We start from the raw sequence: 143,229 nt of genomic DNA, 5'->3' as shown, positions 1-143,229 counted from the left end.
TCCTTGCGGGGAAGACTGTGATGCAGGTAAGGCTTCCCACAGGTGATGCATTTGGGAATGTACCCAAAGAGATTCCCCTGGAGTGTTTCCATTGGATTCCTGAAGCTGGATTTTTTTTAACTTAAAAAACCTGTTTCAGCATCGAGTTTGGGGTTCACGGTGGCTGATGGGAGCTATGCACTTCCAGTTCTTCCCTATCTCAATCCCACTGAAACGGAAGAAGAAATATAAGACTCACAGAAACCGGTGGCAATGTTAAAAGCTGAGGCGTCTTCCCCCAAAACCATTTTATTAGGAGCTAACTCAGACTCCTATCATTCTATAGTTCAATCCCATCAAGCAGTGTTGTACAAAATTCATTTCACACCATTTTCTTTTCTTTTTTTAAATCATTTTATTGGGGGCTCTTACAGATCTTACATATGTGTATATGCTGCCATCATCATTTTCAAAGCACATTCTTTCTCCTTGAGCCCTTGGTATCAGCTCCTCTTTTATCCCTCCCTCCACCCCCCGCCCACCCTCTCGTGGACCGTTGGTAAATTATACATTGTTATTTTCATAACTTACGCCATCTGTTGTCTCCCTTCACCCATGTTTCTGTTGTTTGCCTTCCTGGGGTGTGGTAGGGACATGAGTTATTTGTTGATCATTGTGATCAGTTTCCCCTTTCTCCCTTTTCTCCCCTACCTTCCCCCTACCCTCATGGTATCACTACTCTCATTACTGTGCCTGAGGGCTTTATCTGTCCTGGATCCCGTGTGTTGAGGGCTCTTATCTGTACCAGTGTACATGCTCTGGTCTAGCTGGATTTGTAAGGTAGAACTGGGGTCATGATAGTGGTGGGGCGGGGGGCGCATTAAAGAACTAGAGGAATGTTGTGTGTTCCATCAGTACTATACTGCACTCTGGCCGGCTCGTTCCTTCCTTGTGACCCTTCTATGGGGGATGCACAATTCAAACCTTTTCTTCCTTCTTAAACTGTTTGATATCAGCCGGCCTTCATCCCCACCCCAGGAGCTGAGGAATTTTGAGGTGAGAGGGAGAGCAGAATGCCCTAACACCAGAGGCCCTCCTGACAGGACAGGAAAAGGACTTAGCCCCATGTAGGCAGAGTCTCTTGCCCAAAGTGAAACTTCCCAGCAGATCTGAGGGAAACATTCAAGCAAGAGGGGCTGAGGAAAGGCAGGAGCGATGGGTGGAGCGATAGCTGAGTCACTCAGTAAAGGGCAGCAAAACTTGGTTATGGTAGGGTCCAACTCAAATTTGCCCCTGAGGAAAAGTTGTGAGAACCTGGTTATAAAAAGGAAGCTGCATGTCAGGAGACCCCTGAGTGGATATTGGGCTCACTACTCCCTGAGCAGGGCCACAGGGAGTGTTTGCCACCCAGAGGAACAGGCAGCCCCGTTTCGAGAAAGCACCCAGGCACCACCTGGCTGGATTTACCCCCTCTCTTCCCTGTCACACTCCTAGAGCCTGGTCGTGCCTTGGCTAAGAGGATAAAGAGGAGACCCTCCTGGATCTTCCTCCCTAGCCATACGCGGATCATCAAACCTTATTGTATAATTGAAGCCACCAACAGAGGAGAGCCATCTGAATGAATCAGGAAACAGAAGCTCGAAGCTACATAGTAAAGTGACCCCAGATAAAGTTCGCAGGCCAATCACAGACCAGGGGGAAGTATTGACAGACTATATAACAAAATATTATTATCCATAAGGTATTAAGAGATTCCACAAATCAGTAAATGGAAGACAGTGGGAAAAGAGACAGGGGATCTGAATAGGTGATTCATTGAATATATATATATATATATATATATATATATATATATATATATATATATATATATATATATATATATATATCAATCAGTCTCCTCAAGAGTCGTTTCTTCTTTTTCATGTACCCTCTGCTGGCCCAAGGAAGGTACTGGTCTCTCGTGATAAGAAGTTCAACGGTGTGGCATGTAGTCTTGCCATTCTCCTTAGTTCTAAAGAGCATCCTGGCTGTATTTCTCCCAGCTGGACGGGTCTATTCTTCGGGCAGGCCACGGTGCCTTTAATCTTCTTCACCAGCACCTTAATTCAAATGCATCTTGTTACGTCTGTTCTCTGTCCTCCTTATTCACGGGCCAGCTTTCACAGGCATCTCAGGCGATTTAAAACACCATGGCTTGGGTCAAGCTGACCCCGAAGATCTCATCGTAATGAATGACATCTCTATTGGACCTATTTCCAAATAAAGTTGCCTTCATAGGGACCAATACCCAGAACAGAGGGCGGCTGGGAGAAACACTTTAGAGTGAGCTGAACAGGCTTCTCTGAAGGGGTGATAGTTTACAGCGCCCTTGGAGAGGGAGACTGCACCAGCTAAGAGAGCAGCGGGATGAGACCTTCCTGGGCAGATGTAGAAAGAAGAGTGCAGGCCTGGGGGAGGGAAGGGCGTGTCATGTTCAAAGACGAGAATGGAAGAAGCCAGTCAAGGGACCGAGTGTGAGACGACTCTGGGAGGACAGGAGCTGTTGGTCTGAGAACAGAATGTTGGAGATGGGCATCTTGGACGTGCTGTAAATACTGGTCCTGCCAATTAAAGACCAGAGAGGGCAGTGGGTAATGAGAGGGGAGGGGGACAAGTTACTGACAGGCTAACATCCTGAGAGATCCTTGATAGGGGTGTCTATGTGACCCAGACCTAGAACAGGAGCCAAATGGACAGGAGAAAAACTAGCTACAGAGAGATTACAACCTGGGAGATGAAACAGTCAACGAGTAAATCCAAGGGAGAAGAAGGTTCACACCTGCAAGAAATCATGCCAGGGCGTCGAGTGAGCTGTCATGACCTTACACCGTCCTTTAGATTCCCGAAAGAGGAAGACGAAGGAATAGTTTGGCAGTAGCTCTGAGGAGCAAAGGGAACACTGCGCTCTCTTCCTGGTCCTAAGGAGCATAGATTGGTGTCTTATGTCCCCGCTCCCTGTCATCAAGGGAATCCGACTCATAGCAGCCCTAAAGGTCAGAGGAGAGCCGCCCCTGTGGTTTCCCAGGCGGCAAATCTTTATGGGAACAGAATGCCTCGTCTTTCTCCATTAAAGCGTCTAGGGCAGTGGTTCTCAACCTTCCTCACGCCGCGACCCTTTCATACATCTCCTCATACTCTGGTGACCCCCCAAGCATAACATTTTTTCATTGCTACTTCATAACTGACATTTTGCTACTGTTATGAATTGAACAACCCCTGTGAAAGGGTTGTTCAACCCCCACAGGGGTCGCGACCCACAGGTTGAGAACCGCTGACCTAGTGGTTCACAGGCCAGCTGGTAACCGTTTGCACCACCACAGTTCCTGTAAGTGTGTTATATGTGAACGGAACTTTCCTTACTTTGTGGTTGCTGAGAACACACACAGCTAACATGACCCACTCAGCAGTCTCTACCTGCACCACCTACTGAGATTTATGGTCTTCCAGCTCAACCACTCCCACTCCCCTTCAGCTTCCCCATTAGCATAAATGCACTGCCCCCTGGGGTGACTCTCTACTCTTTCAGGTTACTACTGTCAAACCGAGCCCATAGAGAGAGCTCTTGTGCAAGCCTATGTTCAAGGCAGATATATATTTTTTGCTAATTAAGTTAAACTATTGCTGGATTTTCAGACAACCTCAGGAGATATCTTTGGTTTAAGGTTTAAAAATTCCCAGGACACATTTCAAGGGTGTCAGCAGGGCCGGGCTCTCCTTGGTGGAAGAACCCGACTGTCTCTTCCAGGTTCTTGTCGCCCAACTCTTCCTGGGCTGTGGGCAGGGTCACTCTAAAGTCTGTCTCGTCTTCACAAGGCCATCGTCCCCCTGGGTCCGATCGCTCCTCCTGTAGTAAGGAGAAGAGTCCTGTTGAACACGGTCCATCATACTCCAGGATGACCTCGGAGGAACGAATGACATCTGTAACGACCTGGTTTCCAAATAAGTCGCAGTCGCAGCTCGGGAGCTTCCGACTTCAGCCTAATTTTGGGGGTGGACATGGTTCAGACTCTAAGAAGAAGCTTGTTTAATGCAGGGTACTTCTGAGGCTCCGTGAGCGTGCAGTATGCTTGGGTGTATGCATCTCTCCAGTCTACTCTCTGCTCTTTTCAAAATTATTATTAAAAGATCATTTTATTGGGGGCTCTTACAACTCTTATTACAATCCATACATAAATGGTATCAGGCATATTTGTACATAGGTTGCCAACCTTCTTTTCCAGGTATTTACTTTCTATTGTGCTCCTTGGTATCAGCTCCTCTTTTTTCCCTTCCTGACCCCTTGATAGATTGTAAATTATTATTATTTTTATATCTCACATCAACTATTGTCTCCCTTCCCCCATGTTTCCTGTTGTACTTCCCCCTGGAGGGGATCTGCACTTTTTTTGAGGGGTGGAGAAAAGGGTTCTTTGGTTGGGTTCCAGAAGAACATTCCAGAAGAAAGAACCATCTCAACAAAATAAACCCTGAAGGAACCACCTGTGTGTGCAGAACCACCTCTCTGACGGTGTCTAAGGCGTAGGTTGGGGGTGGCTCTTGGCTGCAAGTGGCTTATAATCTGTGTTCTCAGGAGGAGTCCGTTTTACAGACTCCAAGATGGGTACCTTTAAAAGACTGGGATAGTTATATAATCGTTAGTCAATTTGAGAAGATGAAGAGTGAAGGGGTGGAGTCTAGCCTGTCAATCAGGTCATAGCCAATGAGGCCTCAGTGTGGGTGTGGCCTTGTCAGAAGGATTCTGAGAACTCCTGTATTCCTCCTTGGAGGCAGGAGACTCTCTCTCTCTCTGCTCACTCCCTGGGAGACACTGCAACTGACAAGACACGTGGAACTACGCTAGTGTCCTGAGCTGGAGGAGCCCCGTGGAGACCCACACCAGTGCTAAGATGCTTACAACGCCTGTGGATCCACAAGACTTCCCACCCAGTGGCCTGTGATCTTCCTGCATTTGACGTCATTGCATGTGTTTTGTGAGTCTGAAGAGGAATTTATAGATTGGTATTGGACATATGGGGTCATACCAGACTTAGGGACTTGATCTGGACTGGGCTGGGATGTTTTCTCAATATTCAATTTATCTTGTATATACAGCTCTTTCTTATACCTATATGAGTGTTTTTCTGATATTCTTTCTCTAGTCTACCAGAACTAACACAAAGATCATTCTCCAACCCTTCCCCAAATTCCTGGAGTCAGGATCTCTGAAAGCGGGGCCCTGAAATCCACACCTGTAACAAGACTCCCCATGTGTTTCTTCTTCACTGTAAAGCTTTAGAAATATTGACAGAGGATGTGAAGGACCACTTTCGACACACGACCACCAGGATAGCATGCCTGCCACTCATAAGATGTACTGTTGCTTCCCTGGGCATGAGATTTGACAAATGTTACTCATTAAACCACACACTGTAAGGTATGAAAGAGAACTGTCAGGCCAAAGTTGTATTCTCTTGGAAGCTAGACAAATTTAAAGAGAACTGTAAGCTAAACTGAACCACGAGCTATTGGTTTTGTTGAATTCTATGTGGATGTATGAATATTCAAACATTCGGGGGGAAAAGTGAAATAAAAAAGATGTTATCCTCCAAATCCATGAATGCCCTGTACCGTGACATTTTATCTTTAAATCCTTGTGCCCTGTGCCCAGGATCAGTGGCTAGCCCTACACTGGAAATGCCATGTCTTCCCCACCCCCGGACACATGTGTAGATTTTGGCCTCTTAAAAATAAACCAGGAGTCTTGGGTGCATGAGACAGAATCGGGTCCTAGCTATTGCACAGCCTTGTTTGTGACATAAATGAAAAAAATCATCACGTTTTATTTACACTTCAGAATCTATTTGCGACTGCATGAACATGTAATCAGGAGGAACCAGTCCCTAGGAAGGACCTCATGCTTGGTAAAGTCGATCATACTCGATAGAGTAAAGCGTCACAAAAAGGAGGAAGCCTCGCACCCCACCCCACCCGCACTGAGTTCAAACGTGGTACAAATGTCTATGATGGTACATATAGGCCTGGGCAGGGCTGGGCTTCAGTCTGTTGTGCATCGGGGTTGCTGTGAGTTAGGACCAACTCCCTGGTCCTACCCTAACCTAACCATCCCATCTCAGCCATTCTAACGTTTCCATTTTCCTTTCAATTTAAAAGCCCTGCGATGAAAAATAACACTAGAAAGGGTTCCTATAACGAAAGACTGGTCCTGGACCTGTGAAAAAATTAAAACGCGGTATTGTTGCTGTCCTTTAAAAGGTACTCGGCGTTTACAACTCCACACGTGTTTGGGGAACTTTCTGCTCAGCAGCGGCGGTGAACCACACTCCGCACGAGGCACTGTTCTCAGGGAGTTTTTGATCTAGCCAGAAAGGAGATGGATACAAATATGGAAGGCCATGTGGTAAGAGCGGGTTGTTACATAAATAAAACAGCCGCAGGTGGTGGCGAGACGAAGCTTTCTAACCCCCGGAAAGCGTTATCGTCTTGGGAACACACAGGGGCAGTTCTACCCTGGACTGTGGGGCCAACGTGAGTCGGAATCGACAGACAGGATGGCAGTGAGTGGTTTTTGGAGGGGAGTGGAGACTAGCCGCACTTGGGGGCTGGTGTGTTCTTTCAGATGGGCCTCCTGCTAAGGTGACAGAGACGCAGAAAGGTAAAGAAAGTGCAGCAAGGTGACCAGGGTGGACTTTTTCCAGAGGAGCAATCCACAAGGACCAAGACCCTGAGGCAGGGGGGTATGTGGTACATTTCAGGAAGAGCCAAGAGGCCAGTTATAGCTTGGGGTGGGATGACTAGTTGGTGCTCAACTCCCAACCTCAGGTGCCAGCCCACACACTGGTGCCACAGCCAAAAAGCCCTGGTGATTTGCTTCAGTAAAGATTACAGCCACCAAAAAAAAATTTTTAAAAAAAAGATTACAGCCAAGAAAACCCCGTGGATCCATTCCACTCCGTACGTAACACAGGGGGTTGCCATGAGCCAGAATCAACTCTACAGCAGTGAGTTTCTTTGAGGGCAATGAGACTGAAGCGCAGGGGACAAAGGTCAGCATAGCAGGAGTGGAAATGGGGCAGGTGGGGAGGAAACAGCAGTTTATATAAGAAGTGTAGACTCAGATTTTACTCAGCATGAGGGAGAAAGCCACTGAAGGATTCTGAGCAGAGAGTAAAGCGATCTGATGTGTTGTATTAGTCGTAGTTGACTAGAAAAAACAAATTCATATACTCACTCATAGGTATATAAGAAAGAACTTTATATAGAGTAATTGAATATTGAGACAATATCCCAGCCCAGTCCAGATCAAGTCCATAAGTCTGATATTAGCCCATATGTCAGATACCAATCTATAAATTCCCCTTCAGACTCATGAAACATATGAAATGACACTGAATGCAGGAAGATCACAGACCAGTGGGTAGAAAGTCTTGTGGATCCAGTGGAGGTAAAAGTATCTCAGCACTGATGTGGGTCTCCACGGGACTCCTCCAGCTCCAGGACTCTGGCTGCCATGAGCACAGCTCCAGGTGTCTTGTCAGCAGGAATGTCTGGCTGGGAGGGAGGGAGTGTTCTGCCTCCAGTGAGCTATTTATCTCTGGAGAGGTTCCTAAATGAGGCCAACAGGCTTCGACCTGATTGACAGGCTAAACTCCACCCCTTCCCTCTTAAATCTCGAGCTGACAACAGATTATGTAACTACCAAGTGTATGATTTGTGGACAAAAGGCTATTGAAGCACAAGGTGGAAGTGGAAACCAATTAGAAGACCGTGGCAGGGATCCAGGAGCAAGGTGATGACAGTTCGAACTAGGAAGGTAGCTATCTATATAGGTGGTGAGAAGAGGCAGGACCCTCCTTTATTTCTCCCTGATTGTGCGCCTGCTTCAGATATACTTGCTCTACAGAGACCTGCCTGGAGCAAGTCCAAACGTACAGACCCACCTTTCCCTTCAGGTTTGCTCTCTGATTTGCCCAACTCTGTTCTTTACCAGCCCTTCTTGGGGGAAATGCTTCCAAACTGTGGGGTCATCCTCTGTCTCACCGCAGATGAGAGTTCTTGCCAGGAGGACCAAGGGCACCTTCACGGAACTTTCTCTGGGACGATTCCATTGACTTCTCTGCTGTCTGCTCTTTGAGTTTAAAGAGCAAAACCCTTTACTCCTGAGAAAAACATTGCTGATAGGCATACAATTTATGACTTTGTGAAAGGCCAGGTAGGGACCTTAGTTTACCTAAAACATTCTTAGACTGTGCCAAACTATAGGAATATCCTTTCCTAAAAATTCAGCATCAAGGTATTTCCAAAGATGAGTGGAAATGTTAGGGAGCTAGAGGCAGAAGCCAGGGGTTGTCCCTCTACAAGGCAAGGCCTCCCTGCCCCCCCACCCCCAGGAAGTTGGAAGCCTCTAGCGCAGTGGTTCTCAACCTTCCTCAGGCCGTGACCCTTTCATGTTGTGGTGACCTCCCAATCATAACATTTTTTTCATTGCTACTTCATCACTGCAATTTTGCTACTGTTATGAATCAGGCAGCCCCTGTGAAAGCGGTAGGGCCCACAGGTTGAGAACTGCTGCTAAAAAGGCTAGAAGGCATATGCAAATTAGGGCCCTTGAGCCAGGAAGCCAGTACACCTGGGTGGGCCCCAATCTAGGCCAGGTGGGCTTAATTCAATCAATGGGTCAACCAGTACGATTGACCGCGTCTCTCTGCGAAGGGCCCTAAAAAGCCAGAATCAGGAGCCCGCCTGCCCTCTTTCCCAGCTGCTGCTGGGCTGTGCTGTGGCGTCTCTGCCGTCACGTCGCCGCATGTGGGTGTGCAGTGCCCTGGGGGTGCCTGAAAAACCCGAAACTTCTCTCCAGGTACCTCTCCCATGCGATGCTTGCTTTTGAAATAAGGCGTCCTGGAAACCCGTACCAAGAAATGATCCTAGAGTGCCACTTGAGGGATAGAGAGGAGATATTTGGGGCTCAAGTGGGAGCTGGGGAGCGATGTCCAAACTACGAGAAGGACTGCAAAAAACTTGTGGGAAAATAGATTGACACGATAATGGAATTTCTATACCAACTTTAAAATTCCCACCTGCCTACACAGCTGCCCACCTTCCCTCTTTCTACTTAGGCATTCATTCAGGAACTCATCAATTCATCTGGGATATTTTTATAGGTGGTGTAGTGAGTTACACATCGGGCTGCTCACTGCAAGTTCAACAGTTCAAAACCACTAGCCGCCCCGCAGGAGACTAAAGAGACTTTCCACCCCCATGAAGAGTGACAGTCGCTGAAATACACAGGGGCAGTTCTGCCCTGTCCTATAGTGTCGCTCTGAGTCAGAGTCAGCTCCATGGCAGTGAGGTGTTTTCGTTTTTTAACCCATGATGTGCCCACGGAGCCCTTGGGATACAATGGTTATGAAGAAAGAAAGTCGACTATGAAGAAAGGAGTTGGGGGTTGAAAGGTCCCTGGTCACTCTGAGGAAGAGGCCTGGTGGGGGGTGGTCTGCCTCTGGAAAGAGTGTAGCCTAGAAGACTCTGTAGGGCAACTGACACAGGAATCAGAGCTGAGCTGGGCACCTCAAAGCAACCACAAATCTGAGCCTAGCAACACAGAGATTGAATAACAAAAACACCAGACAATTCCTTCTTTGAAGGTATTTACATAGTTGAAATGAAGCCTTTCACTCAGTGTCCTGGAGGTCAAAGTCACTAGGAAAAGGGGCTGCAGTGCCCCAAATGTGATGCCTCTGCAGGGCCTTTGACCCTCTGGACCCGGTGGTTCCCGGGTCTGCCTGTAGGCCCTTCAATCACATGGGGTCTGCCTCTGAAAGGCACACGCACAGGGCAGTCCCAACCTTCACTTATAAATGGCACCTGAAGGAGTTAAAGTAGATGAAAACGGGGGGATAAACCTCAAGCTCAGAGAATGAATGCTGAGAAGCAGCTTATATATTCACTAGTTTAAAATACATTTATAAATATATAACACAATGATCATATATACACCAAACCGTGAGGATACCTGAAGGGGAATATATATATATATATACTTGAAGGGGGATATATATATATATATACTTGAAGGGGAATATATATATATATATACTTGAAGGGGAATATATATATATATATACTTGAAGGGGAATATATATATATATACTTGAAGGGGAATATATATATATATATATACTTGAAGGGGAATATATATATATATATACTTGAAGGGGAATATATATATATATACTTGAAGGGGAATATATATATATATATATCCGTGCATACGTGTGTGTATTTTTAGAGAGAGAAGGAGAATATAGAAAGGAAGTATAAGTTTCCAAGGTTATGATTGGTTTAGGAACATTTCTATGTTTTACTTGCTCTTCATTTTTCAAATATCTTACAGAATTTAATATTACTTTTATTATCATTAAGAAAACTATTGCAATTGTACAACACTGCTTGATGTGATTGAACTCTGCAGTGTTATATCGGTAAGAACTTGCAATCGAATGATACAATTAAAAAGAAGGTTACTGCTATCAGAAGAACTAGATGGTGCCCAGCTACTCCTGTAAGGGAGATCCTACTAGGGAATTTTCACCGTCAGGAAGGAAACCAACCGCACTGCCTCAGCCTGTAGTACGTCCTCACTCCCAGAGTGCACCCATCCCCTGACCCCACTAATGACCCAGTCTGCCCTAGAAATCCCTACCTATTCCTCTTCTGTAAAGCTTCTCACAGACAAAGTATAAAAGCTACGTTCCATTCAGAACCCAGATCTTCCAGAACATTCGTTCCTCTGGGTCATCTGCTGAGACATATTTCCTCTTTCAAGTTCTGTAAGAGTGCCGTGTCAGGGAAGCCAGCCCCTAACACAGCATTATGGGTCCAGTAGGTGCAATTGTGCAGCGATAATAAGTAAAGATTATAGTAAAGTTATAGAGAGCACGAGAGATAGAAGAGAAATATTGAGATAAATGGAGTCAGACACAATTCATAGTAGCATGCTCACCTCAGCCCCGCTTGGTGGTCCATGTGAAGGGAGAGAGATTTAATGCTAGCCCAGGCTTTTATATTCTCTGAGGACATGCAAGCCTCCTAATTACAGGTGAGGACATACGTCACAGGAAGGGGCTGTGCTATATATAGGTAATACAGTAATGAGAGGGGGTGGTCTAGGAAAATACATGCAATAGGATGAGGAGGGATTGGGGGTATACATGTGACAAGATGGGCAGATCCTAGATTTAGGATGGCAGCCTAACCTTGGTCATCCTTGGAGGGGTTTGACCTCTCTGGTGTCTCCTACAAGGAAACAGACAGCTACTATCCTTATCAGAAGGGAGTGGATCCTACTTGTTGTGGGATAAACAGTGGTGTCTGCTTGCTCTAGATGGCTGATAGCCATTAGGGAGAATGACCCCTGATCTACTCATGACCTCCAAGTGTATAGTCATTCGCAAGCAGCTAAGTTTGGTATATATTTGGGGGAGACAGCTTGGGAGAAATCCTTTTGTTTCCCACAGTGCTGCCCAGCCATTCCCAAATCATGATTGATTTTGCTGTTACATCACTACCTACTGCTCTGAAAGGGGTCGTATTAGAAGGTCCTGAATAGAGTAGGGAAAAAAAGGTAGAACAAAACTCAAAACCTAAAAAGAGTGGAAGCTTACTGGTTAGATCAAAACTGGCGTGACCCCAAGGCTATGGAACTGAACTCACCCCCAAGGGTTAGAGTAATCAAGCATTTCAGATGGAAAGGGCGGGACTTCCCCAAGGACACTGGAAGTCGAAACCACAGGGAGGAATTGGGTAAGAGATGGTCCATTGAGGAGATTGCAATGAATGAGAGGAAACAACACATGTATGAATGGTTGAAAGTTATACGAATGATCTAGTCTGTAAGCCATCCCCCACTTCACAACAAAAGTCTGAAAATAAAATGTGTGGTTAAACTGCCTTTTTTTTTAAAAAAACAACACTCTCCCCAGCAATGTTCATAGCACTACTTTTCACAATCGCCAAAAGGTGGAAACAGTCCAAACGTGTCCATCTACGGAAGCGTGGTAGGAACATGCAACAGAATTTTACGCAGCCATAAAAAGAAACGAAGTTCTGGTGGATGCCATGGCCTGGAACAACCTGGAAAACACGGCACTGGTGCAAGAAGTTATTGCACAAGGACAAATACTATATGACCTCACTTACATGAAACAGTAAATATCTCATAACCAAAGCTTATAGGAGTTGGAGGAGGGGTGGAGAGTGAGCTTTTGAGGGGCTAGAGCCGTGGTTCTCAACCTTCCTAATGCCACGACCCTTCCATACGGTTCCTCCTGTTGTTGTGACCCCCAACCATAATATTATTTTCACTGCTACTTCATAACTGTCATTTTGCTACTGTTATGAATTGTAACATAAAGCTATAATATGCAGGATGCATTTTCATTGTTACAAATTGAACATAATTAAACATAATTAAAGCATAGTGATTAATCACAAACAATATATAATTATATATTGTGAAATATTTATGTTTTCCGATGGTCTTAGGCCAGGTTGAGAACTGCTGGGCTAGACAGCGGTTTTATGTTCACAGTGGTGGAGTGCTTTGAGAAAGGCTAGCGGTTGGTTGTGGTGGCTCAAGTCATTGAGTTGTCAGTAGGTCAGGACATTGTTCTGACAGATGGCTTGGTGCATGTAGCTCCACCATAAGAACGACCCATTTTAAAGGATCTCTTTGAAAACAAGCTTCAATTGCCATGACCATCTTTTACTAACATCTAAAGGTAGCTCTCCCTGTCAGCAATTCCAAACTTCCAGCTGCCCCGGTGGGCAAGGCAGGGGGCGAGGGACAGGCCATCCACTCCCACAGTCAGAAGCTACAATCTTGGAAACCCAGGGGGCTGATCTTCCCTGCTCTGTAGTGTCGCCATGAGCTGGAAAACAACGGGATTGCCCGTTAGGAGTTTGGTTGGTGCTGTTTTAACATCCCTATAAAGACATTCAGAAAGCTGCTCCGGGTCCCAACCTGACACACATTAGCTCGCTGAATTTGTCACAACCAGCCTGAGCCTATGGTAGGTTGTAAATGAGCATCCGCGCTTCAGAAAGGCTCAGAGGAAAAAGGTCCCATAAGTATCTGAATCCGAGCATGTGTTCAGAGAAGCTGCGCCCGTGGTGATGTGATTTAGGGCAGGGCTGGAATGGGCACACCGACCTTGTTCCAATGCAGCTTCTAACACAGCAGGTCTGGGTAGGAGCTGCGATTCTGCATGTCTAACAAACTCCCACAGACCACAGGGATCTGGGGTCCAGATGGCCTGTGGTAGAAACCCAGCTCCCCAGATGTAGAGCCCTCACTTCTCCCCATCTCGGTTTCCTCATCTGTAAATCAGGAGTGCTCCTTTCTACCTCAAAGGGTGGTTATGAAGAGTCACTGGGAAGATACTACAGGGAGAGCGCCACCCGCAGGCGCGCTGAAGCAGCATGTTGGATATTATTCCACGTTCTGCGTGTTGCACCATCCTGGCTCCTCAATATCAGCCAGCCTGCCTGGAATGTATCAATGCCTCTCTTATTCCCACTGCCCCAAGCACAGGACCAACTCACCCACACATGGAGGTAAATATTGTCCAAGGGACCTCTGTTTGCAAGAAGGCCGAGGAAAAGACTAGGTCTTTCTTCACTGGAGAAATTTGCTTTGCACTTTTTAAAACACGTCTGGGGCCTTTGGTTGAAATGTTTGCCTGGGGGCCTGGAATGAAATGTTATGTTCCTGAACCCACTGAAACAATTTTCTGGGAAGATTTAAGTTTGAGGAAAATGAGGGCCACAAACCTAGGAGGAAGGATCGAGAACAGTTTACTTGTTTGTTTGTTACAGAGATACTTCAACGCGTTTCCTCTTAGATTGTAGGAGAGGGTGGTGACAGGGAGAAAAGGGGCGGACAGAAGAGAGGGCACTGGAGGAGACAGGGACCCAGGAGAGAGGCGACATTTAGTCACAAGCTTCCCCCTCCCTCTGTCTCTCTAAAGTCTGACTTGAAGGAACAGGGCTTCCTGCAGGGATGAACATCAACCACCCTCTTAGTCAGATAAGTCCTCAAGGAGGAGGAAACAGGTTTGGGTGGAGCGCAGATGAAAGTAAACCACCCTGCATTTTGCTTTCCCCATCTTTGTCCTGGTGGAAGGGCTCTAACGGTACTAGACTACCACCACACACTCTTTGTGGGGATGACGCCTGCCCCCGATAAGGATTTATGGTCTCAGAAACCCTAAGTGTGCTCCTGTGAGTCAGAATCAACTCAGTGGCAGTGGGTTGCCTGTTGAAGGCTAGGTGGAGCGGGGAAGGTAGGATGTTGTCTTCTGGATTGGCAACAAGTGTCCACCTAAGCACGTGGTATGGCCGAAGGCCAGCCTCTGAGAGGACAGTCTCAAGAGTGATGCATGGCCTTATTACTCCCTCCAGGAAGCCCTGGTGGCGTAGTGATTACGTGCTGGGCTTTGATCTGCAAGGTCAGTAGATGGAAACCACCAGCTGCTCACAGATAAAAGATAGGGCTTTCTATTCCTTTAAGAGTTAGTCTTGGAAATCCCCGGGAGCGGGTGGAAGTGATTTGGTTTGGGGTTAGTACACACTCTGACAGCTGGTTGTCAGTATAGACAGAGCCCAGACTAGGGAGGGGTTTGGGCTAAGATTAAGATAAGGATGTGCAGGAGAATGCCCGGGGGGCTTCGGGGTGGGGGGGTACTCTTGAATTCCCTGAGGTGTGGCCTGGATGCTGGCCTGCTTTATACCTCATGGGCCCAACAACGGCAGGCTGGCCTCATGAAATCCTCCTTCTCGGGCTCCGCTTTGCTTTTAGTCAGCGAGTTGCATCAGCAGCTCTGAGTTCTCTCCACGTCACCCTTCTGGAGCGATGCATTCTGGCTCCCCCAGCGAGAGGCACGACAACGTACAAGTGGCAGTAAATACACCAGGCCGGCAGCATCAGCAGGCGCTGCATCCTTTGCAGAGCACCGCCACGAGGGCGCCTTGTGCCATCCTAGAGGCATGACTTAATAGGATCTTCTTTAAAGCTGTGTGAACAAGGCACAGAGAGGTCACAGGGCTGGGCCAGCCACCCCCGAAAGTGACAGTTTGGAGAGCACTGAAGCAGCGGGGTCGGTGAAGTAAATCACCTTATAATAGAACAGAATACATATCCCCCAAGTTAACACCAGGTTTGGAAGGATCTATATTCTGGTCCAGCTGAGGTGGTGGTAGGCAAACAGCTGACAATTTATGCTCTTGTGCATTCTCTTCCACCTGTGGCTGGTTTCAGGCCTGTTTGTTCCTCCCTCCCTTCGTTCGTTCATTCATTCATTCAACAAACATTGATTGACTGGCTGTTAAGTGAAACCCAAGAAGATAGGAGAGAAGACATATTACACTTCCAAGCTTTGAGAGGGAGGCAGGGGAGGGTTACCATCACAGCTGTAGATAAGCAACTGTGAAATTATGCGTGAAGAGAGCTGAGCGGAGAGGCGAGTGGGCAGGGGGTGGGGGTGGGGAGTAGGGAGAAGCCTAAGCATGAAAGGTCAATATGTATCTCTGCTTCTGAAACTGCCTGGTACATCTCAAAGTCCTTCCTTACCTCAGCACAAAACAAGCCACCATGCTTTGGATTTGCATCTTCTTAGCGTGTGAGAGTCCTTCGATGGAAATTACAGGCGTTATTTCTGTCCCTCTGTGGGTGGCTGGGCAGTGTGGATTCTGGAGTAAAACAACCTTCAATTTAACACCTATTTTAAAAAGTTCCACATGGCCATTTTCCACTCATAGAATTGTTCAAGTTACTCAAACTCTCCAAGCCTCAGTTATGTCCCCTGTCAATTGGGAATGATCAAGATAGCTGCCTTAGGTTATAGATATTAAATGAAATAATGCAGGTCAAGTGCTTGGGACATAGTTAGAAAACAACACCTATCAGCTCCTATTAATAGACTGTACGCCTGGGTGAGGCGCCTAGATCATGTGCTTGGTTGCTATCTGAGAGGTCAAAGGTTCAAGTCCATTCAGAGATGCCTTGGGAAAATGACCTGGTAACCCACTTCCCAAAAAATCAGCCATCAAAAGTCTATGGAACACAATTCTTATCTGATACAGATGAGGGCTCCCCCGGCCCCCTGCAAAAAAATAATAAAATAATTTTAGAAGCCTTAGAGTGGAAAATGGCTATATGAAATTTTCATGAAACCATTTTTATAACCATCCAGGCATGCTAAAAGATAATTATAATTTTTCAATTTTGTGATATAGTTACTGAATCCCAGCCTCCTGAGATTTTTCTTTTTTTCCTCTCCATTGGTTTGATGTATATACATTTAAATCTATATCCCAAATCTTACTGGCCTTCATGTGAAATTACAAGTATCTCCAGTGAAAGGGTTATTATAGTTAACCAAATTAAACATTTTGTGTTTCTGTTATTTGAAACGGAATGTAAAGAAACCACCTCGTGACTTCAGTGACCAGGATTTTCAGAGAAACACGAACGGTTTTCACAGCCACCTTTACTGTGGGATGGTTCCACCTGAGTGTTCTGGGGCTCAGTTGATGTTTGTCCAGTATGATTTCACACCTTACACAGGACAGACGCTAATCTGTGAGGCTTTACAGAGATCATTTAAGCCACCTTCTTTAAAAGAAAAATCCCCTGGTCACCAGGTTTGAGTATAATTGACCAACTAACTTCTAGATGCAAACACACTGGGGGCAGGGAAGAAAAGAGAGAAAGCATTTTAAACATGATACCGGGCGTTTGGGAAAGTTTAGGTTGCAAACTGGTTCTCCCAAACCATCGTTTATACACAAATTGGCAAGGTCGCAATCCTTACAACTCATCTGCATTCTCTTGGGCTTCCTGTTCCCATTCATCCTGTACCCCGCCCCCCCTCCCCCCCCCACTCCCCAGCTTCTCCTCTTTGGTTTTGTAAGGTTGATTGCTCCTAAGAGCATACTCTTCATGGGTGGAGGTGTTTCTTTTATTACTCCATCTATTATTTGACTGGCATGTGGTATCTTGGAGTAGCTTCAGTTTCAAGTTAGATGGTTTTCTCAGCATAATAGTCTCTGGCTTCCTCTGACCTCTTCCTGGCGTGTATGTTAGAGCTTAAATTCTGAGCACCCTGGTTTGCAAAAGGCTATGGGGTCGCGGTGATCGCCCACAACCCATCGGCAGAGTCCCCACATAGACTTAGCCTCCAGTGAATTCTTTTTGATCATTAACCAAGGATGTAGATCATCGGGCCCTCAGACCGAGTGCCTTGGAAAGTAAATTACCTCCACCCCTCTTGAATCAGCTCTGGGAGGGCCAATCTCTCTCTTTGGGGCTTTCCCAAGTGTGTCCTTGATGGAGGCCACCAAGCTGGGGGCAGTAGAGGGGGTCTCACAGTCATGGGTCATGTCTTCGATCTGGCCCTGATTGCCTTGTTTGGGAGACCCTGGACCAATCTCGTAAGTCCTATCTAATAATGTACATGTCCCAATCAGGGTCCCATTCTTGCTTCTATAGTCCCACCTGCCATTGTGATGTATTGATCTGCCACCAATCATGGTTTCATCCCCGCTTCCTTTACCCTCCCATTCCCTGTTTATCTGGTTTCCCATTGTGAATGCTCTGACCACTTTACTCTCTTGCTAATGGTCTCCCTCATCCAGAGGATGTGTCTCTGTCACTTCTGAGGCTTAATGTCCTCTTACATTCTATTGGGGATGGTGTCTCGTTGGTGCCCTAATACATCTGAAATCTGGCTTTTTTGTTGTTGTCACTTGTTTCTGACTTTGAGCTTTGTTCTACATTTAAAAAATTCATTTTATTGGGAGCTCTTATCACAATCCATCCATCCCTCCATCCATTGTTTTGTTGGTTTTTTTTGGCGAGCCAGCCAGGAGCCCCTCCATCCATTGTATCAAGCACATTTGTACAAATGTTGCCATCATCATTCTTAAAACATTGTCTTGAGTCCGCCATATCAGCTCACTCCCCTTATGAACCTTTGATAATTTATAAATTATTATTTTTGTCCATGTCTTACACTGACCGATGTCTCCCTTCACCCACTTTTCTGTTGTCCATCCCCCTGGGAGGGGATTTTATGTAGCTCTTTGTGATCGGCTCCCCCTTTCTCAAGCTTTGTTCCACATTCTTAAAAACCCATCCTAACCAGAACCTTCAACTGTGGTCCTCATCAGTGTCATAGGGGGTAATAGCCAGGCAACACCTAGTTCTTCTGGTCTCAGGTTAGAGGAGGCTGTGATTTAAGTGGAGCATTACTCCTTTGAATTAATTGCTTCCTAAACTTTCTCTTTCTCTTCCTTTTCCTTTGCTTCAGGTCGGAAGAGACCCATAGCTGCTTCTTAGACTGCTGCTCACAAGGCCCCAGACACTTCTCACCAGGATATAGAACATTATCTTTATGAACTGTGTTTTCCCAGTTGACCTAAATATCCCTGGAAGAAAGCATTTTTCACAGAAACAGCAGAAAAGATCTTTCCAGAAATCACATGTTTTGTTAATATTGTTTTAGGACCAAGTAAAACGATTTGGAAAGCAATATTTAAACATTTTTATGAAGCAAGCCATGTGTCAAATTAAACAGGACAAGAGGAATAGAACTGTAAAGAAGAAAATATAGAATATCTGTTTATGGTGGCACGTTATATGTCTCCCTTCCTCTAGGCAAAGGTTTTTTTGATTTTTTATTACTGTTGATGTGATTCCTTTTATTCTGCTGTCAGTACCACTAGTTCAGATACTTAATAAAGGTTTCTGATTGTGATTTCGTGTCCATATTCTTTGCCTTACTCTGTGAGCACCTATTCATTCTGTGGTTATTAAAGTAATAGAATTACACCAGCAATTGTCTCCAAAAATAGGAGGAAAAAACAAAAACACATCTTCTCAATCCCCGAACACAGCTATTTGTATTTTTATCCCCTAACATGGCAATTTGTATTTGTGTTCATACATCACTTGCATATAGTATTTACTTCGATTGTCTGCTTAGGCTTTGAATACAGATTGGGAGTTTGTTTCTATACTGCAACCTCCGATCAACTGTTTGATCTCAAATGAAGCTCCCTGTACTTCAGTTCCTTCCCTTATAAAATGGAAATAATAATAGTACCATTCTCTTAGGCCTGGTGTTGTTGCTAGGTTCCTTCAAGTTAGTTCTGACTCATAGCAACCAAATGTCCACCGCCTGGTCCTGCTGTGCCATTCCCACATTTGCTGTAGCCACTGTGTGTGTGTGAGGATGCACTGAAAGAGTGAGTAGAAAGCGCATGGACAGTGTTCGACATCGTGGCTGTTCAATAAATGGCAGTGAGGCTGTTATGATTTATTTTTTCCTGCAGCCCTTACCCCACCCCTGTGAGTTAGTACTGGTTTGTTTCTCACAGGAAACCTGAGGATCAGAGAGGTTAAATGGCATGGATAGTTCCGGCGTCAGGTTCAGCGGTGTTGTTTAAGACAGGTGAGAAATGGTATGTGATTCTGCCTCTCAAGAGGAGGCTTGTAAGGGACAGCAGTCATAGCTTACCTCCCCTGTGATGCAGCGGGAGATGCATGGTGTCACCTTTCACCCGACTGGGCAAAAAAGCTTTCACTAAAGTCATCCCTTTCTCCCAATCCTCAGATTTACAGAACATAGAGGGGGGATGGGGTTATGTTAAATGGGACCACAAGGGAAAACCAGCAAACCTAAGCATGGGCCATTCTCCAATACAACCCGGCTGGGTCTTTTCAACAACTGATGGCACAATTAAAGAAAGGGGAAAAGGAGTGTGTGTGTGTGTGTGTGTGTGTGTGTGTGTGTGGGTGGGTGTGGGTGGGGGGGGTGTTGGTGATTGGAGGATTGTTCTAGCTGAAAAGAGGCATTAACCAAGGCAATGTGCCTGGTCTTCGGATTTGAACCTAAGAGTAAATTAAGAGCGTTAACTACAGACAGAATATTTAGACAGGACAGGGGAACTATCGCAAGTTTTGTCAGGTGTGATAATAACATGTAGTTATATTTTGGAGAAACATGCTAAGGAATTTAGGGGTAAATTGATTCAATGTCCGGAATTTTCTGTGAAGTGATTTAGCACACATGAAAAATAGAGCGCCTTATGAAAAATAGGATCACTTCTGAAATTTAGGTGGTCGTGTGGGTCTAAGGGGAACCTTTGCATGAACCTTTGTACTGTAGTGAGTGCTTGGCATTTTTTCGTGATGAAGAGTAAATAGATAGAGAAGCAATTATAAACCAACCAAACAAGAGAGGACCTCCTAAAACTGGAAGCTGTGTGTTCAATTGTTGAAGACGTGGCCAAGTGCGGCAGCATGTCCAAAGGTCCTTTCAGTGATGTTGATACCCAGCCCACCTCCCCCTTCGGCATCTTACCCAATTGGGAGTTTCATAAGAGCAGGGATTTCAAGAAAACACCCTGTACTCCCAAGGAAAACCTTTCTGGACATTCTGACAGAAAGCCAAAGCCTCACTGTGCAGCAGTTGCATGTGCAATCGCTAAAGGATGGAGTGGTGCATACCAATGTCTATAGCGCAAACACGTTGGGACCTTAACTGCTCTTTGTTTGTTTTTCAGGTAAGAAGATGGTTGCTGATTTGGGTAAAGATTGATCCCTAAGAAGGGATATTAAGGTTAAATTTTTAAAGAAATGTTTTTAAATTTCCAGCCCTGCACTTACAAGTGGGAACATTTAAGAAGAATAAATATGTTCACCTTCAAGTTCATGAAATGTTTGCTTTACTTTCAAGTCAAGTTCTAAGAAATTCACAGGGTTCCATTCCATTCTCAAGCAGGGTCCAAAAAGAGCATGTTACATACATACCTCTACCTATAGACCTCTTGGACCAGTGCATCGCTGCAAGGGTCTATTTACTCAATTATTTCTCTATTTTGTTGTTATTGAGAATATATACAGGAAAATGCATACCACCTCAACAGTTTGCACAGGTACCATTTTATGCCACAGACAGCTTCCTTTGAGTTGTACAACAACTCTCAGGCTCCCCTTCTGGGTTGTTCCACCCCATTAACATAACTCACTGCCCCATAGAGTTCCTGTCTAATCTTTCCAGTTGCTCTGGTCACTTTGGTCCCATGTAGGTAGTTCTTAAAATGTCATACTCCTCAAGGCAGGCATTCTTTACCAGTCAATTAAATTAATGATTGGTTTTATTTTATTTTTCCCAGAGTGGCTGTGTCACTTTATTTATTTTTAAAATCATTTTTATTGGGGGATCATCCAACTCTTATCACTCATGATTGGTTTTAAGAAGACTTCCAGGGAACAGTTTTAGTTTAAGATTTCAAGATTACCTCTGAGCAATAGTTTCAGGTGTTAATCCTCCCTCCATAACTCCAGGAAGTTTGGAGTCCATTCAAGTTTGGGCATCTGTTCTACATTTTCCCCCTTTTGATTAGTGTTCATCTATGGATCCATCCAAGTTTTCTAGTTTCCTGGCACAGGAGGCCGTAGTTCATGGAAGCAATGAGTCTCACATTCCATATTCTCCTTGTATGTCTCATGTTCCTTCTTCCTCCTTTGCTTGAGAAGAATAGAGACTAACTGTTGTGCCTTGGGTAGGCACTTGCAAGTTTTTAAGACCCCAGACACTATGCAACAAACTAGAAAGGTTCTTAGACCAATTAACATCCCATGAAAAGATGACCTGAAATCTCCACAACAGGAAACGAAATCCCAGCAGCAGCTACTCTTGTTTATCCATTTATCAGTTTTCTTTTAAAAAAAATATACTGCTAGTGTGATCAAAACAGACTGGCACTGGTATAACAGTAGACACAATCACCCAAGGAATAGAAGGGATACTCCAGAAATAAACTCATGTATCTATGAACTGATTTTGATAAGGGTACTAACTAAGTCCATTCAATGGAGAGAAAGAAGAGTTTCCTTAATACATGGTGCTGGGAAAATTGAATTTCCAGAAAAATGAAATAGGATCCATGTCTCACATCATATATAAAATCAAATCCAAATAGATTAAAGGCCTAGATATATGCAAATGAGAACCCTACCATTCTTAGGAGAAAAAGCTTGGGCAATGCTATCAGGGTTAGCTTTTAATAATTTATCTAAAATACTAACAAAAGCACACACAGGAAAAAAAGATGAAAAAAACCACAAGATGAATAGATATAGCTTCCTAGAAATTAAAATAGTTTGTTCATAAAAAGTTTCCACCCGGGGGAGGGAAGGGAGACTCCGGATAGGGCAAGATATGACAAAATAACGATGTATAAATTACCAAGGGCACATGAGGGAGGGGGGAGCGAGGAGGGAGAGGGAAAAAAAAAGAGGACCTGATGCAAAGGGCTTAAGTGGAGAGCAAATGCTTTGAGAATGATTGGGGCAGGGAATGTGCGGATGTGCTTTATACAATTGATGTATGTATATGTATGGACTGTGATAAGAGTTGTATGAGCCCCTAATAAATTGTTTAAAAAAATAAAAAATGAAATAAAACTATTATATGCATGCAAAAAAAGTTTCGACCCAAAACAAACAAAAAACAGAAATACAAGCTACCAAGTAGAATATCTTCAGAAACCACATATCTAACAAGAATCCAATAATCTAAATATCGTATATACTCATGTATAAGCCAACTTTTTCAGCACATTTTTAATGTACTTTTTGTGGTAAAAGTAGGTACCTCGTGGGGGGAAGGCGGGGTGGAAAGGGGGAAGCAATTACAAAGATCTACATAAAACCTCCTCCCTGGGGGATGGACAACAAAAAGTGGGTGAAGGGAGATGTCAGACAGTGTAACATAGGACAAAATAATTTATAAATTATCAAGGGCTCATGAGGGAAGGAATGAGGAAGGAAGGTGAAAAATGAGGAGCTGATGCCAAGGGCTTAAGTGGAGAGCAAATGTTTTGAGAATGAGGAGAGAAACAAATGTACAAAAGTGCTTGACACAATGGATGGATGGATTATGATAAGAGTTGTATGAGCCCCCACTAAATGATATTTAAAAAATTAGATGCATCGGCTGATATTCGTGTTGGCTTATACTCGAGTATATATATATACAGTAAATATAAAACTTTGTCAATGACCAAAAGTCAAATAACTCCATCATGGAAAGGACTGATTCATGCATAAACATTTCACCAAAGAAGACAATCAAATGGTCATCAAACACAGGCACAGTGCTCAGCATCCTTAGCCATCAGAGATGCAAATCAAAACTGCCCACCACTTCACTTCTAGTGCTAGAGTGAGTGACACATGGGGCTGCCAATCGCCAGGCTCTTCAACAGTCACTGCCCTTGAAGTGATGCAGACTCATAGCAACCCTGCAGAGCATCATAGAACTGCCCCTGTGAGTTTTCCCCAGACTAATTCTTTATGGGAGTAGAAGTTCAAAACCATGAGCCACTCCAGGGAGAAAGAGAAGGCTTTCTACTCCCTTAGTGATTCACAGTCTTGGAAACCCACTGCGCTCCTGGGTTGCTGAGAGGCAGGGTTGACTAGATGACAGTTAACCTTTTTTTTTTTTTTTTAAAGAGAATGACTAAGACTTAAAAAAAAAAAACATTTTATTAGGGGCTCATACAACTCTTATCACAATCCATACATATACATACATCAATTGTATAAAGCACATCTGTACATTCTTTGCCCTCATCATTTTCAAAGCATTTGCTCTCCACTTAAGCCCTTTGCATCAGGTCCTCTTTTTTTTTTTCTCCTCCCTCCCCGGACTCAGACTTTTAAGAAGAACACACATATACAGAGGACAAGAACTATTGATAAAGATGTGAGGGAAATTGGAACACTCACTGTTGGTGGAGATTCACAATGGTACCGCCATGCTCAAACAAGCAATAAGATAACTGCCACACGACCCAGCAGCTCTACTCAGTGGGACTAGAAAGCACAAAGAGAGACTTGTATGCTTACATTCACCGCAACACTAGCTGCAGTCGGCGAAAGATGCTAACAACCTGAGATCCTCAGGTTCTTCCGTTTGAGAGTTTGAGTATGGAAATCTCTACTTTTCATAATGATAGGAAATGATTTCTTCTTAAGAAAAGGAACGGTTCTCAACCCTTCCATACAGTAAACATTCAGAACCCTAAGAAGAAGACACAGTAATTCCCACTTTACCCTGTTCGACGTTTCTCTCCTCCACTGGACATCAGCACGTGGAATCGCTCATAGATGGTGTGGGAAAAAATGACCTTTTCAAACAAAAAGTGCCCACAATCATAATTGTGTTGCTCTTTGGAATCCCGTGGGCAAATCTCCGTAAGGGAGAAATAGGCATGTTAAGGAATTCTTAAAATTCAAACGTTTTCACCTTTGCTCAGATTGTGATTGACAAACTTCCTGGAAAAGTTCCTTTCCATCTTAAACGTCTTTGAAAATTCCACCTTGCCCACCACAGCCAGTTTTCTGGTGGATCTCTTGTTTTCATACTGTTAAGAGGCTGCACTAACTTTCCATCCACAGAGAAAGAGAATTCATTCCAGGAAATGGACACAAATTCTCTGAAGCAATACTTTACCTGACAGTTTCCCAAACAATCTAAGTGGAAGAATCACATACATACCTGGGCCATTCTGACTCATTCTTTTAGATCAGAACATGGATGGGCAAAACACAGATGCTTTGTGGCCCACGTGTTCCTTCTTGCTGGTTCAGAGGCTCGCTGCACAACAGAAATCATTCAGCAGGTTCCAAGCACAGCCCGGGAACTGACATGGGCTGGGATAACATGGGACCATTCCTCTCCATTGACTTACAGTTGACTTCACCTTTCTCCCAAGGATAGGCTGGTGCGTTTGAACCTATGAACTTGTGGTAAGAGTCGAACATTTACCAAGGGTCATCAGTGAATGGCAGTGTGGGGGGGTGGAAATTCAGATCGTTTCATGCTCCTAGCGGCCTGAACTGTTCTCCCTGGGAAGGAGAGGGGGCAAGGAACAAGAATGAGGCAGTGGTAGAGAAGGTCAAGGCCAGTCCCAAACTTTTAGCCCCTGGCAGGCTATAGGAAGCTCCACAGCGATGTTTATAACCTTTGCTCCCAAGCCAAAGAGAACCACAGGCTGCGGCTTTATCAGGGCAAGAATGGTTGCTTCACAGTTCTAGAGGTAGGCTGGGCATCTGAACGCAGGTGCCGACACGGCCATGTTTTCTCAGTCTGCTCTAGTGCTCCAGGGAAGAACTCTTCATGTTTCTTCTAGCTTCTGGTTGTTGTTTGGTGCTGCCAAGACCCTGCCAAGTTATGGGGCCCCTATAGGACAGAGGAGTTAGCCCCATAGGGTTTCCTAGGCTGACATCTACGGGAGAAGACCCGCTGTTTCCTCCACTGTACTTTGGAGGCCCCTTCCAGCTTCTGCTGCGGGAAGCAGATGAAGCGACCTGCTCCCATAAAGATGCAGTCTCAGAAACTCCCAGCAAGGTTGACTCTAGCCCACGGAGGCCCTTTGAGACAGCATCTGGATGGCAGTGGTCTGCCGTTTCCAAAGTTGGCTAGCCCCAGGCGTTTCTTAGGTCTTTGGTGTGTACTTGACCATCTTCAGCCAGCCTTTGTCCTTCTTCTTTAACAAGGAGACCATTCACATGGAATGAGGACCCAGTGTACTTCAGGAATAAGCCAAAATAACCTATTACCTCAAAGGCTTCCTTTCCAAAGACTAAGGCCATGTTCACAGGAGGGGGTGGGGTGGGAGGGCTATGGAGTGAGGGGCTTCAGAATGTCCACTTCTCTTGTTATGAAGGGCTTCATCAATCCACAACACTGCCCCACCGTTAGCCTGTCTTACACTGCACCAAGTCTGAGACTTCTCAAGGTGACTCATGTCAGAGATCAGAGGGGACCATGTAAAGAACAAAGGAATTTTCCATTCTACCCTCAGTCACGCAGTCACCTGGGGCAAACATCTGCCCTGCATCATTCTGAGTTTTAGAATTGCTTTGGGGATCCCAGTGGAGTTGTGGTTATTACTCTGTGGACTGCCAATCATATGGTCGGCAGTTCAAACTCACCCGCAGCTCTAAGGGAGAAAGGCTTTCTACTCCTGTAAACAGCCGCAGTCTGGGAAACTCACAGGGGTTGGCTGTTCTACCCTGTCCTATGGGGTTGCCGTGAGGCGGAACTGAGTTTGGAGTTTTGGGGAAGCAAGTAGTGAACCTGTAGCTACTCTGAAAACCCATGGCTGAGAGGATCAAAGAATTTGATAGTCCAGTTCCAGAAACCAGTGCCCACCAGCCGCCATGGATTCTAACCCTGGTTCCCGGGGTCCCTAGGTACCATGCTGTGTTTGAGGCACAAAGATGTGAATTTCATAAATCCACTTTGACCCGCCCCTGAGGGGAAGGTTTGCTTTTGCTACTAAATGGTTACCTGGCTTCAGAAAGTCAACTCCCATCTGGACCTCAGCTCCCTTCCCCACACCCCACCCCACGCCCCTGTTAATAGAATGGGGTATGTTTGATGCTCTCTAGAATGTTGACTTACCAAGAGGTCCTGGTAGTATAGTGATTAGAGCACTCATCTGCTAACCAAAAGGCTAACAGTTCAAGTCTCCCATCCACACTGCAGGAGAAAGATGAGGCAGTCTGTTTCCATAAAGACTGCAGCTTTGGAAATCCTGTGTGACAATTCCATGCTGTGCTACAGGGCCCCACTGAGTCTGACTGGTTAGTGGCGGTGAGGGTTAAAGTGCTTCTGGAGTGTGTAACTGATGTCAACCCTGGATGCCTTCCCACGATGAGGTCACTGTAGGCTTTCTCCTGCTTCTCACCTCACCCCTGCTCCGTCAGGGACCGCCCCAGTCGCCCCACATTTCTTGTTAACTGCTTGATGGTGTGAACATCTATGCGGATGATGGAAGAGGGGAAACAACCCTACTAGAGATGAGGTCTGTTGACATTTCCTTCCTTCGGAAATTGTTTAATTGAGGGCCTACTAAGTGCCACTCATGCAAATTCACTGTCACTGATAATTTGTTACCCACGATTGCCACCAGGGCCCCTCGTAAGTGTGAAACACTCACCTCCAAAGAGTTTCAACAAACACGTTCTCTGCCGCCATGTGTTTTTCATTCCCAGAACTTCAGCATTAAATAGTGATGATGTTACAATTAGCATAAAGGATTCAGGATTGGAAATTGCTTCCCTAAATCTAGACTTCTTCAATAGCTTCCTCCCTGATTTCCTGGACCCTTCTCTTTTTTTGGTTTCTCAATCCCTGATATCAAACTACTCTTTTTAAAATGTCCCTTAGGCTAAAATGCCTCTCAAGTCTTTCCCCTGTACCTTTTATCTGGTAATGAAATCCAGGCTTCTTAGCCCAACTGGGTCTCTCCGCAAACTCCAGCTGTCCTCTTATCATCATTTCTGCCAACCACCCTCCTTTCTGAGTCTTTAAGCCCAATTAATCTGGTCATGGTCTCCCAATCACTTTCTGAGTTCCTCTTTCCTCCCTTTTTTGGTTCCTTAAAGATTTAGTGGTTGGTTTTTAAAAATTTATTAAAGGAGTGCACATTCATTTTAATACAGAACAATACAGAAGCATTTAATCAGTTGCTAACCTCTCCCTTTCCCCCTCTGTCTCATTTTGAGATTAACATGAAAAAATGGGGGAAAATAACCTTAAACAATATCTATCTATATCATCCCCAGTGGAAAGCCACACAAATAACAGAAGGTTCCTTTATCCAGATCTACCACTTTTAAACATTTTATCACATTTGTTTTCTTAGTCTCTCTTTTGTCCTCTCTCCATACACACTGCTATTTGTTGTTCTGAATTATTTGATAATATTTTGCAGATATCGTGCCCCTTTACCCTTTAATATTTCAGCGTGTCTATCCTAAGAAAAACGATATCTTAAGCATAGTTATTAAATTGCGGGAAATTTAACATCAGTACCATATTTTATCTAATCTAGCTTCCAAATTGTTATTTCTTCAGTTGACCCAATTATGCAGGCAGGGTTTTAGTCTGCGTTTTCCCTGTGCAGCGTGGTGCTCAGTCCTGGATCACTGTTTACATTTAGCTCTTATTCCTTTGAACGCTTTTCTGACCTCTCAGTTTTGCGTTGTTTCCTTGTGATTGACATTTTTGAAGACGAACTCCAGTTTCTTTTTCCTTTCTACTTTTATTTTTAATAAATAAAGTGTTCTTCATTTTGAATCTATCTGGTATTTTCCCTTATCTTTTAAAAAGCCATTTCAATACTCTAGAACCCCAAACTCCACTCGTCCTTCTAGTCTCAGTTACAATCCCTTCTGCCCTCATCCTTGCTGAGAAGACTTCTGAGACTCCTTTGTAGCTATCACAGCACCCAGCACTGTGTTTGGCGTACACGGGGCGGGGGGAGGGGGACCAACAAATTGACTTGAGGACTCAGACGTGAAGACTCCCTCCTGTTGAGACAGAATGGGTCGTGTAAGCTAAGCAAGCTAATATTAGTGTCTTTGCTGCCCATTGCTTCTGAGGTTGGTGATTTTTGTGATGAATTTTGGGAACAGTTATTTTACTTCAGACATTCAAAACGGGATCCTTGACTATACCGTCACCACATCATGAAGCTGTGAAAGTTGTAAGGAAGTTGATATATATGCACAGACATATTTTAATGTTTCACTAGATAGTTAAAAGCGTGAGATGAAAAGTAATTCTGTTCCTACTCTTTTGTGCCTCCAAACTTCAGTCAGCCAATAAAGTGCTGAGTTCAGGAAAAAGATTCGGAGCCTAAGGAGCTGAACTGTTCAAACTGCAATCCGGTATATTTGAGCAGAACCTGGCCTGGTGCTATCAAGGTATAGAAGGTTAAAAGAGGGTTCTTTAGGGAATAGGACCTTACAGAGGCAATGCTAAATTATAAGTAGATAAAATTGCTTTACTACTAACCACCATCCATTTGTGTATATCAAGTAAACCTTTTGGTCCTTGCTTGAAAAAAAAAAAAAGAGCATTTGGTTTTTATCAAGTCAAAGTAAATGGTGAAAATCACATGGTGTTCAATGCCTCCATGTGGTAGAAAACTTACTCAAGGCTGTCATCGCGTCCTGTGAGAGAGTAATGCTCGGGACCAAAAAGTCAGATTAGTACAGGCCCTTCACAGGGATCTAAATCCTTTCTTTTTAAAGAAAAGTCCATGGGAAAATGTTCTGAATGCATGATCAAAGCCCCTTCTCATTCGCCCTCGTGACACTACCTGCTTTCCTTTGCAGACCTTCCTTAGGTTCATATATGGATCTTTCAGACCAAGAGTATAAGAAAATGAAAGAGATGCAGTGAAATCTGCAGTGAGTCCAAGTTTTCAGAAATACTTTCTATAGAAATTATTTTCCCCTGAGTTTTAGCTCCTTTGTCGTTATTGTGGAGAAAAGGCACAGCGCCACATCTGCAACTCAGCAGCTTCTTCAAGTACAATTGAGTGTCGCTGAATGTGTTCTTTGAGCTTTGCAACCGCTCTTACCCTTCTTTTCTGAGTGTTTCCCTTCCAAATCAACATAACCTCATTGTCCCTTAAGGTTCCCATCCAATCTTCTGGGTTGTCAATTTCAGTTTGATCCCAGATCAAATCAAAACTAAATTCACTGCCGTTGAGTCAATGCCAATTCATAATGACCTTAGAGGACAGCGGTCCTCAACCTGTGGGTTGCTAAGCCTTTGGGGGTCGAACGACCCTTTCACAGGGATCACCTAATACATCCTGCATGTCAGCTATTTACATAACAATTCATAACAGCAAAATTACAGTGATGAAGTAGCAATGAAATTAATGTTGTAGTTGGGGTCACCACAACTTGAGGCACTGTGTGAAAGGGTCAGTTGCGGCATGAGGAAGGTGGGGAACCACTGATAGGACAAGGTAGAACTGCCCCTGTGAGTTTCCAAGATTGTATTTCTTTACAGGAGTAGACAGCCCCGTCTTTCTCCCTGATCCCAGTTGGATAGTTCTCAAAAGAATTTAATGCTGAAGGGAGGTACTTTTTACAACTTAAATTAAACCATTGATTGGGTTTACGAAGACGTCTGGGGATATTTTTGGTTCAAGATTTACAGCGTATTTCAGGGCAATAGTTCTAGGGGTTCACTTCTCCTCTGTGTTCCAGAATATCTAAGGTCCATGAGGATGACAAATTCTGTTGTGCAGTTTCTCCCTTTTGATCAGAATTCTTCTATGGAATCTTTGATCTAAATGTTCAGCAGTGGTAGCAGGCTATTGTATAGTTCTGGTCTCATGGAGGCAAAGAGTCATACATCCCACATTCTCCTCCTATTCTGGACAGGTGAACAGAGGTCATGTGTTGTTCCTTTGGATGGCTACCTGCAAACTTGTAAGACCCCAGGGACTATGCAATGAACTAAGAGGTAGAACAGAACCACTGAACATGTTATTGGGCCAATCAACTGTGTCCCATGAAATCAACCTCCAAGTCAAGGAAGCAAATCTCAAGTGATATTTGGCTGTAACGAAGTAGCCACAAAGCTGCATTAAAAAAATGTTTATTTGGTCATTGTAACCACAATATACAGGATGGCTGTGAGTAAGAACTGACTCAATGGTAGCGAGCTTGGTTTAGTTTGGTAAATACACTGGTCAGTCAAAAAGTATTGCTAAGAGGAGTCCAGTTCATGCATGTATGTATGGCTTTATTCCAAAGGGATGTTTGTAAATATGTCTCTACAATCAGGGAACGATTCTAGAGTAATATGAATTATCTCAGTAATATACTTGGCTCAGTTTCATTAGGACACATTCAAAAGAGGTCTAATCAAAGTGGTATCTTCTGAGTAGATTTGCCGGGCCACTTAAATTCATGGCAGAGCGCTCAGTGCAGGAGGTGCTGGCTACAGTTGACCGAGACTCCAAAGGAGTACTATTGATAGATTTTCTCAAAGGACACAGGATGTTCATGGGGGGCTTATTGGGGGGGGGAAAACATTTTAAGAAACTAGAACATTACATTTGGTGAGAAAAAGAAGTCGTACCCAGGCAGTTTTTCCATCACGGCACCTGCTCATCGCTGGAGGATTGCCAGGACTGTGCTGTGGGATGTCATTGGGAAATCCAACCACATCAAGCCAACACCCCTGCTTCTGTGCTTTCAAACTTTTTGTACCTCACACTCAGAACATTAAAGATATGTATGTCGAGTCTGTGGAGGGTGCCCAAATGACCGTTTTGATGTGATATTAATCGAAGAGTGCAGAATTCTTCATGGAAAAGGTTCTCACTCACTGCCACTGAGTCAGTCCCAACTTGTATTGACCCTCTTGAAGGGAGCAGAAAGCCTCAATCTTTTCCTGTCTAGCTGCGGGTGGTTTCAAACCACAGACCTAGTGGTTAGCAGCCCAGTATATCACCTACTACCCCACCAGCTCCTTTGGGGAAGATTTTTTTTTTCTTGACTCACTATCCCCCACCTCTCACCCCACCACCCAACCCTAACCACAGCAACCACCAGCTCATTCTGTGGAACAGGGGTGACTCGTATGGGTCTCCTTTGCGTATTTGGGTCCGCCATTTATTTTGAATTTGATTTTGTAAGCGGTGTGGGGCGTGTATCTTGTTTCATTTTCCTGTGTGTGTGGAAATCCAGCGATTCCAGCACCATTTAGTGACAAATCTCTTCTGTCCCCATCAAGTGGATTTAGCACCCTTGTCAGAAAGCAGTTGACCAGAGATGTGTGGGTTTATTTACGGAGTGTTTTTAAAACCTCATTGGTGTAGTCTGTCCAATAGAGTTGCTATGAGTTAGAATTCATCAATGGCAGTGAGATTTTTATGCATCTATTGCTATGCCTGGCAGAAAGATGAGGTTTTCTGCTTCCAGAAAGAGCTACCGTCTCAGAAGCCCACAGAGGCAGTTCTTCCCTGCCCTATTGGGTTGCTAGGAGTCAGAATTGACTTAATGGCAGTACGATTGAGTATTGCTATACCAGTATTAGGCTGTTTTGATCACTACTTGTATGTAGTTGTTCGGGAGAAAAATGAGATTTTCTCTTCCTGTACAGAGTTAGTCTTAGAAACCCACGGGGGAAAGCCTATCCTTTCGCACAGGGCTGCTATGAGTCAGAATGGACTGGCTGGCAGCGAGTGGCAGTGAGTGATGCCGTCATTAGGTACTGCCAAGTCAGCCTTGACTCATGCAACAGGTACAGAACACGGAGGCTGTCTAGTAGGTCTTAAAATTTACAAGGGTGAGTCTTCCTACTTTGCTCTTTCTTTCAACGCTGTTTTAATGATTAGGGTTTCTTGCCATTCTATGCAAAGTCGAAGGTTGGTTTTTCTATTTCTGTAAAGAACTTGTTGGGGTTTTGATTGGGATTACATTGGCTCTATAGAGAATTTTGTGTGTCAACATTGTAATGACATTAAGCCTTCCAAACCATGAACATGGAACATTTTCCATTTTTATTTATTTATTTTTTGTGTGTATGTGTTCTTTTTTTTTTTTAAACATTTTATTAGGGGCTCATACAACTCTTATCACAATCCATATATATACATACATCAATTGTATAAAGCACATCCGTACATTCTTTGCCCTAATCATTTTCAAAGCATTTGCTCTCCACTTAAGCCCTTTGCATTGGGTCCTCTTTCCCCCCCACCCTCCTTCCCCGCTCCCCCCTCCCTCGTGTGCCCTTTGTAATTTATACATTGTTATTTTGTCATATCTTGCCCTATCCGGAGTCTCCCTTCCATTTTCCATTTATTTAATAAGCCTTTTAAAATCTTTTCAGCGGTGTTTCCGCTGTATAAGTTTCCATTGTTTGAGTCCTTCATGTCACTGGTTAGATTTCTTCTTGGGTATCTAGCCTCTTGATACTATTGTAAATGGAATTGCTCCTTTCAAAGTTCTCATTGCTGGTGTCTAGAAACCCAGCTGAGTTTGGTTTGGTGACTTTGTACCCTGCAACATGACTAAATTTCTTGATCAGTCTGGAAGTTCTTTTGTGAGGTGTTTGGGTATAGAAATGGTTCATTCTAAATCATTCTTTTTACCTGGAAGAGGAAATTCTTTGTACTCACACATCAAGTAAGTTTTAAATATATGTGTATGTATATGTATACATATGCATACATGTGTGTGCATATATTCTTTATTTTAAAACCAAATTCACTGCCATTGAGTCAATTCTGACTTATGTTGAGCCCATACAGACAGGGTTTCCAAGATTGTAAATCTTCATGGGATCAGAGAGCTTTGATTTTCTCCCAAGAAGCAGATTGTCCTTAGCAGCCCAATCCACAGTGCCATCAATCAAGGTTCCATCTCTCTCTCTCTCGGTCTATCTATCTATCTATCTATCTATCTATCTATCTATATCCACCTAGAACTGTAACCACCTAGGTACTTGACACGCTAAAGATGCCTTGAAGGAGAGAGCTGGCTCATCCTGAGGCCCAGGCACAGGTACTCGTAAGAGCGGGAGCCCTTCCCCAAAGCCCATGAATGTCACAGTGCTGCTCCACTTGGGCTTCTGTGCCTGGATGCATCTTTCAGATGTACATTGAGCATTCCTACTGAAGGTTTTCGCTATATATCCATGCTTTTATACGACAAATTATATGAGGTCGCACACACATAGGAAAGTGCTGTGAAGAGGGGAATTAGACAGGTCAGGAGGAAGAGCCGAGGATGGTTTTCTTTTCAGGTCCATTGGTATCTTTTGAATAATAAAGCATGAGAATGTATTGCCCTTCAAAATATGTCCCCAATGGTGAGATAAATAAATAATGAGGCTTTTTCTCTGGAAGGGGAGTAGGGAACTTCAGAAACAGCCGTTCTGTGGTTCAAGTGATAATGTTATAAAAGCCGTGATGTCCTTCCACCCCACATGCTTTTTTCAACCATGTCTCAATTGTTATGTAGTCTTGAAAATATGGTCACAATTTGTTTTCTAGGTAGCGTTATAGTGTGTTTTCTACCAGGTTCTTGCTGGTCCCTCAGCGTCTCCTAGAACGAACAAGGCCATCTGTGGGCAGCATGTTCATAGCCACAGTTTGCCAGTGTGCTAGTCCGGGTAGACTAGAGACACAAATCCATAGACACTAATATGTGTATAAGAAAAAGCTTTATATACAAGAGCAACTGAATATTGAGAAAACATCCCAGGCCAGTCTAGATCAAGTCCATAAGTCTGATATTAGCCCATATGTCTGATACCAATCTATAAAGTCCTCTTCAGACTCATCAAACACATGCAAAGATGCCGAATGCAGGAAGATCACAGGCCAATAAATGTCAAGTCTTGTGGATTCAGTGGCAGTAGAGGCATCTCAGCTGTGGCAGGGTCTCCACGTGGTTCCTACAGTTCCAAGGGCACGGGCTCTGTCAGTGTAGGGCCACGTGTCTTGTCAGTAGAGCATCTCTCAGGGAGTGAGCAGACAGAGTATGTCTCTTGCCTCCGAGGAGGAATACAGAAATTTCCCAGAATCCTCAGGAGGCCATGCTTGATTGGCTATGACCCGATTGACAGACTAGACTCAACCCTTAAACTCTTAATCCTCTCAAGTCCCAAATTGACACCAGACTTGGCCTTGGGTAAAACACAGTGCCTTTCATTTGTGACCAGAGTGCAGTAAACGAGAGTATCTTAGGTCCCTTCCAGTAATAAAATCCTATGATTCCCTATCTTTCCCTCAGAGGGCTTTTTTCTTAAATCTTTATCATTCAGTCTTTATGTGTCCTAACAACATTGTGGTGAAGTGGGGTGTGGGTGGGATTATGAATAAGTTGCTTTCTATAAGTTAACAAACAATTTTCATTATGGATGTACATTGATTCTTAAACAAAATGTTCAGGCCATATCTCACAGGTGTCCATACCCTATACAGATGAAGGAATGGAGGTTCAGAGATGAATTCCATTCTTAGGCCTTGCAGTGAACATGTAGAAGATTTTTTAAAAAACTCACTGCCATTGAGTCAATTCTGCCTCAGTGACCCTATGGACAGAGCAGAACTGCCCACAGACGGTTTTCAAGGCTGTAAATCCCTATAGGAACAGACAACTTCAACTTTCTCCTGCTAAGTGGGCATTGTGTTCAAACTACTGACCTTGTGGTTCGCAGCCCAATGCTTAACCTACTATGCCACCAGGGCAAAAGAGGTAGAGGAGTTGTAAATTCGTTCCTTTCTGAAACAATCTTGTATTTAAAACAACCAGACCGCAAGATCAGATGTTTGAGAACAGTAAAATACTTTCTACACATTTTGAGGCTATGATTCCAGACTCAGTAGGTCATTCCCAAACCATACAGCATGAAGCAGGGTTAGTCTGTATTGAAGAAGGAATGGTGTACCAGAGGGCCGGCATCCTTTGAGACACATGGGCAAGAGTACTTCCCTGGGTAGGTGCCCTTAGTTACCTGCTTTATTTCCCCAGGGACCAGGCCAGCCTACGATATCAGCAATGAAACACAAAATACCATGTCTCCTCTTAAAGACAAATTTATTACCATAGTTAATATCTATTATGGATTGAATGGTGCCCCGCCCACCCCACCCACCCCACCCCCAAACACACACATTGTAAACCCTAACCTCTATGCCTGTAGTTATAATCCCATGTGGAAAGAGGGGTGCTCTTTGTCATGTAAATGAAACAGGATTAGTGTAGGGTGTGTTTTAAGTCAATCTCTTTTGAGATATAAAAGAGATTAAACAAGCAAAGTGAAAGAGCCAGAGATGGGGTGGGGTGGGGAAGAAGCCACTGGAAGATCACAGCCAAAGCCTGAGACGAGGGCCTTCCTCCACCCGCTGACACAGAGAGGCCTTCCCCTGGAGCCACCGCCCTGGATTCTGCCTTCAAGCTTCTTAATCTGTGAGGAAATCAATTTGTTTGTTAAAGTCACCTATTTGCCGTATTTCTATTACAGCAGTACTAGATAATTAAGGCAGCCTCCAAGTTTAAAATTTATACAAACAAATTAAAAAATACATCGTCTCTCCTAGTCACTTCAGCCAATCAAACTCTTCCCCCTGTGATTCCTGTCATGTATGTGTGTGTGTATGCATGCTCACATACATGTATACATACACACACCTATATGTACAGGCTTTAGAAAGTTCATGGAAAAATTTCATTGTCTTTTAATAATTCAGTTTTTCTATGAACTTTCAAAACTCCCTCATATAGAATTTTTTTAAAAACTGGTTGTAATCATAGTGGAAATGTGCATTTTAAAGTATCAGGAATCCAAACTTTCATAATAAAGAAATCTAAAATGTAATAACTATTTTAAGATTATTTTCCTTGCCCCCAACTGAATTTTCTTGTTGGTTTGTTTCTGTTGAATTTATCTTTATTGTCAGATGTACAAAAACTTTACAATCTGTTTTGTAAGAGATTTTTTTAAAGTACCATAAAACAGGAAATGCCATTACTTTTGTAAGCTCTACCAGGACTCCCAAACCCAAACACTAAGAAAGGTTGGCTCTGGGGATCTTTTCAAATTCTCTGTCTTTGGGTGGTTAAGCAATAGCTCTGTCTGGCCAGAGCTGAAACGACAGGCTACAAGATCTTCCAGCTTTTGGGACCCTTGATTCTATGGCAAGCCCTGAGAGATAAAGGAGTCCTAGTAATCAGAAAGACAAGTCTGTCTGGGAAGAAATACGGCTGGAGTGTTCCGTAGAGGCAAGGATGGCAAGACTTAGTTTACTCCTCTTACATACTTTGGACATGTCCCCAGGAGAGCCCAAGCCCGGAGGAGGGCTCTGGTCAAGCAGAGGGGCAGCGAACAGAGAGGAAGGCCTTCAAGGAGGTGGACCCATGCAGGGGCTGGAACAAAGGCTGGGCCACAGGAACAATGGTGAGGGAGGTGCAGGCCGGGCAGCTTTTTTGTTCTGTTGTGCATGGGGTCCCGATGGGTCAGAACTGACTCAATGGCTCTTAACAATAACAACAAGTAGTCATACACTAGAGCTTGATGGAGTGTCCGGATGAAGGCTCGGAGGGAGGGAGCTATGGAGATAGCCTAGGTATGCCTGGGACTTTATAGTTTGTGCTGTCCTACGGAAAACCGTGGTCATGGAATGAGAAAAGTGAGGGCGAGTCACGGGACTTTGACCTTGTGAGTGTGCACTGTTGAATTCGGATGGCAGCTGCCTCTTCAGGTCCCCTCGACTGCAATGACAAATAGGTGAGAAACTAAATAGTAATTTGATGGCTCATGATTTAAGAGATTTAATCTTGGCTAAAATGCTGAGGACGGAGCAATTCAGAGGTTCAGAATGACTGAATCGGATTGTTTTATTAAATTATTATTTGAATACCTTTTATGTTGTAGCCCAAGAAAATACGGTGATGTCCCCCGGACTTTCGGCCCCATTTCCCCACATCAAACTTTATATCTATTATGCTAGTACCGAATTATTCTAAATCCATTTTAACTGTGCATATGATCTATTCCCAATGATTTCCCATCTTTGCAAACCTGTTACACTCCGGGTTTGCAATCCTGTCAAGAACTCCGTTGTAGCACGCTTTTAAAAACCTTATCACTTGCGAGAAAAAGTGACTAAAATGACCTGAAAATTGGTAATCGCATATGGCTCGTGCTCTGAGCAGAAAATTCTCCATTTGGGATTTTTTTGCAGGCGTGCCTAACTAAACTGACCTCTGCTCCATGCAGGTAAGCTGCCAGAGAGAGAGAGAGAGAGAGAGAGAGAGAGAGAGAATCAAGTGTCAGACGCCCAACGGGGAGACCCTTTTGTGGGATTTCTTTTTTACCTTTAAGCAAATCACTTTTGGGGAGTTTCCACGGCAGTCTACAGTCCAAATCCTTGCCAGGAGATTACCCCTTTTATCGCCAATTTGCCAAGCCCCACTTTCCAAAAGCCCTCGTCGGAAAGAACTTCCTCCCTAGTGACCTGCACCCCCCCACCCGCCCTCCAGCTCGTACCAGTCGCTTTCAGCGCCCCCCCCCCCCCGCCCCAGCTCGGACTGGCTCCCCTTTCTCCCGCCCAGGATCCAGGTCCCCAAACACTTTGGGAGCAAATTCAGCCCCCTTGGCCCGCTTCTCCCGGGTCTGAACGAGGCGCTGCGCGGGGGTGCAGGTGTGGATGGGGAGGGGACTGGCTTTCTGGGCCCCCTGCAGCGCCCGCGCCCCCCGCACCCGCCGGGAGGTGTGCAGGGGAGGGGCGCGCGGGTGGGTGGGCCCGGCGGTGGGGGAGGGGAGGGAGGGGAGGAGTGTGTGCGAGAGCGTGTGTGGCTGGGGGAAGCCATTGCCTGTTTAATAGTTGCTGTTGCTGCACTTCCGCTTCTCTCCCAGCGAGCGAGCGAGCGAGACACGAGTGGCCAGGCCCAGCCGCAGCCGCAGCAGCAGGCGCCGCGGCGGCACGGAGGAGCCAGACACAAAGAGAGGTACGGGGATCCCCCCGCCGCCCGCCGCCCCCCCGGGCCTCAGGGACACCCCTCGCCGCCTCCGGGACCCGCGCCGCCGGGGCCGCCGGCCACGGCGCGGACCGGGGAGCGGGGCTGCCCGGAGGGCTCGGGGAGCCCGAGGGGTCCGGGGCCCGCCTGCGGGGGATGGGCAGGGACCCCGGGCCTCGTGGGGTGCGGGGACCGCCCCGCGTCGGGGGGGGAGGGCGAGGGGGGCATCGAGGCTCGAACTGTCAGCGCCGTCCCCAGAGCCCCCCGCCAGGCACCTACGGGGCCACGAGCGGGGGTGGGAGAGTTGGGGGAGCCCCCTTTCCCCCCCCCCGGGGTGGGGGCCCGCGGGGTGAACCCCTCCCGGGCGGACGAGCTCATTGTGGCTCCTTCCCTGAGGAGGCCGACCTCCCGTCCCCCCTCCCCCCAGCCGAAGCCCCGACCTCCCAGGGGTGGCCCTGGGGCGTGTGCTCGGGACCCCCGCCCTGGCCGCGGCCGCGCAGCCCCGAGCGGGGTGTCCGGGGGCCGGGCGGCGGGGAGGGCGCGGCGCGCGGGGAGGGGGTGGCCTCGGGCCTCGTTGCCCCTCTCCCCTCCCCCACCCGGGCACTCGCTCCCCGCCTCCGCCCCCCATTTCGGCTTCCTCTCTTACTCCCCTCGCCCCCAAACTCCTCTCCCCGCGCCCAGCCCCGCAGGCTCCCCTGGCCACCGCCCCCAGCCCCCCGCGACCCCCGGAAAGCTCCCGAAAACAGCCCGAGGGCGGCCGGCGGCCGCGATCCGCCCTCCTCGCCCCTCCGAGGCGCCCCCGCGCCCCTCCCCGGCCCGCCGCGGCCTCGGCTTCCCCCCTCCCTGCCCTTGGGGGAGCACCGAGGGGCGAGGGAGGGGCCATTTTCGTCGCTCCGGATCGCCTCCCACCCGCACCCCCACCCCCACCCATGCCCCTTCCGCGGAGCTCAAGATAAACAAACGAGCCCAAGCGTCCGCTTGGCCAGAGCCTTGGACCCGGAGACTTTGAGAAGCGAGGGGGGCGGGCGGGCGCACCCCTGCCCGGTGCCGCGCCTGACAGCACCTGGTGGACACGGCCTGCACGGCTTACGGGTGTCCTTTTCTTTCCCTCCTCCTGCAGGGGCCGTTTGCGGGGTGGGGTGGGGGGTTCGCTATGTCGGATGACGATTCGAGGGCCAGCACCAGCTCCTCGTCGTCGTCGTCCTCCAACCAGCCGGCCGAGAAAGAAGCGAGCACCCCCAGGAAGAAGGACAGCAAAGTCAGCATGAGCAAAAACTCCAAACTGCTCTCCACCAGCGCCAAGAGGTAACCTCTGCTTTCCGCGGGCCCCCGGGTGCCACGCACCGTGTGTCTCGACCCCGCATGGTGTGTGCGCCCTTAGAGAGCAAAGCGTGGCCTTCGAAGCCCCTAATTCCCCTCCCTTGCTTGTTCTTTTAACCACGGTCCACGTGCAGCTGCGGTGGCCTGCCTCGCTCCCCTTTCTTGCTGAAGTTTGGACGGATCCTCATTATTCTTATTATGAACCCCCCACCTTTGATTTCACATCACTGGTTTTTACTCAGCACTGATCTTGGACCCTCCCCACGCCGTCATCTCATTTCTTGATGACCAATACCTGCCCAGGCACCCTCTGACGTCCGTCTCACCTGTTGCACATGGGATCTTTATTGAATAGTGTTTGCTCCAAAGACTGCACGAGGAATAAATGCATCGATGGGATAGAACGTTTAGGAGGTGGAGAGAGGATTTCTGGTGGAATTTAAAGGGGTTTTTTTGGTTTGGAGAGTTGAAGCAAATGAATGAAGCCATAAATGATGGATATTGTAGGTTTATTTGGGGGATCCTCTCGTTTTTCTGTTTACGAGCTTCAGTGTACCAAATTTAGGGGCGTCTCGGTCTTTTCAGGATGGATGTTCTCTTCGGTAAAGCAAACCAAAAAACCCACCTTTTATTTTCCAAGTTGAATTACATCAGTGGCCCTTTTTCTTTACTCTTTTGTGGCTCTGGGGAAAGCGACTTCTTACCTCTTCATCTTTCAGTAATATCCTGATTCTCGTGACCCTCAAAATAACCAGTTGCAGTGTCTGGGAACTCCTGGAAACCCTTTCTTAAATCCTTCTGCTGTCGGGTAGACAGACTGATCTTCAGTGGACATCGGAGGAAGACGGAATGAAAGTCAAGTGGTGGGTTAGCTAGAAAGAAATGTCCTTTCTTGAAGGCACTGAAAATAAAATGGAGCATGAGACTTTAGATCTCTCTGTTCAGTACCAAGTCAGAACTGGGAGTTCAGGGTTTTGTTGCTCTTCCTGACTTGGAATTTGGAAAGTTAGAAAAGTGCTGATGGAGTAACTTTTTATTTTAAATGGTGTGAAGATGCGAGTTGAGCGTCTTTGCGGGATTGTTCTCATTTCCAAAGGGTTGGCTTGATTGCATCTTAGTTCCCTGGAAGCCCTAACCAACCCTCCTGGTTGTAACTGTGCTGATTCTCCCAGAATCCTGGTAACTAACCCTGCCCACTTTGGCTAGAACCTTCTTTAAGCTCCCCAGGGTGGCCTCTGGATTCCCTGATCCTCACTTCGGTAGCCTTTGGCCTGACAGCTAAGACAGGTTATTTGGTTTACGTCATTAGGTGACTTTACAGTTTGCTTGGTGTCTGTGCAGTGCATGAGTATATTGGGGATGGGGGGGCGGTATGAAGGCACAGGGGTCAAATGAAGTCTGTGTTGTGTCAGCAGATTATAGGGAGGCGTGTTTTGCACTGGACAAAGCTTGTCTATTTATGCCTAAAACTATATTTGGAGAAGTTTGGGAAATAGATAGTAGGTATAGAAAATGGAAGGTAGGAAATTTCTAAGTAGGATTTTGAACTATAAAGTCACTCTGTTTTTCGCAGGGGGTGGGGGCGGGGGCAGTAAATTTCGGTCCCCGAATGTGTCTTGCGGACAGTGGCTATCGTATCAAACCAGAGCTCAGGTGGCGCAGCTGGTGAAGTGCTCTAGAAATGCTTTGGAGACCAGGCCAGGAGATCTGCTTCTGAAAGGTGACAGCCTTGAAAACCCTGCTGAGCACACTGCTGCTCTAGAGTTGGAATCCACTCGGTGACAGCTGACAAGACCAGGTCAATCAACAGTACAGGTGAAAGAGGAGAGGGTTGCGAGCGTGTCCAGCAAAGGGCTTCAAGAACATCGATGTGTGGCTGCTCTGTGGAAACTGTATTGGTTTGGAAAGTAGGTGCTGCCTGTTGAATTGGAAGAGGCGTGAATGCCAGGAGATGGAGTGACTGCGATGCCCAGGTTGGCAGACAGGTTGCTAACTACACATTGGGAAGTGGTTTCTAGTCCAGGTGCAGAGGAAAGCCCTGGCTGAGTGTGGTTTAGAGAAGAATAGCTGAGAATTCTTATGAATGAATTATTCTTGCACATCTTTTGCCAGTCCTGTGGAAATGATGCAGATGCTTATTTTAGACAAGAATTGGATAGAGCTGTCTTTTAAGGCATTAAAGAAACCGACTATTTTTTAGAAATTAAGTTGGCAAGGAACAAATAAAGTCATTATGCATTTTCCTGGGTGTGGTGGTTGAGAAATTTTTGTCCCTGTCTATAGGTCTTAATCTATAGTCATTCTAAGAGATGCAGGGAACCAGTGTACTGAACTTTCACACCTCACAGTAGTGAGTAGACCACACAGATGGGTATGTTTTCAGAACCGAAATGCTTATTGATTGAATTTAGCAGACTGACACAGTAAGATAAAGAGATCTCAACAGAGATTGGGAACAAAGTCCTCACTAAAGTTGAACAGATTTGTAGGGGACAGGAAATGCCCTTAAATATGAAGGCTAACTTCCCCAATTGCGACCTTTAATTTTAAATTTACTTTAATGGGAAAAAACCCAGTGCTGTTAGAACACTCTTCTCATGGCACCTACCAGCCCCTTCTCCCTTCTACCCGGAAAACCTCTGACAATAGAAAGTAGCCATTGTAATAGATTGCTCCGTGTGTCTTAATTGTTTACTCTAGAACTGCCGGTGCAAGTTTAAAGTTGTAACAGCCCACCCTATAGGGCTTTAAAGGATAGGAGGGAGGTTATAAGAAGCCTTGCAACTTTGCTGTCTTAATTGATGAGCTAGGCGCCTAGGTAAGCTGGAGACAAAGGCCGGGTCCAGGGCTTGGTGGGAATGATGTGGTGGCCTCAGCCCTGGCGAGGGGGGTGGGGCCCTTTGTGACACGGAAGGTTGGGCTGGAGGGGGCAAACCGAAGTGGCGGGGTGTGGGGGGGGAGTGTCCGGTGTAGGATGCCCAGGGAACCGGGCAGGAAGGAGGCAAACCCAGAGGGAAGTTGGAGGACCCCCGGTGGCGCGGAGAGCGGGGTGGAATCAGGGCCAGAAAGGTGGGTCACCAGTCAATCGAATGCTAAGGACCGTGCGGGGTGCACCGGGGTGCAACTGTGGGGTGCACCGGCCCGGCTAGCCATAGGGCCGCATGGGGCAGTCTGCGGAGCTGCGGAGCTGGGGATTGCGGGGCCGAGGAAGGAGCAGGGAGGGTTGGGAGGCCTCCCTCCTGGCGCCCTGGGCTTGCACCCGCTTCCCTCCCCCCGGGGCGCGCGCATGGCCTGCGGGCGGGCGGGGGGCGGGGCGGGGCGGTTGCGGCGAGGGGCGGCGGAGGCAGGAGGCCCTGGAGTGGCCGTCGGAGGACCCACCCTGCATCCGAGGCAGCCCAGGTCACCCACGATGGTGGGCAGGTCCGTCGGGGCCACGCAGCCAGCGGCCATGTTGGCCTCTCACCAGGGACTCGGGCTGGGCCCCTGGGGTACCACGAGGGGGGGGCGGGGGTATACCTTGCCGGGGTGCAAGCCCCAGGGCCGGGTAGCCCCGAGGGACAGGGAGAGGCCGCAAACCGGCTCGTCTCCCCCACCCCCCTTCCGTGTCCAGGGGCGCAGGGGAAGGTGAAGTGCCCCAACGCTCTGAAACAATTCTGGGAATCGGTCCTCGCGGGGAAACCAGGGATGCCCAACTGGAAAACTCCCAGGAGGAGGACAGCGGTGCGAGGCAGGAGGGAATCCAAGCTCGATGCTAACAAGAACCACATGTGCCTGACTCTGGACGTGCCTGGTCCCCGTCCCCGCACGCACGAATGCACCTGTGGTAGCCGTTAGATTAGGAGCCTCACCTGTAACTGCTGGGATCCCGGTGCCCTGATGTTTGTCTCTCTCTCTCTCTCTCTCCTCTAGGATTCAGAAGGAACTGGCGGACATCACGTTAGACCCTCCACCCAACTGCAGGTGCGTGTTTCCCTCCCCGTGACCACCTTTTACAAGCTCCCAACGCTGCCCAGGGTCATTTTAATATGTACCAAGAGTGGCTGGTGTGCTTTTGGCTGCTTGGGGGATATTCATATAAAGCGACAACTGAAATTATCCACACACACCCTCGTGTTTTGAGCGGCGGGCCTCTGGCAAGCTGAGTATTATTGGAAGCAAAAAAGAAGTAATGGATTTTATTGGAGTGGACATTGACATATATATAAATCAAAACTGTCAAAAAACCGCAGATTAGCTCTTGTCTACTTGTGGCTCTTTAACGTACCATTGAGGATGATCTAAAGTTTGTTTGCTAGATGCTTAGGTACGTTTTGATTTAGAAAATGGCTATTTAAATCTCCCAACTCCAGCACTCTTCACCTTGGAGATGGGAGAGTTGAATCACCCCCTGGATCCGGAAGCATGCCTGTGTATGTAAATTGGGGGTTTAGGTGTTGAGATTTTGGCAAGGAATGACTTGGGGTGATTGGAAAAGGTTTTGTGTTCAAATTTCTTCCCTCAGACTCTGGTGGGTGTGCGTTTCAGTTTCAGCGCAATTTGTTGAAAACAGCTTTGAAAGATTTAGGTGCACCTTGCGTGTTAAGAGAGTTCTTTGCTGCCTGTGAGCAGAGGTGGAGACTGACTACGCCAACAGGGGTGAACTGAGAGAAGAGCTCTCTACTCAGGGAAGATGAATTGCTCAATTAAGTAGCTCCTCTAGTTTAAATTTACATACTAATATTTAACTCTAAGTGTAAAGGATTGGAATTGGGATGGTATGTGAGATTTCAAAATAAGTTAAAATGTCTAGATTGAGATGGGAACTGCAGACAAGAAAATACAAACAGCCTTACTAAGTTTGAAATGATGTGGAAATATGAGGTACCCCAAAGAACCTCAGAATTATCCCATCCCCCCAAGCTAAGTATTTAACTTTTTTTACAGAACAACCTTATCACCTTCAAAGTGCTCTTTATTATACTTAATACATTTGTCAAGCCTGCGATTCCATTCTTGCTCGCCTAGCAGGAAAAACGCATATTACAAGAGCTCTGCCCATCAGCTTTTTTTCTGATTTGGGTTTTTTTTTCGGTACCCCCTCATACTCAGGTTAACAAGCTAACTGAAATATTTTTGTCACTAACTGACAAATGGTGGGGGGCACTGAACTGTCAGAACTATAATTTACATATTAAATGCAAACCTTTAAAAATCACTATTTCGGCAGCATACGTTTTGCAAGTGTTTGATGGGTGATGGACTACAGTTTTTGTGTGTAATGTCATATTCTTTTAAGGGAGGTCATTTTGAGTTTGAAATGATGCTAAACATTGTAACTGAGCCATTTAAACCGTCTCGAGGCTGTCCTTCGTGGTTAATATAAATACAGATTGTTGAAGAGGTCGGGGAAGTGGGTTAGGGTGAGTACTATACATGCATTTTTATCTTTTAATGGACCATTTGTTCAAATGGAAGGCTGATACCCTTGACTGTGTTGAATCCATGGGCCTTGCCCCCTTGATAGACCCGTGTTCTCTGTAGTTTTGCTACTGTTTGGTTTTGTGTCTCTTATGAATTCAGATAGATCTAGCTGATCAGATTATCAAGATTTTAAAGCAGAGTTTCAAAGCTAATAATTATTAGAATCTAAATTTTTATTGTCTGATGCAGTAAAATCAGATTGGAAATTATTGACACTTTTAGGAGATTTTTATGGGATTTATCACTTTAAGGGGGAAAAAAGGGACTGCGTTTCCAGGTTGGTTTCACACCATTTTATCTTAATTCCTGGGTAAGATTCAAGGTGAGTTCATGGAGCTAAACCCTCTTGGATGGTATGCCTTCATGGTGAAACCCTGAATGGAACCTGCGGTCGGGAAACACCCAATTCCATGGCCATTTGGGGAGGGGCAAAATAAAACTTCAGTATATGTAAACATTTTGAGAAAAGTCTCTTATGTGCATAGGAACACACAGTGTATATATATGAATGTGAAAATACTATCTTGTAGAGATAAAGGCGGCTTTTTTTTCTGAAGACATTTTTGCAGTGAAGCTGGTGAAATAAAGGTGAATTGCAATTCTTTTGATTGGCTTCCTGCTGTTACTGGCATAACGTGATAGTAGCTCCAGTATTGTTTTTTAACAATTTTTTTATTGTGAATTGGGTGTGGGCTTACATTATATAGGGCATTCACTTGGTACTTCACAGTTTAAAGTACTGAGCACCCACCACCATCCAGCCCCCTCCCCCCTTCGTCTAAGTGAACAGCTGTTGACCCTCAAGCTCATTGCTGCATCTTCCCTCCCCCGCCTGCTGGTGACTTCCAAAATCTTTCCTTTGGTGTGAAAGTCATTTTCGTTTTTAATAGTGGTCTCATTGCAGATACTAGTCCTTTTGTGATTAGCTTCTTTTCTGCTATATCACGTCCATCCGTGCCGTGATGGCTTCCCGGTTTCGTCACTGTTTAAAGGATGCGTAGTCTTCCATTGTGTGTGCACCAAAGTATCCTTTTCCATCTTCTCCTGACAGGGACTCAGCGTGCTTCCACCTTGCTGCTGAACAGGGCTGCGGAAACATGGGTGTGTGTATGTCTGTCTGTGTCGTCACACAGACTGTCTGCTTTAGGATAGATACCCAGTAGAGGGATTGCTGGCTCATGGGGAATTTTTCTTCCCTGTTGTTTGTCCCAAGTATGCTTGTGTTGGTATCTTATGGGGCTGAGTTATTTAGTATGTCGATGCCCTTTCGTATGAGAGAGACTTTTGTTCTTTAGAGATGGAAATGTTTGGGCTACTTTCTGAAGTTAGTTTTTCAGTTAGCACTTGAGTGACTTAAATGGTATTTTACATGTATGCATGTTCATATTTTGCATAACTTTCTACATTACACTTAGCATAAGAACTTTAGCATCTATGTGACTTCATTAACTGTAAGTTAAGTTACATTTTCAATGTGTTAAACTATTTTCAATTCATGTGGCTTATGTGTTAACCTTTTGTAGGACTACTTTTTTTCCCCACTTAGTATCTATGTGGTTTTAAGTTTAACACTAGGTTTACAGATACTTCTTTTTCTATGACAACATTTTATTGTGCTGACAGTATAACCCATGATGGAGCTCAGAACTGGATCACCTTTTTCTTCTGTCTCCTCAAGCACAAATGCTTCCATCTCCTCCTGGGCGACATTCTCTTAGGTCTGCAGTTCTAAGAGACCCACCACCTCTGGGTCCCTTTAGCTTCTGGAAAGTTGGTTAGTCTGCCCACCATAGCCGCCCTGCCTCCTGTCCTGCCATTGCTCTCCCTGGACACACAGAGGATCCCTGCCCTTTTTGTGTGTCACTCTGTGGGACTGGTGCTTGCCACACTTAACAAAGTTTAGGAACATCCACCATGTTTACGGGAGCGCCACAGCCCCCCCCCCAAAAAGCCTAAGAAAGCCTATGGACATTTCTCAATATCCTTATCTGTGGACACATGTCAAGTTGACATGTGGACAAAACCCCACATTTTCTTTCAAAACCAACTTATTTAAAAAACAACATAACTTTACACTGTCGACTTATACATGCATCTATATGATGCTCAAAACTGAAAACTCACCAGTGGATTTCTGAGGCTATAACTGTTTGTGGACCCAGAAAGCTCCGTCTTTCTCCCTGAACTATTTTGTTTTGAACTATTGACCATGCGGTTTGCAGCCCAACACATAACCACTGCACTGCCACCAGGCCTCCTATGTACTACTATATGTGAAATGTATTGAACATTATACAGCGTTTGAGATACTGGGTTTGACGTATCCTAAGAGTCGCTGGGTGAATCAGTAGGACAGTCTCTGCTGCATTGTTTGCCTTTACATTTGGTGTTTACTTGCTAAGATTATGTTTATTACTGAGGTAACGGTTTCATAAATGAAACCAATTTACTGGTATGAATACTCCTTTTACGTACGAGTCGAATTGATGCATATCCGTAGAGGTAGGTATACTCCACAGAATTTCGAGGTTAGAAAGGTTCGAAGAAAATGAATTTGGATATACATTTGTCTTGTAAATGGATAAAAGTTGGCATAAATGGCAGGAGATAAACCGTTTCTGTAATTTTTCTTGAGGAAAATGAAATGTGTCAAAGTGACCTGTCCCATAAACCTTGTGTTAAACTCATTACTATGAATACTCAGTACCTGGCACACAGAAGCTTCTTAATAAAAGTAGCTGGGGGTTGTGTCACTTGAAGATGCACTTCTTTATGTTCACTAATACTAGTACTTGCCAAAAATAATTAGATTTGAAGGTACTGAACTTAAAGACTTCACCTGAAATGCCTTTTCTAAATTTATGAAAACACAGGTACTAAGTTAAATCTTTTCCTTTGTGTATGGTGTTGAATAGGTTTTTGTGGAATAAAATGCAAGTGAGCAATGATTGGCTGAAAAGTATTTAAATGAGTATTTAGAAATTTATATAAATTGCTATATAAGTAAACTGCACTTTTATTCCTTTGAGCTGTTTGGAGATAAACATAAGTATACATAAACACAGAGGTGAGGGTGAAGTCAAAGTAACGCTACAAAATCAGAGAAACCTTTATTGAGCAAAGATGGCAAAAGGCAAAGCGATTGTTTCTCAGCACAGCCTTCATCTAGGCGGGCACACTTCTGAAGGTGATAGTTCCATCTCTTTCCCAAAGAATTCTTTCATCTTCCATTCCTAACATGCCAAACCAGCCTTTGGGCAGCAACAGCAAAACCCGCGGTCGGTCGTGTGGGTGGAGTAAGAAATTCTGGTCGGATGCTCTTGCTCCCCTGGCAGGATCCGGTGCATGGCTGTGCCACAGAAAGGGTTTCCTCAGGGCCACCTGCCTGGCCTTTTCCTTGCCACTGCCGTTTGCAGTTTGCTTAAAACGAATTCCTAGTAAGGCCCCCTGCCCCTTGGAAGGATCCTGTGTCTTCAAGGGAAAGCTACCAGGATGATCGCCCTTGGAATCCCACCGTCGTTGCCCTAACCTTCTGAGCTAAGCTCTCCTCCTGAAGTTGAACTTGGCCGCTGCTCGCCTCACAGAGCCACTGTGTAGAGGGGACTTTTGTAAAAAGGCCTCTGAAGAGACGAAGACAAGTATGTTCCTGAGAGAACTTGGTCTGCAGACGGTCACTGATTGTGGAGACGTCTAAATATGTTCTGCTTGGAATAAACCGTGTATGAGCGGGATCCCTAGCAGCAAGACTTTTGACTTACCCTAGTTTCTATATACCGATGAAATGGCCTCTCTCACTGTTCAGTTGGCTGGCTTCCCGCTCCCCCCTTCCCCCAAATATAATTTGGCTGTATTTTGGGGGCCAGAGGGGTGAGGGAGGGAGGTTCAGCTATTGTAATGATCCCTAAAACATGTTCTATCGTGGATTGTAAAAATTAGGCTTTTTCGTTAGCTGGTGAACTCTGGGCATCTAGAGTCAGCTGTTACTTATAGCCCCCAGCTCACACTTGCTGAATTGACTAGCTCTAGCTGTGTAACTAGCCAGGAGACATAAATGTCTGTCTGTACGTAATAGGTGACATAATTTGCCCAAGTTCCTTAAGTTTCAGATTTTACACAACGGATGCATTTACATTGTCATCAAACCACTCATACTGACTTGGAATGGAAAAATTCAGGGCGTTTGGGGGGTGCTATTTGAGGATAAAAGGTCTTTTGAGAAGTCATACATTTCTAGCCTAAGGGAGGCCAACAGGAAAATTTTCTATTAACTATGATTATTTTGACGATCAGCTTGTTTCTTGACAAATTTTGTAAACTGTGTTTTTCTGGGGAGAATGGTAGCGAGGCCTGTGTGCTCTGGTGCTCACCCCGTGGCCTTTGTCTTTCTGGGCCCTTGGGCAGGCTGCTGCCCTCCTGCTCTGTAATCCCGGGGCTCTGGGTGAGGCAGACAGTGAGGTGCTAGCTACAAGCTTGTCAGTTCTCTGTGGGACAAAGAGGAAAGTGTCTGCCCCCACAACTATCAGTCTGAACTTCGGGGGAGTGGGGTTTTAAAAATTGTTGTTTATTAGTGGAGAATATTTGCGTTTTCCCTCACTTGTCATGTTGCTGCTTTACTTAAGCTCCGACTTTTGTAGGCTTCATGATATATCATGTAATCAGATACATTGGTTTTTAAATTTTTTTTTCACCAAGTTGCACTTTGTAGACATTGATTTCAGTGGCAGAAGTGATGGACATTTTATGAGAATATTTGTCTGCGTTCAACTCCCTCAACCTTTTTCCTTCATCTGCTAAAAGGATCGGATCCTACTAGGCTTTCCACGTTTCATCGTGTTGTGAAGTTCAGATGTTCAAATGAGATGAGAATGTTCTGTGTGTCAGCTGTTGAGGTTACAGGGAGCGTTTCTTTCCTGCTACTTGAGTAGGTATTATACTGTGGAAAATTTATAGGGAACAAAGCATTTGCCATTTCAGCTGTCTTGACATGCTGTGTAGTGACAGTAAGTACGTTCCTTATGTCCAACCGTCGTCAGTAACCCGATTCTAGTTTTCCCATGTAGACACTTGTTCCCCTTTTGAACATTTGGTTTTGTTTGGGGGTTGTTTTTTTGGGCACTTGTATTTTGAATACAGTTTTAAGTCCATACACAGTAATGCATGCCTTTGAAATATCCAAATGCAGAATTTTGTGGAGTAGAAAGTGGTCTCTCTGATCGCAGTTCCTGGACAGAGAGGCTCTAGATGAGCACTTTGCGTGCATCCTTCCAGGGTTTCTGTGCACCTACGTGCTTGTCTTTTTCTGGAGTTGGTGGTCATAGTCGGATGTCGGTTCAGAAGCCCCAGGCTGCTGCCCTTGGCTTACAATGAAGAGATCCTTTCACACAGCACTTAAGTTCGGATGGTTCCTTAGGTTTAGGAACCGGATCCCACACAAGTTGCTGCTGTCGAGGCTGCCCTGCCTTTGCCCCGACGACCAGGCCTATGCCAGAGGTTTCCGTGCCACCTTCTTGGTTGCTGCTGTGTTTCAGTGCATTGTGTCATCCAGGGGGTAGCTCCAAGTCATTTGTTTTGTTTTTTTTGTTTGTTTTTTCAACTTCTTTGGGGGATGGAAGTTTATGCAAACATATACCATTTCAACAATTTTTACACACAGAATTCAGTGACATCATTGCTGATACTCTTCAAATTGTGCTGACATCCTCATGAGGTTTTCTGAAATGATTCTACCATCATTTTCTTCTACCCACCGCCCCCCAAGATTCCTGTATAGTCAGAGATTGGTTAAAAAACCATCATGAACCATATGGGGAGAAGAGCATTTAGAACATGGTTTAAGCATTCATAATATTTATTTCATTTCAGCAAAATCCCAATCCTTTTTTATTTTAGTGTGCTCATGTATTATTCAGTTGTTTATCCTTTCAAAAAAGTTTTATTGGCACTTAATCTATATATCACACAATTCAGTAGTTCAGTTATATCAAGAAGAGTGGTAAACCAAGTCCCTCTAGAAAATTCAGTTATCAGTGTAGCCCTGAAAACCACCTTACCTTTCTATTGCTCTGCTTTGCCTGCCTGTTACGAACGCAGGTTGTCATCAGCGTGCACCTTCAAGCCTGTCCTAACTTAGAGCAGCCGTGTAGTGCTGAGGGGAGCGGCACCGCAGGCCTGCCGCAGCTGTAATCTTGATGGAAGCAGCCTGCCACATCGCCTGAGGAGTCCTCAACCTCCCACTGAGCAGCCGCGTGCTTACCTGCTGTGCCACCACACTCATGCCATCCAATCAGTTCCCATCGCAGCGACCCTGTAGGCGAGAGTAGAGCTGCTCTTCTGGGCTTCTGAGACAGGGGCTCTATTTTTGTTCCTTTGTTCTAGAATTTTTTTTCTTTTTATTTATTTTTTGTTGTTCTAGAATGATTTGGGAGTAAGTCGAAGACATTATGCCCTTTACCTCTAAATATTTCTGTGTGTTTCCTAAGAACACAACTGCAGTATAATTATCACACCGAGGTAATTTCATATCTCCAAAGTCTATTCCCAGCTGTAGTTCACATCCCGGTATTGCCTTTAAACAAACAGAAAACTTTTAAAAGGCATGTACTTTAATGGCATGTACTTCAGTCATGTCAAGAAGAGTTAACGCAAAACAAGCAACAAGAGTGAATTGTGCAATCACTATCACAATCAATTTCGAGACTGTAACTCTTTTTGTTTTTTAATCATTTGATTGGGGGCTTGTATACTGCTTATCACCATCCATCCATCCATTGTGTAAAGTACATCTGTACATTTGTTCCCAATATCATTTTCAAAACATTTTCTTCCTACTTGAGCCCTTGGTATCAGCTCCTCATTTTTTACCCTCCCTCGTGAATACTTGATAATGAATAAATTATTATATTCTCATGTCTTAATGCTGTCCGATGTCTCCCTTCACCTACTTTTCTGTTGTTCGTCCCCCTGGGAGGGGGTTATACTTAGATCATTGTGATTGATTCCTCCTTTCTCTCCCACTCTCCACCTTCCCCTTCCCCTCCTGGTATTGCTACTCTCAGTATTGGTCCTGAGAGGTTTATCTGTCCTGGATTCCCGTGTTTCCAATTCTTAATCTGTACCCGTGTGCATCCTATGGTCTAGCGGGATTTGTAAGGTAGAATTGGGGTCATGATAGTGGAGGGAAGGAAGCACTAAAGAACTAGAGGAAAGTTGTGTGTTTCAACGGTGCTACACTGCACACTGGCTCATCTCTTCCTTGTGACTCTTCTCTAAGGGGATGTCCAATTCCGTACTGATGGGCTTTGGGTCTCCATTCCGCATTCCCCCTCATTCACAATGTTGGGATATTTTGTTCTGGGTCTTTGATGCCTGATAACTGATCCCATTGACACCTCATGATCTCACACATGCTTGTGTGCTTCTTCCAATGTAGACTTTATTGCTTCTCAGCTAGGTGGCTGTTTGTTTATCTTCAAACCTTTAAGACCCCAGACGCTATATCTTTTTATAGGCAGGCACCATCAGCTTTCTTCACATTTGCTTATGCACCCATTTTGTCTTCATTAATAGTGTTGGGAAGATGAGCATCATGGAATGCCAGGTTATTAGAACAAAGTGTTCTTGCATTAAGGGAGTACTTGAGTCCGCCTTTTACCTTAATGGTAAACCTATAAATAAATGCACATAGATCTATTTCCCCATCATCGTATAATTAATTTACACATGTACATGCTTGTATTTAGACTTCTATAAATGCCCTTTGCCTCCTAGTTCTTTCCTCTATTTCCTTTTACTTTCCTCTTGTCCTACTATCATGCTCAGCCTTCATTTGGGTTTCAGTAATTCCTCTCGGTTACCTTGCCCTTGATCAAGCCCTACTAGGCCTCCTACACCTCCCTTACCATCGATCTTAAATCACTTGTTATTCCCTTGTCCCTGGGTTTGTTAACACCACTTCCTTTCCTCCACTTCCCTCTCTCCTGTGGTCCTGTTGGTTTCTCCTCCAGATTGTTTATCCTGCCCGTCTTATCTAGCTAGACCTGCAGAGACAATAATAACCACAAAAACAAGACAGCAAAACAACCACCAAAAACCAACGGGGGGGAAAAAGCCTTATCAATAGAAAGTAAATGTCTAGAAAAGCATGAAGGCAACATATATACAAACATGCCTGATTCAGTCGATGTATGGATTGTGATAAGAACTGTACGAGCCCCCAATAAAATGATTTTTTTAGAAAAAGAGAAAAAGAAAGCCTATAAATAGTTAAATGTCTGTTTCTTGACCGTTAGGAGTGTTTTCTGGGAGTCTGACTGGGTGCCATGCTGTCTAATTTTGGTGTTCCCTGGGGACTTCTTTGCTTTGCTCCCCGAGAGTATAACTTTATGAAAGTAGAAAGCTTCATCTTTCACCCTGGGAGAAGCTGGTGGTTTCTAACTACTGACCTTGCAGTTAGCATCCTAGACCAGAACCACTATGCTATCAAGAGCTCCATCGAAATGCATTTAGATATGATGTAACCATCTAAGGGCTTGTTGACTGGACTTCCATCTGGCATGTTGCCGCTGCAGTATGAGTGCCTTTATGCATGTGAAGGCGACGTTGAAAATAGAACCAGAACACTGACGTGGTCACGCCATCATAAAGCACTCAGACACAGCTGAATGGGTGAGGACCCAGCACCCGGAAATTAGGTCATCCCTTGTGGCCTGGTGGGGTAGGAAGGGCGGACAGATGGACAGAACTGTAGCCAGAAGTGAATTGGTTCCCAAGTGATTAGGAACGAATGCTCTTGAACATTGTGTTACCCCGGGTTGAAACGTGACGGGCTAAAATTCCTTTGTCGGGACTTTGGGAATCGTGCTGCACATTCCTTAGCAAGCAGCACGCGACGGTTTGTAGTAGGATCCCGCTGGCTGTTCGACCCTGTCACGAACCTCCAGTGTCTGGTGGACTTGAGCAAGGCCTCGTAAAAGCAGTGAGAAATGCACCCAAAGAATTTGAATAGTATGTGGACCAGTGAGTGTTGCTGGGAAAGTAATAAATGTAAATAACGCAGGATAAAGGGTTGGAGATTCTTTTGCCCTGGGTGTGAGCCATAACGAGCTGGGAGGGGGGTGAGAAGGGTGGTACAGAGGAAGGGAGGGACCCCCGGAAGACACCGGTGGGAGGAAAGGCACTATTCCTAAGGACTAGCAAACCTCTGGCTGGTGATTCTGATGGGACAGTAAATAGCAGGAGGTCAGACTTGTGGTGTTCATCAGGGTCAGGCTGTGGCTTTGGCTTTTGTTTCACAGACAGCAGACCCTGGAGGGTCACTGAAAGCTTGTGACTAGGGAGTGGAATTCACATTTCAGGCTGTGCGTCTGGGTAGAGCCAAAACCCACTGCTGTTGAGTCCATTCTGACTCATGGGGACCCTGTATCAGGGAGGGTTTCTGAGGCTGGCCATCTCTATGGGAATAGAAATCTTTGTGGGAGTTAGGAGTGCTGGGGGGTTTGAACTGTTGACCTTATGGTTAGCCACTCTGCAAACCTGTGTGCCTTCAAGCAACAAGCAAAGAAAACAAACTCCCTGCCCTCCAGGTGATGGCAGCTTGAGTGGTCCCGTGGGGTCGCCTAGAACTGCCCCCGTGTGTTTCCCAGGAGCTGCTGGCGGCTGTGACCTGGGGACCTAAGTGTCGCCTGCACACTTCCAGGGCTCCTTAGAGACAAAAGACGGAATCCTTAGCGCGCAGTGGGAGCCTGGAGACCTCAGAGATGGCTGCAAAGGCTTAGGGTACAGGTTGTGGCCATCGGAACAGAGACTGGAGAGAGCCCGAGAGCCGAGGAATGCCGGGACTTGATCACTGATGTAGATGGGGAAGACTTAGAATGATGTGATGCCACTGGCAATTGGGCAAGGTGGGATCAGAGGTGGTTTCCTCATTCCCCCCACCCACCCTGAGTGTGGAGGAAAGAGTGTCTGGTATTTGCTTTGGGGATGGTGTAGCATGCTTAGTACATAGCAGCCACTTAGGCCCATGGGCGAGCAACGTAAATAGGGGCTTGTGCTTATTTGCTAATCTGTGGTGAACAGTTTCACAAGCTTTTCACCACGTTCCCAACAGATTAGTAAATAAACACATCAGTAAATAAACACGTCCTGGGTACGCTGTCACCCAGGGGCGGTAAAAAATGAGACTTTGATTCCAGGAGAAGGTGGTGGAGTAGTGGGGAAAGAGATGCCAGTCTTACCTAGAAGCAGAATCTTTGATGTGGGAATTTGTTCATGACAGCTTACTGCATAAGCACAAGCAAGCCGGCACTTAGCTTTCACACTGGTTACTCTGACACCAAGCCAGCCTTTTGATTATATGTAATACATGTTGGAGTTTATTAATCAACCATGTAGCTGCCAGGGTTACCTGTATCAGAAGATTCTAAGCTCTTCCCACAGTCTGGACCATGATTTCAGTGTCTTCTTTCGAGGGGCTGTTTGTTAAGTTTACTGAGAGTAGGAATTGGCTTTGGAACGCCCCCCTCTCCCCACCCCACCCCTGCCCAGCCCCAGTGTCCCAGGAAGGCTAGACAAGCAACACGTGTTGGCTAAATGAAAACACAAGCAGACCTACCCACGTTGAATCTAGTGGTTTAATAAGACATCTTCATTACCCTCTTTAGAAATTGATGGAAAGAGCCAGAGAAACGGTTGTGGCATTTTACGGCGGCTGCCCACTGCTGGCAGTCTTTCTCATTAGGCCCCCAGACGGTGTTGGCCGTTTGCACCTTCCTGGGCTCGCAGAGGTCTCTGGACTTGAGCGTGATCCACAAGATGGAGGCTGTGCTTCTGGGGAGACTGAGAGCGGACGGAAAGAAATATCCGTGCCTCTGATTTGCATGTTTTGACTTGATAGCGACACCATTTGCCAACAAGTGAGCCGGAGCCCAGGGACACTAAGTAAGCTGGTCTTCCTGGAGAAATCCCCAGAGACCTACAGTGCGGCCATTGCAGAGAGTTATCTCTGAGACATCTGACACATTCCCCTTCCCCAGTGGCGTGCACCAGGGTTTCCCAGTAAACCCATTCTCGTTCAGTCTCTTACACAGCTGTGCTCCAAAGTGAAACAAAGACCCAGGAGCTGGTGTCAGAATATGCGCTAAGCCTCTGGGAAACTTCCTGCTCCATAGGCGGAGGAGCTCATCGAAGCTGCTTGCTTGATGAGGGTAATCCAGGAACTGCTCTCTGCTAATGGCTCTTCTCTGGAAGCCTAGCGAACTGTGCTGCATTTTCTTACCCAGTGGAGACACCAGGCTTACTCCTCTTGCCCCACCACCTTACTGCAGTTGGGAAAGGTCTCCTTGAAACCAAAGGTTGTCAGAAGCACAAAATTGAAAGCCGCTGCTGGATATTGCGACCTGCGGTATCATCACATCTGTCAGTTAATACACGGAGTAGACAAAAGGGACTTCTCTCTGCTTCCCAAAGGGCATGCTGGCTTGGCCAGAACAGTCAGTGCTGAAGAGGCTACCGGAAGTTCGTAAGGAAATGCCCATTAGCTTCGAATTCCATTTTGCCATGACTTTTTGGAAGCCCCCTGGTAGATTGAAAGGCCAGGCAAAGTAGAGGGGTGGTCTCATCCAGCTCTGACATAGCGCCGCTACTGGTGACCCATCAGATTTGTCTGTTGTCACCTGGAGTCACGTGAATCTTAAATGGTGAGAATCGAGGGAGAGGTAGGTGTCCAGTCTTGCAAAGATGGTCATTGTGTGCCCTGTGGGCGCATTGGAAGGTTTAAGCTGCAAAACCAGGGCATGGGTGTTAACTTGAGTCGACAGATGGGATATTGATGTGGTGTCAACTCTAGGAGGTTTCATACCAAAAAACATGGAGACACATTTGCAAACAGCAATAGCTCTAACCCTTTGAGGCGACTTTACTTGGATCAGAGTCGTCGATGGGATGCAGCATAAAGAGTCAGGATTGTGATCGGGAAAGCCGCGTTTCGCCAGAGTGCCGTCCCAGCATTGCTAGTGTGTCTGCCCATGAGGCAGAGCTGGCTGCTGATGTGGGCAGGGCACTCTAGTGGCAGTAGGTAACACAGACAGAAACCAAGGAAAAGATGAGTTGGGTGCTGGTAGCAGGAAAGAAAGGAGCAGGGTGCATGGATGGGGAGTTGCTTGTTGAGATTGCCTCCCCCCAAAGGCTTTCAGGTTAAGCCCTGAACAATGAGCAGAAAGGAAATAGCAAATAATGCAGGGTCAAGTAAACCCTGGTAGACTTAGGGTTTCATTCTAAGAACAATGGGAAGCCATTAAAGGTTTTGAAGCAAGGAAGTGACATAGAAGCAATGATTTCAAAGGCTTTTCCTGCCTTTCCTGCTGTTTGGGGAAACTAGGAAGGCAAGAGTGGGACATGGGAAACCAGAAAAGCGGGTATTGCCCCGGTCTGGAGAAGTGGTGATGGACGGTAGCTCGGATTAAGGAGGTAGCAGTGGAGATGGAGTTAGAACACCTGGACCTGCGCATGGATTGTGTGTGGGATATCAGAATGTTTCCAGGTTTTGGTGCCTTTAGCAATTTAAGTACATCGTTGTAACTTTTCTCTAATCCAAGTAAGTATTTCAAAGCAAATGTATGTTGATGTTGACTAGGATCTGGGAGCCCTGGTTACCCGCTGAGCTGCTACCTGCAAGGTCAGCAGTTCAAAACCACTAGTCAGTGTTTGTGTGTGTGGGGGGCGTGGGGGATGAGTCTTTCTGTTCCCGCAAAGCGTTAACAGCCTGGGAACCCCACGGGCAGCTCCACCCTGTGCTATGTGGCCTTTACAACAGGGAGTTACTAGTGTGTGATACTGCTTTGGCCTTGTTTCGTTTTCTAACTACAGAGGAGACTGCCAAAAGACATAGGCACGTGTTGGAGGGAGGGCTGGGTGGAAAATGAGCGCTTTCGGGTTGTGTTAGGTTTGAGATAGTTACCCACCCAGTCGATTCCAACTCACAGCGAGCGACCCTATAGGACAGGACAGAGCTGCCCTTGAGGGCTGCCGAGACGAGAACCCTGTCCAGGAGTAGAAAGTCTCCTCTTGCTCCCGAGGAGCAGCTGGTGGTTTCGATGATTGGAGCTCAGAAATAGATTTCGAGCCTTGAGCTGCATAATGATTTGGACGCTGTCAGCTTGTGGGGGCTCTTGAATGTCTCCTGAATGCCTCTAGTTCACCCCAGAGGAAAAGGTGCTGCGGTGAGAAGGGATGGGAGCTGTCATCACCGCTCAATCGTGCAAAGTAGCTACTCGCATGAAGAAAGAGGCTGGGTAAAGTAGGAGAAGCCGGCAGGGACCGCCAACAATTCTCGGGGGTCAGAAACGCAAGAGTCCGGCACCGTAGAGCAGTGAGTGGAAACTGTTTAGAGGGACAACGGCCGGAAACCAAAATGATGCGAAGAGGTGGAACCACAGGAAGACCTGGAGTTTAGAACTCGAAGTCCCTTGGTGTTCTTCCAATATGCTGGGTGTCCTGAGTACAGTCCATCTCAGGACGGCGCTGTGCACAACAGAACCAAACCCTGCCAGGCCCCGTGCCAGTAAACCCCGCCAGGCCCCATGCCAGCCCGTCTTGTGTGAGGGTCTTTCCCCTTTTTTCTCCCTGACACTCTCTACCACGTAAATTGTTTTTCTCCATGGATTGGTTCTCCTGATTACACTTGGCCAAAGTAGGTAAGACAGTGTCTTACCATCTCGCCTGTAAGGCGCATTCTGGGTACACTTCATCCAGTACAAGGTCACTGTATTTTTTAAGGCTGTCCATGGCATATTTAATATTCTTAGCCATCACTGCAATTCAAATGTGCCCATTCTTCTTCGATCTCTTTTACCCATTGTCCAGCTTTCGTATGCTAGAGGGGATTCAAAATAACCATGATGTGGGTCAGGCAGACCTCAGTCCTCCAAATAACACCTTTGCTTTTATAACCCTTTCTTTAAAGAAATCATTTTATTGGGGGCTCAAACAACTCTTATCACAGTCCATCCATCCATTGTGTCAAGTACATTTGTTGCCATCGTCATTCTCAAAACATTTGCTTTCTACTTGAGCCCTTGGTATCAGTTCCTCATGTTCCCTCCTCCCCTCCCTCCCGCATGACCCCTTGATATTATAAATGATTAGTATTTTGTCATGTCAGCTTTTTAAAATTTTATTTATTTATTTAAAAAAATTTTTTTTTGGTCATGTCAGCTTTTATAAACCTTTTACGAGGTCTGCAGACTTCCTCCATGTTGTGCATTGTTTCTTTTCTTGACTAGTGCTTCAGTGGGTGTTGATTACTGATGTCCTTGACAACCTCAACATTTTCTCCATCGTGAATACGCTTACTGGTGTTGTGAGGATTTTTCTCTTATGGTGAGGCCGTAGTCATGTGTCATCAGTTAGTGCTTTTCAGCAAACAATTCTGTCACCTGCATCTTGTGAAACCTGATGTTAATCCTCCAATCCTGATGCCACGTTCTCCAGAGCCTTGCTTCTCAGATGATTTGCTCAGCAAACAGATTGAATACATAGGACAAGAGCCTACACCCCTGGCTCATACCTCCTCTGGTTTTTAAACCACGCAGTAGCCACTTTGCAGCTCTTGTGCCAATCTATCCACCCCCCAAAGTTCTCCCATGCCCGTGCAGGTCCGTTACTGCCACCACATTAGATGGCTTCTTCCAGCAATCGTATTTTTCTGATGCCTTGTCCAAAGCAAGTGTTCTCTTGTGCTTTTTGTTGGCTCATTTTGGGGAGTGGATCACTAGACTGTTCTTCGTGATCCCTCTTAGTCTGGAAGGTCTACTGAAACCTGTCCACCATGAGCTGTAACCTGGTGCACCACAAAAGTCCCCGACATTCACGGCATGGCGGCCTCATTGTAACGGTGTCAAGGGTAGTGTAAGGGATGGTAGCCTAGCCTTTTCCTTCATGTCCAGAAAGTTCTCAATCAGGTCTGCAGTTCTGATCGTCTAAAAAATACAACAGATGGACACCAGTTGTGCTCCGAAGTGGGTTGTTTGGATAATGGTTGCTATTTTTCATGTTTTCAGACAATCGAGGCTGTCGTCCAGGATGCCTTTATAATTCATAACCCATTCAAAGGGGGAAACTATGAGAGCTTTTATTCCAAATAACTTTGTCATGATTTCTAAATAGGGAATTTGACTGTGTTTGCTTGACTTGGCAATTCCCCACTCGAATCCTGGTGCCAGAGGCTGGTGGGGAGGTGGAGGCGACCGGTGACTCTGTGTTGCTTGGGCAGGTCAGTGGCTCCGAACTGTCAGAAGAAGAAAAGGGTAGCAGAGGTCAGGAGCAGTCAAGGTGGAACTCGGGAACCTTCGGGATTGGGGACGTTCTTTTAGCTCAGAGGATGTTAGTTGGAACCCCAGTGTCTGGAGCCACGTGTTTGGCTATAAAGGATCTTTGCTCTCCAAATAATGTAAGTTTATCCTGTCACCGTTTCTTGAATGGGAATGCATTGCACTTCCTAAAGGTAATTTGTCGGAATTGGTTTCATAAGCATTCTTTCCCCCTTAGCAAACTTTACTGTAATACACTTACCCTAAAGGAAAAGAGATCAAGGAATCAGTATATCTAAAGGACCCTAAAACAGCAATTCTCAGTCTGTGGGTTGCGACCCCTTTTGGGGGTTACCCGCTTCATCACAGCAGCAAAATGACAGTGATGAAGTAGCAACGAAAATAATGTTATGGTTGGGGGTCACCTCCACATGGGGGGCTGTATGAAAGGGTCGCGACATTAGGAAGGTTGAGAACCACTGCCCTAAAAGAAAACATTTGTTTGGTTTACAAGCACCCTGGGGGATTTTAAAAATAATCATGAAAGGGAATTTGCTTCTACCTTAAGTAAATATCTCAAAACATGCTAGATAAACATGCTAAAGTTACATGATTGCTGTAATACCTGTATAGAGCAGAGCAGTAAAGTCTAGACAGCACTGTCATGGGCTCTACCAGACCATGGCTGTTGTGGATCCCAACTCATGATACCTGAGTGTGGGGCTGTTGTTAGTGGCTGGTGTTTTTGGAAGTAGCTCACCAGGCCTTTTCTTCAGAGGCCCCCCTGCGTGAACTTGACCCTCTACTCTGGTTAGCAGCCGAGTGCGTTCATTGTATAACAGGGATGTATGCTATACACTGACTAGCCCTCTCTGTGAAAGTCCTTGAATGCTGAACTTTATCTTGCAGGGAGACTGGTGGTCCCTCTTTAGAAAACTGTTATTAGGAGCTTAATATTCCTATGATATTGTCACCTGCGCAGTAAACATTGTCCTGTGACGCGGCCTAAGTCACGTTCAGGACACAGTTCTTGTTGGAAGTTGAAGTTTGAAGTTGGTTCTTGTCTGCTCAGTCACACTACCAGATTCTGTGTAGATGTAGGAAGTCCTCCGACAGCAGTTTGCTGTGACCATTTACACGACTAAATACCGGGTGGAAATTGTATATTGCATTACCTGCAAACTGAAACCACATGATTCGGGACGGGGGAGTGGGAGTGGAAAGCTATTAAGACCTTGGTTCTCCTGTGGAAGGGTTCATCAGAGCTGGGAAAGAAGTTATGAGGGGAGAGAAAGAATCCACCGCAGTGCTGGCTTAGCAGGAGCAAAGGAACCATAAATCATAGCGTCCTTCTCTCCGTTGTCACCAGGTTCCTGGTGCTGCCATTGTTTCACTTTCTGTTCCCCGTATGTCCCCGCGCCGGCTGGGAACGCTTCGCACACATGGTGGTTGGTTAGAGCCCAGCTTCCACTGTGTTCCCCAGATTTTTACAAACTTCCCAGCCTACCAGTCCAGCCGGCAAGCCCCTCCAGAGCAGCCATCTTCCAGTGTTGAGCGTCTCTGCTCGCCCTTCTGTGTGCTACGTTTGAGGAGAACATTACTTACACGTTTGGCCTGAGCTACATCAAAAAGAAACCTGTCTTCCAAAAAGAAATGTCTCAGTGGCTTGATTACCAGCGCCACTGACAATGTCCTTTCTGGGGGAAGCTTTTGATAATTTCCTTACGAACTCTCTTCTGGACATGCTCACTGGAGCCAAAAGGGGTGGGCAGTCTGTGACGCCCTTCCAGCGGGAGGCAGGACTGTGCGCACCCAGAGTATGCCTGGGTTGTTAGGGACCTAAACCTGGAAGGGGGTGCACTCGCCAGCAAGTCTTCGCCAAGCCCAATGGGATTAATGACTATGTTCTTTGAGTGAGTTTTAAAAAGAAACCCAAAGGCCATCAGTTGGACTATGCGAATTGCCAGTTGCCAGTAGCAGACTTGGTTTTTTCCGGTTCAATTTCTTTGTTTGTTTGCCACCTAGCAAGGTTATCCGTGACTCAGGTGGGGTGGGTGGGGCCTCCTGGCTGCCTCACCCCACCCCGTCCTCAGCCAGTACTTCGTTTTGAGACATCCACAGCCAGCCAGGCTGAATGTAACCAGCTGCTCCACATGGGCGTTCATTTGCATTCCTCTTGGGCATCTCCTTGGGGGGGGGGTGTGTGTGCACAAGACAGTGCCCTTGCTCTCAGGAAGCTTCCATTCAAATGGAGGGGAAAGAGGCGCAGTGAAAGAATCAAATAGACAAATGCTGTTTCAGATGAAAGTCCTAAGAAAACAAACAAGAACGGGAGTAGGTATGGCAACTGGGAAGATAGGGACACTGGTGGCCGGTTACTACTTCGGGGACATGGTCCCAAAGGATGACATGGACCCACTTTGAGAAGGACGTTTTAGTCCAGAGCACAAGAAAAGGAAGGCACCGCGGAGGAGGGCCATCGCATGCACCTGGCCATAGTGAGGGGGCGAGCAGTAGCCCATGAGCCAGGCAGGGGGCAATGGTCATTCTCATTTAAAAAACAAACAGCTCTCACTGTGCCTCCTCGAGTGGAAGCTGCCTTGCCATTCCTGTGCATTTAGTTTTGTGGCCTTGAATGTAACCGCACCCTTCTCTCCAGGCCGCTGTGAGTCTGGTATCCTTTTTTCCTGCCTACCTTTATCACCAGTGGTCCCTGTCACACCTGTCTAGGACTGTTCATCTGAGAGTTGTCTGTTGCTTGGCGGAAGAGTGGGCTGTGGCTTTGAAGGGAGGCTGAGGGCTGGCTGTCTGTAGGCTTGGAGGTTTCCACAGGCCATCAGACCTGGTCTTCTTTAAGATTCTGAGTGCTGTTCCACATTTTCCTCCCACGCTGTGATCTAGTGTCTCCACGGCGACCCCTTCCAGAGCAGTTAGTCGTGGTTGCCGGGCACTGTCCTGTCTCCTCCTCCTGGGAGCCTAGAGGTTGAGGTCCGAAAGGTCCACAATGAGTCTGGGGACAGATTGTGTTCTGTCTTTGATGGCTCGTCCCTCTGGGCGCACCAGTAGCTGGACCCCACGTGGCTGCCACCAAGCCCCGTTGCTGGTCTCCAAAGTTAACATGTAAAAAAGCATTGTCTTTGTGGGTCATTATGCCAGTTGATGCCGCCCAAGACTCGGGCACTGACCCCCCAGGCTCCACGCTTATGAAATCACACTAGAAACCACCCCACCCCCCGGTGAGTTTTAAATAGACGAGTGATATACCACCAGAGTTGGCTTTTACTTTTTAAGAGTGCATCACGTGAAGTTTCCAACTTACATGGAGTATAGAATTACTCCTTCTGAACTTTATTACTGTTATTTTTTGCACTGTGAATGGGTGATTGACATTTCTTTTTTCTTTTTAATAATTGTTCTAATAATCCAGAAGTAAAATGTTACAAAACATCAAGACGTGCTTTGGGAATTTTTGCCTCACCCCATGAAGGGAGGCAACGGTCCCGAGCCGTCTGCTTCTGTACAGACTTGGAGCTTTGGAAACCCCGTGGGGCAGGTGTACTCTGCCCGGTAGTGCGGCTGCTGTGAGTCAGCATTGACTTGCTCACAGTGATTTTTTTCTCTCTCCATTTCTTTTGGTCGGTGGAGTGATAATTTCCCCATAGTTATTTTAGTTATGATAGCAGAAATATTTTATTTAAAGGGGACAAGCAGACCAAAAGCAGCCAGATAAGGGTAATAGATTCATGTTGTGATACAGTCATTCTCATGTTTATTTAAAACTTGTTAATAAAATTCTTTTGCAGTGCATATATGCTTTAGAAATGGCACAAAGTGCAAGTCTAGCATATCTCAACAAACTGTTACAGGATGATTTGGGGTTAATTGATAAGGAATTATATATCATTTCTTATACAAGAATATATATTTAAACTAAAGGGGCAATTTCATGTGTTCCCCCACCCCCAGTTAATCAGCAGCTAAGAAAAAAAACTGTTCTTCTCATTTATTCATTATATTATTCATTATTCATACCATTCAAAAGAGAGAATTTCATTGTAGAAACAATATAAGTATTTTGCTCAAAGGTGAACTGTAACAATAGTCATACAAAACAACCAAAAATACAGGAAAAAAAGCCTAAACCATTTGTGTTTGACATTGAAATGAATTTTGTAGGTATATTTTTAAATGCTATAAATGAGTTCCCAATTGCTTCCCGGTCTTTTGGCGAAGATCAAGTGTAGTTTAAATGAGTCCCCAATATTCAACACTTTATACAACACAATGAAGGATTTATAATATTATGGACAACTCCCCAGACCTGATGTACAAATCTTAGCTTTGTCTCGTAGGGATTTGAAAATAGAATGAAAAGTAATAACGAAGGGGCAGCTAGTTACCCGAACTGCCTCAATGTGATTGTCCTCATTTTACAGTTGAGGGAAGAAAGAGAAGCTTAAGATGGGTCATCGCCCTGCCCCAGGTCCTTTTGCTCTTAGTTGCAGATCTGGTATTTAGGGGCAGGCCTTCAAAGCCTTCTTCTGAGAACGCCTAACCATTCGACTTCTACTGCTCTGGGAACTCCCTGAATTGTAGACCTCACTTTGACTTCTTGCCTTTTAGACTGTCCTTCTCTGTAAAGCGCTTGTCAAAGAGAAAAATTCATAACCATCGCTTTACTTCGATTTTAAGGTTTTCGTACCTATGAAATTCTGTACTGTAAAGAAATTCCTGGCCAAAAATTAATCCTGTTTGCACCTTTTCTTGCCTCCTGAATTGCTAATCTTTTCTTTCTTGTAGAACTGGGTTCACTAATTTTGAACTTCAAAAGATCTGGAGTACCAGAGGGACAGGGACAATCTTGTAACTTGACCTGAACTACTCTCTGTAATGAAAGGGGCTGTCAGTCACGGCTCCATCAGCGGCTGATGTCCTGTGTTTCTCTCGCCCTTTCTCTGTGTGAGCCGTGGCATACGTTTGCTTTTTCTCGTTTTGAACAGTTTTATTGGCACTTCACACATCATGCCACCGGGTAGTTCAATCCTACCAAGAAGAGTTGTACAGCCTTTACCACAATCGATTTTGTAGAGTATTTTTTCCTTGTATTCATTGTTATTGGTGTAACACCCCCAAGTTTAGCAAAAATATACACAACAAAACATTCTCCAATTCAGCAACTTCTACACATACTATGCAGTGCCATCGATTATACTGCTCGTGTTGTACAACCATTATCGATAAAACCCGCTCCAACATCTGCTCTTTCTAGAATCAAAATGATCTTCCCTATATACCTTTTGAATAGCTCCTCAAAAGAAAAGAATTGTCGTGTTCTGATGTCCTTGAAATTTTTTTAGCACTTTAATTTTTTAAATCTTGTTGTAAAATGTAGCCATTGGCGTTGTTTCCACGTGATAATCCACCACTAAATGTTTTCCAATAAAGCTTTACGTGTCATTTCCTCGATTTAAAATGTAAGGCCTCCAATCGCCCGAGAGTTGAGTACCTGAAGTTGTGTGTTTACTACACAAATGCCCGTGGACCTGGGACCCGGTGTACGGTGCCTGAATGAGGTGACCTCAGGGCTCGGATTTAAACACTGACCGGCCCCACACAGCCCTCTTCTTTGTTGCCTCCACATGTTATACACACGGCTTGACAACATTTATCACAGTTCTTTTAACAGTTTTATTGGCACTTCTTGTACACGTCACACAATAGTTCAGTCACACCAAAAAAAGTTGGGCAATCACCACCACAATCCATTTTAGAGCATTTCTCCCCTGCCCCCCCCCCATGGTAAAAATGCCTTTGGAATGAGCTGCATAATCTCCTGCAGTTTTAGTGCTGCCCCACCCCCCACCTTCCCCACCCCCATCCTCTGCAAACCCTCGCAGCGTCAGTTATGACCTATGTCTGCTCCTGTGCTTCACAAACTGGGAAATGCAGCAGAAACGATAAAGAACAATAGCAACACGAAGGGGTAAGGATAAAACAGTAGTAATACAAAGATAAAATTACAAACCAGGAGTACGAAGAAAGGACCGCCATCAATATTTCAAAAGCCAGGGAAGAAGTTTGTGCCACGGAACACGTGAGCGAGTCTAGCCCCGGGAACCAATTCTGGTTGGTCCAGAGGGAGTCAGCTGACCAGGTAACACGTGTGATCCAGCATACTCAGGATTACAGTGATCTACAGTTGATAGTGAGGCTGCTCCAGACTTTCGCCTGTCGCTAGAGGGGATCTGCCAGCGGCTTAATCTGACTCGCTAGTCTGCAGCTGGGTCTTGGGCTCCCAGTCCTCCACGGCCTTCCACACTGGGTGTTCACAATAACTCGTGTCACTCCAGTAGACTTTAAACTGATTGTTCCTTTTTTATTTCTTAAGCTCAACACCAGAGAGGCCAAGAAAGTTAATTACTGAAACAAGTTAAAGTAGAGGAGTATTTGGTTAGTCGTAGCTATGTGATTGCTATTAGCTTGTTTCTTTAGATGATAATATTAATCACTGAGAAATAGTATAGTCAGGTTGAAGCAATGAGTCCACGAGAGTGAACCTTACTCTTTGTGTAAATATCTATAAATTTAACATTTTTAAAGGTTTAATTTTTCAGGTCAGAAAATGAGGTCCCTGCCCTGGTAGAGGAAGATGAGCTCATTATATGGATGTTGACAGTGCTTATTGAGGCAGTTGCTGGTGGAGACCTGGCATTACTGCCGCATTGACAGATGTTAGCTACGTTTCCATAAAATGTCCAGGTAGCACTGACCATCAGAAAAGACTCGAGAAATCCGATGTGAGGGAATTTACAAGCATTCAGTGTACGTGCTCGCGCACGCACCCCCACTGAACTAGATTGATATTTCCTATCATTTCCTTGACCCAGCACATCCGAGGGGTGTGAGAACTGTCCAGTGATGAGCAGAGGGGGGCGAGGTGGCTGAGTGAGGGAGGAGGGATTCTGAAGAACCACGGGGGTGGGGGGGTCAGAGCTGGAGGAGCAGTGGGTCTCCTCCCTCTTTGCTTCTCGGGGAGGAGGATTGACGTGGGAAGGGGCACTGATTCAGAGCCTTAGAGGGAAGAAGGCCTTTGAGTGGTCTGGGCAGAACTCGTGAGAAAATGGTGAGAGGAAAAAGGAATGGTGCTAGGAGAGCGAAGATGTCAGTGTCCTTTGAAGTTAGAAATTGGGGATTGGTCAGCCTTCCCCCACAGACCTACTTGCTCCTTTGGGAAGACGGCTGAAAGGGCAGTGGAGAAGGGGAGGGCAAAGTCTCCAGGACCTCGAGTTGGACCCTTGGCATAGACTGTTGGCCGCTGCCAGGCCTGGGTTCTGGGATGGGGATCCCCATGCGGGCCACTGCCGCAGATTGCTGTAGAGAGAGCGTGGTGTGGTCGGGTCATGTGTCCGCCCGCCTTTCCTTCACTCACACCTTACCTTCCACGCCCCTTCGGTCCAGCTGGACACCTGCAGTTTGGGTTCTGGAATAACTTGAAAGGTAATCTTTGCCAAGAAAATACCTTTGAGGGGAAATCTGTTTTTATTCATATATATGTATATGAATGTATGTATGTGTGTATACATATTTATATCTATATAAATAACTTCTCAGCCCATCTGAACCCTTGATTTCTTAATTACTGTGTGTACTCGTGTATAAGCTGAGTTTTTAATGCAGTTTTTGTGGTAAAATTAGGTGCCTCGGCTGATAATCGAGTCGGCATATACTCGAGTATATATGGTAGGTGCTTGGTTGGTTTTTTTTTTGGTGGGGGGGACCAGATTTACTCTTAAGTAACTGAGATTTTCAGGGTGGCATCAAAACTATGCCGGACCCTTCACCAGAGGTCTCTGGGTCTGGTGGGTAATGTCTCGGTGTTTAGACATTATAGATGTGTGGTTTTTAGGTGCTTTGGAGTTGGTACAGAGTCATAGTGACCCTTTAGAGTTATGCTTGTAAACGCCCACTCACTGCCATCGAGTCAGGGTCAACGTCAGCGTGACCCTATAGGGCAGGCTAGAACCTGCCCCCAGTGGATTTCCACGGCTGTAACTCTCTCTGGAAACAGTCGGCCACATTCTTCTCCATAGATCACCTGGTGGACACAAATTGCCAGCCTTGTAGTGAGCAGCTGAGTACTTTAATCACTGCACTACCAGAGCCAGTCACCCCCGTCTCCTGCCCTGCCACACACAACAACAACCCCACAAGTGCTGTGGCAGTGGAGTGTTTAGGTAGTGGTGTAGGGAGGGAGTGCCGTGTGCGTGAGATTGGAGGTGGAGGCAGGCCTGATTGGTCGCTGGTTGTGTAGATCCTCAGCTTGGAGCTGTGGAGAACCCTGCGCCGCTTTGCCTCTTACCTGTTACTCTCCCCCGTTCCCTGATAGAGGGAGCCTGACCCAACCTGGAGCGTGGCCTTGCCACTCCTTCCTGTGTGTCATCCACAGGGAAGCTGCCTGGCCAGAGTAGTGATGACGCTGATCGGCATGGTACAGTAATGGAACAGCAGTGGCTGGCTCCTTGGGCAGGTCAGCTCTGTTGTAACAGCTTTCAATGTAAAACCAGAATTGAGGAGCCCTTGGGGGCCTAGTGGGTGACAGGTTGGGCTGTGAAACACAGGGCCAGCCAGCAGGTCCAAACCACCAACAGCTCCGTGGGAGAAAGATGAGGTTTTCCACTCGCTTAACGAGTTCCGCTCTGGGAAATCCCCAGGGACAGTTCTAGTCCATCCGATAGTGTGTCTGGGTCTGAATCGCCTCGATGGCAGTGAGCTTGGTCTGGGCTGTGTGTGAGTACTGCTTTCCCATTCAAGTTCAGAGCATAAGGTTATGTAGCCAGTAAGCGGAGGAGCCAGGGGAGGAACCCAGACTCTCACCCTCTTCCCTGTGTGGAGCGTTTGCTTTTAGTAGTAGTTTGGGGTGGCAAAGTGCTTAAGCACTAGACTCCGTTACGACCTGACAGGCTGGCCGCCGCAGCCCTACCTAGAGGTGTCTTGGACACAGCCTTCGTGGGGTCGCCAAGACCTGGAATCACCATGTTCCCTCCAGAGAACAGAAATCTAGTCCTAACGAATTGATCCTACAGATAGGAGACTATGTGTTCAATAACCCAAGAACTGAAATGCCTTGGACCCCAGGGATTCTTGCCAACTCCACGCTCTGCTTCGCTCTGCAAGTGCACCTTCCTCCTGCCGCCCTTGGTGAACGCCGGGCTGCCTCCCACCAGCTGCCGGGAGGGACGTGACCACAGACACCCCGAGAGACCGTCTTTGGCAGTTCCGTAACTCGAGGGTGAAGGGCCGGTGAACGTCAGGCTGGCTGGCTCCTAGGACAGACAGCCACTTGTGAATTAAAGTGCAGGGCCCCCCAAACACTCACCCTGGTGATGAACTTGGCAAAAGGGAAACTGGTGTCTAAAGGAAGAGACGTTAGTCCTGTAGCTTTTCGTATCAGTTCTAGTCATTCGAGTTTCTCCAGTACGCCTAAGTTCTGTGAGCATAGAAATCTTAACACTCCAAACTGAACTCAGGCCGTCCAGCCATTGCTACGCATGACAACCCTGGAGGGCAAAGGGAAACTGCCCCTGTGGGTCTCCAAGGGGTTAAATCTTGCAGTAGAAGACAGCCTTTCTTCCTCGGGGCAGCTGGTGCCGTTGAACCACGGACCTTATGCGTGACAGCTCAGCAGCGTGTTAGCCCCCTACCCCACCAGGGTTCCTTTTGATTTGACCAAAAAACCCCACTGCCATCCAAGTCAATGCTGACTCAGATCTTAACACAGTACTTGGGAAATAAGAACTGCTCAGATGTTTGCTGAAGGAATGAAGGAATGAATGCATAGCTCATGAAAAAGGAACAGTTATGGAGATAGAATTCCGTTTTCTGATGGTTTTCCAGGGCACTAACTGCTTAAATACAAATAGTTTGTGTTGGAACAAAGCCTACGTTTTAAGCGAGAGAAGAGACCGTCTTTCCCTTGGGGCTTAGAGCCCTAAAAGGGCAAAAGTAATGTCGGAGTGTATTTTAATTCTTCAGTGCCCACATCTTCTTGGTCACCCTGGTACTGTTTCCTGTCCCTTTCCTCGGTTTCCCTATGGCTGGCTCTCCATACTTTTACTTAAAATGCAGATACTTAAAATTCTTTGGGGAATTTTAAAAATGCTAGTTCTATCGCGAACCTAAAAGATGAGGGGTGGGTGGCATGCGGTTCCCTCAGAAGTGCATCATTTTCTTCTCGTTTATGAGAAGTAAGCCCGTCATAGGCCCCCCTCCCATGGGGGCACGTTTGTTTCCTAGGCACCTCTGGAAGCAACTACATTAATGATTTTAATTTGGTGTACTCTTTTAGATAATAAACGGTTTTCCTCCATTTTACAATATTAACGCAGAGTTATATTGGAAGATGGAATAAAAAAATACAACAACCCAACAGTGATTGAGAAAGCTACGCGAGGTCTGAAAGCCATCCAGAAACAGCGGTGAAGCAGAAGAGTAAATTGAATGTCATGCAGAGGAGGGAGGAGGCTGTTGGATTGTAGCGGTGCCGTCGCTTACAGAACCAGAGGGAGGGTGACTCCGCGTACTTCACAGAGCATTTGGTTGCTTTTGTACAATAGGCAGAACCACAAAGAAATAGGCTGATTTAAGATGCCAAAAGTTTTATACCACAACAGTTTACGTCTTTTGGTAGATGACTGACTTAACCGGTTCCCTTGTTCTGAACATTTTTTGGAAGGGCTGGGGTAAAGGTTTTTGTAGTTGGTTTATGAGCCTTACATGGCTTCCATAGTACCTCGTGGTACAGTTTGCTGTAATAGCAGCCTGGGCGTGAATCTCCCAGATGGAAGCTCCGGTCTTATCTCGGCCTCCCAGCCTCATCTCCTGCATACATTTCCATCCATAAAGTCCTCCTTCACAAGGCAAACATTGGCCACATTCAGGGTTGTTTTTCTCAAACACATCTAATCAATTTTTTTCACCTAAACCACTAGCCTGTCTCCTCACCCCGGTTCCTCCTCCCTGTCCTCCAACTTCCACTTTTCCCTAAACACACTTGGTGGCTTGTTTTTGTTATTTTGTCTTTTAAGAAAACAGAACTTCTCTCCACTCTTTTAAGTGTTGGGAAAATTTTTTGAAAATAGAAATGGGACGTTTTGTCAGATATTATTGTTTTTTAGATGTTTGCTTAAAATGTGTATATAGTGCTTGCTTCGGCGGCACATATACTAAAATGTGTATATAATTGGAGAGAATTCACATTGGAGAAACTGTCTTCAAGTGTGGTGCCTGGATGTCCATAACGAGCTAAGTACCAGTCCATGTCTTTGCCTACTATAACAGCAGAATCTACCTGATTCTTTTCAAGCTGCGTACTGTAGTATGGGAGCATATCTCAGAAACGGAATTGTGTGTGTGTGAACTATTTATTAATAGACAAAGACCCCAGAAGTGGCACAGCCCCCTGTGGGCACGAGTCTTTTCAACCGCTCCACATCTTCGCGGAGCTTGTTGCCCAGACTGTTGGCCAGGACCCGGCTATATTTGTCACCCTTCGCTTTTCCAGTCTGTTCAAGAAGTAGTCTGGGATCTTGTCCTGCTGTGGATTCTGCAGGATGGGGGGCCCCCGCTCCTGCTCTCGGCCAGGTCTGCTTTCCTCAACACCACAGGAGCCTGTCTGCGCCCCACACCCTTCCTGTCAGTGATGGCAAAGGCTGTTAACCGCCGCCCATCCATGTGAGTGTTGAGGACTCGCAAGATGTGCTGGACTTCTCGGGGGTTACTAGAGACGTGGAGGCGGCGTGTAGACCCCGGTGGAAGGGAGTTTTTGGAGGGCAGCCAGGTGACTCTGGATTTAGTACAGTGGTTCTCAATCCTGGTTGCTACTGTTTGTTTTTTAGACACTTTCGAATCTTATAAGGGGAGAACTAAAGAATTAATGCATATTTTTCATATAGCAGACTTCTGGTCCAGATGTCCATAAAAGTGATTTCATGACATAAATAAGTTGTTTAAAGAAAGCAAAACCTCAGGGTAAAGGTGGGGGTAGGTATATCAACCTGTTGATTCTTGTTTGGGGAGCCCTGGTGAATTGAGGGCCCATTCAATTCCAATGGGCTCTTTTTCTTTTTTTCAATCATTTTATTAGGGGCTCATACAACTCATCACAATACATACATGCATCAATTGTGTAAAGCACATTTGTACATTCATTGCCCTCATCATTCTCAAAACATTTGCTCTCCACTTAAGCCCCTGGAATCAGGTCCTCTTTTTTCCCCTGCCTCCCCGCTCCCGCCTCCCTCATGAACCCCTGATAATTTATAAGTTATTATTCTGTCATATCTTGCACTGTCTGACGTCTCCCTTCAGCCACTTTTCTGTTGTCCGTCCCCTAGGGAGGAGGTTATGTGTAGATCCTTGTAATCAGTTACCCCTCTCTACCCCACCCTCCCGGTACCGCCACTCTCACCACTGGTCCTGAAGGGATCATCCGCCCTGGATTCCCTGCATTTCCAGTTCCTATCTGTACCAGTGTACATCCTCTAGTCTAGTCAGACTTGCAAAGTAGAATTGGGATCATGTTAGTGCGGGGTGGGTGGGGGGAGGAAGCATTAAGGAACTAGAGAAAAGTTGTATGTTTCATCCTTGCTACATCACACCCTGACTGGCTCGTCTCCTCCCCGAGATCCTTCTGTAAGGGGATGTCCAGTGGTCTACAAATGGGCTTTGAGTCTCCATTCCACACTCCTGCCCCATTCACAATGATAGGATTTTTTGTTCTGATGATTCCTGATAGACCCGATCCTTTCAGCATCTCATGATCGCACAGGCTGGTGTGCTTCTTCCATGTGGGCTTCTGAGCTAGATGGCTGCTTGTTTACCTTCAAGCCTTTAAGACCCCAGATGCTATATCTTTTGATAGCCGGGCACCATCAGCTTTCTTCACCGCATTTGCTTATGCACTCATTTGTCTTCAGCAATCGTATTGGGGAGGTGAGCACACAATGATGTGATTTTTTTATTCCTTGATGCCTGATAATAGATCCCTTTGGCGCACCTCGTGATCACACAGGTTGATGTGCTTCTTCCATGTGGGCTCTTGCAGCTGCTCTGTCTTCAGCGATCACACGGGGAAGGTGAGCATCATGGAATGCTAGTTTAATAGAACAAAGTATTCTTGCATTGAGGGAGTACTTGAGTGGAGGCCCAGTGTTCCAATGGGCTGTTTTGTGGGTAGTCGGCAGAAGCAGCCCTTGGACTAAACCTCACCATTGATTGACTTTGTATGTCCAAGCATTCTTAGGTAAAAGAGGGGAAGGTGGCCAGCATGTGAGATTTGAGCTATTTCAGTAATAACTGGTGTGCAGCTGCTTCTTTTATGATCGAGCTGTAGCCAAGACGAGGCATATATTTCAGAAAGAATTTCTGAGCTTTTACTACTGATTTAAGATTACTTTTTATTTTAAATTGACCTTTAGTAACAAAAGCTATTGAAAGAGCAAGAGGGTAAAGCGTTTTATAGTCTTTTGAATAAATCTTTAAAGGAGCGTTACTGTAAAGTGAGTAAGAGCGTCTAACTGAATACCCAGATAATAAAATTAGCCGTCCATTCACGGAAATCAGGAAGTAACTTAGGAGTGTTGCATTATAGAGCAGTTTTTCATTTGACTTACTGTTACTCACAAGTTTATACCTATAGTGTCTTCGTTCATTCATTAAACATCGTGCCGGATGCCGTGTAGACAAGACAGACTAGATCCAGGCCGTGGTGGAGACCCCAGGAGGAAAGGGGAATCAACAGTAGCAGTAAACAAGCTCTGGATATGACTTTAAGGTGCTTCTGTTCCACTGGCTCAAGAAGCAACTCTTTTCTTCTTTCTACAAATGAGCCATAGGCTTTTCTCGGCAGTTTCAGAGCAGAAGGCAACTTTGGTGTCGATCCCTTCTTCATTTTATGAAGGAGAAACTCTGATCCCAAGAGGGGATGTGGCGGTCTGAAAATGGCCTCCCCTGGGACCAGGCTTCTGATTTCGAACCACTGCTCCACACTGCCCTGCCCTTAGCTAGGGCCCTGGGCGAGAGCGCTAGAACAGTGTGGGACCTAGGATCTTTGCTGTGGAAACTTTCATCCCCGGCATAGGTTCTTTTTGTTTGGCCACATGGCTGGCATTGTTGAAAGTGAAGTCAAACCCTTTACTGAGGAGGAAAGGACAGTCAGCCTGAGAGGGCTGGGTGTTGGAGAGAGAGAAATTTTACAAATGAGTTCTTTGTGCAGAACAGAGTTTTCTATTGCCGTCGCCCCCTTTTCATCGGGAGAAAGAAGCAGCTCTTTGCTCCTGTGGAGAGGTGCGGCCTTAGAGACCCACCTGGGCAGTTGTGCTGCACCCTGTAGGGTTGCTGGGCTTGGAGTTGAGTCAATGGCTGTGGGCGAGGCTTTGGTTCTTTATCCTCTGGCTGAAAGCTGAGGCACGCGGTGAGTTTCGTTCCAGCCAAGAAAGGTGTCCAAGGGCCTACATCGTTCCTCTGGCCTCTACCAGATCAGAAAGAACGAGGCTTCTACATGATTTTGAATTTTGTTTCTTGTTTTCCGCCTCATTTATCCAGGACCTCCTGTCGTGATCCCCCCTCCCTCTCAGACCCAGTGGTCCACGATAGTCGATAGTCGCCGTTGTCTGGGTGTCCTCACCTGGTGGTGGAGGCTGAGGCTCGTGTGGTCCATTAGTCCCTTGAACTGCTCTCTAGGTCTGTGGTTTTTCTTCACGCTTTGCTCTGGACACAGTGATTGTTAAGTATCTGCTAAGTGATAGCTGGTAGATGGCTTTACAATCAGCTAACGGGTTTCTTTTAAGCAGCATACAGGTGGGGCTCCCCCCACCCCATCTGACAACCTATGCCTTTAAACTGGAGTGTGTAGACCATTGTTAATTAGTGTTATTTTTTATGTGGTTCGATTTAACTCCATCTTGCTCTTAGTTTTTTTGTCCTTCTGTGTTTCCGTTCCTGTTTCTTATTTTCATGACTTTCGGGTCATTTTTAATGACCCTGTTGCACTATATTCTTTAGATTTCTAGCGGAATTTTGTGCAGTCGTGATTGCTTTAGAGTTAACGGAATTCGTCTTTAACTTCTCCCAGTCTACTCCTAAGTGCTGTTGGAACCTATGAGGTGTAATATAAGATACTTACACATTTTCCTTTTGGTCCTCTGCCGCCACTGTTGTGGTATTTTTTATCAAATATATATTTTTTATTTCTATAATATGGGTGCTTCCAGAAGTTCATGAGAAAAAATTCCATTGTAATTCCATTTTCCCATGACCCTTTGAAAGCTCCTCATATAGTTATAAACCCCACAATGCACTGTTATTTGCTTTAGTGATTCATTTCTTAGATATTTAAGAAATAACACAATTTCTGTTTTTCACACATACAGGACTATTTTGTGTTACTGATCCTTCTGTGTAGGCACAGGTATGCTACCTATTGTTTTCTTCTACCCAAGGAACTTCTTTCACAGAAGTGAGGCCTACTGGTAAGGTGTTGTCAGTTTCTTTGCATCTGGAAAAGTCTTTTACGCTTGTTTTTGAAGCTACTTTCTCTGGGTATAGAATTCTAGATTGTGACCGGTTTTTTTCCTTTCACTGCTTAAGGATGCTGCTCCACTGACCTGGTGTGCAATGTTCCTGCTGAGAAAGCCTGCCATCAACCGTACATTTTCGGTCCTTTAGAATCCTAGGTTCCCAGGCTTAGCTTATCACTGGGGTCACCTGGTGATCTGGTGACAATGCCGATCCCTCGGCTCCATTTGCACCATAGTGTATTGTCTTTGGGGACTCTGTTTTGCCAATTGACCTTGGTGTGTCGCCTGCTCGGCCCTGATACATTATGGTCTTAGGCCCCCAGGCCCCACAACTTAGCCCTCACAGTATTTGGTGATGTCTAAGAACTTGGCCCCCTGTGTATGCCACCACACTCATGGATATTTTTGCAGCAAAGATAAATAAATATCTATGTACAAAAATCCTGTGTCAAACTTCGGTCTATCTGTGGGTAGACCCCCCCTCTACGGTACCAGTTCACCCTACCTATCTGTGCTAGCCCGTGGTTATTGTGTATGCACAGGATTGTGTGTGTGACAGTAGCCACCTCTGGCTGCCTCTCACTCTCGCACACCTCCAGTGTCTTCCCCTGCCTCCATCAGTTTTTGCAAACCTCCCTCTTACCGCATATTACCTCTCTTCCCCCAAGTTAGCTCTCTATCCCGCCCTTACTATATTTGTACCCCATCCCCCATCACAACCCCGCTCCACCTAAAGTCTGGAGACTGGTCTCTGTATTTTGTTCCTTTGTTTCATTGTTAAAGGTGGTAGAGTCATGTTGGTCCCTGTTACTTCATCTCTGCAAGAAGCAGAAGTGACTTAAAGGCTCATGATGTTTAGAAAAATTTTAAATGAAGATTAGTCATGTGAAAGTGGTACTTTTTATGCTATTCCAACTTTATTCATATTGGTAACATTTGCTGTCAGTGATGTGGTCAGACTCTTTGAAAAGAGAAAAGATACAAAAGGTTATTGGACTCTTCAGTCAGCAGGGGACATAATTAGGCTCATCGTAAACGGCTTTTGTGTCCAAGTTTATCTGCTTGTAAATGAGAAAGCATTAGATTTTATTTAAAATCCATCTTGACCTTTGGAGAGGGTACTATTTTTGGCCATATCAATTGCACATTACAATTAGAATTTTAATTGTTTTGGTTGTTTCTTTAGAATAAGCTGTTGATTCTGTGCCCTCCACCCCCCTCTCTTGTTGATTCAAGATTATGTGTTCTCTGAATACATATTCTAATACAATTACCCATCAGGCCACATCAGAAGAATCATTGTTGATTAGAGTAGGATTTATAATGGCTATACTATTAGAAATTGCATTTGTACACATTGTGTTAGATTTGCAAATGACTAGTTTTGTGTCTGATAGAAAACGTCGATGCCTTGCAGTAATTGCTCCCACCGATTTGTTTTGAAAGTGCATTTTCTGTATCCATGGGATTCTGGAGCCGGTCTACTCTCACCTGTAACCAAATAGGTGCGTGCGTGCGCACATGGTACCTTCAGAAAGTTTGTGGAATTGGAAGATAATGACATTGTTACCTGAACTTTTTGAAGCTCCTGTGTGTGTACGACTATACTACTTAAGGGTCCCGTTCTGACACTGAAAATTGTGATCCTCTGGAAGCGCCCCCCTGCAGCAGAGTTACAGTGTCTAGATCATTGCCCTGCATCTTTCTGTTTTGTGGAAATGTGTTTTGGTGGAAGGTGGCTTAGGATTCTGGAAGGAGAAGAGGTGAAGACGTTCTGGGTGGGGCTATAAGGGGCTACTGTTAGTGGAAGGCCAGTAGAAATTGGCTGTTTTAAAGAATTGCACACAGCTTAGTGCTTTGATAAGCCCAGTGATTTTTACATTGGATCAGAATGCATTATTTTAAAACACTGTAACTAGATAAAAGCAATCATGGTTTAATTTTTGGTTGCAAGGTGATGGGTGGTAAACATCAGATTTCATGGACGATTTGGGGTTAGGTCGGTAGATAAAGATTTGAGGAGCTTTGGGGGCGTAGTGGTTCCGTGTTGGCGACCAGCCTCAAGGCCAGCAGTTGGAAGCCCCCAGCGGCTCCTTTCTAGCTGTGGGTTTATGTGACCTCTGAGCGTGGCCATCGGGGTCGAACAAAGGACCCTAGAGCAGTGTGACTGATCGTCATAAGTCTACTACGGTGTGCTGTCCCTGTGATTATTTGGTGTGAATCTGTTTTTCTATCAGGAAACATTTGCTTTCTACTTGAGCCCTTGGTATCAGCTCCTCATTTCCCTCTCCCCTCCTGCTCTCCCCTCCCTCAAGAACCCTTGATAATTTATAAATTATTATTTTGCCATATCTTACACTGTCCAACATCTCCCTTCACCCACTTTTCTGCAGCTTTTCCTAAAAGTTCTTCCTTGTAAGCCTTTATATTGCCTTTTATCTCACCCCCCCCCCCCCCGAGAATCTGTCCAGATTACCCCTAGGACTCACCACCCCTTCTGAGCTGCTTGCTCTGCCTTGAATTTAACTGGCCCAGCAGATGCTCTGAGAAGCTGTTGCTTTGATCGGACCTGACTTTGGGAAGGCACCCTGGGACAGGTTGGATTACCCAGAGAATGTGCCCACTGCCATGCACGAAACATGCTTGGCTTGGAACAGACCTGGGCAGCCACACTTTCTGGCTTGCCCTTGTATGTGCTAAATATTTGTTGATTAACATTCTGAACTGTTAACTAAACGGTATTTTGTGGTCAAATGAGTCACTGAGTTTTATATATATATATCTTTAGGAAGCTTTCTTCACCTGGCAATCAAGGTTTTCTCAGTTCAAGTTTTGCTTAAATTTGTCTTAATCTTTTGTGGTGCTGCTATTAAAGTATATAATAAATGGTTTTTGAACACAAAATTACACATTTTGTGTTTACTGCGTGGAGTCAACTTAGAATAAAGGAAAGCCACAATAATGTGTTCCCTTCTCCACACATACCCCTTTCCCTACTGTTACCTCCCCTGCTCCCTGTGGTTTATTTGGTTACAAACCAGTCCCCTCTGCCTGCCCCAGAGCATCCCGTCAGAAGCACTATGAGCTTTCTGCTAAGCCTTTCACAACTGTCTTTAAAAACCGAGTGGCACTTAGGACGATTGGCAATCAATCCACACGACTCGAATCTAGCATCTAACCTCGACAACCCTCTCCAGCCAGTATTTCCCGTGACACACACAACTTCAATTCCATGTGTCTACCCCGAAGTCGTCCGTCTCTCCTGGCGTTCCGCAGTCTCCGTACACAGTTTAAAGTCAGGGGCAGGAGAGCATGCGGTCAGGCTTGCCCTCCCTTTCTGTGTGGTTCTCCCCTCACTGGTGCCAGCTCACTGCCCGCTAAGGTTCCTGCGTCATCTGCTAGGTTGCTCTTGTCACGTGGTTCCCAGCTAGCTGTTTCTTTAAACGGGCTTAATGCTCAGGGCAGACCTTCTGTACTGGGGTGAAGCTAAACAGTTATTAGACTTTAAGATGACTTCAGGGGGTATTTTTGGATTAAGGTGGACTTTTCTCTCGTTGAAGGAACACCCCACCCCACCCCGGTTACAAACATTGCCATCTCTGTTCTGTATTTCAGTTGTGCCAACTCAGGGCGTCTTCTTGATAATCCCTTCACCATTTAGATATGTACAGCCTGTTCAGACTCACTGCCTTAGAGTCTATGCCAATTTCTGGTACCCTAATAGGACAGGGTAGAACTGCAACCTTGAGTTTCTGAGACTATATCTGTTTAAAGCCCTGTCTTTGTCCACCAGGAGCAGGCTGCTGGTTTTGAACTTGGGACCTTGTTCATTGCAGCCCAATGAGCAGCCACTATACCACCAGCTCTTTGTTTATGCTATTAGGGGCCCCCCTGAAAATTTATGATTATTTTAGGGTCCTTTTAATAAAGGTCCTTTTATATGTAAAATTGGAGTGTGTTGCTGAGGGTGGGTGTGGGAGACACGCTGGAAGTGCTGCCATATCTCCAAGGTGAAGGTGGCAACCGTAACTGCTCTCATGGCCCTTCCTAGTCCACAGTCACATAGGTTGTTTCCAACAATGAGCATTATTGCATGTATGTACACACCACACACACCTCTTGTGGATCTCTGTAAGAATTTAGAATAATTTCAGAGATACCAGATTGCTCTCCCGAGTCACTGCCACCATCTGTGTCCACCAGGGTGGTAGGGCATGAGAATTTCTGTATCTATATGTACACATTAGAGTCCTTGTGGTCCAGTGGGTTACATACACAGAGGCTTACTAACCCCAAGGTCGACATTTGGGAGACATTGGCTGGCTGCTCCATGGGAGAAAGACAAGGTTTCTACTTCCAGAAAAGACTTGCTCCTTGGAACTCAAAAGGGCAGGTCTCTGCTCTGCCTTCTATGGTTGCCGTGAGTTGGATTTGAATTAATGGCAGTGAATTGAGTGAGTGAACAGAGATACTAAACTTTTGAAAAAGATGTTATCTCATTATAAAGTTAATGGAATCTCAATCTGAATTTCAGTTGGACTTTTCATTTGTTTGGGGAACTCTGCAAAAAATGTGCCATGTGGGGAGAAAGAGGTCTATAGATAGAGAGTAAGGGGCTGGCGTGTGGTTGCTGTACCAGATGTGAAACCAAGCTCACAGCCATCTACCCTAACGCATCTAACGCATAGCGACCCTATAGACCACGATAGAACTGCCCCTGGGTTTCCCAGGCTCTGGTTTTGAGGGTAGAAGGCCTCCTCTTTCTCCAGAACCACATATAGAGGTATGCCTAAATAATACACGTGTTTATCACCCTGCCCTTGTTGTGTCAGCACAGTGGCTCTCAACCTGTGGGTTGCGATCCCTTTGGGGGTCGAACGACCCTTTCACAGGGGTCACCTGATTGATCACAGTAGCAAAATGACAGTTATGAAGTAGCAACGAAAATAATTTGGGGGGGGGGGTGTCACCATACATGAGGGAACTGTATTACAGGGTCGTGGCAGTAGGAAGGTTGAGAACCACTGTGTTAGCATAAGCAAACCCTTTGTGTCAGCTTCCTTCTCCATCCGTGTGTCTGTAACGCTGTCTATATCAATTCCCGACATTCCTGCTTTCTCCATCTCTCCTACCCTGGCTGTTTTCATCAGCTTTGTATTCAAGTTTAAACTACCAAGCCCCCGCCCCCACCCCAGTAGTTTACCTTTCACCTCTGTGAGCTTCCATCGACCCAGGTTGGCACCCACCAACAGGCCATCCCATTGCTTTCTCTTTTCTCTCTTGCCCTTCCCACCTTGACAGTTAATTCTGGTTTTCACCATTTAAGTTGGCAGAGACCAGTCTTGGCTCATAAAACCCCAAGTGAGCACTTGCTACCATGGAGTCAGCTCTGAAACGAGAGCCACTCCCATGGATTTCCAGGACGGTAGATACTTGCAGGAGTAGAAAGCCCATCTCTCTCCCAGGCCGTGGCTGATGGTTTTGAACCTTACAAAAATAGGCCGTTGGAAGGGTTTTCCCTACGCAGGGCGTATTGGAATCCGACTTGATGGCATTGGGCACCAGGGTGATTCCTTGTCAGATGAAACGTAGCATTATGTCATCTGATATAATGAACTGTTGCTCTTTGTGTCCTTGTGAGAACTGTATTCTATCACAACACACTTCTCCGTGCCTGTTAGGGAAAGGAGCGGCCCAAGGATGCCAGTGGCCAGTGCACCACAGGGTGGAAGTTCAAGTCCACTCAGCACGTCCCCAGAAATAAGCTTGGCAGTCGCCTTGCTGACAAACCAGCCTTGGAGAACACCCTTTGAACCAGCGCCTCTCTCTGCCAGACACCGGGTTTCTGGAAGTCTGCATTGAGATGGCAGCAAGTGTCTTTTTTTATGAGGAGGGCGAGGAGTTCCCCGTCAGCAAGGGGTGATTAAATAAATGGTCCAGTGTAAAATTTAACTTCTGCTGCTCCTTAAATATGTTCAAGATAATAGGAATGGCAACTGGAGTGTTTAATCTATATTTAATGTGCCCTGGAGTACACCATTTGAGGTGGAATTGTGAGCGATGAGCAATAGAAACAGGCTCTCTTGCTATATCCAAAGCCAGGAGCTTTCTTGAGGTAGTACAAAGGCAAGAACCAGTGTTGTGTGCAAGGTTAAAATGTTAATCGTAGTCTTAGTATTGTGAATAGTCACTAGCTTAATTCTTGGAATTTATAAAGGAAGAATTTTTTAGACAGAATTATTGTTTCTTAGATTGGAGTAGTCTTCTTGTTTGAAATTACAAGAGTAAACTTAGTACTTTCCCTTTGAGCAGTAGTGTGATTATATAATTATCATTCATAATTACATCATAGTAATAGCCAAGAACCATTACTGACCATGTTCACCAGACATTCCCATATAAATCTTTTTTTAATCGTTATATTGGGGGCTCATACAGCTCTTATCACAACCCATACATACATCCATTGTGTCAAGCACATTTGTACATTTGTTGCCATGATCACTCTCAAAACATTTTCTTTTTACTTGAGCCCTTGGTGTCAGCTCCTCATTTTTCCCCTCTTGATAATTTAGAAATTATTATTTTTTCATGTCATTCACTGTCTGATGTCTCCCTTCCCCCACTTTTCTGTTGTCCGTCCCCCAGGAAGGGGGTTATATATAGATCATTGTGATTGGTTCCTCTTTTCTCCCCCACCTTCCCCTTGCCCTCCTTGTATTGCTACTCTCATTATTGGCCCTGAGGGATTTATCTGCCCTGGATTCCCTGTGTTTCCAGCCTTTATCTGTACCAGTGTACATCTTCTGGTCTAGCCGGATTCGTAAGGTAGAATTGGTCATGATAGTGCGGGGATGGGGTGGGGCCAGGAAGGAAGCGTTAAAGAACTGGAGGAAAGTTGTCTGTTTCCTCAGTGCTATACTGCACACTGACCGGCTCGTTTCTCCTCTCTCCCCCACCCCCCAATCTTACAGGAGCAGACAGCCTCCTTTTTTCTCCCTGAGAGCTGCTAAAGGTTTAAATTGGCAGCCTTGCAGTTAGCGGCCCTGAGGCTTCACCCACAGCACCACCAAGGTTCCTGTGACTTGCCCGTTGTTAACTGTTTGGTGTCATTGAGTCGAACCGACTCACAGTGATGCTTTGCACGGCCTGGTCCTGCATGGCCAGCCTCGCACACTTTCCTGTGTTTGAGCCCATTGTTGCAGCTGGCTCCAGCTCCTTGACGGCCTTCCTCCCTCTCACTGACCTCCCGCATCAGCAAGCAGATAGATGGTTCTTATCCAAGAGCTGGTCGTATTTGACCATATACCAAAGCACATGAGATTTAAAAAAAAAAGTCTTGGCAGCCTCACTTCTCAGGAGCATATATTTCTTACAAGGTAGATATACGCACTCGCTGCCATTGAATTAATTCCAACACATCGCATCCCTACAGGATACCCCTTTGGGTTTCTTAAGGCAAAGATTTTATAGGAGTAGAAAGCCTAGTCTTTCTCCCACAGAGCAGCTGGTGGTTTTGAACCCCGGACCTTGCGCTTAGCAGCATGCTTCAGATGGATTTGTCTCATTAGCTCTCTAGATGACAGGACATCTGTTCATGCCATGTTTCAGTAGAACATGGTGATATTAAAATGAGCATTTTAAAAGAAAGGTGTAATAAATATTAGTAAGATGACTAACTGAAGAGAGATTTATTTTTACCCCCAAGGATAAAAATAACCTTGTTACATTACTTTTTTTAAATGACTTCATTTCTCTATGTATATATAGTTGATTAACATGTATAGATTTACTTTGGGAGCTAATGTGAAAATTAGACAATTTACACAGTGTGAAACAGTAATATATTAAAGAAATAAAACTTTTCTTATTTCCAGCCCCGAAGGCGATTGCTGTTGCCAGTTTCCTATGTGCCTTTTCGGGTGTGCGTAATCCACAGGAAGTACCTTCTCGCACTCCATTAAAAAAATCAATACAAGTGATCATAGCTTATAGACACTGAGGCATACCTTGCTTTTTGCACTTAAGATAGCTTGGCTTCCCTCCATGTACAGATTAGTTGTTTTAAAAGTTTGGCTGTCATGGTGCTGTAACAACAACATTTTTTATGCGTGAAAGTGTATAATGGAACAATATTGTAAAAAGTATACAATCAGACAAGGCTGACAATTGGGACTTCAGAATCCAAGGGACTATAATATGCCTTAAGATGCAGAAAACCATTCCACCAAAAACACACGCATTTCTTGTTTCCTCTTACCAATTATAGTGTCATTCTTGTGGCTTAAAGGAAAATCATCTCTCTTTATAGTTTTAATCTATTTTTGGGACGATTGGGTTTGAGTTTTTAAAATCCATATAAATAACTTGGTAGCAAAGGTAGGGGCTGAGACGTTCATTAAACAAAATTAAAAGGCATGTGTTTGGTAGCTTGTCTCCTGTTTCTTCAGTGTCATCCAGCACATAGCTGAGGTTTGCTGCTGGACTAAGGTGATTTGAGTACGTTTTCCCATGTTGTAGATAATGGGCCGTACGTGGCTTTTTCCACTGAAGATATCTTGGGTTCTCTCCTGCTGTTCTCACAACAGGTCTATGCAGTAGCATCCTTATTTATGGGTGAAGAAAACTGAAGCTTAGAGTTTAATTAGCAAAGTAGGTATTTCATGTTAGGTCACAATCCTACTCCTTTGTCAGATATGTCTTTGTCCTTAATGGAGGCTGGAGGAAGTTAATCATAACACACCTTAGGACTAATGATAAGACCCTCTAATATGTAACTCAGTTTGTAATTGCCTTAACAGGTCCGATGTGGTGTAGTGTGGTCGAGGAGAACACCTCACAATAATGTGGGACGATTGTGAGACTAGAAAAAGGAGGGACTTTTTGATGGGAAGAGAGGTTAGCATTGGCAAGAAAGTTCTAAGGGAAGCCCCAAACCAAACTCCCCGCCCCCTGGGGCTTCACGACTTGACTTACACCAGCAGGCTGCCCCACTTTCTCCCGTGGAGTAGCCGGTGGCTGTGAACTGCAGCACGGACCCTTCCGTTGGCAGCTCAGCCTTCCTTCCCACCCGCTGCCGCCCCACTCCTAGCAGTTCTTAGGGTTCCCAGGCTCCACATCTCTGCTCTTAAACAGTTTTATTGGCCCTTCACCCACATGCTTCAGGCCTATCAAGAAGAGTTGTACAGTTATCACCACCATCAATTCTAGAACATTTTCTTCCTTGTCTTTATTGTTATTTGTGTCAACATTTTTAAACTGTGACAAAAATGTATGCAACAAAACATTCAACAACTTCTATGGTGACATTGATTATAGTCTTCGTGCTATACAACTATTATTGATAACTTTGTCCAAATTATTCTACCACCATTACCATAAATTCAATGCCTCCAAAGCAAAAACGCTTCATCCTTTGGTTCTATTCTAAATCTTTATTCTCCCTCAGAGTGGCTACCTGCCAGCCTCACCAGGGCTCTGTGGGTACAGCCTGCCAACCTCACTGCCGAGTCCTTGCTGATCAATAGCAAACCTATAGGACAGTTTCCGAGACGGCAACTCTTGATGGGAGTAGACAGCCCTGCTACCCCCCATCAATTTCCAACCATTATCTTTCTTCTTGAACTCTTGTGATATTGGCTCTCCTTTATTCCCCCACCCCCACCCCCGCAACCCTTATATATTATTTATACACACACATATAATTTTTAACCATATCTTACACCGTCCACCATATTGGTCACCTGCAGTTCTGATATCCATTCCCCTTGAGTGAGTTTATAGTCATCGTTGCTGTCAGCTCCCCCCTTCCGTCCCCTTCTCTTTACTCCCAGTACTATTTCTGGAAGGTCAACTCGCTTGGCTTTCATGCATCCACTGTTCTCAATTATACAAATGAACATATGCAAGTTTAACAAGGTCAACATTTTCTTGATGGCGTTATGTGCAGCATTTTTTTTTAAATGGTTCAGACCGTTTGTGTCCTAAGAAATCTGTGCCTTCCCCAGGATCAGAGAGATTTTTCATTTCTGTTGACAATCCAGCCTTAAGATGAACTGGTTGAAGAGTTGGTCGGGAAGAAGAAGCACTTGTCACCAATGACTTTAAGTCCTCGTGACAGGAACGTGTGGGAATAACTGCGTGTCCACCTGTAGCCTTGCTGTGTACCGTTTTGGCATTGGACACATTTGACTTTTGTCACTCAGCATCATCCATGGCGGCCATATGTTTATCCATCCAACATCATCCCCTCAGGGTGACCGCACTCTGCATTTCATAGTCTCTTTCCCACTGTGGGGTTCAACAGGACAGATGACCCAAGTCATCCTTCTCGGACTTCATGCTCATGCCAAGCCAGTCAGTGGTTCACTGGGAAACTGGCAGAGCCAGGGCAGCAGTCTTGTGGGAGGACTGATAATTCTCTTCCATAAGTAAATAATTAGTTTAGCTTGAAGTCTAAGCTTCTAATATCCATCTTTCCAGGCCATCCAGTGTGGCGATATCCCATGTCAAAATGAAGTGACTCCAGAGTTGAGGAATTCATCTGTGGTCCTGTGGATCCAACTTGGCCTGAAGCCTGAGACTTTCCCTTGCTCTTGAAGTCTATGAACCAGGAAATTCCTATTTTGACTTGGGTTTGTTTGAATTAGGTTTCTGACACTGAAAAAGTACAAGCTAAGGAGCTCTAAATCTGTACGCTAAGGATCTAATATGCTAGCATTTCAAGTGTTTCGGTTCTATTTTATTAGTGTTGATGTTAGCTCTGTGGAGGGGGCCCTCGCTCATGGCCACTGTGGGTGCAACGAGGTCAGACCAGTCACTAAGTTTTATGTATGTAAAAATATTAAGTTTTATTGCATGGGCTTTTTACTGGCTGCTTTTTCTTCTCTTTGGAAGTGGATCGCCAGATCTTTTAGTCTCGCTTAGAAAAGCTCAGTTGACATTCGCTGAGCGACTCAGCGGCCCCACAGGACAGGCTAGAACTGCCACTGTGCGAAGTCTTGTACCACTAAAACTGCTAAGTTTTGTGTCTTCTATGGAGCAACGCAGCTTCTATGGCTTTTACAAAACATGATGAAGAATTATGTTGAATACCTCGGGTCATGTTGCTGCTTTTGTGAAAACGAGAATTAACTGAGAGCTATAGCTTATATGTTTGTTTTTAATAAATATGTAGTATTTTATAGAAACGTTAAATTCAGAGAGCTGCCGCCCCCCCCCCCCAGACACATTAATGAATACTGAATGTTCCCTACCTAGTATGTTAGGCTTGTCAGGTATAACTTTACTTACTTTAGAGTTGTAATTTTTTGTTACGACTATATATTAGAAATTAAATGGGTTATCTTTTTTTTAAATGGGTTATCTTTTTCAACTTACAGACTCAAGGAATTTTTCCCCTAGGTATATATCTAATGCAAAAATACAAAACTCTTGCCATTCTACAGTAGTAAAATTAAAACATGCTTAGCGTAATCTCTTGAGAGTAAGGACATAAAAGTAATGTGTGTCTTGCTACCTAAGGGATGTCATCTGCAGTGTCCTGTAGGAAGTACTTTCAGCATTCTTATTAACATCATGTGTACTTTATTAAAGTAGTTCATGTCAATAAATGATAACTAATTAGCTCCCAATAAAATAGTTTTGAAAATTAATATTATATATTAAATCAAATTTTTAATTAGATTTCAGTATTGCACCTTTGTAGTGATATGGCATTTTATCATGTGAATGTTGTTACTTTTAAAGTGTAAAGATTAACTGTTGATTATTAGAAAGCCACTGTGTCACTTTAGATTGTAGTGACAGCTTCTGTCGGTGCGCTCTTAAGTAGTCGATTTGTCTTTGGAAGTGTTAGCACGTGTTCTAAACAGACGTGCGTTTAAACCGCGCGTTTTATACCGCATTTCCTGTAGTTCCTCAACAGGTGAGGGACGCGGTGTGCTGAGTCTCATCAGCCACACTTTAAAGATGGGGAAGCTGAAGGCCGCGTTAGGATTTGCGAGCTGTTCAGACTGCCCGATTCTTAGATGCGCAGTGGCAGAGCGGTGTGACATGTGCAAAGTCAGCAGTTCGAGACCACCAGCTAGCCAGCTGCTCCCAGATTTCTCGTCTGTTAGAAATTCATCTCAGAAACGACAGGCATGGTTCCGCTCTGTCCTATGGGGTCACTGTGTTGGAATCGACCCAAGGGCAGTGATTGTGTGTGCACACGTGCGTGCATACGCTTGTGCATTATATCATACGTATACTTTTACACTTTTGAAGGCAGTGGAAACGAGCCATTTAAAACATTCAATAAAGTCTTCTTTCTCCGCTAGGAGCATGTTTGGAAAACCCTTGCTGTGTGTGTGTATGAAGGCCTGTTTTTCTAGTGTGTGGTGCGAAGGCCCACCAACTCTTAGGACAGTAAGTAAGCGAAGATTTCCTGCGAAATGTGTATCGTATTGAATTCTGACTTTGGCTTCAAACTCACCGTCACCGAGCCCGTGCCAACTCATGGTGACCCTCGAGGGCAGGGTGGGACAAACTGGTGAGTTTCTGAGACCGAGACTCTTGGTGGGAGGAGAAAGCCCTGTCTTTCCGGAGTGGCTGGTGGTTTCGAACTGCGTTATCTTGTGGTTAGCAGCCCGCCCGATGTGTAACCACTCTGCCACCAGGGCTCCTTTGCTTTCCCATTAACTGTCCTCCCGCTGGTCACTCCCTTCCCTGCAGTGCAGCCTCTGTCCCCACGCCTTCCCAGCAGGAGCTCCCCCCCCCCCACCCCGCACTTGCTCCCCCACACCCCCCCCCCCCCCCCCGCCAAGGGCATGGAAAGGCCTTTGGAAGGGCCGAGTGAGAGATAAGAGGAGAATCTAAACCTGACGACCAGGCTCTGCAAGGGAAGATTTCAAGGAGGCCAGCTGGTCAGCCCTTGCATTTTGAGACAAGTGGTCATCCCTACCAGAGTAGCGGGCAGTAAAATGCTGGGGCAAAGCGCGGTTGGCTCGCAGGTCGTGGGAGGTATGTGGCCAGGCAGCAGAACCTTGCTGCCAAAGGGCAGGAGAAAGCCGTGGTGTGGCGGAAGGGGTAGAGGTATTTAGAAGTCGACTTCAAACTTGGCCTGATTTTTTTTTTCCTGCCCTTTCAACTTAGGGACGTTTCAACGTTTTGTAGCTAAGTTTCAGATCTATTGATAAAGCGTTAAAAGGGAATTTGGTAAAGAATGCAAGTTTGCATTGGAAAGGACAGTGTATTTCTGAATCAAAAGGGAAAAGGGAACAAAGATAGCAATTTTTATGTGAGAAAATATATATGGAGAGAATTTGGGTTTGCCTGGAGTAAGACATAACCACGCTCCGGAGGTGTCCTTGTAAACAGCACATTCAGTAACTCGGGGTGTTATTTCCAAAACCTGCACCGCTCTGGGTGTTCTGCAAACCGGAGATTGTGTGCCTGCCAAGTAAGTCAAAATGACACCAAATTTATTTAGGAAATCATTTTGGCACACAGGCTTCCCATCACCTGCCACGGGGAAGGGCTTGTCGCTGTGGTGGGGAACCTTTCTGTGGACAAGTCTGCTCTGCCTCTGCAGAAACGGGATTTCCAGCACACGTGTGTCTGTCCAGAATGAGTCCGGATGAGGGAGGTTCCCGTGTGCTGCGGGGGGTGGGGGGGCAGCAGGGGCTTGCCGGGGTTCTGGTGAAACGTAGCGAGTGTGAAGAACATGAGTCGAATGTTGGGCCGGTGGGGCGGCTGAAAACAGAACCTCAGGCCTGGTTCCTATTCGAGTCCCTTCTTGGGCCTCTGTGGAAACTACTATGTTGCAGATCCCGCCCGGGACCGAACCTGCAGCAGCAGTCCGTGCTGGGTTTCTGCACATGGCAGGTTGGCATGGAGTTGCTAATTTTTCCGTTTATAGTTTGTTGTGGAAAATATGCACAACAAAACATACACCGATTCGAGCAGAGATAGAAAGCCCAGGACCAGCAGAAGGGCATGTTCCAGATGTGTGTGAAGTAGCAGAGGCGAGACCAGAGACACCAGAGACGGTGGTACGGAAACGATGGGGCCGAGCAAGCGGAGAAGGCTGAGACAGTGGGACTGTGGGACTGTCACTAGGAGGCCTTCCTGGTCCACAGGCAGAGGCTGAGGGTCAGGGAGAGAGTTGGTTGTTGACTCAGGAGAGGTGTTGTTGTGGCCCAATGTTGTGTTCCTTATTGTTTACAGATCCTGAGGTGTAGTAACCTATTAACTTCCTTAATAAACCCCCACAATTGTAGGGGTGGGGTGAGGGCTGGAGAACATAAGCCAGTTCACCCATTTCTCCGTGTGCAGTTTACTGGCGGCTGACAGTCTGGACTGAGCAAGCCTCACCCTCCTTTTCTGAGTTGCTCTTCCTCGTTAACATGAACTCCCCGCTCTGCACACTTTCTGTACAATCTTTTGAGTTGTTCTTGTCAACTTTCTTTCATACAGGTGGTTCCGAAAGGGCAGACATCTTTACTAGTTAAGTCAAACTGTTGCTTAAGGTTTAGAAGACTCAGGGACTGTTTGTGGTTTAAGATGGACACATGATCTCCGGGTAAAACTTTCAAGGTAGAGCGCCTGGATTCCATGAGAACTTGAGATTCTGCTTCTCTTTCACCCCCCCCCCCCATCAGCATGATGCTTTGGGTCTTTAAGACATTCAGTAACGGAGCTCCACCTAGTTCCTAACTCTGGAGAAAGGAGAGAGTTGGTGGGGGGGCCATTCATCCGGGTGTTTCATAATCGCCTCCTCTTCCTCGCTCCCTCCTTCTCTGGTGCTTTGGATGGCCACTTACATTCCCTTCAGATCCCAGGCATTGCACAGTGAGCGTGGTTGCTGGACAGAGCGCAAAACACGATAAGAGATCAAGTAGCTAGAATGCCCACCATGATCCTAAAGCTCCCGGCCAAGAAACCACATCCCGTGAGTTGTTGAAACAGCCTTGGTAGCCAATCATCTTCTTCCTTTTTTTGTTGTTGGAAATATATCTAGCAAGCAGCCTGTTAAGGGTTATTGATGACAATGACAGTCATCAGCTGTGCCGGGCTACTAGCTTTTTTTTTTTTTAAATCTTGCCAGGACACCGAAAGTAAAATCACCACACATATAAAATGTCATCAACATTTTATAAACTGAAGGACATATTTTACCCCCTTTTATTTTTATTGTTTCACCCCTTTTTAAAACTCACAAAATATGAAGTCTATCAGAATGAGTATTAAATTTTTATAAAAAGTAAATACATTATCCTTTTCTCTCTCTCTCTCTTTTTTTTTTTTTTTGCCATTTGATGAACACTGTGCTGGGCTTGTGTGTCAGAACCACTGACCTACAGCACCAAGACTGCTCTTTTTAGGTAACTGGTTCCTAAATAACGAGCGCTTCGGGACCCTCTGCCACTCCTGATGGGAATAGTCAACCCACTTCTCACAAGTGAAAGAAAGGAAGTGCTTGTGGTTGAAAACGGACGTGTGTGTGAGAGAGAGAGAGAGCGGGGGGGGGGGGGCAGGCCATTTCTGAGCCTCCCATGCTGGAGCACCCATCCACCCATCCTCCACTTTCCTTTTTGCTCACCAGATATTTCACCGTGTGTTTTAGTCATTCGTCATCGTCTTCTCTCTAGGCTGGGAATCTTTAAGCAGTAGAGCTGGCCGTGACTACGTACTTTATATGGTTCGAATTTTGGTAGAGGTGGGATGGCAGCGACTCTGCCGTCTGGCTTTAACCCACCCCCACAGTCATCTGGCCACACGGTTCTGCCGCCGTGCAGCCTGTCTCTGCCTGAAACCAGACCCTTCTGCTCTGCGCCGGGTTGGTGGAGAGGAAGAGCATTTCATTCTTGACCTACTTTCCCCCCTCCTAGCTGGGCTCTTCTCCGAAAGTAACGTGCCTGCAGCTGTCCTTTCAATGCCTGCTTGAAATCTTGCTTTCTTTCGCTCCTGTAGGGAAGGCTGAGCATGGACATTTCAACACCTGAGCCCAGGCCACGTGTTTCCCGTATCGCTTGCCCTGTCCGTGTCTTCTCTGTTAATGTATCCATCTCTGTCTGTCCTTACCATGTTTCCCCCATAGAAATATTAGCCCAAGTGATGTTTTTCACTCATCTGCGAGGGGCAGGGGCGGTTGGGGCATACTGTAGTGAACGTGGGCTGTGGAACACAAAGTTGGTTCTGCTTCTGCCACGTAGTAACGGAATGACCTTGACCCACCACCATCCAGTTCATCCAACTCTGTTGACCCACAGCACAGAGTAGACCTGCCCCTTTGGGGGGCAGAGACTTTAAATCTTTACAGCAGCAGAAAGCCTCATCTTCCTCCTGCAGAGAGCTTACGGGGTTCGAACTTCCGACCCTGCAGTGAACAGCTCAGTGTGTAGGTTTCTGAACTTCAATTTCCTCTCATATAAAAAAGGGTCTTTTTCTCCAAAGTGGCATTTTAGAAAACTTGTTGTGGCTGTGCTTCACTCAGGTCAGTGAATGCCAATGGCTTCCCCCGGCATTTTAAGGCCCTTGTGGTTTGCCCTCAGTCTGCACTCCCAGCAGAGAGGTTTATTTTATATCCAGCACAATGTTGAACAAATAGTGGCACAAATGTAAATGGCTAGGCTACCCAGGTGAAGGTTGGTGGTCTGGCCCCACCTAGAGGTACATTAGAAGACAGGCCTGGGGGTCTCCAAGCCAGCTTTGAAGACGCTTCTGAAGACGCTCACAGGGGGGCCATGAGTCAGAATCAACTCCATGAAATGAACCACAAAATATTTTTTTTATTGATCGCACTAGACTTTGATGAAGACCATTAACATTTATTGTGCCCTTTCCCTATCTCAAGCTCTGTATCCCTGACTGCTTGCACCCCCGAATTTTTGCTTTCATTTCCTTTTGAGGAGCCATGCCCTCTGTGTGTGGGCTGTGCGCGCCGAGCGGATGTGTGAGGGTGTTGTGAATTTAGAGATGGGCTTATTTAATGTACTGCAGAAGGACCTGCTCCTGGAGCAGATGGGCGACCGACTAACACTCTGTCCCCTGTCCTGTGGGGTTGGGGCTGGTGCTGGCAGCTGACCTCCTGTTGACTGCACCCCACCAATGTGGCTGTTTTGCTAAACACATCTTGAATTCTCTGATTTTATCTTTTTAATAATGCCTTAGCTGGTGTGCCTCCTTCTGGCCTCTGTAATGTTCTTTGTTAACTAAGTGCACATTAAAGAACACAAAAATGGCCAAACATTGACCAGGAAGGACTTTGATGAGCAAATTCCCGAAGAGGCAGAATTATTACTGGTCAGAAACACCCTGTGTTGCGGTGGCTGCCCCTTCAGTTAACGAGGGTAAATTCAGCTCAAACCCGTGTCTTTTAATAAGCCCGTTTGAGTTTTTTAACTTGTGAGGCTCAGTGAGTGAATCAAACTGATGGATGAAGTAGGTTTCTGAGCCCTTAATTTGCTTACATGTGTTGCTTTCTGATACACTTAAGCTCGTATTTGCTATGAGCCCAGTAAAACAAGTGATTTATAGGTGCGTGGGACCTGATTCTTTTCAACCTCCCCAATAACCCTAGGCACTACCTGGAATCCTGTGTGCACTGTCTTTTTAAACTACTGCTTGTAACCAGACACAGGTGAGCGACACACATAACCAAGGGGAGCCATGGCTGAACTAGTGTCATACTACATGTATTAATAGATTTTTGAAATAGTAAGGGTGCGGGTGATCCTCATAGCTCACATTTTATTGGTTTGGCCTCAAAAGTGCTGCCTGGCAGTATGTGGAAGGCTGATGGGGGGCTGGGGCCCTGTTAGAACAGTTCTCCTGGGGGGCTGGGGGTGCTCGGGGCAGTACGCGTTCCCCTCTGTTCCCTGAGGAGTGGGTGCATGTGTCATATTTGTTGATGTATTCGTAGGACCTGTGGCTTAATAATAACTCTGCAGGACTTACTGGCAGGCTGTTGTCTCCAGACACAGTTTTGTTCTTGCTGCTGCTGTCTGGCCTGTTAAATTTGGCTAAATTTGGTTAAATTTCTCTGGCCTCTTATTTTGTTTCTCTGCATCAATCATTCATCAGAGGTTAATTGAACATCTCTAGTTGATCAGCTTTATTCTCGGTCAGTGGTTCTCAACCTCTCTAATGCGGCGACCCTTTAATACAGTTCCTCATGTTGTGGTGACCCCCTAACCATAAAATCATTTTCATTGCTACTTCATAACTGTACTTTTTGCTACTGTGATGAATCGGGCGACTCCTGTGAAAGGGTTGATTGACACACACATACACACACTCCCAAAGGGGTCGTGACCCACAGGTTGAGAACCACGGTTGTAGGTAAGGGACCAATACTATCAAACTAATGCTACTCTCAGGAAACTTACATCTGAACTGCAGGGGCAGATGGCAGAGAAATGTATCTAAGAGAAAAGGGAGGTCCGGAGAAAAATCAATCAAGGCAGGGCTCGGTGGATGCCCTTTTCTGTGGAGTGATCCAGCAGATATTTGAGGTGAAGGGGACTTAAGGAAAGAGAGGGGGGCTTTGAGACGCTCTAGTGGGCGCTGCCAGAGGGCCAGAGCTTGGGCTATCAAATACAGATTGTGTATTCGATTCTGGAGCGACATGGGAAGCCGTGGAAGAGTGTGAGGTGTGCCTGGACTGGCTGTCGTGTTAAAGGCTGCCCTGCTCTGTGGAGAAAGGGAAGCTTTCTTCTTTGGTAAAGAAGAGTGAAGTTTCAGAAATGCACAAGGGAGCCCTACCCTGCCCTGTGGGGTCACTGTGAGTCAGAAATGACTCCATGGCAGTGAATTTAGTTTGGTTTTGGGTGCTCCGTAGAGACGAGCGAGCTACCACAAAGCAAGAGCAAAAGGTGTGTGTGTGTGTGTGTGTGTGTGTGTGTGTGTGTGTGTGTGTGAGAGAGAGAGAGAGAGAGAGAGAGAGAGAGAGAGAGAGGTCATAGAAGATGGAATGTAACTTGACTGCTTGTAAATAGCCTGGTGGTTTGCATAGTGCTTGGAGTTTTCCATTTCTTAAACCGGTGTTTATTTTTACTTCATTCAAAGCTGTCAACAAGCTGAAGTCCCTTAGGGCTGTAAGTTCCTCTAGAAATGCATTGAGCTCTTCCCCAGATGCACCTTTTTGTTGTGGTTGTGGTTTTTAATCATTTTATTGGGGGCTCATACAACTCTTATCACAATCTATACATGCACCAATTGTATAAAGCACATTGTGCATTCGTTACCCGTAATCATTCTCAAAACATTTGCTTTCCACGTAAGCCCCTGGCCTCGGCTCTTCTTTCTTCCCGCACCTTTTTTCTAACCCCGCCCCCCGAACATTACTCATGGCTTATAGTATGTGAACATTATTCGTAACTGATGCAGCACGCAGTGATTACTTGCCCGTGTAACTTTTCTTTGGAGTTACTCTTGCTCCTCCTCTGCCAACGTTGTTTTCTTTTTGGTGTTGATGCTAGCTGCAATCCAGGCAGCCTCAGCCCATGACAAGCCCGTGTACAACAGAACAAAACTGTCCAATTGTGTGCCCCCAGGGCCCCCACGGTTGGTTGAGGAGTGTTAAAATGTTTCGCTGGCCAACTTTTTGGAATAAGATAGCCACGTCTTTCGTAGCCCATGTCAGTCGGGATGCACAACTGCGATCCCTTCAGCACAGCCACACGCAGCCGGTGCGGATGGATGTGCTGGCTGCACTGAGGGGGGTTGTTCAGGAGTTGAACCTGGCTCTCCTGCGTGGATGTGAGATTCTCCCATTGAACTAAATCTGTGCACCCGTCACCCCCTTTTCTACAAACCAAACCAAACTCATTGCTGTCCAGCCGATTCTGATGGATAGCAATCCTGTAGGACAGAGCTTCCGGGCTGTGAACCTTTAGGGGGTTAGTCAGCCACATCTTTCTCCCTCGGAGCAGCTGGTGGGTTTCAGCTGGGGCCTCTGTTGGCAGCCAGGGACTGTTTCACCCAGTGCACCACTAGGGTGCCTTTGTTCTGGACGGCCCCTCTCTCAGTGGTAGGTACTCAGCTCTCCTTCCAGGCATCTCACTTGGGGAGGGAGAGTCCGGTTTTCTTCTGTATCAGGTCCTGCTCTCTGTGTCTTTGCTTTGTGAAGGGCACATCCCCTAGTAGCTTCCTGAAAACCGTTTCTGGGTGACAAACTCTTAGAGGCCTCAGACGTCTGTACAGAGCTCTCTGTTCATCCCTCACACTTGGTTGATCGCTTGGCCGGCGGAGGCGTGTGGGTGACCGTCTTTTTGAAGACCGTCCAGTGCTGTTGAAATCCAAAGCCAGGCCGAGCTCCATTCTGCAGTCTTTGCCCGCTACCTTGCGTTTCTTCCAGGGAACACAATGTGCTGTTGCAGGTCTATTTTCAACTCTGGATCGTCTGTGCCTCTTGGATGTGGAAACCCGTGCCCTGGGAAGCTTTTAGAAGCAGTATCTCCTCATACCTATTTATGCTTTCTGGATTGCTCTTCATTCAAATTCTGGACCGCCTTTGGGACCACTGTCAGATTGTCCTTCTCCCATTTTCTTCCTTTCCATGCTCTTTTGGGAAGTTCAGTCAGTCATTCATTGAATTTTTTAAAAATTCTTTTTCTTGCTTTGATTTTTTAAAATTTTCCAAAGCTCCATTCTTCCTCTCCCCCACATTCTTTATAGCCATACTCCCGAAGCATTAATGCAATCCCCCCTCTCTCTCCTGATATAAATGGTACTTCTTTTTCTCCAGTGTGCCATCCTCCTGTCTGGTCCTTTAAAGAGATTCCTTGGTTATCTGTTACTTGGTTACCAAAATCACCGAGCCCACTGCCATCAAGCCAGTTCCCGTTCGTAGGCTTTCCCAGACACCGAATCCTCTATAGGAACAGACAGCCCGAGTTTGAACCTCACAGTTAGCAGCCTGGCACCGAGGCACCCCGCACTGGGGCTTCTCACTGCTTGGATATGGCGCCTTTAATGTTAGGACAGTAAGGTCTGTCTGTCTGCTGGGTTTCTTGTGTCCTCCAGAAGAAACTGCCCGGATGGATTCTGAAAGCTGAGTAAAGAGGAAAAACCCTGAGAATCCTTTTTTTCTGTTACACATGTGCTTAGGTGCTATTGGGTTCGATTTTACTAATAAATCTTATTTGCTAATTAGATTGGTCTGTAACAGAACAAATCCTGGCCCGGTGCCGGGCCATGCCCACAGTCTTTGCTTGGCTGGCTGCGGCCGGCGTGGCAGCCCACTGTCTGAGGGTCTGTCTGTCCTCCTCATGTTAGCTGAGACGGCCTCTTCACAGGGTGTGTCCTCTTCCAGCGGCTGGTCCCCTCTGGTGACATGTCCAAAGTATGAGAAATAGGCTCTTGTCATCTGTGCTCCTGAGGAATATTCTTCCAGCAGTTTGCTAATCCATGACCTATTCAGTACTCTTCGCCAACATCGTATTTCAAGTGCATCGATTTTTCCGTATTTACTGTCCCAATCTTTGCATATGAACTACATGGCTTGGATCAGATATCCCTTAGTGGCATCTTTGCTTACTAACAATTTAAAGGGATTTTTTTTTTTGCAGCGGTTCGATAAATTGATTTGCTTGCTAAGTAAAATGAGATTCTTGACAATCCCAACCCTTTTTCTATTTATCGTTGGGTTTTTATTTATTTATCAATAACTTTTTATTTGTAAATACAGGTGATGGGCTAGATTTGCCCTTTTTTTCCTTAAATAAACCATTTTATCGGGGCTTATACAACTCTTATCACAATCCATACATACATCAATTGAGTAAAGCACCCTTATACATTCATTGCCCTCGTCGTTCTCAAAATTTGCCTTCCACTTGGGTTCCTGGAATTAGCTCATTTTCCTTTTTTCCTTCCCCTCCCTCCAGGGTTTTTTTTGGGGGGGGGGTCCAGTTCTGAGGTTTGATTTGGGGGTTTTTGTTTTTTTTCTCTAATGTTAGACAATACTCTTTCATCTTCGTCAATCAGTGCTCCAGACCGCTTCACTTGCAGCCAGCAAGGTCGTGTCATCTGCATAACCACGCTTTTAGTGAGTCAGCTTCCAGTCCTGATGCCTCCGTCTTCGTGTTACAGTCTAGCTGAACAGATTGAGTAACTGTGGTGAAAAGTTAGAATCCCGACCCACACACTCTCTAGTTTGAAACGACGCAGAATTCCCTTATTCTGTTTGAGTGACTGCCTCTCGGTCTATGTCAGATTCGGGTGTGAGCACAGGTAATTGTACTAGAATTTCCATTCTTCACAGTGTCGTCTGTAAATTTGTTATATAATCCATACATTTCATTCCCTTCACATAGTGAAGCGTTTCCTGGCATTCTCTACTTTTTAGTCAGGATCCATGTGACACCGCCAGTGGTGGTCCTGGTTCCAGGTCCTCTTCTGAATCCAGCTTAAATTTCTGACAGTCCCTCGTTGCTGTTCCCCGGCTGCTCTTGCTGCACTAGTTTCCGTATTATATCATTGGCCAAAACTTAGCTGCCATTGACTCGATTCCAGCTCATAGAGGCTCTGGGCCAGGGTGGATGTGACCCTGTGGAGTCCCAAGACTGACTCTATACAGGAGCAGAAAGTCTCATCTTTCTCCCGAGGAGCGGCTGGTGGTTTCCAACCGCCGTCCTTGCCGTTCACAGCCCCGCGTGCAACCACCGAGCCTCCGGGGCTCCGTTTCACTGTCCTGTGGTGCTGGAGAATTTCCGCATTCTGTTGGCTCTTTTCTTTGGCGTGAACGTAAACATGGACCTCTTTCAGCTGGTTAGCCGGGCACAGATGGATGAGTGCTTCACGTGTTGGCACTTGTTTGTTGAAACATCTCATTCCTGGAAGCTGGTGTTTCACCCGTGCCTACAGTACAGGTTAGACGTCTTTTTCAGCGCCGTTGGTTTTTCATCATACGCCGTCTCATGAAATGGTTGCAGCTGGACCAGTTCTTTTTGATACAATGCCTATCCCTTCCATCTTCTTTTGCTGCATTAGACATTGTCTCATGGTCTGCCCTTAGAATCAGCCCATCAGTGTTGTAACTTGAAGCTTGATTTTTTATTTTCGTCCATTCTTTCAGTTTGAGATACACGGAGCGTGTTCCACCTTTTTGGCTTTCTAAGTCTTGGATCTTTGCATATTTCATTGTAATGCTTTCTCTTCTCGAGCAGCGGTTTGAAAATCTTGTTCATTTCTCTTACTTCATTAGCTCTTCCACGTACTTTTGCTACTCCACTACCAAGAGCTAATTTGAGAGTCTCTTCTGACATCCAGTTAGGTCCTTTCTTTCTTTCTCTGCTGCCTTTTATGAACTTTTACTTCTTTTCATGGATGATGCTCGTGGTGCCACCCCCCCACAACTCATCTCGTTTGTGTTCGCCTGCTCACTTTATCCCCTGGCGCAGAAACTTCTGTGTCAGTCTCTCTAGATGGTAAATTTTCAGTTTTGTAGGATTTCTCTTACCAAAGACAAACTACCACAGAGGTATCAGCTCAAAATAATGCCCACATTTAGTATCTCACAGTTTACCTAGGTCGGCAGTCATCTGACCACGGCTTCCAACTCGCAAAGTGTTGACTGCCCGACGCTCTTGTCTTCCAGGCTCTCTGCAGCTGTAGGGTCGGAGCCCCACGGCTCCTACTGCAGGCCAGCTGTGGCTCGGCCAGCTGTGGCTCTCCCGCCCTCACCATCACCAGACAAGCTGCTTCAGGACAAGCAAGAATCTCTTTACTTCAGCCTGCTAAAAGGGTTACTTCCTAGTATATGTACAACATAAACTGACCTGGGAGCCACATCCCTTCCCCTCTTTCATAGTCTGCTGGGACTAGAAGCAAACCATGGCTTCTACCCTCTCTCAAGTGGAGGAGATTGATCGAGCAGGGTGTGAGAGGCTGGGGCAGCAGATCACGCAGCCCGTCTTACGTGAACTTTGACTACTACTTAAACATTTTTAACTAGTCCCTATTTTAGAACCTTCCCCTGCCTCGCTCTCAAGTCTCAAAGGGGCCCCAGATTCCTCGGTCCTTGGGGGAGTGAGTTGTATGGCACACTTGAGTATTAAAACTGTGTGGTGGAGGCTTCCGACCCCCTTTAACTTAATAAAGGCGAGAGAGCCCTGAGAACAGCCTCAAGCTGATCCCTAGTAATCAGGCATACCTCCTCTCTGGAACCTTTTTACCAGTTCTGACACAAACCAGTGTGCCCAGAGTACTCCGTACTTGTATGCTGGGCTTAATCACTAATTGCAGGGGCCACACGAACGCAAAGATCATCCGTAGAATTATTGGGTTTTATTAGGGAAGGAACAGGTCATAGGTCAAGTTCAGGAACACTCAAGATGCAGTTCTTCCATTAGGACTGCCACCTCTCAGCTGTGCTGTAAGCAGACCTCTCTACTCTGCTTGACTGAGCTCTTCTAGCACTGCCACTACGTGCCCGCTGGGAGGCACCCACTCCACCAGTAAGCCTACCGGAAGGCGCTCAGCTCCAGCCCTGTGGGTCACAAGCCTAGCTCCACAGACAAATGCCAGTAGTACCCCACCTCAGGCCCCCAATTCTGCCAGAAAGCCCACTCTGCTCCTCCCCCCCCCACCATCTTGCTTGTTCTGTTGTCTCTCTGCTATCACAATTACCATTTCCGTTTAAGATGGAAAGAAAATAAAAGGTCAATATCTCACAAATATTTTCCCAAACCACTTCCTTTGCATGTGTGCATGTGGACCCTTGGTCTCATGTGTACCTCTGAGCTACATGCCTCATCCCTCCAGGCTTGGAATGGCCCTCTCCTCTTAAGTCAGAACCAACCCCAAGGGATGCCTGCACAGTGGACTTGGAGCGCGGGTCATGCAAAATCAGAAATTACCGGTGACTTTAGCTAGTTACAGTTAGTCAGGATCTTTCTTTGAGGGTAATGCTTTGCACTCTCTTCATATCACCTGTTCAGTGCATATGAGACTCGCTTTAAGAACCAGCCGATAGCAATATGAATGAGGTGATGTACACACTGCCCCGCCAGTCAGTATCCTTAGAGTGGTGGCTGACGCGTTACATTGGGTGACTGTGGAGTGCCCTTGTGAATGCTCATCCCTGGGCCTCTTTAGCAAATATCGGCTTCACTACAAACTATCTTCTGTGTGTAGAGTTTGCACTTGGTGAGAGAACTGAGTAGGATACAGGCAGATGCTCCTCTCCTCTCGAGACCCAGCCCTGTATTCAGCCCGGAGAATGCAGCCTCACTCAGTCCACCAGGCCTTCCCAAGTACAGTCAGTAGCCGGCCTCACCTCTCGACCTTGTCCCTTCCTGGTGCTTCTGAGCTGTAGATCCCGCAATGGACAGGGAGGGAACAAAGGGGTCTCAAAGGGCTCGCCTTCACAGAGCATGGAGCTGTGGTGACATTGTAACTGCAGGCAGGGGTTGACCTCCCATTTCAGTGCGGGTCATTCCGATGAGGGCTGGACCTCCCAGAGCCTCTGGGAGCCAGAATGGATTGGAGTGGAGCTGCCTTCCTGCACTGTGCCGGGACCCCCCTAACTTCTGAGGCCGGGAAATTGGATGCATGTTCTACACTGGCTTTAAAAAAAAGTCTCGTGCTTCTTGTTTGCTGTGCCAATTAGGGGCATAACATTTGGACCGTTAATTCAATTGTTTCGGTTTTCCCTAAGCTGGGATTCTTGGCCTTTTCAGAGTTGTCACCGTCTAACTGAAATTCTTTCTTTTTTCCGTTAAGCCCTCTGGAGTACGATGCATTTCTACAAAGAATGGGAATTCATTTTTGCTTTTGGAAATGTTAACACTTGTGTCACCTCTGATCAGGTCACAAGATTTCCTAGTTCTTGTTTTATCCTGGCTTCCATCCAAAGGTGCCGGAGCGGAGCCAGGCAATCCTAAGGTAGGAAAGGGAGACGCAGCAAAGGCGATTCCACAGTGTTCGCAGAGTCCCCAGGAAGCAGGCAGCTTTGTTTTAGTGTAAGCGCCATGGATGTGGTGGAAGGGATATCCCGGAGGAGAAGCTGGATGGTGTTGGCCAGCGCTGTGCCCGGAACAAATACACTGAACTCCCCCAGTGTGCGGTCCCAGCCTTTAGGGGGTAAAACATTGCCTTTAGTGAGGCAAAGGAATGGATCGACATTTTTAAAATGCTGGAAAAGTATGTATCTTTGTTCACTTTCGGAATGACATGTTTAATGAACACGTTGAAAGGCTTCAGAAAGTTCATGGAAAAACAGAATTGTTAGGCAATGGAGATTTTTCTATGGATTTTTTTGGGGGGGTAGCCCTCCTGTATATTAGAACACATTAATACCTGTCGATTTGGGGAAATGGAATTTAGTTTTTCTTTTATTTAGATTTGCATGTTTTTTTAAATCAATTTTATTCATCACGATACCTCTTTTTCTTTAATCAGCTAAAAAATCATATTTTGTATTGATGAAAGATCCCCCACTAGCTGTCAGGACCCCCCCCCCCCACACACACACACATCACCACCCTTGTTTGGAAAGCAGGGTTGTACCTGAGCCTCTTTGGTAAATCTCTGCCACAGGCTTTGCAGTCTCCCCACTGTTCCTTGCCCCTGGAACCCATGACTATGACTGGGAGGATGCGAGGGGAAGGTAATGGAGTGAAATGTTTCCAAATTCTCAAGTTAAATGTCAGTGGGAACTTCAGCAGGAAGGCCAGATCTGCCCCTTAGTTGGGGCCAAAGGGCCAAAGGCAACCAGATGTTTTTCACAGGGTAGTTGTTGGTCGGGGGGTGGGGAGCAGCCACCAAAACAGTTCTTTTTTCCTGGTCTTTTTAAAAAACATTTTTATTGGCACTTAATCCACATATCACGCAACTCAATATAGAAACAGCTCTGATGAATGATTGTTCTAGGATCTTTACCCAAAATGCAATCTATCAGTGAGTCCCTGCGGATGCAAAAGCATTAGGACCCCAACATGCAGGAGGAAATGTCCTGGACCCTCCCCTGAGCCTTATTAGCAACTCTGTTCACCCCACCCACCCAAGCCCTTAAAGCACGTGCCCCTCGACACCCTGGGTGGCCTCTCCTTCACCCACCCTGTTAGTAGATGGATAGAGCCCATCCATCCGTTTTCTTTGAAAGTGGAAATTGCTATTATAAAAGAAATACAGGATCTTTATTTAAAAAATTAATCTCAATCATTCAGATCTATTTCAAGGGGAAAATCTATTTCATCCTGCCCATCTAGTTACTATTGGTGGTTTATCGTGTATGCCTTTTTTTAAAAAGGAAGTTTACATACTGGTGCATAAAAAGCTTTCTTTTTTTAAGTTTACAGTTATGGGTTTCTGTGTTTTTGTGTGCCACATTTAATTGCTGCGTGATACATCGCAGGGGGAGTGTACCATGTGCTGTTAACCTACTTCCTCATGTGATAATCTAGCTTATTCCCAAACACCCCAGGTCTTTATAAGTATCTTTACGCTACAGCCTTAGGGTAACTTGTGAGAAGCCGAGTTTCTGGGGTGTAAAGGGTCCAATTGCAGTCTAGAAAGGTCCTAGTTTACTAATCTCCAGCAATGGAAGAGAGGGCCCTACACAGAGCGTGGTTTTCAGTATTTTCCCCCCCTTTTTTGGCCTGTCTGTTAGGTAAAAGCTGCCGTAATGTTAATTTTCATTTCTTGTATCTAAATAAAATTGAGGAACTGGTTTTTGGCCATATGTGTCTTTATTAAATAACTCTCGACTTATTAATGACTGAAGGATTTTTAGTCAAGATGCCCCTTAATGATGTTTTCGCGCCTACCTTTTCGTAAGCTTTGCCATGTTTCTCCCTTCAGACTTGTCCACGTAGAAGTGGACTCACCTGTTCCCCTTGCCCCTCGGTGCTCCCCTGCCCCGCCTCCCAGTGCGGTCTCAGATTGAGTGCCCCCAGGACCAGACCGCTCTGGAGACATGATTTGAATGCAAGCAACTTCTTTACCACAGGGGTCAAGGTTGGAAAGGAAGGGTGGTTAGTTACTAAAGGGGCCTTCTGAAGGGGGAAGTTGGGAAAAGCACTAGAGTCAGCATTCTCTCAACCAATAATGAGGTTGCGATACGGTGGGTTTACTGGTGGGTTTACTTGATACGGCTCTGCTAGTCATCGTCTTGGTCACTGCCACTGAATGTTTGGGGTGGGGATATGCAAATCAGCCATGAAATTCAACCCTGTATGAAATTCCTAACACAGGGATTGCTTGATGTTTGCCATCTGACTGGGCGTAAAAGGAGCAGTTGCAGAAGTAGGAATGGGGGAATCTCATAACCATCCAGAAAGAACAGCCAGGAGCAAAGTGTGTCCTTGGGACCCAGAGCTTCTTGTGCGTGAGACGTAAGCCAGAGCGCAGAGCAGAGCCGCACGCAAGTGCCCCTGAGCACTTCGTCCGGAAAACTGGCTCTGACAGGCCACAGACCCTATCCCAGCACCTCTGGGCTGAGGCCTCTATCCTGGCTTTCAGCATTCTCCAGGAGCTCTCTAACACTGGCCCGAGCACTGCAGAGGTCAGGGGCCTTAAGGCTGAGAAGCCAAAGGCCAAAGAGATATATTCGTGGGGATGGCTGATAAGAGGCTCTAACCGAAAAACTGCTGTATCCTGAGCACTTCCCACCCTGAGTGGTGACCTGTTAGCGTTCCCTCATGGTGGCTACTGAACCTGAGTAGATCAGCCAGCCCAGCACAGAAAGCCGAGTGCGGCTGCAGCCAACTGGGGAGTCAGACTTGGCGCAGTCGGTTGGAGGGGGAAGGCACGGGGGAGGCATGTCGGACTTCGCTTCATAGGAATTGGTCTTGGACCCATGTGGAGTTTGAGTGTCCTTCCCCCAGGTGAAGTCAGAAACTGCCCCCACGCCATTCCCGCCATGCTCTTGGAGAGTATTCCAGATAATTCCTGCTCATCACAAAACCCAGAGGTGGTATGTGAACTACCACCACTTTTAGGATAACCTCTCTTGGTTTTGGACGCTGCACGGAGCTGAGCATTTAGGCAGGCGCTTCACCTGGGTGCTTCACACTTAGGTGGGTGCTTGGGACCGAAGGCTTCTGGCTGGAGTCAATCACAAGGCTTCCTCCACGGGATTTCCAACTGGTTCTAGACAGTTCACTGCTCAGTTTCTACCCCAGATAGACTGAATTGTAATCTAGACGGTTCTTAGAATCACCTGGGGGGGTCTTGTTAACATGCAGATTCCGCGTCACACCTGGCATAGAAATGCAAATTCTCAGCTGGAAGCCAGCCGTGTTTCTCACTCCTGGGGCTGCTCACCCACTCCTCTCCACCTGGCTGAGCCAGCATGTAGGCCTGCGGGGAGCTAGACTCCTGAGGTGGTGGGCTGAGGTCTCCAAGGTGCCTGGAGAAACCCAGCTCTCTTTCTGCAAAGAGGACTTGGCTTGGGAAGTCACCGTGCATCACGGCGACGGCATTTCCGCCACGCACAGTCACAGGGATTAAGTTAGCCACCACCTTTGACCAGAAGGGTCAGAATTCCAGGACCCCGAGTCTGCCCTGTCCTTCCTGACAGCTGTCAGGGCAGAGCAGCTTTCAGACCCAGATGCAGCTGGGACAGGTGAGAGCCCCCCAGAACTAACTGCCAGGGGCCATTGACAGCCACCCTGCCAGGAGCCAAAGTGGGAATGTCTTGCCCCCATTCCTGAAAAGACGAAATGGCTCCCTTATATTTTCTTCTAGCCACTATGTGGATGGAGTGTTTTGCTTCTGCTTTGTTTTAAATGTCTGCTAGGAGTAAGGGGGGGAGGTGGCGGGGTGGTGGGGTTTCTACTTCTGTAAAGAGTTACAGCCTGAGAAAACCAGAGGGGCAGTTCCGTGCTGGTGGGTAGGGTTGCCATCACTTGGCGGGAAGTTTGGGGAGGGAGGGGTGAGAACCAAATACTTACTTTGATGGTTCACCACTGGTGCGCCTACTTAAAAATAATCTATCCGGGAGACATTGGTTTCAGGCCCGTTGACACTCCTAAGTGTTATTAAGAGATTTTGTTTATGTTGCAATTTATCATCGTGGATTTTTTTATTTGCAAATTGCTTCAACGTCTGACTTACAAAGGAAACAGCTGGATTCTCATATCTGTCTGCATTTACTCTGTTGCCATATTACACCTCACGTAGTCTCAGGGAAAGCTTCATCATATAACTGTGAGAGTGAAAAAGACAATGTTACAGATTTATGAAAATAGTGTTGACTAGAAAGGTTCTTAGAGAAGCGTAGATCTAGCCTCTCCTGGGTGATTGGAAATGCCAGTGTTGACTGAAGGCATCTTTTTCCTCCAAATCCACACCAGAGGAATTTGTATGGTGCTAGGATGAGAGGCTTGCTTGGAGTGGGGGAGGGGGGCTTTATTCAAAGCCCCTGGTTGGCAGGGGGAGGGGGAGCATTTAGGTTGAGGATGAAGAACTAGCAAGGTTGCTGGAATTACGTTACTGACTAATTTAATCACACAGCCTATGAAGTAAAACTAGATAGCTAGCTGGTAAAATTGGGTTGCACTGTTGTGGTGTTTTCTCACTTCACCAATTTGGGAGCATTGTTGTGTAACCCGAAGCAGTAGTACATATTTTGACCAGCTAATGAAATACTGTTTACGATTATACCAAACCCTGTGGTGTAAGTATGGGAAATCACTTCTCTCTAGAGACGTAAAATCTGATGTAAGCGAGATGGTGCGCCCAGATGACTACAGCACTCTGTGTTAAATATCCACAGACGAAATTTGGAACAGATTCAAATGTGGACACTATCACTTGCTCTAATTCCATAGGCTACAAACCCCCGCCTGTGCTTCATAAAAAGCTATACCAAAAAATTCTTTGATGATCAACCTACTTTCTGCTAGGGAGTGGGTTCTTGGGATAGGCAGTGGGTGGCACAAGAGGTGTGGACCCAACTATTAAAGATTAGCAGCACTGCAGAATAAAGGCCAGGCAACTTGCTGCTAGTAGATAGAAAGATGAAGACCAAGTCTGATGCTGTCAGACAGTGAGCTTATGGGGCCCTCCCATGTGGTGCAGAGAACTGCTCCAGAGGGATTTTCTTGCCTGTAGATCGTTGTGAAAGCAGATGTCTTTAAAAAGTAGTAGTTTTACTCTGGGGGGGTGGCCATGAGCTGTAATTTGGTTTGGTTTTTGGTTTCTGGTATAATGAAACTTTGGGGGGCTTTATGGGAGGACTTTTTAATGGGTATAAGCCATAGCTTATATTGGCGGTTCTCAACCTGTGTGGGTCGCCACCCCTTTGGGGGTTGAACGACCCTTTCACTGGGGTCGTCCAGTTCATAGCAGTAGCAAAATTACAGTTATGAAGTAGCAACAAAAATCATTTTTTGGTTGGGGGGGGGTCACCACCACATGAAGGGATTGCGACATAAGGAAGGTTGAGGACCACTTTCTTAGATCCTAAGTATCCGAGTCCCAGCCCCTTCCCATAGGTTGGAAGATAGTCCCCTGTAGGGACCCCCCTCGGTTCCAGCATTCCCTCCTGGGGACTCTGTGGGCACAAGCTTGGTTGGGAAGACCTTAGGTTGGCCTTTGTCTCTTCCTTTCCTCCCTCGATTCTTCCAGCCTGGAAGGACATTCTTAATTCAATCAGACCGTGGCAATGTTTGCCCTCTTTCAAAGAACACCCCGTATGCCCTCAGGTTCCCTGCTGGCGCAGGGAGTTAAGCTTTGGTTGGCAGTTCAAACCTTCCAGCTGCTTCCTTAGAGAAGCATGGGGGAGGGGGGTTCTGCTCTTGTAAAGTGTTACAGGCTCTGAACCCACTGAGGCTGTGCTCTCCTCCGCCCTCCCGTGGCACAATGAGTTGGAATCCACTCAGCGGATTTGGTTTTCTTGTTTGTTCCATCATGACCTGTTGCTAACCTGTGAGTCATCTGAGTATGGTTTTCTGAATTTTCAAGTTCTTCTGCCATTCATTTCTAAGTTACAATGGGTGCTGGTTTAAGAAGGGCCCTTGAGGGTCGGAAGTGGTTTTTGTGTTTTATAAAACTGCTCAGGATGTGTTCAGGGGATCTCCTGGAGCAAGCTGCTTCCAGCCCCTGGAGAGTGAGTCTGGGAGGACTCATTGTGGAGGGCACGGGTGCCTTTGCTGTAATTGTTAGCTTCTTACTGTTTCACACATCTTCCGTGGATTTCTTAGCAGGAGGAGAGTAATCTGAAGAATGGATTTTGAGTCGTGAGAATGTTTGTCATAGGGAATATAGAATTGATTATGGATTTCTTCCTTATAAGCATTTTCTTTAATTTGAGGTTTGGTGTTGATTTTTCTTTCTTTCTTTCTTTTTTTTTTTTTTAAGTCTTAACAGCACCAGCATGGCCAGGGGTGGGTACTGGTTTCATACTGCAAAGAGATGGTGGAAAGAGTGAGTTGGACGATCCAGATGGTAAACTTAGAAGATTAGAAATAAGACCTGGTACTTACTGTCACTTAATGTTTTCCATAGCAGACTTTTCATGGGGTGGGGGGTGTCTTATTAAACTTAAATGGTTTAGAAGAGACTGGAGTCTGCACTTGGAACAAGCTCCCAGGGATAGTGTTTGCCCAAGAGACCACACATTGATAAGACTTTGAGAAGCACTACAGCCCAGCCAAGCGCTTCATCAGTGCCTGGTCAGGCAGTGTGTCCAGCGGCATGTAGGTCTGTGGTTCAGTAAGATTAGATCAGTATGCAGAAGCTACCCTTGGAGAAGAGACTAGCAGACACGACAGCTTCCCACCTGCAGCACGGGTGCCCCATGTCTCCCATAGGCGGCCTGCGTTCTGTACCTGCAAATTTCACACCCACACATTCAACCAACTGCTGATGGAAAACATTCAAGGGGACAGAATTGAATTAAGTGGTCAAGGCAATTTCTCAAAGGCTAAGAGGGACCAGAGAGTGCTATATACATCGTATTTACATTGTGTTAGGTATTATAAGTAATCGAGGCTTAATTCAAAGTATATGGGAAATGTGGGAAGGTTAAATGCAAAAACCATGCCACTGGGGGAGGCGTGTACCAGCACATTGCACTGCCAGCACGTGTACGTCTTAATATAATAAACCCCTATGCCCCTGGCTCTTTATCTAAAGAGTTTACTGTGTGATGGTGTGTCTCACAGCTCTTGAGCCTTGTAGTGCTACTGGTTTAATATCCTTCAGAAAATGCAATCGTGAAGCACATAGCGACCCCCAAACACGGCAAAAGCAGACCCAGTGCTGGCAGGAGCCAGAAACAAAGGAGACGTATAGATGTGTAAGTGAAACAAAATGTTAGTAAAGAACAAGCAAGGGGAAGGTCATTCAGTGCTCACAATGTAGCGTGTTGCGGGCCAGCACTGAACGCTACAAGGCTCATGACAATTTAAGGGAAACCACAACAGACAAGGAGAAATTGCGAATACGTGGCTTAAAGACCCAGTACAAAAGCGAATCCCTCTTAGTACGTTGGCGATCACGGCTAAGGCACGTAGTTGAGATACTTTAAGGAAAAAGCAGGCTCAGACTACCAGGTCGTGTTCATACAATGGCAAATCACATAATGCTCTATTTCGTGCACCGGGTCATGGACATTAAGCGATGTGTGGCTATATAGGCAAATCAAGCGTCACATAATAACAACTATGTTTATTAAATGTTTTTTTTTCAATACCAGGCACAGAGCAATACAATAATGAGGGTTAAGCATTCAAATCGAAGCTCTTCCTTTCCTAATTAACCTTGAGCAACTCATTTTGGTTCTCTAAGACCATGTTTACCAGCTATGGCACTGAGGACATTCTGGGGGGCGGGGGGGGGGGGGGAAGGCTCTGTGAGCTGCATAGCGGCCTCGCTGACCTCCCCGCTGCTCCCACTTGCAAGTTTGACAACCACATTATCCCCAGACATTGCCATCTGGGGAGTGAGGTGCGGGCCCCCTCCCTGCGGGAGGCCACTGGTTGGTGAAATGTGAGAAGTCACGAGGGTCCTGGGATTTACTTCATAAAAAAAGTAATTTCCTTTGTTGTCACCAGTCTTCTCCTTTTCAAACAACTTTAAAAACTGTCACCTAGAGAGTTTTAAAACTATTTACATATTTTCATGTGAGCTAGAATTTTGCTCTAGAGCAGCGGTTGTCAACCTGTGGGGCATGACCCCTTTGGGGTCAAACGACCCTTTCACAGGGGTCGCCTGATTTGTAACAGTAGCAAAATGACAGTTACGAAGTAGCAGCGAAAATAGTTCCGTGGTTGGGGGTCACTGACCGCTGCTCTAGGGAATCAGCTATAACAGAAGACCCAAAGTAATAATGGGCATACCTTCAACATGAAAGTTAATGATTTGTGTCAACGAGGTTTAAAAGAGGGTATAAGTTGAGCGGTCTGGGGGTCCTGAGAGTCATGAGAGACATAGGCCCCTCCTGGCTCTGTCTCTGCCATCCAGTGGCTGTGGCTCTTGCGTCCCTGGGAGTCCCGACATTCATGGTCCAGGAATGACTAAAGGCAGTCAGGAGTCCACATGGCACAAGGCCGATCATCCACACAGTCGCTCTGCAGGAAAGACCTGTGGACCAGCTTCTGCTGGATGATGGATCACTAGGAAACGCCTGTGGGCAGTTCTTGTCGGTCTCACGGGGTTACGTGAAGGCATCCAACGCCAACACACTCCCTGCTGCCTCACAAAAGTTACCCAGCCTCCTCTAGCCCCAAACCAGAAGCAGAGTGTTCAGCACCACTAGGGACCATTCTCAGCAGGGACGCAATAGGAAAATGGGAGGAAAGATGGAGACCCAACGCAAATTCTGCAAAAGGGACCAGACTTACTGGTCTGTTGGAGACCAGACAAACCCCCACTAGTTATTGTCCTGAGTCACACACCGGACACAGAACTGCAGTGCAAGTATGGCTCCTGGAGGTGGATCACCTGCTTCTCAATCGGATGATAGACTGGCCCCTGAATGTGCGGACCGGAAGGACCAGCCAGCACGTGTCCTGCAGCGGAGGCAAGCAGGGCCCAGGAAACCCGACGAGTGGAACTCAGGGTGAAAACAAGGGCAATTGGACACATTGCAGAGAGTTTAACCAATGTCCCCGAGTAATTGTGTGAGAGTTATCGAATGGAAAACTCATTTGCTGTGCGTGTAAGCTCTGACTTAAAGCACAATAAAACGCCCCCCCTCCCCCCCCCACAAAGAAAGCTGCCGAGAACCTTCCATGTAACTTGTGCCTGAATTGCCCAGAAGGTGGACATCGGGACTCATTTCCTGGGGGCGAGGATAAAACCCCATTCCAACAGGCGGGCTTTGCTTTTTCCAACAACACAGCCATCCTCATACCGCAGTGTAGCCCTGGGGATTGTTGGGGGTGGGGGGGGGTTCACCTAGGTAGCACAGCTGCCAAATTCCCTTAATTCTGAGCGCTTTTAGAAGTTGGCCTGCACCCTCTCTGCCTTCACTTCTGCCTGTGCGCCTCTTGCTAGCATGCTTTTTAGCTACCTGGCTTCCCGCCATCCCATCCTGTCCTTTTTCTTAGGAGAATGAGATCAGGCAAATGAGCTTTGCACAGTTAGCATGTATGGGATTACATGTAAGGGTCATCTTCCAATGACACATTTTTGTAAGATAACTTCTTTCATTGGTTGTATGTTCACCTGGCTGCCAGCATGTTCTTTGTAAGCAGTACATTGGGAGAGTGAGGCACCACTGTGCCTTTTATTGTGTTTTTAAACCATTTTATTGGGGCCTCGACCACTGTGCCTTTGATGGTCAGACCAGGAGAATGGCAGGCTCAGTGATCCCTTAGGACGAGAGGTGGGGACAGGGAGAACTCCTACAGACAGGATTCTCAAACAAAACAAGCGCAAAAATTACTTTGTGACGATATTCTAGGAGACAATAAATCCAGGGTATACAATGAATTCCAATGAATAATTTCCTTGGATTATACTTGAAATGACCTGTATTGATTATATTTCCTACTGTCCCGATTTTGGTTAGCACATAGGTATTTCCTTTCTTTGTACAATCGGCGGTGTGGTAGTTAATGTACACGAACTGTGACCTGTCCCCACCTGGTCCGGGCTAGTTGAAGTCAGGGTCTCCGGGATTGTGAGACTCTTTGTCAGTGAGTTTCCTTGCGCCATTGAGATGCTGCCTGTCTCTCCCCCTGCCTCTCCCCTCTTCCCCCCGCCCTTGGTTTCTTGGCTTTCTTTTTCTTTCTCTCTCCCCCCACCACCCTTTCTGTTTCGTAAGGAAAGTACTTAAACCTGCTTCTTGACCATGTAGCAGAAGACAGCTTGAAGGGGTTTGTTCTGTTCAGTGTTAGAACCCCTGCCATCGAGCACTGTCGGGGACAGGAGGCAGCGAATGAATGGACGTGACCGCATTTTTTTAAAAGAACCATGTTGTCTTCTCGGGAGAAATCATTCTGTCGACTGAGGTGCACTTGACTCGCCAAGTGAAGGCTTCCGGCGTGCGTGGCCGACACATCATTATTCCTGCAGGAACCGTGAATAGGTTCGAGACACCCAGAGATGGAGATTTGTAGCTTTGCCACGTTGCCCCTTCCCATGCCATCCTCTGCCTGGATGCATCCTCATACCGGTGTGGAACTGGGTTTAGTTAGCTCTTCATCCGCTGTACACTGGGAGGCTATGTGTGTATGTGCGTGTATTTTGAATGAAAGGCACAGCGCCCTAGAATACAGCTCAACTGAGTAGAGCAAATGTTTTGGAAAGTATTGTGGCCAAATTATGGTGTAACTAAGTGTAAATAACAGTGATTTAAAAGGTAAGGGTGAGTTAACACCTCCACTGTAATACTTAGGAAAACCTTGATGATAGTTTAATATGTATTGAAATGTACATGGGAATAACTTGTAATTTGATGGCTGTCACCCTGCTCCTCCCACCCACCACAGTGCATAATGTAAAAAGTACTGCCATCTATTGGAGTCTTTTTAGGGTGAGATTTGGAGATTAAAAAAAAGAGGAGGGAGAGCCATAGCTTGCAGGGCAAAAATGACTGTTTTGTGCCTACTGATGGTTGCCTAAATAATACAGCTCTGAGCCCAAACTGGTGGGGTTTTCTGGGTCCGTGATGCACTTAGCTCGTGTATTGAGAAACCCTTTATTTAAAATGCTATTTACATTTTCCTACGACGTGTAATGGAGAGGTTTGAGAATGGAATGTTTCTTGTTTATTCACAGCCCTGACGGCTGGTTGCTAAGTCGGATCCAACTCTCAGTGACTCTGTGCACCGCAGAACAAAGCCCCGCCCCGCCCTGCGTGTTAGGTTTGAGCCCATTGTGCAGCGGCCGTGTCCATCCGTCTCACTGAGGGTCTTCTTCGGCTGACCTTCTGTTGCACCAAGCATGGTGTCCTGGTCCAGGGACTGGTCTCCACGTCCTGAGGAACATTCTGGCTGTAATAGCGCCAAGATTTTTTTCTTCTGAGAGTCTCTGGTGCATCATGATTTGAAGGCATCCATTCGTCTCTGGGCTTCCTGTTCATTGTTCAGCTCTCGTATGCGCATGAAGTGATTGAAAATGCCCTGGCTTGGATCAGGTCCTCCGAGGGACATCTGCGATGGGGGCTGAAGGCTTAGAGCAGTTCTAACGGTCTTTTCTCCCTGCGTCTGAGAGGCGCGAGGAGAACTTTACCAAGTTTGCAGCAATGGAGTGGAAAGATGAAGATACCACCTTTGTTTCTCAGCATGCGCTGTGCAAGATCAGGGCTCCTAAGAGTGGTGAAACCAAACATTTAGCCCAACCCTAAAGAAACTAAGAGTCCTGAGAATTTATCGTATATACTTGTGTATAAGCAGAGGTTTTCAGCACATTGTAAATGCCGTTTTTTGTGGTAAACTTGGGTGCCATGCTGATATTTGCATGGACTTATACTCGAGTATATACAGTATGTCAGTAATGTAAATTAATCTTTTTCACATTGCTACCTGAAGAGAAAAAGAAAAGGGAGTCCCTTTAAAGGTGTCTTTTTTCTTTTAATTTTATTGTGGGCTCTTGCAGCTCTTAAAACAACTCATACATGAGTCCTATCAAGCACATTTGTACACATGTTACCATCATCATTTCCAAAACATTTTCTTTCTACTTGACCCCTTGGTATCAGCTCCTCTTTTGTCCCCTCCCTCCTTCACCCTCGTGAACCCTTGATACTTTCTAAATTATTTTAATTTTCATATTTCACACCGTCCGCTGTCTCCCTTCACCCACATTTCTGTTGTTCGTCCCCCTGGGGTGGGGGTTGTACATCAATCATTGCGATCGGTTCCCCCTTTCTCCCCTTCCACCCCGACGAATGAAAAAACAACGCGAGACCATGGAGTCGGTCCTGACTCCTAGCAATCCTCGAGGACAGAGTAGAACGGCCTAGGTGGGTTTCCGAGCCTAACTCTTCGTGGGGGTAGAAAGCCCTGGCTTTGTCCGAGGAATGGCTGGTGGCTTCAGACCGCGGGACCGACCGCCTGCCGCCAGGGCTCCTTGTTGGATGAGTAGGAAAGGGGAAACCAGAAGGTGCCAAATCGTGACGAAGTTGGATGCCTTGTAATTTTTGTGAGGATGGCGTGGAGGCCAGCAGCTGACCTCCTCTGGGGTGGGGTGGGGGTGTCAAGCTCCTCATCAGTCCAAGACGATTCTGAGAAGGGAAGTCGGGCACGGTACCACCCTCGAACCGTCTGCTGAGTCCTCCAATCAGCTGCAGTGGCAGTGCACAGCTCACGTGATTAGGGGGTGCTCTAAAACTGATATGATTGAATGATTGAACTGTTGAGTTGTATGATATGTCAGTTACTTGCCAATAAAACTGTTGGGGGAAAAGAGAGCTCTACTCTTCTGGGCACAGCCGTTGTGTCCCCCAGTGAGCAGAAAGCTTGTTCGACCCTTCATTTTTCAGCCCGGGTTGTATACGCTGAACCCGTTGAAATAGCTGCATGGTGTTGACTATGTTTCTGCTGTTCATTGTTGGTCCTCTTCAATTAGGCCTTGGCCATAGGGTTAATATTTTCCTTTGAAATTAATGTGGGTGATCTGTTGTGGGTTCCATCCTGGTCTCTTCCCTTCGTGGAACGAGTTATCCATTTGTAACCGACTGATTTCGCGGCAGCATTGTGCGTGTGCTTGCCTGTTCTCCCAGCCAAGCGTCCCCGTCGATTTGGTGTTTATCTTCCATTTTAGCAGGGAAGCCACGTTGCTCTGAGAGGGGCTCTGTTCAAACTGGCCCTTATTGCCTCAAAGGATAAGGTCTTCAGACAGATTATAACAAGTTAGGATGCGCTTTGCGACTTGGTGCAGAACCTTCTGAAGACCCCTCATTGCTGGTTTCATGACGAGACTCGCGCATTACAGTAAAAGTGAGAACAGTCACTTAGTATTTTGGGGGGCTTTTGGTGAAAGCGTGCAGGTGGGTTTCTGTTAGGCATTTTCCTCAAAGTTCGTGCTATGACATTAGTTAACGTTGACCGCAACGTGTCAGCGCTTTTTTATGTTCTGAGGTTGTTTCCAGTGCCGTAATTTCCCTGCTCCCTTTTCATCTCATCTTTGTTTTTTAGAAACTGTTGGCTTCATTCATACTGATGATTTTTAAATACAGCACTGATTTTATAGGCAATATCTTTTATTTTAAGGACTCCTGGGGGCATAGTATAATTGAGAGAATTATATGGTTGGGCTGCCAGCTTACAAGGTCAGTAGCTTGAAACTATGGGGAATTCCACTCCCGTGAAAATGGACAGAGGGCTTGTTCTGCCCTGTCGTAAAGGGTCGCCATGAGTCGGCATCGGCTGGGTAGCAGTGAGTTGGGGTTTGGGGTGACATTGTGGGATGACACATTGGGCTGCGTTGCAGGAGGCTGCAAGAGACCGTCCTGCTTGTCCTGCTCAGCCAGCCCTGTCAGGTGGCCATGGTCCCTGGGAGCTGGGATCAACTTGGTGGCAGTGACCTCAGTTGTTTCAATCCGTTATTTAGTGTGTCACTAGATGGTCATCTTAGAGTGTCTCAGGTTGGTAGCCTCACCCAGTCCCATGCTCTTTGCTTGTCCCACTTGACAGGGGTTTTTGGGAGAGGGACGCTGCCACCATCTACTTACCTGGTCTTTGTTACTTCCCATCTCCCAGTGCTGGTCCCAAAGGCGATAACATCTATGAGTGGAGATCCACCATCCTAGGGCCTCCGGGATCTGTGTATGAGGGCGGGGTGTTCTTCCTCGACATCACGTTTACACCGGAATATCCCTTCAAGCCTCCAAAGGTAAGAGATTCTCCCTGTTCCTGCTAAAATCCACTCATTCCCATAGGGAGGCATTATGGAGGATTTTTTTAATTGAGTTTTTAATAACACACACGAGCAGTTTTCTATTAAGTCCTAATTAATCATATACATTTATATGTATATAACACTCCTCTGGGTTGATAACCCCTTGTTTGTTTTCCACACTTTGTTTTGACGATACTTGGAAATCATGTTGTTTATATTAACAGGGTCAGCAAACTCAGAATTAATTCCCTATTTTTCAGCCCCACAGGGGAAATTAATGAACAGCTAAAAGTGAGGTCAGACTATCCATGCACTGAATCAAAAATCTCCTACCAGAAATCGTCATGGGTTCTGTCTCTTGTCATTTTGGGTCTTGCTCAAATCTAGGTCCCGGGTTTCTCATCGAGGAGAGGAGAGGTGGTCAGTGATGGCCAAACCACACTCCCTCCCATTCTCCTTCACTCGCACTCTCAGGACACCTCTGCTGCCACCGTTGATTAATTCTTACCCACTGCTGGCTCCTCCCCAGCGAAGACCACCGGCCGTCAGCTTATAGACAGGACGGCCATAGGAAAGGTCACACATCAGGTCTCACGGCGGCTCAGTGTTTTCCTAACCGGTTTTTGAAGGGATGTGTCTGGGCTTGATTGTGGATTCTGAAGCCAACTGTGAGGCATTGTAGTACACCCATCTAACACAAGAGGTCAGCAAACAGCTGTTCACACCGTGAAATGTTAAGAAAAGGTTTAAAACTGCAAATGAAGTATTCACTTGCCCTGCATACTCTCAGTGGGATAGATGATACTTTTACAATGCAGTGTTCAATCCTGAGATTAGAATACAGGTGAAATGATCATCTCAATTGCTTAGCTTAATTCCAGTGTTTAACATAGCCTTGCTTTTTCTTAGGTTACGTTTCGGACAAGAATCTATCACTGTAATATTAACAGTCAAGGAGTTATTTGCCTGGACATATTGAAAGATAACTGGAGTCCAGCGCTAACCATTTCTAAAGTCCTCCTTTCCATCTGCTCGCTTCTTACAGACTGTAATCCTGGTAAGATTAATCATTTTCAGCTTGTTTCATTCTTCCTCACCTGAGAAAATGCATGTTGGTTTCAAGGCTACACTGCCCAGCTCTTAATACGCCAACAGTGCAAGGTGAACAGTGGTGCATTGTAGTCGCCCCCGCGGATTTCAGTGTCACCCCTGCACCATCATGGGTGCCAAAGGTCATCTGACCATAGTGAGCGTTCGTTGTGGCCTGGAGCCTGCAACGTTCTAGTCTCTATTGAACTTAGCTTAACGTGAACGAGCCTCCCCCTGAACAAAAAAGAAAGGTAAACAACTCCAATTGGGTGTTACTTGGGAGAGAAATAGAATGAATGACGGATATGAACCCAGATCAGCTTTCTATGGTAAAAACAAACCGCCCACTGGCACCCCTCCAAATCCATGGTGAGTTTTAAAAGCCTAGGAGAAATGCCCAGAATAGTGGGTATGGTGTTTCATGGATGAACTTCCTGGGTATTAACAAATGTTTTGAAAACACTTGGCTATTAAAGGCGGTGTGAGCCCGCCCTTTGGCAGTGTGGAAGAAAGGCCTGGTGGTCTGCTTCCATCAAGAGTCCAGCCAAGAAAGCCTTGTGGAGCAGCTCTGCCCTGCACACACAGGCTGCCACCGGGCCACAGACCTGACTACAACACGGCGGGGGGCGGGGGTTCATCGCAAACACCTGGTGCATGTTTCTACCCAAGCTGGTTGGTTTGCTGTGAGCAGAAGGTGTTCTTTTCTTTCTGAAAAAGTAATCTACACTCTTTCCCTTCCAGCTGACCCTTTGGTGGGAAGTATTGCCACTCAGTATATGACCAACAGAGCTGAACATGACAGAATGGCCAGACAGTGGACCAAGAGATACGCTACATAATCTGGGTTTTGACCATTCGTACATTATTTGTTTGTCACAGAAGAGAGCTGCTTATGATTTTGAAGGGGTGGGGGAGGGTGGGAGTTGGTAAAGAGTAGGGTATTTCTATAACAGATATTATTCAGTCTTATTTCCTAAGATTTTGTTGTAACTTAAGGTATCTTGCTACAGTAGACAGAAAATTGGTAATAGCAACTTTTAAAACTGTCATTCGTTCTGCAAATTTAGCTGAAATGTAGTACACGCAGGAATGTCCATCTAGACATTTGGGTTCAATTGCCTGCCGTAGGTAAATTCAGAACAGCTTGGTTTTTGTACAGGTTCTGCTCACGGCCACGATGTCAAGTCCTTCCCGGACTGAACGCTTTGGCGTTTATTAAAAACAAACAATGTTGGACTTTATTGTACCGCGTTGGGAAGGAACATTGGTATTTCACAGAGTTTTAAAGAGACGGTTTGTTATCTCAGACATAAAATAGACAGTGGCTGTAAGACACCATATAGGAAAGGAGTAGTCAATGTGTTTTATTTTATATGCCAATCTACTTTATTGTGAAAAGATTAAAGGTTTGAATCAGGACTTGTGAAACCCTGTAGTGAAACACCTTAAGCTGTTAACCGTAAGGACTAGGAGTTGCTCGGTGGATTGGTTATATGTTGTGGACTACTTAAGTCTGCATTTGTTACTGTGCTAATAAACAATATTAAAAACCACCACCTACTGGTGTGCTCATTCTCTCTCTCTCTCTCTCTCTGGCAGTTCGGTTCCGTCTGCAGGTTGTTTTCTCTAAAGTTGATAGAGTTGTACTATTAAAACCACTTGGAAGTAATCACAGATCTAATAGCTGATGGTACATCATGTACTCTGGAGTTCCAGTGCATACCTACACAGGTTTATTCCAAATAAAACATGTCTGCAAGCAGTGGATGGCTACAGACAGGTTTTCTCTGTAACACACTTGTGTTGGTCATGTTAGGACACATTGCCAAAAGAAGGTCTAATCAAAACAGTGCCTTTGAGGGGATCTGCTGGGCCACTTCAATTGAAGGCAGGTTATATCAGTTGTTGTGTGCGTTCCCAAAGGGGTCATCCTCTCAAAGGTTTTCTCAGGACACAGGACAATCACGGGAGCTTGTTAGAAGTTTTCAGAGAATGGAAAACTGAATGAGGAAAAGGCTGGAAATTTTGCACTGCAGCAACTTTGTTTCCTCTTTCCCAACAGTGCACCTGGCTCTCCCCAGGCCTGGTCTCATCCCTGCAGACGTGTTGTTCTACTCTCCTGTTAGTGTCACTAGGAGACAGAATCAACAACAGCAGTGACAGCAGCGAGTGGTTGGTTGGCTTAGTAGCATCTTTCAAAGAGGAGCAAGCTGTAAGGCAGCATCCTTTTAAAAGCATTTCCAAACCTGAAGGTGCTCGAGTGGAACAAGCCCAGAGACGGGTCTCTACTCCAGCTAACGGGGTGATCAATCGGGACAGCCACCGGAGGGTAACGGCACCTCCTAGTGCACCTACTCCATGACCCAGCAGTTACTCTGTCCCCACGTACGCCTCCGCTCCGGAAAAACTCAGCCAGGTGTCCCAGAGGAATATGCAGGAGTGTTTATTGACAGCTTGTAGGGAGAAGAGGCAATTAATCACGGATCCAGGTTTTCAGTCAGGAAAAAAAGCAAGCTGCGGGTGAACTCAGTACATCATGTTAAAAAAAAACAATAACTGCTCGATGCACAGAAAAGAAAGAAAAGGGTCGACGCAGTGAACAGGAATTAAGGTCCACGTGTGGTGGGTTGGTAAACGGCGTCTTCCGCAGGAGCGCAGCACTAGGAGGTTCACGGGGAGCGTAGCTTTTCTATTTGCAGCCGTTGGCTTGAGTCCACCAAACCGAGCTGCCTAAGCATGAGTAAAAGTGCCCAGTTTAAGGTGTTGAGTTCTAGATGTTTTCACATGTTCTTTGATGAGTAGCTAAGTCACAATGCTGTCGGCGTTCTAAATATTAGGGGGCTTCCAAGTGTTCGTGGAAAAGTAGAATAATAGAAAATTTCCACAAATGTTTAGAAGTCCCTTAATACAGTTCAAATCCTGGCAAAATCGTCAGGAAACCTTAGCAGATTACCTAAGACCACTAGGCCAGTATCTTTCTGACCTGTTTGATTCTAAATGGCTCGGCATGTAGACTAGTTCATTCAGAAAATAGTCGTCCTTCTGGAAAAGGGAAGCTTGGTTGTCCTTAAGGCCTTACTTAGCCGATGAAACCATGTCTTGGGTTTATCAATCAGGGACCCGCAGAAAGGACAAGAAAATGGCCTTTGATTAAACCTAGTTCCCCACCTAGCTCAAGTTGTTTTAAACATGCGTTTGCAGCTAAGCTAAATTGTAGGTTTTGTTCAGACTGATACAGGATAAAGTAGCTCACTTACACCCACATCATTTCCTAGGTACTCCTGTACTCCGATCAAGAGAGAGAATGCTAAGTCTCATCACCCACATGATAGGTGATTCATGAACATGTGTAACAAATATAAATAAACAAGGTGCTCATTTCAGGGGCGGGTTTTACACAGTGGGAGTGAGAAAACTTTTCCTGTCGGGTAATAGCAACTAGAACCGAATAGTTAAATCACAACCTAAAGTGCTTTCAATGGCGCCCGTCCTTAGGGGCCTTCTGATGTTGCCCATGTTGACAGACACGGGAAACCGTGGTGGGAATCGTGATTTCAGTTCTCAGAGCTGGAGTTCCCTTTGTTTTTCCTCCCAGGCAAGGGGAAGCTCGATTTGCTCTGCGGCTGGGAAAGTTTACTGGCCAACAGGGTGAAGGGCTCAATGAGAGTTTTCCGATCGGTCACCGTCACCTCCCACAGCCTCACTTTCTCGCTCCGGGCCCACTGCTGGGCCACTTCCGCATCCACTTGTCTCTGCTCGGAGAGGTCCAGTTTGTTTCCCAGTACGACAATGGCCACCTGAAAGAAATGGATGGAAAGGTGATGCTCGGGCGCTGACAGGTGGCCTCACACACAATGCAGAGCAAACGGGAACTGAGCCACCTGCCTGCCCGTCCTGAGAGCCAAACTCTTGGCCCACCAATGGGTAGCAGGTGAAAGTTTACCTCACATGTGAACGGCAGAGCAACTTGGGAAATCAGTATCCAGGAGATCATAAGGAGTTGGGTAAAATGTGTCCGAGTGCACCTTGGATTAGACTGCATATACCTGATGTTTCGGAGACTGGCAATTCCACACAGAACTGTTAAATCCAGATGCCAACGGGAGCAGGTAGCCAAGGCCGGCCTCCCTCAGCTACCCGAGGGCAGGAATTTCTTTTCTTCTATCATGTTCACCGTATTCCCAGTCCTAGGACGGGGCCTCATGCAAGGTAAGCACTCAGTCCAGGTTGAACAAAGGAACCCCTGAAGACAAGTCATTCGGTCACGAGAGTAAATGCTCAGTATACGCCAAGCACTTGCTGAGCTGATGAGGACACAGCTGAATCTTGCGTGGGAGGAGGGCCCAGCCCGGCAGAGCATCTCTGGGGTGCAGCAGTGAGCGAAAACGGGGGCCATAATGCCCACAAACTCCAGGATGGAAAGCAGCCCCCAGGGCGCAGGGCCCCTTGGCAGTTCTCTCCGGCTCCTCCAACCCTCCCTCAGTTCTCTCTGGCTCCTCCCTCCCTCCTTCCCTCCCTCCCTCCGCAGGAACGAGTCCCCAGAGAACCCTCGAGTTTCATCTTCATGTCTGCGGTCTCCTTTCTTCACCTCCTCCTCAACTACAATGTTTCCAGTCTCTCAGTCTCTCTTCCAGTGTTCTCACCTTGCCTCAGGAAATGCTGGTTCAGCCCTGTGATCCTCAACCTGGCTGGCTTGCTTTTACTACTTCCCTCCTGCCACTAACACTGGGGCTGGGTCCCGGGTGTATTGTCCCGCCATGCTGCCTCCTATTGGCAGTCTACTCCCTTGACCCCTCCTTGACCCTGGCTCAAGGTCACTTCTACAGTACTGTTTTGTTTTTCTTTTTACATTTCTTACCAATCCACAGATCATACAATTCAGTCGTTCAATCACATCAAGAGGAATTGAACAATCAGGACCACAATCAGTTTTAGAACAGTTTCTGCCCCGCATGGTTAAATCGCCTTTAAAATGAGTTGTAGTCTCGATCAGCTCTATTGCTCCCTCCCACCTTCACTGTTTACTCCTGAAATCCCCTCACCCTCCCTATCGCCCGCCCACCCCACCCCTACACTCCCTATAAACACTTGCATCAGTTCTGAGCTCTATGCATCCACTCCTGTGCTTCACAAACTGGGAAGCCCAATAAAAAGCAGTATCAAAGTAGTAAGGATAAAATAATATAAACATGCAAATCAGTAAGAAAAGACCACCCTCACTATTTTTAAAAGCCAGGGAAGAAGTTTCTATCATGGAATATGCACCTGGAGCAAATTCAGGTTGGGTCAGTAGGGAAGTCAGATGACCAGCCAGCAGCAAGTTCAATACACCATCATCAAGGTCACATTGATCTCTTATAACAATGAGGCTTTTCAAGACCCTTGCCTGAGGCTAATGGTCCGCCCCAGCAGCTGGATCTAGCCAGTTACTCTCTGCAGATGGGTTTCCGGCTTCTACTGTCCTCCACAGCCTTCTAAGGCTGTGTTCGCCATTTGGTGTTCGCCATTTAAACTGGTATTTTTCCCTTTGTCATATTTGAATTTTGTTATTGTCATTGTATCACAGAGGCTGGTGCGCTTCCTCCATGTGGACTTAGTTGACTCCTCGCTTAGATGGATGCTTGTTTGAATACAAGCCTTTGAGACCCCTGACACTATTCTGCTTGGTAGCTGGGTACCAACTGCTTTCACCACACTTTGCTGTAGCACCCTTATCTCCAGTGGTCCATTATGACCTTAAAAGCCAACGGTTCTCAACCTGTGGGTCATGACCCCTTTGGGGGGTGGGGATTCTTTCACAGGGGTCGCCCGATTCATAACAGTAGCAAAAGTACAGTTATGAAATAGCAACGAGAATAATTTTATGGTGGGGTCACCACAACAGGAGGAACTGTATTCGAGGGTCGTGGCCTTAGGAAGGTTGAGAACCACTGTTACAAGCTGAAAACTTGCTTCAGACCTGTAACAACCATATAGGCAGGCCAGAACTGCTCCAAGACTAACCCTTTACAGGCGAAGTGGCTGTGGTTTCAAACTGCTGACCTTGAGTTAGGTTTGCAGGCCACCGCATGACCCCATGCCACCAGGAGTCCTTCGGTAAACCCACAGGGCAGAGTAGAACCGTCCCCCAGGGTTCCGGGAGCGGAGTCTTCACAGCATGACGGTCCCTAACATGGTGAACGAAATCCGTTATTTCGAATAACTGCTCGTGAATCTACAATCATCTCAAAGAGTTTAATATTCAAATATAAACACCTGGCTTAAATACACCTAGCCCGCTGTACTCTCAGCTAGGACAGGATCCGGTCCTCTAGACGGGGAGGCAGCCGTGAGAGAACGGGGGAAGGACTGGGGTGTTCTGGGCAAAGGAAGCCTCAGCTGTGGACCATTCATGAAACAAAATCCCGAGGGTGGACAAATGGACGGTAGACCAGAGTCACTGGCGCTCAGTGGAAGCGGACAATGAGCAAAGGTAGGACAATGAGCAAAGGTAAGGTGACAGGGTCAAGCCGGGGCCAGGTTGCACAGCATTTGATAGACTGTAGGAAAGCATGTGGCTCTTGTTTTTCAGTGTTACCAGGTGTTCATTTAATCTGTAAAACTGGAAACAATTTACCTTTGGAAGACAACAACCATGGAGATGAAAGCCTCCGCGTACCATAAAAACTACAGGTGTCAGGATCTGAAGTCATTAAAACCCAACTTGTACGTGGTCTGGATCAAGCTGAACCAGCCCTGTATTTCCTGAACTAACAACAAGGTTACGATGATCACAGATAATGCGAATACAATGTAGTTCTTTGAAACCATTAAACTACCCCAAAGCCCATGCTGCTGTTGAAATAGGATCCCAGGTCAGCGGCAGCGGGGTGAGTGCCTCCCCGTACCTCTTTCTTGTCTTTGAACTTGTCGATTTCTTTCTTTAGGAGCTCCACTCTTTGAAAGGACTCGAGGTTATTCACACTGTACACAAGAACGAAGCCGTCGGCAAAGGAAAAGTAATGCTTTGGCAGCTCCACGCCTTCCTGGAGGCCTCTGGTGTCATAGAGATGCAGCTGCTCCTTGACGCCCCGGTCCGTTTCCACTGAAGCCATGTACACGTCTTCCAGGGTTTCGCAGTCTTCCATGCCTGGAATGAAACAGAAACGCCTCGTCTGGCCGCTTAGCCTTTAAAAGACGGCTTTCCAGGTTCCCTGGTTACCGTCACCGCGTAGAATCAGTAAGTCTGAGAAGTGTGAGGAAGGGCCAGGTGGCAGTGAGGGGTGAGGTTCACAGCCTGGCTTGCTGACAGCACTAAGGGGTACACGAAGCGGTGCAGGAGGGTTGCAGTGGCCCCGCCCCCTCCGGAGCACCGGTCGTTTCGGATTTGGACGTTATCAGTGTTTGGTGAGAGCGCATCATTGCTTTGATTTGCATCTCCCACATGGTTAATGAGCATGCGCACTCCTTCCTCTGTTTGTTATCCATACACTAATACTACTTGGCTACAGCCAATCACCTCACAGGATCCATTTTCCCGGTTTAAAGACTGAGGGTCACGGTGTGTGGGACAGTCCTGTCCGTTGCCATAGTACTGTTCTGAAAGTTTACGTTCTACCTGAAAGTTGGTGACTAGTGTCTAGGATCTTAAAAGCTTATAGAGAGCCATCTCGGACAAAACTTTGGGTCTCTGTTCATTTGGAGCAAAAGAGAAGAAGTGGACCATAGGACTGACCACAAATCACCACCTCCTCGGCCTTGCGACCAAAAGCAGTAGAGGGTGTCCAGGCATCACTACTGAGTGTCCTCGGTATCTGAAGGAGGCTGATCGAAAGGGAGAAACAGGTGGCGCTGAACTTTCCATTCCTAAAGAGTCCAAAGTCACTGGGTCCCCCGAGGCTGGAAGAAGCCCGGAGTTACTGCTCTGAAAGACTCTTTAAACCGGAAGCAAAAGGATCCCCAGAAGCCATCTGTAAGCTAAATAGCACAAAAAGTAAAAGTAATCACCATTGAGGACGGTGCTCTTTAAGAATTATCTCTGAGACCAAACAGTTGAGAGGCTGGGTGAGCAACAGTGAGACAAAGTCGATGGGAATAGAGGAAATTGAATAGGGGGGGCGGGATGAGGATGTTGACACATACCAACGTGCGTGATCATTTTGTATAGAGATGTGGAACGGAAACTTCACAATATGCACTTTTACCAAAAAGGCAGTTTAACATTCCTTAAGAGGCGGTTGCTTTAGTAAACAAGTGCTCTCGTTCCAATTGTAGTGATGTGCTGCCGAAGCAAACACGAACATGTGCTTTCTAAGACTTCTCTTTAGAACTGAGAGTATGTGTATGCTACACACCCCCCAGCACAGAGATGATGGTGAAACTCCTCGTCTCGTGCTAAGAGTCGGAGGATATGGTGCTGCGTGAAATCAGCCAGGCGCACGAGGTCAAGGACAACATGTGTCCACTGGACTAAGTTCAAACAGCAGAATGGGCAAAAGGGAAAATGCACAGCACACGATTCCCGGGCTGAGGACCAGAGACTTCAGCAAGAGCCAGACCAAACCCATTGACTGATACAGCTACTACCTGTGCTGAAAGACATCTCCCCCTCACCCCCCCCCATGTGCCTTTAGGGCCCACACAGGTAGGGGAAGAATAATGATGGCAATGGGGGGGGGGTCAGGCAGTAGCCCTCCCGAAGGGAGGGTACTGTTTTAATAGGAAAGGGAGAGCAAGAGTAGACCTCATTCCGGTGTGCAATCCACAAGGACAAAGTTACTGCTCGGAGCAGCTCGTTCCCAGACATGCCTGCAGGGCCGCCCTCGGCTTGAGATTTGACGTCCCCACCTTAGATGACAGTGCTACAGAGGCTAGCTCTAAAGACATATTTCAGAGGAGTAGCCAGTCTGACCTACCCACATGGGGGTAAACCAACAGACCAGGAATGAGAGCAAAGCCACGAAGTCCCAAAGGATACCTAATTGTAGGCCTCTGATTGCGGGTGAAGGGGTGGGGGCCCAGCACATGGTACCTTATCTGAACTGGTTGGAGATTATTATTCACAAAGGGGCCACAATGAAAGGCAGTGGTTCTCAACCTTCCTAATGCTGAGACCCTTTAATATACAGTTCCTCATGTTGTGGTGACCCCCCCAACCATAAAATTATTTCATTGCTACTTCATAACTAATTTTGCTACTGTTATGAATCAGGCTACCCCCGTGAAAGGGTCGTTCGACCCCCAAAGGGGTCACAACCCACAGGTTGAGGACTGCTGGTCTAAGGTGTGTGTGCGGGTGTGTGTGTCCATCCCTGACTGTCGGAATAGCAATGCAGACTTAAAGGATGCTTGCCATTTGGACACGAATGTTGCTCTATGTCATGATTTCTGTTAGACTTGTGACTATGTTTTTTGTTTTTATTATTGTTGTTATCTTTTTAAAAATTGTTACTGGGATGGACAATCCTACGGAGACAGTGAGCAGACCAAGGGTTCCAGGGGAGGGAGGTGGGCGGGGAGCCAACAATGATGGGTACAGGGGAAGAATAAGTATTCTAAAATGGTTTTTCTAGTAGTGTTTGATCAATCAAATTGTATCTGAGAGGAATTGCTGAGAGGTGAACAATAGGCAAACATAATAGTGGGAAAGGAGGGAAAAGGGGGAAATGTATACATGTTTGTTTATATCTGTATATATATATATATGTAGATGAAATAAGGAAACAGATGGACTTTGGGCCTCTACTTAAATCTTACCTCAGTACAAGAATGGTTTGTTCTAGTAATGTGGCATTGTATGTTCCCTGCCTATCTGACATAATTGCTGAAGACAAATGGGTGCATAAGCAAATGTGGTGAAGAAAGCTTAGGGTGCCCGGCTATCAAAAGAGTGTCTGGGGCCCTAAAGCGTTCTAGTTAAACAAGCAGCCATCTAGCAGGGAAGCAACCAAGCCCGCATGGAGGACTCAAGCACACCAGCCTGTGTGCTCAAGAGGTGGCAACAGAAGTTCAAAAACACACAACCAAATCAATGTGAAGGCGCCTGGATGTAGCCCCAAAGTGCACCAACAAGACAAGCGGGCAGTCCCTCTCAGAAGGGCCTCACAAACGTAGGGTGTGGCCTGGTACTGATGAACCACATAAATCATCCTCTAGATCTTTAAGATTTCTTCCCCTTACTATTAAGGTATTTATGTGGTATACCTCATTAATCATGTTAGATGTGTCTGTTCATTTGTATATTTAAGATCGCTCAGTAGATGGTAGTCAAGGTAGACGACCCCTCAGAGACAGCGACAGGGGCAATGGTTCCCTGAGGAAGGGAGAGGATGGGGAGGGGGAGATGGGAGTTGACAGCATTGATGATTGTAGAACCCAACCAGATGGGACTGAACAACAGAACTGTATGGGAAGGGAAGGGATATATTGGAATGAGTAAGATATGTTATAACATATAATAAAATACTATTTTAGTAATGATGACAAATATTTTTTAAAGTATAACAATTTGGCAATGAGATTTACTATTATGCGTATATGTGTAAGTAAGTGGCAGAAAATTCCAAAGCTAAATACATAAATTGGAGAATGAAAACGAGGCTGATTTCAAATGTAGCTTCATCGGCTGAGTGGCCCCTTTTGTTCTCCATCAGGTCAAGGGCAGCAGGCAAGAGCTCATCAAGATGGTTAGTTCAGTAAGATAAAAATGTACTCTCCCATATTTGTCAAGGGTGAACGCTTTGAAGACCTGTGATTGCTTGCTGTTTCTCTAATACAAATCTCACTTTAGTCTGGCCTGCGATGGCGTGTCTTCCACGACCTCCTTACAGGCAGACATGTGGTCTTCTCTCCCGCTACATGCCCACCAAGTCCAATCACAACCTACTCCAGGTAGCCAGTATTTGATAATCATTTGACTGTATGAATAAAATGCATGAAACAATACAAGGGGGCTTTAAAAAGTTCAGCAGTAAAAATGGAATGAAAAAATCATGAAAATTTTCATACACTTTGTGAAGCTCTTGTATAATTCACAAAATTAAGTCACATTGAAGCTAGTAGCTTTTTAAATCCTACCCGGCAATGGCTGTGAAATAAGAGAACATTTAGTAGTTTCTTCAGTCAGCAATGCCATGACGCCCAGGCCAATATTAGTTAGGTAAATACAGAGGGACCCAACTAGATGGAAAGGTTTGGTATATGATTAGATGTGCACATTGGCATTTCTGTTCTCCCCAGCTACAAGCTCCCGTGAGCACCAGTGAGCTTCAGTCATACCAGTTATCAGCAAGGTGTTTTCCCTCCCCTGCCTTTCGGCTCCCATGGATGAAGCTTCACTTCTGGGTACCCTCACCCGTCTTTAGATTTTCCAGGACCAACAAGATCCCAAGCAGTGTCCGGGACCTCTTCAGGAACTAGGGAAACACCATCTTACCTATAGTGTGGTTCCCATAAAGAAGCTGCTCCAGAATTGCAGTTTTCCCCACAGACAACAATCCACAAACCACAACCTTGCAGCCCTTGCCCATCTTCTCTCAGGAGATCACTGTGAAGAGAACAGAAGGTCTTTAAAATTCCATGTTGTTGAAACCAGCCTGTTCTTTCTTCTCACGTTTAACGTCGAGGAAGACACGCACATGGTGGGTAGCTTTCAAATTTGAATAAGGGATTTCCTTCCAAGTCCCATCCCTCGGTCTCCCATTTGCTCCGTGAGAGCAATCAATCTTACAGTTTCTTACAGGGGTCGTCTCTGATTTATGATGCTTGCCAGTTACAAAGAACCACGCTTGCTGTCTGCCCATGGTTCCATTTTGTACACCTTTTCCTTAGTAATATACACTCCATATGACATCGCACTGTATAGTTTGCTCACATTATCATTCTCATGCCAACGCCCAGAGACAAAGTTTGGATTTAGATAGAAAGATGCTGATAAGGAAATGCAATAATAATGAAAAAAATCAGGGATTATGACTTACATCAGGACTAACAATGGAATCCCCAGGAAAGAGGCCTGTCCTAAGTCAGGGACTATACACATACAATATTGTTGCAGATGTTAAAGATCAACATAACTACATGTTTAATAGGAATGCATGTTTTTTCAAAAGAATAAGCACATTTTATACAAAGAACATTATAATACAGATATGCCAGTAGGAATCCTAATTGTGTCCTAGATTAAACCTTGAAAAGTTAAAATGTCTTGGAACAGCCTACTCATCAATGTTTACATGGTAAAATACACATTTACATAAACATTTAAGGGGAAATAAAGATAAGAATACAGAGTAGATATAATTTTTTTAAAGAAATATTTGTGTTACTGTCTTTTCTCCAGAGATTTGAGAAATTGAATTTTGTTAGCTGCATACAAAAACAAACAAATATTGCTGCCATATCAATTTTGACTCAGAGTGACCTATACAGATAGGGCTTGTGGGGCTTTAAGCCTTTATGGGAGCAGAGTCTCATCTTCCTCCATTGGAGTTTGAACTATCAGCCTCGTGGTTAGCAACGCCTGGCCAATACCAAACCCCAGGCCACATGGGCGCTCTTAATTAGTTTTTGAGGAAGAGACTTAATGCTAGAAATATGACTTAAGTGCTTTATGAGAAAAGGGGAAACCATTTCCCCTACATCCCAACTTACTCCAAAGAGATTTTCCTCAAAGCGTTTTTGTTTCCTTCCTCTACATACCAAAAGTCAGGGCAGAAAGGAATAATAAAATCCCTATTCATCTCTTTATTCTTAGTAAAATTATTTTAAGGCAACAAGGTTAATTTGGTAAGAGTTTTCTAAATTGCGTTTTGCCACCTCCCACCCCTCCTTTCCCTAAGTCCCTTCTCTTGCAGACATGTCGAATATGTCCGAGTCCAGCTTCTGAGATGTAAACAAAGCCCTGGGAGCCAGAAGACACCTCCAACAAGAAAATGTAATTTAAAAAGAAAGGAAGAAAATTAAATTAACCTGGGATCGATGAACCCAGAGGGAGAGCAAGTAGAAAGAGGGGTTCGTGGGGCGGGGGATGCTGTCAAGGAGTCCACGTGAAAACGCAGGTTTGGAAACTGGTAGCAAGTGTACCTTCTAGTTGACGTGATTGAAATTTGGTATGATATATGCATTCCCAACTAATAATTTAAAGAAGAAAATTAAGCATTGTCATCAAAGGGATGGTGATGTACTTGGGCTCATGTGCTTACTCTGGCCTGTAGCAACTGGACATTCAGAGCAGAGCACATCTGACTGTTGGGAAAATGGTAGTTCTAGTCATGTTTATGCGGGTTACAAATAACTTTCCATGTTGTTTCTCATCAGCAGTGAAAACACGCACCAGCCTATGAGCTCCCCATAAGTTTTCTCTCTTAGGCTGTTCTTCTCATGGCCCAGAGCATTCACAACACTCCCCTGCTGATCGGAAAACTCGCCAAGTGCTGCTGGAACACAGCAGTCCTTTCCGAAGCTGTACGCGACATGCCAGAAGAGAAATAACCATGGCCGATGAGATGCCACCTTTCCTTCCCAGGGAGCGGGCTTAGGATCCTCTGAATCTTCCCAGAATACTTATCCTTTGCTTTCCAAAAAACTACTTCTCTTAGGGGATTCCCTCCACTTGGACTCTTAATATAACTTCATTAGAAAAACTCCTGTTCTATTAATAGGTACGGTTTTAGGTGATATTGATCATGTGTGGCAAGGCCCGTTTCAAAATTATTTTTAAAATAATTTTATTGGGAGCTTGTACAACTCTTATCAAAATCCATACATACATCCATTGTGTCAAGCACATTTGTACATGTGTTGCCATCATCAGTCTCAAAACATTTGCTTTCTACTTGAGACCCTGGTATCAGCTCCTCATTTTTCCCCTCCCTCCCTGCCCCCCACATCATGAACCCTTGATAATTTATAAATTATTATTTTGTCATGTCTTACAGTCTGACATCTCCCTTCACCCACTTTCTGTTGTCCGTCCCCCAGGGAGGGGGTTATATGTAGATCCTTGTGATCAGTTCCCCCTTTCCACCCCACCTTCCCTCCAACCTCCTGGTATCGCCACTCTCACCACATACTTCTGAATTTATGATTGATATAATCTCATATATCAGTGGATTCTACTTGCACTACACATTGTGATTTCTCTGTAATTTATGATACCATTGGACATTTCTTTCCAAAGCTATTTAATAAAAATAGTTAAAATTTAAAAGGTCATTGCCACCTAGGCACTTGGGAAGAAGATAAAAAGAAATAAATCTTCCACAGGATAGAAAAACTGACGACAGCAAGACCCATCTCCACATGAGAAAAGGCTGCTGCTGGGCCTTAAACTTTGATTTTTCTATTACTTCAATTATTTCCTAAGGAAATGGACTGGTGGCCACTTCTGACCTCTAGCTTCCTAAGGAGAAGAAACCAACTCCAGGCCGACCCAACTGTCACAAAGCAGAGGCCAGGCTTGCCTCTGCCCTCCAATGTCTTTCATCCGAATCTGACCCAATGATCCCTCCCACAACACCTTACCACATATACGCGAGTATAAGCCGACCCGAATATCAGCCAAGGCACCTAATTTTACCACCAAAACTGCATTAAGAATGTGCTGGAAAACTCGGCTTACACACGAGTATATATGGTACTTCACTGTTGGGTTCAATAATTCATTTCAAGGGCCCCACAGAACTCAGACAAAACTCAAAATCACAGGGTGATTCAGGAGGCTAACAAGTTGCAAAGTGTTAAGGATACAGTTCTTTTGTACGTAGTGCCTCTTAGCCACGTTGGCAGGTATGTCTCTCTGGTCCCCTGGCTCTCGGCCATGTGGTCCCTTGGCATCTGCCTTGTTCAGTGGGCCAGCAAACCCACCTCCACTCTGTCTCACGTTCTTGGTGCTGCAGCCTCTGCTTGGTGCCTGTGCAGCTTTACTGGTGACTCTTCTTTCTTGATGGTCCAGGGATCTCCATCTGCTTCGGAGCTGGCTTTCTTATACCCAGAGGGAAGGGTTAGAGTGATGGAAATCCTGCCTCCGGATATGTAGAGACATAAATGGAAGGACGTGGACCACAACTCCACATTTTGATGTATTTGCTCAGTGAAAGTTTCTATGATTTCATCGTAACACTTTCTGATTTACCACTGTAAAAGTGGTGCTCATAGTTAAATACACTTAGATTGACAAATAAGAACGACTAAAAGCTTAGTTCGATGGGCATTATGATATTTTTCAATTCCACGATAAAGGGGCAGCATTGTTCTGATAAAGGCAGGTTGTTTATGAACCCTGAACAGGCACTGACTCTTGAGCTGCGTGAAGAGAGCGAGGTCCACTCTGTAACGGAGGGGAATGCAGGAGCTGCAGAGCCGACCCTAGGACTTTAAACCTGGACGACTGATTCCCCTGGTGGCACAGAGATTAAGCGCTGCCTGCTAACGACATGGTGGGCAGCGGAAGAGGTGGCTGTCTACCCCTGCAGAGATCTGCAGCTTTGGCAACCCCAGGCGGCCAGTCCTGCTCTGCCATCCCATGGATTCGATTCTGACTCCCTGTGGCCCTATAGGGCGGGGTACAGCGGCCCCTGTGGGTTTCTGAGGCTGTAACTCTTCATGGGGTAAAGGCCTCATCTGCCTCCTGTTGAGTGGCTGGTGGTTTTGAACTGCTGGCTTGAGCGTAAGGAGCCCAATGTATCACCACTACGTCAACAGTGTTCCCATCCTATAGGGTCACTAGGATAGGCAGCAAGGGATTTTGGAGGTAAATGACTAAGAGAAACGTGCCGACCAGGAAAGGGCCCACCCAGTTCTACATACACGCGGCTTTGCGTTCCAGGGTAAACGGTAAGGTTGCTAGAGAACAAAAACATGACCTAGTCCATTCCTGTGGAAAACACAGTTTGGTGAATATTCTTTCTGAAGAACCACCAGAACCCGCTCACCCAAATTGTTAAGAATTCTGTTCTTCTGTTTAAGGGGGATCATTCTGAGGATTAAGGTATGCTTGATCCAAGCCATGGTGTTTTCAGTGGCTTCACATGCATGTGAACAGTGGGCAGGGAAGACTGGTGCTGGTAAAAGTAACAGAGCACAGGACTGCCAGTCTATCTGGTCAGAAATACAGCCAGAACGCTCCTTAGCAGCCAGGATGAGGAGACTTCCTCTCCCGTCCTGTGGACACGTTCTCAGGAAAGACCATGCTTGGTAAAGCCGAGGGGCGGTGACGGAGGGGAAGACCCTTGACAGGATGGACTGACGCAGTGGCTGCGGCCGTGGGCTCGACCATGAGGTTGGTGAAGGTGGCACCAGAGCAGGTGTTTCATTGTGTTGTGTGTAGGGCCACAATGAGCGGGCCTGACTCCGGCACACCTGACAACAAAATTCTCCTTTTCTAAGTAAAACATGGTGTTTGTTTTTAAGCAAACAGAAAAATACTAACACTTTCGTAATGTCAACAATGTAGGAGAGAGGCTGTGGCTCTGATCTCAAAATTAACACCACATGGGAGAACTTCACAGAGGCAGAGGGACATGCAATGCTTTGACTGATCCACACATGAATAAAATTTACATATATAAGCATCACTGAAGCGGTTGACTGCAAACACTATTGCGCCTAATAAAATGTAGTGAACACAATCCACATTAGCATTCTTTGATTCGTTCAGCAAATATTTATTCCAAGCCCATCATAATGCAAGACATCAGGAACAAACTAGGAGTCAGGAGGGGAAAACAGAGTTGATGTCCTCAGGAGTCCCCAAATCAATGAACAATACAAATCCAAATTTTGTCAGCCACAAATGATCACTGATTTTTTTTTAATTTATTGGAACAGACAGCCCTCATTTTTCTCCCTCAGAACAGCTAGTGGGTTTGATCCACTGACCTTGTGCTTCTCAGCTCAGTGTATAGACCACTGTGCCACAACAGGCGGATCACTGATTATTTACACCACCAGAATCTTCCTTTTCTTTCTCTCTTTCTTAATCATTTTATTGGGTGAATCTTCTTCCTAAATGAGTCAGTTATTGCTGATTCTTTTCTCTTACACCCCATATCTAAGCTATTGGTAAATCCTGGAAGTGCCACCTTCAAAACACAGCCAGGGTGTACCCCCTGACGCCCCAATACTGGGGAGGTGGGGTGAATAATCACAATTGCAGTATGAGGGGGCTTCAAGAAGTACATAGAAAACCTCCTTTGTCCCTTTAATCTTTCAATCCTATTTCTCCCATGACTTTGAAGCCCCCTCCAACTTCTGTGGCTTAGAAAGCAATCCTAAACCCTAAAACTTGCAAACACATTACCTTGCATAATAAAAGGAGCTTAACAGGTACAATTAAGTCAATGGTCTTAAGGAAGGTATATACTTCAGTATAAGCCGACCTGACTATCAGCTGAGGCACCTAATTTTACCACAAAAACTGCATTTAAAATGTGCTGGAAGAAGCACACCAGCCTGTGTGATCCCGAGGTGACAAAGGGATCAGTTATCAGGCATCAAAGAACAAAACTTATCATTGTGTGCTCACCTCCCTGATACAATCACTGAAGACAAATGTGTGCATAAGCAAATGCGGTGAAGAAAGCTGATGGTGCCTGGCTATCAAAAGATAGAGCATCTGGGGTCTCAAAGGCTTGAAGGTAAACAAGCGGCCATCTAGCTCAGAAGCAACAAAGCCCACATGGAAGAAGCACACCAGCCTGTGTGATCACCAGGTGTCGAAGGGATCAGGTATCAGGCTTCATCAGCACAAAAAATCATTGTAAATGAGGGGGAGTGCAGAGTGGAGACCTAAATCCTAGACATTCCTTTACTGAAGGGCTGCAGGGAGGAGACGAGCCAGTCAGGGTGTGATGTAGCAAGGATGAAACATACAACTTTTCTCGTTTCTAAATGCTTCCTTCCCCCACCACCACCACCATCATGATCCCATTTCTACCTTGCAAGTCTGGCTAGACTAGAGGATGTACACTGGTACAGATAGGAACTGGAAACGCAGGGAATCCAGGGTGGATAATCCCTTCAGGACCAGTAGTGGGGGTGGCGATACTGGGAGGGTAGAGGGAGAGTGGGTTGGAAACAGGGAACCGATTACAAGGATCTACATGTTACCTCCTCCCTGGGGGATGGACAACAGAAAAGTGGGTGAAGGGAGACGTCAGACAGGGCAAGATATGACAAAATAATAATTTATAAATTATCAAGGGCTCATGAAGGAGGGGGGAGTGGGGAGGGAGGGAGAAAAAAAGAGGACCTGATGCCAGGGGATTAAGTGGAGAGCAAATGCTTTGAGAATGATGAGGGCAATGAATGTACAGATGTGCTTTACACAATTGATGTATGTATGGATTGTGATAAGAGTTGTATGAACCCCTAATAAAATGATTTAAAAAATAAAAATTAAAAACATACCAGAAAAAGAAAACCAGTGTTCCCAAGGGGTGGTATCGCCCACTTCAGGAAACTGATCTAGCATAATAGATACCTTATGATGCTTAATGCCAGCGTAGAAGAAGCTAGTCTGCTTTGTTTCCTATTACATCCTTCCCAGGTAGGACAAAACCTAGCACAATACATTGTTGTGGTAGGTGCTGTCAAGAGCTGGTTCTGCATCACAGGGACCCTGTGTACAACAGACTAAAATGCTGCTCAGACCTGGGCCATCCTACAACCACAGCTATATTTGAGCCCATGTTGCAGCCACGGTCTCAATCCATATCACTGCAGGTCCTTCTCTTTCCTCTGAGCTTCTACTTGACCAAGCATGATGTCCCTTTCCAGGGACTATTCACTCGTGATAACAGAAGCCAGTGTAACTGAGATGAAGTCTTTCCATCCTCATTCTGTGCCCTCTGGCTTACTTCTCCCATAGGGTTTCTGAGACTGGAAATCTTTTGCTTTTTTTAAACAGTTATAGTGGCACTTAATCCCCATATCACACAATTCAATAGCTCAATCATATCAAGAAGAGCTGTACAATCATTACCACAATCAATTTTAGAACGTTCTCTTTTTCCCCCATGGTTAAATCACTTATTTAAAGCGAGTTATGTAATCACCATCAGTTCTAGTGCAAGACTGGAAATCTTTATGGGAGCGGACAGCCTCATTTTTCTCCAGAGGTTGGCTTGGCAAGTTTATATTGACAACCTTGTGATTGGCAGCCTAATGTCCAACCCACAGCACCACCAGAGCTCCTTAGACACACGTGAAACCAAAAACCAAACTCGCTGTCATTTAGTCATGTTGACTCCTCGTGACTCCGCTGTGGGTTTCCAAAACTAATTATTTACAAAAACAAAAAGCCTCTCCTTGTCCCCCCACCAAGGTGCCCAGTAGTTTTGAACTGCTGACCATGACAATCACAGCCCAATGCACAACCACTTCACCACCACAGCTCCCTCCAAAACACATTAGGACTTGATACTTGAATAACCAGTAAATCAAAGGAGGAGTTTTACCATGGTAAAGCTATGGTTTTGTTGTGTTTGGTTTTTTTTTTTTTTAAAGAAAAAAGATAGAAAAATAGTTTGCCCGGAAATTGATTCTGAAGTATAGTGACATTATTTGATGGTATAACTGTCCCATTGGGTCTCCTAGGCTGTAATCTTTAACAGAGGAGATTAGCAGGTGTTTTTCTCCTCCAGGCTGGCTGGCAAGATACAAACTGCCAATCTTTTGGGTAAGGTATAAGTAGCTAAAATGCTTAACCGTTGTGCCACCAGGGCTCCTTAGAAAAGCATTAAGTAGTTGGGAAAAATAGCCCAAACCGCTACTAATTTAAAACCTAAGTATAATTCTCTCTCAAACCATGACCACGTTGCAACACCTAAAATTTAGAAAGGAATTAAAATCACAAGACGGCATCAAAAATGGCAATATTCTGGAGAAATACCCAAAACTAGGAAGCGGTTTTTCCATAAGGAAACAGCGTTGGACAGCATTTTCTAGGCATTTCTTTCCAACACACTCGTACCTGCCAAAAAGTCTTGGCAAATAAATATGTTGCTTCTCTTTTAAAAAACAAAACAAAAAAACGTGTTCTGACATACCAATTCTGGGATCAAATCCGCAGGATGGAAAAGCACGGAAATGGAAAGGCGCCGAGAGATCCTCCTCAGCTCCGAGGGCCTCTTAAGGCAACCCCCCTAAAAATGCAGATCTGCAGGGGCTTCAGCCCGAATGGCATGGGCGCAGCCCCGACCCACGCAGCCCGGATCCACAAAGGCCCTGTTTGGGGGCTGGGGAGACGTGTGGGGGTGGGGTGGGGGAGGGTGCCTTTCAGCTGAGTCGGGCCCAGATTCCCGAAGCTCGTCCCAAGAGGGGACACGGTGCTGCGAACGGGCGCTGCTTCAGCCGTGCGTCAGGTCCCCGCACACCTCCGAGCACCCCAAGATACCGACGCCCCGGCTGAAAGGATGGCCCCAAAGCGGTCCGCAACCTTGAGAGCCCGGCGCCCAACTTGCCTCCTCTGGGCAGAGGGACTGTCGGGGACCCTCGCTTTCCCAGCTAACGCCAGCGATCCCGTTCCCTGTGGGGTGCTACAGCCTCTGGGGCTCGAATCCTGCAGAGTAGGGGGCGGGACGATAGGATAAACTGTGCCCAATCCCGACAGAGCTCCGCCCACCAGACTCGCGGTCTGAACTACATGTCCCATGAAGCTCTGGGGCGTCGCAGCGCTCTTCCGGAAAAAGGGTCGCTGCGTTTGGGGAGGAGCCCAAGGGATTGTGGGAGAAAGGCTTCTTCCTTTCCGTCGGGCGGCGGCCATCAGGTAGGCTGTGTGCGTGGTATTCGCCGCTCTATCCATCGCTCATCCCCTTTTGCCTCAGCCATCCGAGCTCGAGGACTTTACCTTCTCGGAGCTCTTCTTTCTCGCTACGCTTCCCGAGTTCGCCCAGGATGCAGGGCTGCGCGGACAGGGACAGTCGAGCCTCAGAGCGGGCTGAGGGAAAATGTGATGGCGGCGCCGACCCGACCCGGGCCCGGAGCATGAAGGAAAGGGAGGCGTGGAGACGGGCATGGCAGGCTAGACTGAGAGCGCCATGGAAGCGTGTCCGGCGGGTTGCGGCGGGGTAAATGGGTTTCTCTGGGGAGTTAACCTTCAGCGGCGACGCGGGACGTTAGGTTACATGGTGTTCGCGAGGTCTGCTTACTTGCCGGGGACACGGACGTGTCCCAAGCTTCATTCATTCCTGCGACAGACGTTCCCCGCGCCCTGTCCCTGCTCCTAGCGCGGGTGAAGGAGGCGACTGGGCGAACGAGGTTCGTGGGGTGACGACGAGCCGTTTCCCACGCCAGGGGGTGGTGGGGGAACCAAGATGGACGGGCATCTTCTCTGTATGCGCTAACCAGGTGATTTGTCCTCCTTGTCGCAAAGGTGAGCCGAGATGGGTGCGTACAAGTACATCCAGGAGCTGTGGAGGAAGAAGCAGTCGGACGTGATGCGCTTCCTCCTGCGGGTCCGCTGTTGGCAGTACCGCCAGCTCTCGGCGCTGCACCGGGCGCCGCGCCCCACCCGGCCGGACAAGGCACGCAGACTGGGCTACAAGGCCAAGCAAGGTGCGCGCCCCGCTGCCCGGGTCAAATAGCGCGCCGGCGAGCAGCCACCCCAGTGAGGCTGGGGCTTCTTTAGCCAACAGGCCGTGGAGCGCTCTAGATGTAGTGGAAGGTGCGCCATTGCGTGACAGTAAAAGAAGCGCCCGCTGTGGGATGTGGCAGATGTATCAGGATTACAGATGTGTGTCTGCACTGAGCTAGTGCCGAGGGAATTCCCCCTTTAGTGTGATGTGGTACACCTGGCATTATGATGAATTTTAAAGAACCCTTACAGTGTATTTTAATCATTTTATTGTGGTTTCGTACAACTCTTTCACAATCCATACAACCATCCATTGTGTCAAGCACACGTGTACATTTGTTGCCATCATCATTCTCAAAACATTTGCTTTCTAGAGTGTATTTTCTTAAATGAGTTTCCTAACCTAGTCTTGTTCCGTTCCCCTCAGCTGCATGATGTCTTCTCCCTGACTCTTGATAAAACCAGTATCATCTTTCTGTATAGGTTATGTCATCTATCGGATTCGAGTCCGTCGTGGTGGCCGCAAACGCCCAGTTCCCAAGGGTGCAACCTATGGCAAACCTGTCCATCACGGTGTTAACCAGCTGAAGTTTGCTCGAAGCCTTCAATCGGTCGCTGAGGTGGGTGGTTTTTCTTTTGAGTACGGGCAGTCCCCAGATTACAAACCCGTCCTATTCCTCAGTCTGTCTTGAAGTAAACGGTTAAGTGTGACTTCTAAACATTACAGTAACAGTATACTAAAAGCTAGTCTTTAAAACAAGATAGTAATAATGTCTGGTATGTATAGGGTCTGTCATGAACTGTAGATACCTACCGGTTTTTAGTGTGGTAGGCATTACAATGGTGGCTTAGTACATGAAGGACTGACGGCACCTGAAAATGGTGATGAGGAAGGATTTGAACAATTTATCTTTGTTTACTTGTACTTCCGTGACTTATTGTATATAAAATAATTTGTGGAGCTATAATATTAATCTCAGTAAGAAAAACATTTGTTGAAGTGTAATAGAAAGACTTCTCAATTGTTTCTGATATGTCTGCGGTCACTATATTCAAGGAAACTTATGAATGAAGCCACATGTGTGTGAATTTATTGGAACCTAAGGTTTGGAAGGTCGAGACTGCCTTACTAGCCGATCTCTGAGTGGATACTGAAGCTGTTGGGTTACTGATCCATTTGTATAGAAAGACTAGTTGTACCCTACTGGTTGTGGGTGTTCTGATTTAACAAATTATGCTCGGTTATAGCAAACTAGAATGGCCTAAGTTTTTTTACTTAGTGAATTGCCTTTTAAATTTAATGCAAGCACAATGTATGAATGAGACTACATGTAGCCTGCAAGGCCTGAACAGTTTGCTGCTGGTATCTCATAAGAAAATGAAGATGGCCCTCAAATCTAATTTTAGCCAGGTGCTCTTAAATATTATCTAAGGGTCTTCACGTGTGTTAACAAAGGCCTAGCCTGCCACTTCTTGCAGGGCCAGCCTCCTGGAGAATGAATGGGTGTTAGGCATTAGAATTCTGGCTTCCTGATTTGCTGCCGTGGGAAATTTTGAGAGGCTGACTGGGGACACTTTTTCTTGGTCTAGGAGCGAGCTGGACGCCACTGTGGAGCCCTGAGGGTTCTGAATTCTTACTGGGTTGGTGAAGATTCCACATACAAATTTTTCGAAGTTATCCTCATTGATCCATTCCATAAAGCTATCAGAAGGAATCCTGACACTCAGTGGATCACTAAGCCAGTCCACAAGCACAGAGAGATGCGGGGTCTGACGTCTGCGGGCCGCAAGAGCCGGGGCCTAGGAAAGGGCCACAAGTTCCACCACACAATCGGTGGTTCCCGCCGCGCTGCTTGGAGAAGGCGCAACACCCTGCAGCTCCACCGTTACCGCTGATCTATGTCATGTTTGTAAAGCTCATGTCTAATAAACATTCAGGACAGTCACATCTGTTTTAAAGTGTTTTTTAATTTGTTAAAATGGTAGTAGTTTGCAAGTTTCATGAATGCATTGTCAAGTTATGAAAGTAAAAGTGCAATAATGTCTAAAGACCCGTGGTAGTATATCTTATTAGGGAGTCCTGTGTCTGTCTAAATTGACAGTCTGTGGTATAATGGGTGTAAAATAAATTCTTCTAAAGGAACATTGCATTCAGCGCTTTCTGTAAAATTTGGTGCATGTGCTGAAGCCTACAGCTTGGGGTGATGAAATGATCTGGTTTAACTCCCAAGGGGCTAGAGCATTGGGGGATTCTTTAGCCTTGTTTTTGGTGTTTGACAGGGGAAAGTTAGGACCACTTGGAATATTTGCAAAGTGGGAGAAAACTGGATTTTTCATGTTGGGACCAGAGTCCACATTTTCATACTCTGAATTCTTGGGATTGCAGGAATAGGCTGACCGTGTTCCTTTTTAGAATAAATGTTGCAAGAGTTGTAGTGTAATAAACCGTGGTTGCTAGGCTTAAGAGTTACCTTGGTCTCCACTATCATTTAAAATCACATTAAAAGGTCTTGGAGTCCCTTCCCTTGCCGCCTCCATTTCTGGGCTGTGTAGACTCCTGGGTTTTACACAGTCAGGTGTCCTATGTCAAAGTAACGAAATTGAGCTCTAGGTGAAGGAGATAGATTTGGAAGGGAGGCATGTTAGGCTAGGTAGCTAAACCACTTTTGGTCACTGATACCTTTCAGGTGTGTATGGACAAAATATGTCTTAACAGTTTTATTGGCATATAATTCCCATATAACACGTAAATAGTTTGATCATATTTAGAGTTGTACAATCAACAAAATACCTGAAGGCTACTAACTGGGAGGTTAAGTTTGTGGTTTGAGGCTCACCAACTGGGGGGGGGGAGGAGGTCAGATGTCTGCTCCAATAAGGATTTGCCCTTAGTGCCTTCAAACTGGCTCTCCCTCAAACCCTGTGCATCACTGTCCATCATCCTCAACAGATCGTTTTTGGAACACTTACATCTACTCCCATAAGGAAAAGTCCTCGGTGACAACACAGGTTCTGGTTTCATTACGCTCCAGTTTACTTACCCCTTGTTGACCCTTACAGATCTTCCAGTCCATAAACGTAGCCTCTCTGCAGTGGGTGCCCAGCATGCCACAACATCCGCATCCTTAATGCTTCTGTTGCTCAGAATCAGTTGGACTGTGGGAAATAGCAGGATTAATCAAATTCTAAGTTTGCTGATGACAATAGGTAAATATAATCTGGCATCTTTTGCCTAACTCCCGTATTTTCTTTTTTGTTTCGCAGCCCACTTCGTAACTAAAACCTAGATTTCTACACAAAGCACTGCATTCTGATCATGTGTAGAGATAGTTCAAAGGAATAAATGTATACTGAACTAAAAACAAGTGGACCTTGTCTTTTGTCATTAACTTAGGTGCTTCAACGGAACTATACGGTGCAAAAATGTTCTTTTCCTGAAACTATATTTGGAAAGTAAAGGGATTTAGGCCAGGATCATTATCCAAGGGCTGGCTAACTCCTTGCTATGCGACAGCAAAGTCCTCAACCAACCTCAGGCTCTCCCTACATCTACTGAGACTTCATGTTTTACTGCTGTCCCCAACCCCCCAGCCTCCTGGCTCTTCCTTAACATTCTCATGGCTAAATGTCATCGTAGCCTTTGCCTAACCACTACATGATTCATTCTCAGTTGTGTCAATACTTTCATATAGGTATGTATTCAAACCCATTATGACTAATAAAATGTTCTTTTGGGAATACAGAAATTGACTCTTGACAGCAACACAAGGTGTGTTTTTGTTAGATGCTGTCAAGTTGAATTTTGACCCGCAATGGTGCCAGGTGACCGAATGGGACGGCCTCCTAGGGTCTTGGCTGGAATTAGATTCCAGATTGTCAGGCCTGTGTAAACAAGCTAGGTGGGTGCCAACCCTCAACTAGGCTAACAGACCTCAACCTGAGTGCCACCAGAGCTCCTTGTAGAAGTGTAATTACCATTAATAACACCCTTTCCAGTGTGGAAACAGGCACAGGGAGCGTATGAAGCAATTTACCCCAGGTCACACAGTAAGCAGTAATCTGAATGGGAACCACTCCTAAATGTGATTAAAATTTTTATAACATCACATATTAACACAGTTCAAAATTCAAAAGGTACACTAGGATCTATAGTAAAAAGTCTTCCAGGTTCCCTAGTCCAGCCTACCTGGAGACAATATGATCAATTTCTTGGATTTTTATCAGGTATTTTTATGAATTTATAAACATCTATATTTTTTTTCC

At 46.1% G+C, this 143,229-nt stretch overlaps 3 protein-coding genes across 4 annotated transcripts; 2 read left to right on the top strand and 1 right to left on the bottom strand.

Annotated features, from left to right (window-relative positions):
* Positions 1 to 38,294: 38,294 nt before the first annotated feature.
* On the top strand, positions 38,295 to 118,969 carry LOC142445379 (ubiquitin-conjugating enzyme E2 E1). The gene is made up of 6 exons (XM_075547162.1): positions 38,295 to 38,434; positions 39,564 to 39,748; positions 43,673 to 43,723; positions 116,186 to 116,318; positions 117,234 to 117,381; positions 118,155 to 118,969. The coding sequence occupies exons 2-6, from the start codon at positions 39,597 to 39,599 to the stop codon at positions 118,250 to 118,252; spliced, it is 582 nt and encodes a 193-aa protein (XP_075403277.1). The 5' UTR covers positions 38,295 to 38,434; positions 39,564 to 39,596; the 3' UTR covers positions 118,253 to 118,969.
* An 863-nt stretch (positions 118,970 to 119,832) lies between these two features.
* NKIRAS1 (NFKB inhibitor interacting Ras like 1) lies at positions 119,833 to 137,951 on the bottom strand. 2 transcript variants are annotated; one of them, XM_075547164.1, is made up of 4 exons: positions 137,855 to 137,951; positions 128,827 to 128,937; positions 124,301 to 124,542; positions 119,833 to 121,210 (listed from the first exon to the last, which is right to left on the bottom strand). In XM_075547164.1, the coding sequence occupies exons 2-4, from the start codon at positions 128,918 to 128,920 to the stop codon at positions 120,968 to 120,970; spliced, it is 579 nt and encodes a 192-aa protein (XP_075403279.1). In that variant the 5' UTR covers positions 128,921 to 128,937; positions 137,855 to 137,951; the 3' UTR covers positions 119,833 to 120,967. The 2 variants fall into 2 exon arrangements, with proteins under 2 accessions (XP_075403279.1, XP_075403278.1); XM_075547163.1 differs by having other exon boundaries at positions 137,441 to 137,942.
* A 130-nt stretch (positions 137,952 to 138,081) lies between these two features.
* Positions 138,082 to 140,912, top strand: RPL15 (ribosomal protein L15). The gene is made up of 4 exons (XM_075547161.1): positions 138,082 to 138,159; positions 138,766 to 138,947; positions 139,450 to 139,586; positions 140,557 to 140,912. Exons 2-4 carry the CDS (start codon positions 138,776 to 138,778, stop codon positions 140,860 to 140,862), a joined length of 615 nt encoding a protein of 204 aa, XP_075403276.1. The 5' UTR covers positions 138,082 to 138,159; positions 138,766 to 138,775; the 3' UTR covers positions 140,863 to 140,912.
* Positions 140,913 to 143,229: the final 2,317 nt, after the last annotated feature.

The sequence above is a fragment of the Tenrec ecaudatus genome, chromosome 4, assembly GCF_050624435.1.
Source record: "Tenrec ecaudatus isolate mTenEca1 chromosome 4, mTenEca1.hap1, whole genome shotgun sequence".
Lineage (NCBI taxonomy): Eukaryota > Metazoa > Chordata > Mammalia > Afrosoricida > Tenrecidae > Tenrec > Tenrec ecaudatus.
Note: the sequence above shows the minus strand (reverse complement) of the source record. Positions and strands in the feature narration are given on the sequence as shown.

What these genes read in the sequence shown, in the direction of transcription:
- LOC142445379 (XM_075547162.1), top strand. Translation starts at nt 39,597, where the DNA reads ATGTCGGATGACGATTCGAGGGCCAGCACCAGCTCCTCGTCGTCGTCG. An exon ending in CTCTCCACCAGCGCCAAGAG is followed by an intron (nt 39,749 to 43,672) that starts GTAACCTCTGCT and finishes TCTCTCCTCTAG; the next exon opens with GATTCAGAAGGAACTGGCGG. An exon ending in ATCCCTTCAAGCCTCCAAAG is followed by an intron (nt 116,319 to 117,233) that starts GTAAGAGATTCT and finishes GCTTTTTCTTAG; the next exon opens with GTTACGTTTCGGACAAGAAT.
- NKIRAS1 (XM_075547164.1), bottom strand. Translation starts at nt 128,920, where the DNA reads ATGGGCAAGGGCTGCAAGGTTGTGGTTTGTGGATTGTTGTCTGTGGGG. An exon ending in TTATGGGAACCACACTATAG is followed by an intron (nt 124,543 to 128,826) that starts GTAAGATGGTGT and finishes GTTTCATTCCAG; the next exon opens with GCATGGAAGACTGCGAAACC. An exon ending in AGTTCAAAGACAAGAAAGAG is followed by an intron (nt 121,211 to 124,300) that starts GTACGGGGAGGC and finishes CATTTCTTTCAG; the next exon opens with GTGGCCATTGTCGTACTGGG.
- RPL15 (XM_075547161.1), top strand. Translation starts at nt 138,776, where the DNA reads ATGGGTGCGTACAAGTACATCCAGGAGCTGTGGAGGAAGAAGCAGTCG. An exon ending in GGGCTACAAGGCCAAGCAAG is followed by an intron (nt 138,948 to 139,449) that starts GTGCGCGCCCCG and finishes CTTTCTGTATAG; the next exon opens with GTTATGTCATCTATCGGATT. An exon ending in GCCTTCAATCGGTCGCTGAG is followed by an intron (nt 139,587 to 140,556) that starts GTGGGTGGTTTT and finishes TTCTTGGTCTAG; the next exon opens with GAGCGAGCTGGACGCCACTG.